The 141431-nt window shown below is 37.2% G+C and overlaps 14 protein-coding genes, 1 non-coding gene and 2 pseudogenes across 22 annotated transcripts; 6 read left to right on the top strand and 11 right to left on the bottom strand.

The window, feature by feature from the left end:
* Window positions 1-5445: 5445 nt before the first annotated feature.
* LOC137734561 (isocitrate dehydrogenase [NAD] regulatory subunit 1, mitochondrial-like) lies at window positions 5446-5963 on the bottom strand. The gene is made up of 2 exons (XM_068473804.1): window positions 5692-5963; window positions 5446-5548 (listed from the first exon to the last, which is right to left on the bottom strand). The coding sequence occupies exons 1-2, from the start codon at window positions 5961-5963 to the stop codon at window positions 5446-5448; spliced, it is 375 nt and encodes a 124-aa protein (XP_068329905.1).
* A 4542-nt stretch (window positions 5964-10505) lies between these two features.
* On the top strand, window positions 10506-17058 carry LOC137733653 (cyclic nucleotide-gated ion channel 1-like; annotated as a pseudogene).
* A 137-nt stretch (window positions 17059-17195) lies between these two features.
* Window positions 17196-22128, bottom strand: LOC137733652 (spermine synthase-like). Of its 7 annotated transcripts, none has more exons than XM_068472793.1 (12): window positions 21961-22120; window positions 21861-21930; window positions 20449-20669; window positions 20313-20357; window positions 19708-19784; window positions 19486-19608; window positions 18635-18739; window positions 18480-18552; window positions 18318-18389; window positions 17846-18041; window positions 17554-17683; window positions 17196-17447 (listed from the first exon to the last, which is right to left on the bottom strand). In XM_068472793.1, the coding sequence occupies exons 3-12, from the start codon at window positions 20636-20638 to the stop codon at window positions 17349-17351; spliced, it is 1110 nt and encodes a 369-aa protein (XP_068328894.1). In that variant the 5' UTR covers window positions 20639-20669; window positions 21861-21930; window positions 21961-22120; the 3' UTR covers window positions 17196-17348. The 7 variants fall into 7 exon arrangements, with proteins under 7 accessions (XP_068328894.1, XP_068328893.1, XP_068328897.1 ...); XM_068472792.1 differs by having other exon boundaries at window positions 21861-21926; XM_068472796.1 differs by lacking the exon at window positions 21861-21930 and adding an exon at window positions 21308-21388 and having other exon boundaries at window positions 21981-22119.
* A 5992-nt stretch (window positions 22129-28120) lies between these two features.
* LOC137734147 (protein phosphatase 2C 51-like) lies at window positions 28121-31616 on the bottom strand. Its single transcript, XM_068473442.1, has 3 exons — window positions 30198-31616; window positions 29069-29174; window positions 28121-28594 (listed from the first exon to the last, which is right to left on the bottom strand). The coding sequence occupies exons 1-3, from the start codon at window positions 30999-31001 to the stop codon at window positions 28278-28280; spliced, it is 1227 nt and encodes a 408-aa protein (XP_068329543.1). The 5' UTR covers window positions 31002-31616; the 3' UTR covers window positions 28121-28277.
* Window positions 31617-36827: 5211 nt separating this feature from the next.
* On the bottom strand, window positions 36828-37447 carry LOC137734560 (putative RING-H2 finger protein ATL21B; annotated as a pseudogene).
* Window positions 37448-38028: 581 nt separating this feature from the next.
* On the bottom strand, window positions 38029-40630 carry LOC137734559 (putative RING-H2 finger protein ATL21B). Its single transcript, XM_068473803.1, has 2 exons — window positions 39931-40630; window positions 38029-38577 (listed from the first exon to the last, which is right to left on the bottom strand). Exons 1-2 carry the CDS (start codon window positions 40628-40630, stop codon window positions 38177-38179), a joined length of 1101 nt encoding a protein of 366 aa, XP_068329904.1. The 3' UTR covers window positions 38029-38176.
* Window positions 40631-44136: 3506 nt separating this feature from the next.
* On the bottom strand, window positions 44137-44469 carry LOC137734558 (uncharacterized). The gene has a single exon (XM_068473802.1). The coding sequence runs from the start codon at window positions 44467-44469 to the stop codon at window positions 44137-44139; it is 333 nt and encodes a 110-aa protein (XP_068329903.1).
* Window positions 44470-45492: 1023 nt separating this feature from the next.
* LOC137735015 (glutamate synthase [NADH], amyloplastic-like) lies at window positions 45493-56356 on the bottom strand. Its single transcript, XM_068474368.1, has 22 exons — window positions 55651-56356; window positions 55433-55552; window positions 54746-54859; window positions 54288-54440; window positions 54057-54157; window positions 53866-53962; window positions 53271-53380; window positions 53037-53140; window positions 52687-52866; window positions 52252-52595; window positions 52081-52151; window positions 51534-52003; window positions 50572-51441; window positions 50326-50480; window positions 50060-50221; window positions 48332-49906; window positions 47761-47979; window positions 47373-47641; window positions 46962-47267; window positions 46580-46847; window positions 46186-46443; window positions 45493-46088 (listed from the first exon to the last, which is right to left on the bottom strand). The coding sequence occupies exons 1-22, from the start codon at window positions 55969-55971 to the stop codon at window positions 45786-45788; spliced, it is 6570 nt and encodes a 2189-aa protein (XP_068330469.1). The 5' UTR covers window positions 55972-56356; the 3' UTR covers window positions 45493-45785.
* A 22507-nt stretch (window positions 56357-78863) lies between these two features.
* Window positions 78864-84862, top strand: LOC137734810 (splicing factor SF3a60 homolog). Its single transcript, XM_068474093.1, has 12 exons — window positions 78864-79144; window positions 79314-79427; window positions 79734-79838; window positions 80209-80351; window positions 80435-80531; window positions 80999-81163; window positions 82806-82877; window positions 83230-83388; window positions 83517-83594; window positions 83719-83847; window positions 84151-84297; window positions 84367-84862. The coding sequence occupies exons 1-12, from the start codon at window positions 78971-78973 to the stop codon at window positions 84511-84513; spliced, it is 1530 nt and encodes a 509-aa protein (XP_068330194.1). The 5' UTR covers window positions 78864-78970; the 3' UTR covers window positions 84514-84862.
* Window positions 84863-85640: 778 nt separating this feature from the next.
* Window positions 85641-92657, top strand: LOC137735624 (uncharacterized). The gene is made up of 5 exons (XM_068475071.1): window positions 85641-86681; window positions 88569-89463; window positions 89776-91141; window positions 91229-91309; window positions 91829-92657. Exons 1-5 carry the CDS (start codon window positions 86048-86050, stop codon window positions 92501-92503), a joined length of 3651 nt encoding a protein of 1216 aa, XP_068331172.1. The 5' UTR covers window positions 85641-86047; the 3' UTR covers window positions 92504-92657.
* Window positions 92658-95337: 2680 nt separating this feature from the next.
* Window positions 95338-95919, top strand: LOC137734557 (B3 domain-containing protein At1g05920-like). The gene has a single exon (XM_068473801.1). The coding sequence runs from the start codon at window positions 95338-95340 to the stop codon at window positions 95917-95919; it is 582 nt and encodes a 193-aa protein (XP_068329902.1).
* Window positions 95920-98947: 3028 nt separating this feature from the next.
* On the top strand, window positions 98948-100589 carry LOC137735626 (uncharacterized). Its single transcript, XM_068475073.1, has one exon. It carries the CDS (start codon window positions 99005-99007, stop codon window positions 100451-100453), a length of 1449 nt encoding a protein of 482 aa, XP_068331174.1. The 5' UTR covers window positions 98948-99004; the 3' UTR covers window positions 100454-100589.
* Window positions 100590-102189: 1600 nt separating this feature from the next.
* LOC137735629 (histone-lysine N-methyltransferase ATX4-like) lies at window positions 102190-109230 on the bottom strand. The gene is made up of 23 exons (XM_068475076.1): window positions 107713-109230; window positions 107551-107606; window positions 107275-107464; window positions 106813-106941; window positions 106610-106678; window positions 106441-106509; window positions 106247-106338; window positions 106066-106158; window positions 105746-105881; window positions 105533-105638; window positions 105354-105453; window positions 105091-105215; window positions 104826-104971; window positions 104366-104470; window positions 104165-104229; window positions 103843-104062; window positions 103623-103709; window positions 103459-103515; window positions 103300-103389; window positions 103103-103189; window positions 102847-102921; window positions 102589-102689; window positions 102190-102490 (listed from the first exon to the last, which is right to left on the bottom strand). Exons 1-23 carry the CDS (start codon window positions 108646-108648, stop codon window positions 102400-102402), a joined length of 3225 nt encoding a protein of 1074 aa, XP_068331177.1. The 5' UTR covers window positions 108649-109230; the 3' UTR covers window positions 102190-102399.
* Window positions 109231-111625: 2395 nt separating this feature from the next.
* On the bottom strand, window positions 111626-115135 carry LOC137735627 (zinc finger protein CONSTANS-LIKE 9-like). Of its 2 annotated transcripts, none has more exons than XR_011068669.1 (4): window positions 114877-115135; window positions 113198-113704; window positions 112516-112700; window positions 111626-112064 (listed from the first exon to the last, which is right to left on the bottom strand). XR_011068669.1 is itself a non-coding variant. In XM_068475074.1 (4 exons), the coding sequence occupies exons 1-4, from the start codon at window positions 114979-114981 to the stop codon at window positions 111963-111965; spliced, it is 861 nt and encodes a 286-aa protein (XP_068331175.1). In that variant the 5' UTR covers window positions 114982-115130; the 3' UTR covers window positions 111626-111962. The 2 variants fall into 2 exon arrangements, 1 of the variants encoding a protein (XP_068331175.1); XM_068475074.1 differs by having other exon boundaries at window positions 112516-112662; window positions 114877-115130.
* An 11965-nt stretch (window positions 115136-127100) lies between these two features.
* On the bottom strand, window positions 127101-129590 carry LOC137735628 (protein BOBBER 1-like). Its single transcript, XM_068475075.1, has 6 exons — window positions 129037-129590; window positions 128553-128725; window positions 128293-128341; window positions 127775-127941; window positions 127489-127572; window positions 127101-127383 (listed from the first exon to the last, which is right to left on the bottom strand). The coding sequence occupies exons 1-6, from the start codon at window positions 129443-129445 to the stop codon at window positions 127345-127347; spliced, it is 921 nt and encodes a 306-aa protein (XP_068331176.1). The 5' UTR covers window positions 129446-129590; the 3' UTR covers window positions 127101-127344.
* A 903-nt stretch (window positions 129591-130493) lies between these two features.
* On the bottom strand, window positions 130494-134431 carry LOC137735631 (wax ester synthase/diacylglycerol acyltransferase 11-like). The gene is made up of 8 exons (XM_068475077.1): window positions 134309-134431; window positions 133239-134130; window positions 132370-132939; window positions 132124-132190; window positions 131793-131905; window positions 131469-131678; window positions 131222-131359; window positions 130494-131066 (listed from the first exon to the last, which is right to left on the bottom strand). Exons 2-8 carry the CDS (start codon window positions 133464-133466, stop codon window positions 130899-130901), a joined length of 1494 nt encoding a protein of 497 aa, XP_068331178.1. The 5' UTR covers window positions 133467-134130; window positions 134309-134431; the 3' UTR covers window positions 130494-130898.
* An 89-nt stretch (window positions 134432-134520) lies between these two features.
* On the top strand, window positions 134521-134593 carry TRNAA-CGC (transfer RNA alanine (anticodon CGC)). The gene has a single exon. It is a non-coding gene; the product is annotated as a tRNA-Ala (tRNA).
* Window positions 134594-141431: the final 6838 nt, after the last annotated feature.

Raw genomic sequence — 141431 nt, 5'->3', positions numbered from 1 at the left:
AAAAAAAAAAAAAAAAAAAATTAACTCCTGTGACCGGAAAGGGTGATGAAATTTGACAAAGTTTGATGCTTTTTAGGATTGGCATGTCACTATCTTTGATCTAAGTTTCCTTTTTTATTTTTTTATTCAGGATCACCCATCTGGATGTGGAATAAAAAAAAAATGATTATAACAGACTATGTATTGCAAGTAACGAAAAGTAATTATGACTATTTACCTTAATTAGCGTTCGATCCCCCAATCCTCGTCCCCTAATATTGAAAACCAAGTACTATCTCAGCAATTAAAAAGATGGTCTCCAGGATCCCATTATCGGCGGCGAATGAGGCGGTGGACATATTAGCACCTCTGCATGCTCCGAGGATATGAGGATTGAAAGCCAAGACCGACCACCATCTTTGTTGGCTTTTGAAGTGCTTGGACGGGACGAGGAGCACTGCGTGCTTTCGTGTGCTAATTTGATCGATTGTGATTAAACTATATATGTATATTTTTTTTATATTTAATTCTTTTTCATATAATACTAAGACAATTCTACTAAGTGTGTTGAAGACTTACCATTTACGAGATTCGGATTAAAGATCTCTTACAAGTGAAGAGGTATCACTGCCCCTAATACTGAAGATAAATGCTAAGGAGACTCTTAAAAGTGGGACTCTCTATAAACTCTCTGTCATCTCATGTTTTCACACAATGTTTTATATGGACTATCAGCCACCTTATTTTGCTTACACAATGTTTTATATTGTTGACACATAAATTAACGTTAAACTGTGAGAATAGGACAGTGAGACCATGAAATATCTCTCTTTGAGAAAATCACCTTAACATTTCTTAATCTAAATGGCTGTATATATTCAACATGGGTGCATGAGGTTGATGCACCTCATATTATGTAATTGGCCCCTCCATTTAGAGTTTAGGATTGAAAAAAAGATTTAATAGTTGTGAAAGTTGAATTTAAAGGCTAAAGCCGAAACCGTGTCTCTTGTTTTTTTTTCCCCTTCTCATGTTTCTTTTTTTTTTTTTTTTTTTTTTTTTTTTTTTAAACCTCTTTCATTTATGAGATTTAGATTGGATAAATCAAAAGAGATTCAAAAGATAAAAACAAACATATGAGTACAACCAATAAAGAAAAATTGATATGATTCAACCTGAAACTCATTTGAATGTAACGGATGACAACGGGGCTCGAGAATTGATGTTTATTCAAATCATAGGGGCTAATAATCAACGATATGCTCATATTGGTGACATTTTTATTGATGTAATCAAGGAAGCAGTACAAGAAAAAAGAATGTGCGAAAATCAATTTTCCTAATTTATTTTTTAAATATAGGATTGTGGGACAATGATTTTTTGGTACCACACATTTCACCTCAGGTGGCAGGAAATACTAGAATGCCCATGGCCCATAAAGCTCAGGTGATCGAACTAGTCAAGCTTCCTAGTTAGAATAAGAATAAAGTTATTCCAACGGACTGACTAGTCGGAGCGCGTAGTCAAACAACCATTCTGCTACATGTATTACTTGTCTAGCAAGTAAGGAAACTCTAATTCAAGTTAAATTAGCACATCTTATGGATTAGGCCAGTAATCTTAATCCTATGAGGATTAGATATCTTATCCTAGATTGTTTTCAAGATAGTTCCCGATCTAATTGGGATTACTCTATAGTGATCTCTATAAACACTCTATAAACATCCTAACTAGGGATGGGCAAATACCCATCGTTTATGGGTAACCGCAGTTACCCACCCATTTAAATTTCACGGTTACGGTTATGGGTAACCGTTTAGATAAATAAACGGTTATGGGTATAACCGTTTACTCGCGAAATTTAAATGGGCAGTTATGGGTATTAACCGCGGTTATAAACGGGTAACCGTTTACCCGTTTATTTTATATATGTAAACTTAACATAAAACCATGTTTCCTATTGGACAAAACTTAGATCAATGCTATTGACTATAGTGCATGGTTTTTGTATAATATAGTTTTCCTTAACCACTTTAAATTTTATGGTCCATTATATATGTTATGTTAATACTTTACATTCCGAGTTAAATAACCCAAGAATATTGCCTTTTAACAGATTTTGTAACTCAAGAATACTTATTAAATTTTATATTACATTCATTGATAACAGTTAAAAATGTCATTCGTAAACTATTATTTGAATTATTAGAATGGTATAAGGACTTAAAAAAATTAAAATATGGAAATGTATGATGAATGTATAACGGTGTTTAATTGTCAGAAAAAAAAATTATGACAAATTTTTCTTTTTTAATTTTCAAGTTGTTAAAAAAACACATAGATGGGTGAAAAATGAGTTAATGGTAAAAAAGAAAGGATAAATGGGTAAACCGGTACTAAACGGTTATGGTTAAATGGGTACGCGGTTATGGGTATGGTTAACCGTTTATAAATGGTTATGGGTTTGGGTATAACCGTTTAAGCAATTACCAATGGATAAACGGTTATGCGGGTATGAGAATAAACGGTTATGAATAAATAATCGCGGTTACCCGCCGGCCATAACCGTTGCCGATCCCTAATCCTAACTTGAGTATTTATTAAGGATCTCTCTTGTTCTCTTCGGGACCTCTCTTTGACTCTCTGATCAATACATATTCTCTCTCCGATACAGATATTCCCATAGTCACAGTCGTCTATGTGTAGAAATGGAGAAGCATCTCCTCCATGCCCCGCCATAGGCTATATGTCAAGGAGTGTTCATGATGTAGCATGCATCACACTGCTCCTTTCTTATTAACTATACCAATGATTTGATTCTCCATCCATAGAGACATGTAGGTAGTCCGGTTTGGATTCAATCACACACCTAATTAACCTCATTCACCTCTTTCCAGCGTTTATAGACAATTCCTACAAATTTAGCCTCTGCTCATGAATGTGTGAAGATTTGGTTCCAACAATTTGTGATTTCATTGAGCGTGAACTCATATTTAACCGGTCCACGACCTCTACCATGAGAAACGATAAGATATCCCGACGGAGCTTTGATTGATGTTCTAAGGAACGAAGCGAGGGCTCTCTCTTCCTAAGCAGCGTTCTGCTATGAATTAGAACTAAGTGCAGAACAATATTACAAATTGTGTGAGGGCCAATTTGCTCTGAACTAAAACAACACAACTGCTTCGACGAGCATAGCAGAGTCCCAGCACCCGAAGAAATTCAATGGGGACATATCACCCCTAAAGAAAGCACAAAGTTTAACTCCAGAACTCCGTTGAAAATCTGAGGTTCAAGACGACCTCAGATCCATGGAAGAACGCAAGCACACAAGGCATACAGAGAATGAAGCCGGACTTGGCCTATTCCGAAATAAGTTAGCATGAACGGTTAGGTTCACAAAAGCTTGCAAGCATGGATTATAATCCCTAAACCAAAGGCAAAGGCAGGTTTGGCTCTGTGCGGACCAATACCTCATCACAAATTCAACTCGTAAACCTCTCATCTGAAGTCTACAATTAGCTTTTCATGCGACTCAGTCCGAGTCCATCAACGCTCTGACTGAGGCAGTGCTCGTAAAATACTTGGGTCAATTTAATCGTGCCTTAAACTCATTTTGCGGACTAAAAAGGATCCTCATCGTAATATCAACTTTCCGAATGAATTTCAACATAAGGCCAGTTGGAGATAAAAGCTAAGACGTTGAAGATCATTGTGTCAAATTTACAAAATTTCAAACATCCAATCCTTCCAGTTTTTCTAACAAAGACAGTCGAAACTGCATTCTCGTCATAATTGCATAGCAGTGGGAAAAGATCAGAAGTAAAAGCTACAATGTTATTATTTTTTCAGAATTTTCCAAAAAACAGAATAGTATCAAATCTGGCATGCAAAGCAGCTGAACAGTCGTGGGTACTAATGGCGAGAGTTTGTCAACAACACCAATCCATTAGCATCTGCAGCAACGTCCTCAATTATGGCCAAGGACTCCGGGCAACTCTAGCTCAGTATCTATCTTTGGCCTCAAAACCATACTAGTTGATAATAGCCAGACTAACATTTCTATTAGGGATTGTTGATGTATGTTTATATTGTTGGAGAACAATCAGTCATATATTGTTTGATGCAAAATAAGGATCAACTTAGAAAAGAGATCACTTAGGGTTGGTTTGGTATTGCTATGCTTTGAAAAAAAGCTGATGTGAGAATAAGCGGTTGTGCTATGAGAATAAACGGCTGTGAAATAAAGCAGCAAAGTGTTTGGTAAACTTTTTTGTAAAAGTGCTTCTGGAAAAAAAAAAGTAGTATGATAGTGTTTGGTAAACTTTTATGTAAAACAGCTGTGACTGTGTGAAATGACCAAAAAGGGTATTAATTTTATTTTCTTAACAAATAAAAGTGAATTACTAAATATATTTTATTTTTAGAAGAAAAATATTTATAAACTTTATCTTAAATATTAATTAGTATGACAAACTACTTCAATTGAAATATTTTAAACTAAATAGCTAGTATTCATTAGTAGAATATTGTTAATGTACTTGAAAGTAGTCTAATTAGATGCATTCATCAAACTTGTTGCTATTCTATTTCTTAATGCCTCTATCTCATGTGATCCTTCAACTTGTTGCAAACATCTACTTTAAATTTCAATAGACAACTCATTTTTACCTCAACAACATAGATAGGTCTTTTGGCTAAAATGAAGAGCAAGCATAAAGCATCTGAAGCTGAGGGTTGGGCCCAGATCAATACGTTTTCTCAAATGCAAGATGATCTAATAAACAGAGCCTTTTGCCGGTGTGGGGTCTGGGAAGTGCCACATGAACAGTCTTACCATTTTGTGGAAAGGATACTTCCCATTTGGAACCCAGATTACAAGGGCAAATACCAAGTCCTAGATTCAATACCGAGTCCCAGATTACTATCTTTCTATGCTTACTTCTCGACCTACCACATCAACTCCACATAGACATCAGACTCGAAAAACTCAGTCAATGTTTTGATGTGACTCACAGGTTTTCAACTCTCAAACTCTTTTCCATTTACTCTTTTACTTCTTCATAGGTCATCACAATAGCATAATACCAAAGTGTAGCTCAATGCTGGCCAGTCTTGACTTTTTAGGCAACAATAAGGTTGACAAGCCCAAGCTATGAAATACAAGAGAGAATGACATAATTTGTTGCAAACAAACTCCTAATCACTAGGCAAACACATCTGCCAAACAAAATCCTAGTAACTGATGTCAGACCAAGTCCAAAATTAAACCAAATTATCCACACTTAGTCAAAGAAGAAGCAAAAAATAAAACTTTAATCATGCCACGAACACATCCACACTCCACATATAAAAACCATATGCACAAAACAAAATTCTGAGCTGAAGTGCATTACCATCACATCAAATTGCTCGGGCTACGAAACAATTTGCATACAGCAATTGTCCACAATGATTTCATTGTAATTAATACTTGGGGTACTTTGTAGCAACCTCTCTGCAGGACTCCAAGAACAACCCATCAGCTAGCTTCATAATGTTGGCTTTGTGCACAACAGTCACCTTCTTCCTGTTGTTCAAATAGGCATACTCGAAAGCGTACTTGGCAGTTCGCTTCGAGCAGAACTTGGTGATCACCTAACACATTCACAATCAATTCCCAATTTTCACAAAACTGCAGAGCTAAAGATTGAATTTTGGGTTTTTGATTACCTTGAGGCTGTCAACGACGCTAGGGACGACCTCGTGCTTGAGCCCGGCGTATTCGCCCTCGGTGTTCTCTCGACAATGTCCATGTTCTCGTGGCGGGTGGGGAGGCTGGGTAGGTTGAAGCAGTTTACTAGCGAAGCGTATAGGTCGAGCTCTTTTCTCAGCTGCACGTTGAGCAAGCTCACGCCGCCGCCCACCGGAGTCTTCAGCCCGCCCTTCAAGCACACCTTGTTTTTCCGGATCGACTCGATCACCTCCGGCGGGACTCGCTTCATGTCGTCGTGGACATGAATTTTTTCCAAGAGAATTTTTCCCAGATCGACTCCTTTTTTCCACAAACCATATCACCTTCCCCAATTAATTTTTTCCCCACCCTCCATCCCCAATTATTTTTCCCGACACCCATACCCTCATCCCTTTGCTCTTCCCACCCCTCTTTCCCTCTCAATCTCCCATCCCCAAATTGAAAAATCCAAACAAATAAATAACAAATTTTTACAAGAGAAGCTTACCAAAGGAACCTGGAGGAACCTGGAGAATGAGAGAACTAGAGAAACCTGGAGAACGAGAGAGTGGTTTTCCTGGTTCGGGTATGCGAGAGCGTTGAAGGCAAGAGCTGAAGGAGGGCAATTTTGGATTATTGAAAATTTCATTAAACGCACACTGTTCACCCGTGTTTTTGAAAATAAGCTGTTTTTGGAAGCTGCTATTTGCAGCTTCTGGTCAGCTTCAGGTTTTGGGCTTTTTTTCATCCCTAACTTTGAAATAAAGCTGTTTTTCAAAGTTTACCAAACACCAAAAATCTTCCTAACTTCTTTTCATATCAGCTTTTTTTTTAATCAACACCAAAAATCTTCCTAACTTTTTTTCATATCAGCTTTTTTTTTAATCACTTCAATCTCAGACTGCACCTTAGTCGAGTCTTAAGCTGGGTAGACTTGGAAGAGTGATCTTCGCCTAGAACCCCGCAAAATAAGACTCGGGTCACCCTTGACACCACTGTGGTGCCGGCCGAAGGGTTCTACTAATTTAGAAGAATTTTGGTAGAAGTTAGCCTAAAAAATCGTTAATAATTACCATCTTTGGGTAATAATGCCTCTTTTATAGAGAAAATGTGGAGAACCTCTCGTGTTTGTCCGATATGGGATTCAATGCTCGTTTACTGAAAATGAATGCGTTGGCGACACCTGGCAGGGTGCCAAAATAGGTGTGAAAGAGGATATTCGTCAGATCATTTCGTTCATTGTAAATCGTGCGATCAGTTTTTGTTAGGTACTGTTTGTATTCAATTTTATATAAAAAAAATTATAATGATTTCTGACTGCACGATATATAATAAACGGATGTAATTTGAGAATCCGGTGAGGATCGTCACTCGTGGAAGTTCCATATTGGTAGATCAGGAGCCAATCGTAAGTTGACATGTGGACGAGTCTTTTTCGGGTCAAAGTGTAGATCAGGGTTTAACTTGGTTGCTGGGTGAAACGTCCGGGTGCTGGGTCAACACACGGCCAATCTATTGTGCAGCACTTGGGAGACGTTGCCTTGGTGGAGTCGAACTGGGTCCATGTTCAAGAGTTGGGTAGATAATAGTTGACAGAGGAAGGGCTTGACTTGATCGAACTTTGCCAGCATGTAAGCATGCTGCATGGCAGAGATGGGTTATTTGCAATCACCCAACCTTGCCAAGATGTGAAATATGGAAGGGGTGAGTCTTCTTGACAATCGCTCAACCTTGTCATCACTTGGGTAGGGAGTTGTACGGATTTATATTTTGATACTCAGCCATCCATGACATAAACATATATAATTTTAGAATAATAAGTAATAGATCACGAAGTCTATGTTATACATACTTAGAAAGTTATATTGCTTGAAAAAATGATATAATAAATAGAGGCACAAGGCCTAAGGGAATGAGGCATGTTGTGTATTAACGTCTTTGAATCATGACGAACTAGTTTGCCTATTAAACCTATTTTATGAGATCTCCAATCAGTTAAGTTAGGTTTCCGTTGAGCCGATTCATTCATTGTGTCAAAGTAAGCAACACTTCATATGGCATTCCTTTTTTTTTTTTTTTTCCTTTGAATGAATAGCCATATATGCCACTTAAATATGAATAATCTGCTCATTGTTCAATACAAAACTGAAACAGTACTCTATTTTATTTGGGCAGTAGCTCTTCAGTAAGAGTTTTTACTTTTTATTAACAACTTCATGAATACACATGGGTTTTCTCAACAAAACCTATCAAATCACCCTCAGTGGCCAACCAAATATCAATCTTCTTTTTCCCAAGAAAGAAATATTACATCAGGTCCACGAAGTGGCACACTATGGCCCTTCTAGATTTGCAGAGGATGCAAATTGTTGTGTGGTACACATAGCCTTTGAATGAAATGGTAAGATTTGGAGCAGCTGAAGAAGTATATGCAGGGTTCTTCCATAGAGAGAGGATCTAGAAGTCTTCTCACGTTAATCAGTTCATATCCGCACAAATAGTGCTACCAGCCTATCAAACAATACTTAATTTTTAATGTATTTTCGTTCCATTTTATGTGAAATTGACCAAAATATCTATGGTACGGTGAAAATTATTTTTGACCCCTGTGCTCTGAGACAAGTTGTTTAACAAACTTTTTACTCAAGAACAATCTTTTCACAGTACCACTGTATAATTACTCCTTGTATACAACGACACAGCCGATTCTCAAGGTTTTGGTCGGACTACTTGTTTATTTCTTATTCATGTTCCTCTCCCATTGACTTTGTGGACCATTTACATTAGTATTCGAATAAGAATGCAATATTAGAGCAGTGGCGGATCCAAAATTTTAAACTCGGGGGGTCCCAATTATAAAGATAAAAAAATTTATAGACAAAAATAACATCAAAAATTTAAATATAATACATTTCATTCAAAAATCATATGCAAAACAATATTACAAATTATAAAATCATAATTCCAGCGTCCATTACGAGGTTTCATAAGTTACTAGGGAGCACCTAAGTTATTGATTATCTAATATGAACCACTAAATTTAAAACACCGGTCAATTAAAACTCTCCTCAAACTCCCACTATCTTTCTAACCAAACACACCATTTTTCTCTGTTACTAGTTTCCAAACATTCACCTTCTCTCTCACTAAGAACAAATCTGCCATACCTCCACCAATCACCTCCCTCCCCATTTTCCCGAAGCCATGGTAGCTTCACCCCCAAATTTCACCAACCCATGACAGATCATATCCATCTTACTAACATTATGAAGGAAATTTCACCCATAAGAAAAATTATCAAGATGGTTGAAATAATTTGGGGAAATTTGGGCTTATGTACTGCCCCCGCCAAACGACAGAGAAAGGTTGGAGGACAAGTGGGTGGCACCAACGGATGAGACCATGGCAGAAGCAAGGAGGAGACAGGCAGGAAGGGTTCCTATTTTCTTTCTTCTTCGTGCGCGGTCATCTTCTCTGAGAAGAAGACAGCCACTGCAACTTGCAACCTACAACCTGCACAGACCTCATGCTCGAGTACAAGGGGTCCCCATAAAATTTATAACTAGAATTTAGGATCGCCGACGAGTCCTGGGACCTTCCAAGTCCCTATGTGGATCCGTCCTTGTATTGAAGCTAAAAAAACTAATTAGATCGGTATCATAACATAATTAATGTACCAACCTGGTGTATCCCAAGCTTACAACATATTATGCCTAAAAAATATATAATGAGTATTTAGTATTTGGTAAATTGGTATGTGCCAAAGAAAAAAAAAGTGCTCGTTGATTAATTGGAATTTGATCAACAGTTATAGGGATATAATTGGATATATCAAATGATATATGGGGCAAATGATCCTCTACTATAGTGGTGGAGATAAGTGTTGTCATAGCATCACAGCGTGAGTTCAAATTTCGTCGGTTCTCTAATTTAACATCTAAAATAACACACCTATCGTTGGACCAAAAAAATAATATATGGGTAAGGGTTATAGGGATCATAGATGGGTTGATAACCTAATATGTTTTTGCTACAGTGTAATATATTCTCTTTTAAGAAAGGAGAGCTGATAGATGGATGTGTGTGCGCACGCTATGTGTGCCTCCTTCTAGGAAATTTGAATAATATTACAACTTGAGCTAGAGGTTCATTCGTTTTGTATATCTTTCAATTATTGATTCCTCTCTATTCTTTTAAGAGTTTAGTCAAAAAGAGCAGCTAGATTAAGTTTGTCTCTAAATGGGGAAAAAAAAACAAGTATATCAAGCAACTTGATAGCGTCGTTTGGAACTACAAGTTGAACTTAAATTAAATTAAATGAAGCAGGAAGATTAGGAGAATATTTGGAAAAGACTTGGACTAGTTCTTCGTCAACGAATATGTACAAACCATTCATGGTTAAATAAAGACTTACACAAGTTCTTCGTCAACGACCATGTACAAACCATTAATGGTTAAATAAAGACGTACACAAGTTCTTCGTCAACGACTATATTCTCTTTTAAGAAAGAAGAGCTGATAGATGGGTGTGTGTGCGCGTGTGTATATATATATATATGTGCGCGCACGCGCGCCTCCTTCTAGGAAATTTGAATAATATTACAACTTGAGCTAGAGGTTCATTCGTTTTGTATATCTTTCAATTATTGATTCCTCATTATTCTTTTAAGAGTTTAGTCAAAAAAGCAGCTAGATTAAGTTTATCTCTAAATGGGGAAAAAAAACAAGCATATCAAGCAACTTGATAGCGTCGATTGGAACTACAAGTTGAACTTAAATTAAATTAAATGAAGCAGGAAGATTAGGAGAATATTTGGAAAAGACTTGGACAAGTTCTTCGTCAACGACTATGTACATTGTGCTAATAAAATTGAATCCGACACAATTTTCTCTTCCACATTGCCAATCATTTGTTTCCAAAGAAAACCCCTGTTATCTTTCTAGCTTGTAAGTTCATCAATACATTATACATACCGCTATCAGTATTAGTTCATGCTTTCTTTCCCAAAGAAGTAAATTACTCTACCTGTTCATATATTCTTTCAATTTTTCAGGACAATCGGTCGAACGTAAACAGTGTCCAATGATGCATGTCACGAATAATGAGTTCACCATTCAATTCAGGTTAGTTTCTCTCAAAAAGAAAGGAAGTACGCTCTGAAAAGTATTTCATAATTTAGAAAAATGATTTCCACACACTTTTGTTCTCCTTTTTGCATTTTTTTTTGTTCTTCTGGATCTTCAAAGTTATGGCACAAATTCGTGTTTTCCCCTTTTCTGATTTGCATTTTCTTCTCAGCGAAAGACCTTACAATCCCAACAGACCTAACCTGCAACCTGGAGGAGCTTCACCTGGTAAAAAATTTAAAAGGCCAAAAGTGGATCGACTTCTTGCAAATATTCCACCGTGGAACAAAATATTTGTAATTTCATGTGTGATTGCTGTGTCACTGGACCCTTTGTTCTTTTACATTCCATTCATCGATGAAGACAAGAAGTGCCTTGGAATGGACAAAAAGCTGAAGAATGTAACTCTTATTTTGCGACCGCTCACAGATCTCATTTTCGTAGTGCATATTATTCATCAAATTCGTCAGGCCATTAAATCTGTCAACTCACAAGAAATGGAAAATGCCGGTTGGGAATCGAAAGCTATGGCAGCAGCCAGGAAGTTGTCTTGGCGCTCGATGGTTACTGACATTCTTGCAGTTCTTCCCATCCCACAAGTATGACAATGAGAATTAAAGCTTGATCAATTTTTTAGATGTTGTTATTTGAACTCCAGAAAAATCGTTCTGCACTCAAACCAAGTTCTTTTTCTCTCTTATATTTACATGTTTAAAGTACAGAATGTCTTTTATGGAGCGCTAATAACTTTCTAATGTTTTTTGTGAATTATATGATTAGCTTGAAGTTTAACTAGCTTTGTTTGTTTGTTTGTTTTGCCCAGGTGCTGTTAGTAGGTGTTTTGCTTCAAAATGAGAGGCTCTGGATATTTGGAGAAAAGAAAGGTTCTAAATTTTTTTCTTCTTGCCCAATATCTTCCAAGGATTTATCGAATTCACCTATCCTCTAACAACCTTTCACGAACTGGAATATGGGCCAAAGGTGCATTCAATTTTTTCCTTTACATCCTCGCAAGTCATGTAAGTTTCTTTTTCATTGTCAATTTTACTCCTATTTTAGTCTTCTAAATTTCATTATGTCGTTTAATTCCAAAAATAATTTAGTCCTATTTATCATCCTATTCACCTTACCATTGGACTAACTCGAGCAGTAATTCACTTTAGTCTTAGTTTGGCAAAACTAGCTTTTGTTTGACTTAAACATTTGTACTAATTAAGGATTTACCCTTAATTTTACGATATGAAATTAATTAGCTTCTTGTTTTTTAGGTACTCGGAGCTTTTTGGTACTTTTTTTCTATACAACGAGAGACATCATGTTGGCATCGGGCATGCAAAAACCCTAGTATGGGATGCATGAGTAGTACTTTTTTCTGTGACAATAGTACGCTAGTAAAAAAAACACTTTGCGCGACGTAGGTACTTTCGTCGCGCAAAGTAAAAAATCGTTGCCTAAGGGTTTGCGCGATGCAACCTTCGTCGCGCGTTAATCGTCGCGCAAAGTCTGAGACGCTAGGGTTTGCGCGACGCTCCACGGCGTGCGTCGCGCAAAGTGGGTTTGCGCGACGGCCACGGCATGCGTCGCGCAAAGTGCGTTTGCGCGACCAACGGAGTGCGTCGCGCAAATCCACTTTGCACGACCTACTTTGTGCGTCGCGCAAAGTGAGTTTGCGCGACGCATGCCGTAGCCGCGCAAACCCACTTTGCACGACCAACGAAGGCGTCACGCAAACTCACTTTGCGCGACGTACACATGGGTCACGCAAAGTGGGTTTGCGCGACAGAGCCATGTGTCGTGCAAAGTGATTGGTCGTGCAAAGTGGGGAGTAGTTTTGGTCAAACTTTTTTTTTTTTTTTAATTTTTGATAAATATTGTAATTAAATTCGAAAGAATAATTAATTAACCAAGCAAAAGTATTTAGTTATAAAATATATGAAAATGTACATACAATTTCTTCCTTTGAAATTCAAATTTTTTTTTTACATAAACCCCACTATAATATATTTTTCTAACAAATGTGGTTTGATGTTATACGTATACAAGATGGAATTCATTCTTTGTAAATATTTTAAATTGAAGATCAAATTCACATCCACTTGTGTAAATATTTTAAATTGAAGATCGAATTCATTCATTGTATTCATATAGGGTCAAGGAGTGTAGTTATAAAAAATCATCAAAATCGGAGTTAAAATAACCGTTAAATCGTGATTTTTCGTTTATAACCGTTGAAAAGCTTTGTCCCGTTACTTGATCTCTGAATGTTTTTTTTTTGTGAATTTTTGCTGATGTGATCTCCAAGCATATACAAACAATTTTGACGGTTTGGATCGTTGAAATTAGTTTTGGAGAATTCGTAAAACGATAGATTGACTAACACTTAGAGTTTATTTATACTAACATAAGATTTTGTGGTATCCACTTGTGTAAATATTTTAAATTGAAGATCGAATTCATTCATTGTATTCATATAGGGTCAAAGAGTGTAGTTATAAAAAATCATCAAAATCGGAGTTAAAATAACCGTTAAATCGTGATTTTTCGTTTATAACCGTTGAAAAGCTTTGTCCCGTTACTTGATCTCTGAATGTTTATTTTTTATGATTTTTTGTTGATGTGATCTCAAAGCATATACAAACAAGTTTGACGGTTGGGATCGTTGAAATTAGTTTTGGAGAATTCGTATGCCATCAATCAAGTTCTGTGTGTGTGTGTGTATATATATATATTTATTAAGTAGATTTAAATCTATTTATTTTGTACGTATAAATTATAATTGACTGGTACACGGAATAGTACATACATCACGTGTCACGCGTGTCATTATAAAAATAGTGAGATATGTCATGACAGTAATGTGTGTGATAAAAAGTTAATAACTTAAAAAAAAAAAAAAAAAAATTTCTCACCACTTCTATTAATTTTCATTTTTCCCTCTCTTTTTTGTTTCCTTTTCAACTTTTTCTTATCATTTTCACTTTTCCCTCCAACATCTTTCCCTAATTCCCTCACTTTTTTGTTTCATTTTCAACTTTTCTTAACATTTTCATTTTCCCTCCATTTTTTTTTTCAAAAAGGGCGGCAAGTTGGCAACGGCAAGAAATTCATTATTGAAATTTGAATGGAAACAAATCACATCAAATTTCAATGGATGCAATGCAATGCATCATATTCATGCATATTAAATTATTAATTCATAATTATTATAGTTTTTATAAAATTTAATATATATATATATAATTATTATAGATAGACTTAATATTTTGGGGGTAATTATTATAACGATGGCGCGTGAACGAATGTGTCATGGGTGGTAATTCATATAACAAGACATACTCGAGGCCAAGGCACGGTACGGGACGTGCGAGGCTTGTGTGTTTTGGTGTGTGGATTAACAAGAACGGATGCGGGAATGATGGAACATTCATGCATAGAGAAACGGGAATGATTGAACATTCATGCATAGAGAAACAAAAAATGAGAAATTTGCCGCACCCATCATATTCCGTCTTAATTTTCTGTTTAAAAGTTGTAAAGGTACCCTAAACTCCCGCACTGGTAACACGAATATTGAGCAAGGTCAATAACATCATCACTTAAAATTTTGATGATTTTTCTACTAGTTCTACAGTTTACCCTCCATACAAAATTAGCAAGGTCAATAAGTAAAATCTTGAGTATAACCAAAAGTATATTCTCTCTATCAGATATGCCCTTGTTACGCGGTAGAGAGTCAATGACTGGGTCAACGAAATTTCCTGCCTATTTGCAGTTTCTGCCTCCCAAACTGATTAAGTGGAGTAGGAAAAGTCGTTGACTTTGCGCGACGCACTTGCACATGCGTCGCGCAAACCTGTTTTGCGCGACGCAAGTGTACGTACGTCGCGCAAAACCACTTTGCGCGACGCATGTGCACATGCGTCGCGCAAAGTTGGAAAAAAAGCGGTAAAACATTCTTTGTTTGGCGCCAAGATATTGCGCGACGTACAAAATGTCGCGCAAACGGCATTTGCGCGACGGTACATTTCGTCGCGCAAAGTATGTTTGCGTGACGCATAAGTTCCTGGGTCGCGCAAAAGTATGTTTGCGTGACGTACAAGTTCCTGGGTCGCGCAAAGGCTGTTTGCGCGACGCTTTGTCTTTTAGGTCGCGCAAACATACTTTGCGCGACGAAATTTGGTGCGTCGCGCAAGATTCCGTCGCGCAAACATGTTTTTCTACTAGTAGTACTACCCCAAGAATCATTGCATTATCTCTGAATGAATCTTGTCCCATAAATGTTACTGCAAATACTACACCACCGTTTGATTTTGGAATATTTCTTGATTCCCTTCAATCTGGAAACACGGCGTCGTTGGATTTTCCGAGCAAGTTCTTCTACTCGTTTTGGTGGGGATTGCGAAATTTAAGGTTGGCAATTCATCAACAACGAATTATGTAAACATTTATCTTATTTTGTCACATTTCTTGATCATTCTTTGAATAAATTTTTTGCAGCAACTTTGGCACAAATCTGACAACAAGTACTTATGTGTGGGAAAACTTGTTTGCAATTCTTATTTCTATCATTGGATTACTCCTATTTTTATATCTCCTAGGAAATGTACAGGTTGATATTAAATTTCTGGGTTTATTTATAAGTGCTTTTAAAATGACTGAAAGTGTTTTTAGAAAAAAAAAATTATTTTTGGTGCTTTCTGGAGGAAGCAACAGTTATATGCTTTTTCCACAAAGCACTTCAAGTGTTTTTCCAATATTCACTTGCTTTTTACCAAGATAGGTTCCAAAAATATTTTCACTAAAAGTCTTTCAGTCATTTTAAAAACACTTGCTCTGTTGTTTTTCCTTAAAATTTTCATTTAATGTCCTTCTTAATTAGGGTTTATTTTCAATGTGTAGTGTGACAACATGTGTATCAGTTTTTTATTTTTGGTGTTTAAATAGAATTACCAATAACAAGTATTTGTTGTGTGACGTACATACAGACGTTTATGCAATTGGCAACTACAGAGTCGGAGGAGATAAGACGGAAGATTAAGATGAAAGAGCGACAAATAGAAGAGTGGATGGTGAAAAATGATCTCCCAGAAGATTTGAAAAAAGAGATCAAGAAAAACATAAAACAAAAACTGAAAGAAAACAAAGATGCTGATCTGGAGAATCTGTTCTCCATTCTTCCTTGGTACACCAAGAAACCCCTAAAGCGTTTTCTCTTCATGAGTACCCTAAGGACAGTATGTGCAACCTCAACCCCTCTTATATCTTTACATGATTAATAATCTATGTGATGCGATTAATTAGATATGATTAAGCTAATATGCATGCATGCATATAACATGTATAGTACCAACGCTCAAAGAAATGGATGAAAAAGTGTTGAAAATGATCTGCGACTATCTGAAGCCAGTGTTGTACGACGAGAATAGCTTCGTTATTCGAACAGGAGAATTTCTCGATTGGATGATCTTCGTTACGGAAGGGTTTATTTGGACTTATGTGGGCGGTGATCAGAGTCGATATGGTGGTGGATCATCATCGGGTTCTCAATCCTCGTCAATGCCAACCAACACGTTTAAGAAAGGCTTGTTCTACGGCGAAAAGCTTCTCTACTGGGCATCATCTCCGTCCCATCTTCCTATCTCCGCCCAAACCGTCCAATGCCATACAAAAGTCGAAGCTTTTGTTCTTATGGCCAAGGACTTGACAAGTATAGTCTCCAAATGCTCCAAATGTGCATTGTGGCGGGATTCAAACAACATGAACCACAGCAGCAACAACAACAATATTAACGTTACTCATCATGGACAGCCCTTACTGAGTGGCATCGAGAGCTCTACAAGCTCGACGCCAAGAATCCAGTATCTCAAACCTGCTGTACGCCCCCATTAGTCCTCCTGCACGTCCCATGTCCATGTACCTTATGAACAACTGTTCACGATTGTAGTTGCAGTTTTTTAGCGTTCTCTTTCTCCTGTTTTGGTCAACGTGGCATGTCTTTGAATTCTGTCATGGCATTGTTTAATGGGAGGAACAGAAAGGTCTAATATGGCCCATTGGGCCTGGTTTAAACATATAGATTACAAGAAAGTGGGTTTCGTTGTAAGTCGGCCCATTGGACCTATGAGGAAATAGTTTTTGTTTTGATGGAAGGCACTTAATCTATCATAATCCAAACTAATTTTCCCACACACCGTTACAACTTGGACTAACCCTAAACGTGAATCCAAAAGTCGTTATGTTATTAGCGCACTAAAATAGTATTAGAACGCAAAATTATTATTCAAACCTAAACCCTAAGCCCTGAACACCTACCTGAGAAAATCGGAATTTTGAGTATAAAGTATAAAACCATAATTTAAAGTCGGATACATAATTATTTGATCGCCATAGTAAAATTTCCAATAACATTAATGTCAAATGTCCATATCATCCACAATTATTGAAATCCAACCAATGCCTCTAAAGGAAGAGCTTACCTATTTTCTAGTTTTCCATTTGCTACTCAAGCAACCGTTGTCTCTCCTAATAACTACTTCTCGCCGATTTGTCCTGCCGGCGTTGAAGATTCACGTAGCGCACTCACCTCCCTTCTCAAGAAAGCAGGCAACGCAAAGGCAGCTGAGTGCATCTGCCAAACAAACAATTATTTTGCTTTACAAGTATATCTAAAGCAAACGAAAAGGATGCAAATACAGCAGATTGCTATGTAAGCTGAATCAGAAAATGACTCCTACCTCGGAGTTATAGAACTTGAGTTCTCTCTTATGTTTGAGAGCTCCTTCTAACTTCTCAATAGAATTGACGGGGTTTTTGAAATCAACGGGAGGCCCGGCTGTCGAGCACAACAGAAAACCTATCACCCCACTGCATGACAAGTAATCTCACAAGTAAGAATGATTTCATTATATCAATACAACTTCACACGGAAGCTCAAGACTTCTTTTCTATGCTAAAAACTTGTAAATATATGTAAAGGTTGAGAGTGAGAGAGTAGATTAATGCGAGGAAAGGAAACTGCAGTGTTACCTTGGATACGTGGGAACACTCGCCCAAGCATATTCGACAGACCCCTTGAATGTTTGATGGCAAACAGAGATCATATCTTGAATAAGATGTGTATGGAGCCACATGCTCTCTGCCATGTTACAGAGAACACCACCAGGCCTTAATGCTCTAGCTATTGTCTCAAAAAATGGCTTCTCTACAAGCTCTTGGGCGGGACCTGCATCCAAAGGAAACCGTACATTTAAGCACTAGATTTTAGAAACCTTGTTATGAAAAGTCTTTACATTGCATATCGAGATCAAGCAAGGGAGATACGGAGGAGGGGGGCACAGAAAAGAAAGTAACCAGAAACAAACATGTCATCTGTAATATTTATACGAAAACCACAGCAGACAAAGACATCTTTAGATGCTCACAAATCAATTCAACAATAGTTTGAAGTCAGCCAGCCAATAAGTGCACGGCAAAACTATTGTAAAAATAAAAAACATACCAACAGGGTCTGACGAATCAACAATTACAGCATCATACTTCCCTTCAGGTGCAAGCCTTAAGAATTCAGTAGCTGTCATGGATTCAAAATGAGATATAATCCAAATACAAAGTCAATTTGACATTAACAATTTAATCAACAAATAGTAAGTATTAAACCTACCATCAGCGATGTGAAGGTGGACGCGAGGGTCCTGAAATCCAACAGCTAACTGAGGAAAAAACTTCTTGGACACCTACAAAAAGCCAAACAAAAGAAATTAGTTAGTCATCTCATATTCTTAACATAAAATACATGGAGGACCTTACACCACTTACATCAATAACCATCTTATCTATCTCACATATATCAATATGCTCAACAGAAGGATGGCAAGATACCTCCCTAAGAACCGCACCATCACCACCGCCAACAACCAGAACCTGCACAAAAAATCATATAAGGCGATATAAGAAGACAAAAACAAATATATGAAGGCAAAATGCTTCTCATTTCCAGCACAAAAGTAAATCAAACTGCAATCACCAGGCTGTAACCAAGTCAAATTATTATAAGGATGTGGGTTTTGAATTCATACTAACACTATTTCACATTCGATGCCCTATTCTTTGCCGAACAAGGAAACTGGTTCACAGAGCAAATGGTCATCTACAGGATAACTGCTGCCAAATCCACTCGCAGTGTGACAGAGTAATACCATTGTGCAGATATGGCTACAAAATCATTGCATCCAAGTCCAGCCAACATGAGGTAGATAGCTACAATTTTAAGAGCTAAACACTATATCTGATGCCTGGCTCATAAGTCATAATTAACAAGGGATCCCAAAATGTATAGATAACCTTTACAATTCATAGTAAGGTCAGCAACATGACCATGAGCTCACCTATTCGGGTTCAGTTGACCATTACCATCTTAAGCTTCCCATACAATACCCACTGAAACTACTGAATAACACCAGAACATGCAAAAGAAAAGTGCATGAAGAACATTCAAACTCTATTCAAATCCCAGATAAATTACTTTACTTTTGGAAATAAACGCTAAAAATTGATCTTAATCTAGTTATACGATCTATTCTCATGGTCATGGGTGATTGTTTGATCAAGAGATTCAGACCTTAAACACGCACAACAAAAAACACAAGGGATGGATCATGTAAAATTACTGTCTTGGGGGAGGTAATTGAACAAAGAGGTAGATGTGCTATCATCTCCTGGTATGCACATTCATCTTTCTCACTCAGCTGGACAAGGCCATCAAGAACAAGCACTTTTCCATATATTGAGGACTGCATATAAAGGAATTCACGTCATAAATAAGAATAAAAGAAGGAACACAAGGTAGATAAACAACCAAATTCAACTGTCTTAACACAAAAATGACCAACCTCAAACACCAAAATCTCTTGGAACTCTGATTTTCCCCTATACAGAATATTTTCTACTTTCAGTGAATGAGCTTCACCTGAAAAAATAATAATAATAATAATAAAAACAAAAATGAAAACCATCAAACACAACTAGATGCACGGAAACTATTTCAAGTTAGAGGTGCGAAATTTCAAAAAGGAGTATTTTTATTGGAAGCGAAAAAGTTTAAAGAAGCACTACTTTAAATGGTGAGAAAAAGAAAGAAGAAGACAACAATTACCAAAAGCTTCAACAAGTTACCAAATGAAATTCAGACCATGGAGTTGCCAATACAAGATATCGATGAAACGAAAATAGCTACTCCGTTCCTTTTATCTTTCCTCATTACATGAAAACATTGTAAATTTGACAAAGGGTTCCTCTAATGGACAAGTTTTCCTAAAGTAATACTGAGAATGAAAGATCACAAAATAAGCAAGAGTATCATGACCAGCAATAAAACTTAGCAACCTCAGTCAAGAACACAATAAAGGGATACGTCAAAAATGAAACATGCGTTGTGTGGTATATAAAGAAACTACAATTGTGAACATGAAATGTGTGGATGCGTACAAGCGCATACCTGGCCACATCGGGTTGTTGAAATAAAGCTTTTTACAAGCCTTCTCTGCAATTACAAAAAATAAAAGAAAGTTTCAAATTATACAAACAACCAACAAGAAGTCCATTTACAAAGGTGAAAAATCATAGATAATGACCAGAGCGAGACTGGGATTCTGAGAACCACCCAGAAACAACAGTAGGGTGACATTTTGCCTCCGGCTCAGGGATAGAAGCCCTAGCCTTCAAGCAACAAGAAGGGATGGCCTTCTCCGAACCACTCCCGTTACTCGCCTTCCCATCCATAGTCTTCTGGCATTCCAAACCTCTTCCTGCGCCTCCCTCCATATATTATCTTTTTCTTATCCGTCTCCAGTCTCTAACAATCAATACATACTCATAAGTAACATATAGCGGAAAAAACACATTCGCAATGAAAACCATCTTCAAGAATTAAAAAAGGATTCTTCTGTCACAGCACAAACGCACTCATGTTGCACAAAGTTAAAGCATCTGTCTTGAACAATCAGATTAAAACAAACAATGTTAAAACAAATGGCATACCAGAAGAACTATCACAAAAACTATTCCAAGCTTAAAGGGTTTAAGCTAAAGCATCAGGAATTAAAAAAATGTAAAGTTTAAAACTTTTTGTTTAAGTAAGCTTGATTTGCACATAGAATCTTCCTATCAAAGCAGAAAGGATTTGACTTAAGTCAACATCCACAATCAATGCAAGATCTTTTCCAAACTAAATCACATCACAAAATTCACAGCACAAGCTATTAATCTACTAATTAAATCATGAATTTCTATCACACACCACCACAAAGAACGAAAGAATCATCTGAAGCTATTTAATTTATGTACTGGGTCCCAAATAATTTTTTTATTACCACGAAGCCTTGGCGGAAAACCGAGAGTAGTGCGTTCTAGATTCATACAGCCAACTCCAGACTCTATTGCATTAAAAAAGAACTAAATTTCTGAATAGTACCAGACTAGTTCCAGCATTACCTCAGCAACCACTACCACAACTTATTATTTTTAAATTTTCCAGTCAAACGCCGCAGAGTAAAGTCCTAACCACCGTCAGACCTAACACCGAATAAAGAAAAGTATTACCCACCCAGAGAATCCCAAAAACACTTCAGAAATCTGGTCCTCTGTACCAACAAGTACCAAAAGCAAAAGAAGGGAAATTAAAAGATAAATGAATTAAATTGATAATTCATTGTTGTTTTCTCTCCTGAAATTCTGTTTGGCTGCTGAGAAACCTTTCGAGCAAAAGGAAAAAAAGACCTACGTTTCATTTGTTTCAGCAATCAACAGAAAGTAAAAGTTTTTTTCCATTTCTCGGCCACAACTTTCCCGGGAAACAACAAAAGCCTAGGGTTTTAAGCCATTAGCAAAAGAGGGTTCCCAAAAGCGAAGGCCGAGAGGGTGAGAATATCACTCTGCTTATACAAAATTAGGAAAACTAATCAAAAAATAAAAAATGGGAAACCCACATTTTTCTACAAAACTTGCAGAGCGGCAGAGATTAAATAGAAAGAATGAGGGAACGTACAGCAGGTCGTTGAGACGTAGAGAGAGATGCAGAAACCAGAGATATATATTTAGAGAGAGAGAGAGAGAGAGAGAGAGAGAGAGAGAGAGAGAGAGAGAGAACGAGAAGGGTTGGTCTTGCCTGGGGTTGATCACAAATTGGGTGTTCGTGACGATTCAAGTGAGCGGGAAACGAAAATTAGCACAAACTGTTTTTATAGCCACTCGCACTCTCGCTCTCTCTCTCAGAAATCTGTCGATAAATCTTTGCTCTGCCTCCTTCTGGTTCTCACTGCTAACTTCGGTGTGCACGAGGACGCCGACAGAGACCAAGTATTTATAGTACTTTTTCTTTATTATTCTTTAAAAAAATATTATTTTTGTTTTTTGAAATTACAAAATTTGCAGGTGATGCTTCCATGTGTCGTATGTGGTACGTAAAGAACTTTAACTTAAAAAAATTGTGTTCGAATTACAATCATAGACTTTTTTTACTTATGATTAAAACTGTTAATATTATGAATTGCTCTATAAAGATGAATAAAAAATAAAGTTATTTAGTCGACTTATTATAGTAAATACATAAACAATTCATAATGCTTCTGCCAATTTTATTCTTATGTTTAAAACAATTCAACCACCAAATGGCCTAATTTTAATCGATTTTTTACAAATGCTATCTTTATGAAGCTATATATAATATGAACAGTTTTTATCATAAGAGAAATGCCTACTCTTCAAGTAGCGAAATAGTATTCATACAAAAATATAATCTCTCTAATATTTTCAATGTTATAATACAAATCTAACAATTCAAATCGTTTATTATTAAATTTACTATTTCAATATCATAAAATCGAAAATCGTATCTTCATCAATATGTATCAAATATACGAAGAATCCATTTATAAGAATCTTAATCATCTTTTTTGGCCTCTCAATCTGGACTAGGGACCTTATGTCCTTTGTAAGGTTTGTTTAACTTTTCAGAGTTTATCTGCAACTTTCTAACATGTGACGTTTCTTCAAATCCTCCCAATTTAACCTTCAACAAGTTTAGCTTAGTTTCAACTTTCAAGTCCTATTTCTTACGCGGTCGGTGTGAGGAGTGAAAACGTCAAGTTCGGTTTTGAACATACTACCAAATTCACACAAAATCTTTCTTTCATCATGTGGTTCTGGTGTCGACTGAAGGAAATGATTTAGTATGGAGATCGGCGTGAGTTTTACTAAAAAGTTAAATAGTCGATTAATTTAGTACGTAGATGGAGTTTTACCTCAGTAGCGAAAGATAATATTGATTAATATATATTGGTACGGATTCGATCCCTTTTGATTCTCTTTTCCTTTAATATTTAATAATTTAACTCACTAAATGTCCAAAAAAATGAAAATATACAAAAGGATGTCCAAATAAATGTAATTAATTTTTGTTGTGATCTTTTTTTTATTTTTTGAACACACGATGTTATCTACACAAAGAGGGAAGGGGAGTAGGCTTAGCCTCACAATGTCCTAGCAATAATATGCCTCACAATGTCCTAGCAATAATATGGTACAAATTCGCTTTTGGCGAGAATTGAACCTAAGACCTCTCACTTACTAGTGAAGAGGAATATTACTAGACTGTAATACTAAGTGACAATTTGTGTTGCGATCTTTAAAAGACGATTAAGAACTAAACAATTTAGACTACAAAGTTTGTACATTGAAAAACATTGGTCGCAACTAGTTGAACAACAATCGCAGTTATATAATGAAGCTAGAATTGCACATATGAGAAATGTTAAGGAGACTCTCTTATAAATGAGACTCTCCATGGACTCTCTGCAACTTCATGTTTTTGGCATAATGTTGGTATGAAAATTAACGTTAAACTGTGAGGTAAGAGGGTTCATAGAGAGTAATCTCCTTAGCATTTCTCTTGCATATATATTTTGGCACATCATAGCCATTTTATCCAATTTTATTGAAACGACAGAGCGGGAAAATAGGTCAAATCGTGATTCTCGTTACTCACAAATGGCTAAATTTTGTGCGCTAATTCTCATTTGATTAGCGAATGATGTTGATTGTTCATTGACTAATCACGTTTTTCCTCTCGTGGAATGTCATAATCTTATCTTTCCCACACGTAATTTTCTCAAATTTTTTAGTGATAAATCATAAAACTGTACCTTTTTTTTTTAAATCAAAACAATACTTAATTATAGGGTAAAAGATATTGGTGGACAACATGTTGCTCTTGCATAATTTGCTAAGTTTGGTCTTCTTTTCCTCTAATTTGACAAAGTGCTTAGTTACACCACAAGTTGCTCAATCGTGTGCGTGTTGCATAATAACAAAAATATTGATCATCTGCCCTCTTATTAGTTAGAAGTTAGATTTAATGGTAGTTAGCAATTGTTTTATACATAATTAGGATTTCTTTATGCATGGCGTCAAGTCTTTTGTTAAAGAGATAAGTGTTGTGCAAATCTCATTATTGACATTGTTGGTTGTTTTACTGTTTAAAGCATCATTTAAGAGCTTTGATATTGGTTTTCTACATATTAGATTGGTTAATCACCTCAGTTAATAAAGGCTCGTTTGATACCTATTTCGTTTTTAATTTTTAATTTTCACTGTTTAAAAAGCTGAAAATTGAAACCTTTCTTAGTAACTAATTTCATTTTTCTAATTTTAAAAAATAAAAATAAAAACTAAAACCGAAAAGTGAAATCCTCAAGGCCAAATTTTGAAAACTCAAGAAATAGTGAAACTGAAGACGACATAATTATCAAGCAGCCCTAAGTAGATCAACATTGAACAACATTGAGGTTTTTTTTTTTTTTTTTGACAAACGATAGTGTCTACACTAAAGAAGAGAGAAGTGAGTCTCACAATAAACTAGCAATAATGTGGTTTAATTTCGCATTTGGCAAGAATCAAACCTAAAACTTCTCTTACAAGTAAAGAGGAATACCACATAAATCGTAATACTAAGTGGCTTGAGCAACATTGAGTTGAAAAAGTTTTGTATGTGTATAATTTACGTATAAATAAACTTGTGGTTCATGCTGAACATTATCGTTCGAGTCTGGAAACATCGAGAGAGAGATATTTCTCCATTCAATCTTCCATCATGTATGTTAAACAGCGTCCACGTGAATATCTAATTAAATTTGTCGGCACTGAGGATTCTAGCTAGCTTTTGATTCATCCATTCTTGTCTCGCTATACTGTCGGTTCCTTCAATCAGTGCCTAAAATCAAAAGGAAACCAACAACGTACGGACTTCAGCAATTATATAAATAGAGGACAGCATTATTTTTGCATGCATGTGAAACTTATCACAGACTTCACAGTTTATTGTAATAGTCTGTGCACTGCTAAATCTGTATATCTTACTGTGTACTCACCAAGCACCAGGCATTTTTCCATTCCTACATTTAGTCAATTATCAAATATTTTGAGCAATTCATCTTAATTAACAATACTTTTACTTCTATCTTCGGGTTTAGGGTATACCAAGATTTATTGTTTTTGGTAGCAAAAATAATGTACGATAACCTGGTGGGTACATTTTTGCTCGTGGTCAAATAATAGTAATGCTCATCACTATGGGTGGAGCTACCTTGGCTTAGGGGGTGGATGCCTCCACTCATTTTTTGTGAAAATGTGTACTTTTCTAGTTGCTTGTGACATTAGCATCAACTTTTTTTATGTGCTACTATCATCGTTGAAAGAGCATTTTCAGCGGTGAAATTTCTGAAGATCGATTGAGAAATTGGATGGGAAATCAATGGATGAAAGATAATATGGTTATTTTTATAGAGAGACATATTTGAAGGTATAGGTAATGAATTTGTCATGCAATGCTTTCAAAACATGAAACGCGTCGAGAAATGTTGTAATATGTTGTATGAAAAACCTTATGGATTAATATATAAGTATTTCGTTTTGTATATTCTTGAGCTTTTTAATTTGTGAGTGTTGTTTGAGGATGCCCCCATTCATGTAGACATTTGACTTCATCCCTACTTACCAACCTACTTATTACCATTTGATGAGGTTAAATTTTGAAATTTGTGTCGATCCACTACATGAATCTCAAAAGTTAAACTCATCTAACGATAATAAATAAGATAGAGAACATCATTATCACTTGAGGGTGATAAGTAATAATAAAGTAATTAGATATGCACACAACTCCTTAATTGACAAACAATTAGTAGCTTTTTGCTCGCTTTTCTTATAGTGGGTGCTACTGCTAAGGGTATATATATAAACCAAAAACGAAGAAACTTCTTGTGCTTTTTACTTTGGTACGTACTACAGGACCATTGGTTTGAGGTGGAAAGACACTAGGGTTTCATAAAAAAAAAGAGAAAAAAAAACACTAAAAATGGTGGTGCTTGGTTGTTTGTTATTTAAAGTATTTCTGTCAAATTTTTACTGGTCTCTTTCACAATCAGATCCAATTCGGATACACGTTTCTCTTTTTGAAATATGTCCTTGTCATTTAGGGTTTCTAGTCCATTTACAACGTGCAATGGTGGTTGGATATAGCCATCAGCCTAAATGATAAGCTTTCTCGCTTTTATTGATTAAGCAGGATGTATATAGATATGGGGGATAAGCTACATTTTCATCGGCAAATTAAGCAAAAGATGAGTCACTCTTTCAACATGTGTATTAAGAATCAAGAAAAACACCTATCGAAATCATACCAAAGAATGATAAATAAAGATGTCATTGCAAAGTACAAAAGTAATTTTAACGCTATGCGTACATCTTTTTTCTTCATATGTTACGATTGATACCAAATCTTGCACCATCTCTTAAAGAGACTTTGGAGCACTGGAGTTCTCTCTAACAGAACTGATTCTCGGTGACAATATACTCGTAGTATAAAAGTCTTTGTCAAAGTATGACCAATACTAAGTACAACGGACTTTAATAAACCATTAAAGAATGGCAACCACAAATCCATGACATCCCGTCCTCATACGTCGAGAATAAATTACAACATCAAAGGCTTCCATTGATTACGTGATTACCACTCATCAACCTTCTTACATACAATTGATGTGGCAACTCTAAAGTCTTGACTCTTGATATGGGATCGGTAATTTTCTAATCACCAAGTAATTTATTAGATAAGGATGTGGGAAAGATGACTAGAAAAGGTTTTCAAGTAACACGCGGCATAATATTTAAATGAGTGCAGAACATTAGGTAGATAAAGGACAATATTTTCCGGTGGATGCCGTAGTAGAGTAGAAAAAGGTGTTTATGCACTTCTTAATATATAAAAAAGGGTGTGCATATTGTTATGTTAAACAAGCATGCACGTAAAGTTAAATCGTAAGTTCATAAAATAAAGAAGGAAATCATTATTCCCTAATCACGAAATGCTTCTTCTTTTCAAAAGGTTGGGGAGTTTGGTTTCTCTCACATCTCATGATCATACCCAAAGTTGATATTTCATATGGGAATTAACTTGGCTCCTCAATGAATGAGGAGAAGTTCCTCCTTAAATTATTATGTACGTAGCTGATTTACAATACTTTATGTTTATGATCGAAAGCGTTCATATTACAAATCATTATACAAAGACCATCTCTGCAATTAATTAAATATGAGATTGTATAAATCATGAAACTATATAAAAACATACGAACGAATTTGATAAATGAATTAAAAATGGTATATCTATTTACTACAACTAATTAACTAAAAACCTTGATTTTTTGTTAAAGTAATCTTTATAGAATAATTTATAATATGAACTGTTCTTATCATAAGTACAAAATTTTATAAACCGTTCACTTAATGAATTGAAGAGAAACTCCTACTCAATCTTGAGGAGCCAAGCCTCTCTATTTCATATATATTTGTAGTTACTATTCAATTGAGCATCTTTATTTATCAACAATCTGTTGGTGGATAAAAGGACTACACCCTATCTGAAAATTGCACTTCCCCTATAAACCCCAAAAATAAAAAGTAGATGGAACTTGATGACCTCGGTTGTGAAAAGCAACCATACTTACTAATACACTTCAATGCGACTTCAATCCCTCTCTTTCTTTACAACTTAATCTGCTAACGATATCACTTGTCCAGAAAAAACCAAAAAAAAGATAAAACTAACCTAAGCCATTGTAAATTGCCCTTTATTAGGATGTACCAAAGGGCTTATATATACTCTCTTATTACCCCCATTAATTTAAACAGCACAGATTCTACGATTCTAACACAAATGAATTAGTATCGGAATAATGAAACAGCCAAGAATGATCGACACACATACATATATAAGCTTCAATTACCCAATTAACAAAGGAATTATGTAACTTCAAATTCGAATGTGTAAAGGGGTAAAGAATAATATGAGTTAACTTATGAAAACAGTATATTTACTAAAAAAATAAAATGCATGCTGGCTAGCTGGCTAGCTGGTTTTTGTGAGGTCGACGACAATCACACTAATGTTATCTCTGCTTCCCCGAGCCATAGCTAGGTCAGCCAAGATTGCTGCTGCCTCAGATGTGCGACTCCGGACATTTAGGAGAACCCGATGTTCGTCATGAATGGAAACTCTCCTCATTCGGCCACGAAGACACTTCTTCACCACCTGACATGCTACGTCGTTTGACATAACATCCCACAGTCCATCGCTGGCAAGGATGAGGAATTCATCCTGGTCGGTTCGTTTGGTCACCGTCACCTCTGGTTTTGATATCACATATGGCCTCAGGTAATGGTCGCCTGCACCCCGAATTAATTTGAAAAATCACAAAATCAGTGAGGTGTACTAGCAAAGTTTCTATATTAATCCGATACTCTTGTGTATTTTGAAAATTAAAGCAAATTAGCAAGCGGCTCTTTACTACAATAATAGAAAAAAGTTGAACCTTTACATGACGGCGTGGTTTGAACCTTATTGATAGTTAATCTAACATCTAATCTAACATCTAATCTAACAAAATCAAATCTATCATTTGCCCAAAAAAAAAAAGCTAATTAACCTAATGCAGGTGAATGTTAATTTAGAACTGTTTAAGGGTGACATTGGTCATTCACTTGAATTAGGCTCTCTCGATTTGCTTTGTCTAATTAATAGCAAGGATATTATTTGGCCCGAGATACCTAGTGATTTTATTTGTAATGCCCTTATTGGGGATGGTTGTTAACTTATACAAGATTAGGGTTCATGTCCCGCTGTTTGTATAATGTACGTACCTATTGATCTGGAAGTGGCGAGCACACCGAGTACACGGTTTCCGTTCCAATTGATGACCCTTCCACCCGCAGCTTCAATTCTCTTCAACTCATCAACTCTGTCAGGCTTATATATGCACGTAGAAATTATGAAACGTTGTATGAACGGAAAAAAAATGTGTTCAGCTAGCGTAATAAGATTTTCGAGCAGCCATAAATGGTATTTGGTTAAACCTAATCATTTAACTTAATAATAAGGTACATAAGGCGTTAAAGAAGACTTGTATAGCTCAAACGATTAAGTTCATTCATTCTTGCATACGAAATCATGAGTTCAATTTCCTCCTTCGGCCAGTATTGTTGGATACAAACTACAGTGGACAAAGTTAATTCTCTTCCGATTGTTCCAAATACTAATTACTTAGGACTGGTTTGATATTGTTGTACTTTGAAAAAAAAACTATTTCTGCAATGATGTGAGAATAAGCAACTGTAAAATAAAACAACAGAGTGTTTGGTAAACTTTTTTTTTGTAAAAGTGCTTTTGAAAAAAAAAAAAAATAGTATTATAGTGTTTGCTAAACTTTTATGTAAACCAGATGTGAAAAAAAACCGATTTTTCAAAGCTGAGTTTTGCAGCTTCTTGTTTTTTATTTTTTTTCACCCAAAACTGTGAAAAAAAAGCTGAAGCTGAATGTTTACCAAACACAAAAACAGCTCTCAAGCTTTTTTTTATGCCAACTTTATTCAGAATCACATACCAAACCAACCAAACCAGGCCTTAGTCTAATGTTGTTCTTGCTACCTGCATCACATATTAACTACCCCTAATTTTTTCAACAATATATATTTTTGGAGTATATTTTCTGTCTTCCTTTTCAATTTTATAGCCAATATTATGCGATTTCCACTCAACAAGGTATCCTTATCCTATATATATGTAATGTGAATTTATAATAATTACAAAATCTGGAACAAATTGTTGGCATGTGTCACATATATTTGGGCCTAATTTGCCCACACTAATTAGGGTTTTTTTTTTTTTTTTTTTTTGTTGGATAGTTAGAATAATGCTTTGGAGGTGAGCTCATTCACAATCATTCGAAACGAAGTTAGAGAGATACATATATAACGTTTGTTAATTACGCACCTTATGATCATTGGACAAGGCCAAGGCAACACCCCCTCTTGACAAAACAGCCCTAGAATCACCACAATTGGCCACCACCACCTGCTCCTCCGTCACCACCGCCACCACCGCTGTCGCCCCAATCATCCTCGCGGCTGCAATATCCCTCACCTCCCCATCTATTTTACCAAAACACTCATCCATCACCGTCTCCCAATCAATGGCATCACCTTTGTCATCATTTTTACTTATAATCGCTTCCATTTCCACCGCCTCTGCCACCACCTCATGCATCCTCTCCCTACAAGCCCCGGCCACGTCGGGCCCACCGTGCCCGTCATACACCCCGTAAAAGTCAAATTTCCCAAACCCTACCTCCACTCTCACCGCATCTTCCATTTCCTTCCTCATCCCCTTCACAGATACGACGCCGTACCCTCCCCTCGCTTCCAAACCCTCACTATCCCTTTTCCGTCCTCCTTTATCTGATCCGGCCATGGACCCAGTAGACAACACGACTTCGTTTTCCGATGCCGAAAAAGACACCGACATCATCTCCATCGAAGCCCCAACATCTTTCTCTTGTTTCTTCAGCTCCAATGACTTAGGATCTTCTGGAGCATGTTTCTGGTCGTCGTCACCGGTGATCTTCACCTGGATATTCTTCGTATGACACGTGTACTTCAGTCGCCGGACTCCGAGTCTCTGTCGCCGAGCATTCTTGGTTTCGATGACGAAGCTCTGTCGTCTCATCTTTTCATTCATTCTACCGCCTGAAAGTGAAGGGCTACTTTTCTTCGAAGAAGGGCTTCTTTTCAATTGCATGAAAAAGCTGAGAGACGTAGACCAGCTTCTAATTTCAGCCGTTGATTATTTCTCCGCCGTCGGATGATCGCCAGGCGTGTTTATGCGGACCACTGGCTTGGAATTTTGAGAGAGACGTGGACGGTAGGATGCGATCCGGGACGCGTGGCGCGAAGGAGGTGCCGTTATTGATTCTTGATTGGCTACGAGATCTTTTGGTTCAGAAGGGGCCCACAGGAAAATGTGTACGTGGCGAGTGGTGAGGGGATGCGGTGGTGCCTCTCATTACTTTCTCGGGCGTTTCGGCTCGCTGACAAGAATGTTGACTTGTGAAAGACGTAGCAACACGTGTCGGATTTGGACCTCGTACTATGAGTTATTGACGATTGTCGTGTCTGGTTTTTATTGGTTCAAATACTTTTATTTATTCAGAACACGCACTCATCCATTGAAATTTCGAAAATTAACAGAACGGGGAGCAGTTCATTAGCAAGCACTCTTTTTTAACTTTTTATTCATTCTTCTTCAATTCAAAGAAATATGTAAAATATAAAAATAAATGTGTAAATAACATAATTATATAATAATATATGCAGATAGACACATAAATAATTTTGTATTATCGAAGCAAAATGTTATTGTGAAGATAAAATCGTTTTATGTAAATTTTTCATTATACTATGTGATTTCTGATTTTTTATTACTGTTATGTCGTAACTATAGTTTTGACAATGACTACAATGACTTAAAAACTCCAAGTACAAAGCACCTTAAAGTATACTAAAAAATCTCCAAAAATTTTGTTGTGTGAAAATAAATATAAAAAAAATCGAATTATTTTTCAAAGAATGAAAATAATCACATGGTATAAAAAGCTAAAATTGTGCAAGTCTGCAAATAACTTATAACTCAGTTAGTTGAGATTATTCATTCTTAAGGTCTCATGTTTGATTTCACCTCTTCATAATTTTGATGAATTAATGTAAATTATCTTACAGTTTGTCAAAAATAAAAATAAAAATTGTGCAGGCCTCTTCAACCCTTGGAGTAAAACCTAAATTTTTTGTTCAGAAAATTTAAGTTTTAACCCATAAATAGTTTTATGCTCCAACCCTTATGGCCTCAAATTTTAACCCCAAATTATTAAAAAATGAATTTAGGCTTTTTTTTTTAATTAACTTTAAAAAAAAATTATGTAGACTATCTTAAATTAATTTTACGAACATTTTAACCTAAAAATATTTAAATTCCGATAAATATTGAAAAACCACTAAACCAACACTATGAAACTCATTAAACATTATGAAAGAATATGAAATGCATGAAAGAATATGAAACACTGGTACGTACAAATGTTTTTGTAAGATGGTAAAGAAAAAAATTGGAAGAATTGTAGGAGAAAAGTGAATTTTGTGTGGATGTTTGAATAAATACATAGGTATTTGTAGAGTTTTTTTAGTGAAGTTTGAGTTAAATTATATTTTTAAATTATTTTAACCGTTGGATTTAAATTGGGGTCTTTATATCTTTCTTTTTTCCATTGGATTTGATTATATTAGATCTCAACAGTTTGATTCAATAAATTTATAAATATAAAACAAAAAAAATTTAAAGATGAATTTGGGCCGTTGGATTAGTCAACGGTCCAAAGATCCAAACCGTTGGATTAAATCAAAGAGTTGTTAGGCTCTCAATTCTTGCTGACAAGCCCTTCTATTTTGTAGACATGGCCACATGCATGGGACCTAGCATGTCTGGTTTGGAAAAGTTGGGGGGGAGGGCGGGGGTGTGTGCGGGGGGTGCGTGAGATTAAAACAGGCACGTCAAATCCCATGTAGGTGGCCTTTATTGGGCACGTTCAGTCGCACCAGTGGGGTTAAAACCTAAAAGCTAGCTGGTATTTGGCCCAACTCAGGCACGTCAAATCCCATGTAGGTGGCCTTTATTGGGCACGTTCAGTTGCACCAGTGGGGTTAAAACCTAAAAGCTAGCTGGTATTTGGCCCAATTTTGAGTTTTAACTCAAAATCAAATTTTAGACCAAGGGTTGAAGTGAAATGGGATGGGTTTAGAAGCCAAATTTTGAGACTTACTCCAAAGATTGGAGTTAGTCTGAACACCTTATAAGGACATGTTATGTTACATATATTGTTGAGAATTATACATAATAACGTGAGAACTAATAACCAATATAACAGAATTGCCACATGGCATTATCTAGAAGATGGGTTAGTTAATACAGGTAGAAGGGTACTGTTGTAATTAGTCCTTATGGGTATATAAGGAGTAATAGGGTTCTCATTTGATGTAAGAAAGCATTGTAAGAATTTCTGAAAGTATTAAAACATTCTCTCTTTCTTCCTCTCTATCTCTCCTCATCTTCTTCTTCGTTTCTGGTATCCTTCGTTGTTCACAGCTTCTCTGTGTTAATAAGAACGATGTTTAAACTAGTCAAATATAGAGCATGAAACACCTATTTTCAAAATAAAGCATGAAACACATATTTTACCATCTCATATTTTACAAGTATCCACAAGAGTATCGTGTCGGATTTAGAGAGTGAAATACCACGCATTGGATTGTACTAGGGCTTTCAACTTTGCTCTTATGCATTCGTGAAACACATGTACGAAAGAGAATTTTTGCTAAAGTTATGCTTTCCGTTTATAGAGTTTTCAATTGTTTATACAAACAGAGTGAAAAAATGACGTATCATAGCTTGGGTTGAACCGCGTGGAACATGTGGAAGTGCTGGTGTCGATAACATTTTCCCAACTAAAATTTGGCCATGTGAACATAAGTGCTTCTGTCTTAAGTATGGTACGACCGATCTGAATTCAATGAGATGACAAGAGGTGATCTCACTGGGCCATGCAGTTTAGGAAGGACCAAAACAACGATTTACAGTTACTTACGAGGAACCGACGAACTTGATCATATGTCGTGCATCCCATTTCAATGAGGCATGTTTGGCCTTCAGAAGAACCAAAAAAAAAAAAAAAAAAAAAAAAAAAAAAAAAAACCACTGAAACTCATCAGACTCGCAGACACGAGATATATATTGGATTAAAGTAAATTTGGTTCTAACTTGCTAAACCACTGAAACTCATCAGACTCGCAGACACGAAATATATATATTGGATTAAAGTAAATTTGGTTCTAATTTGCTAAATCGTTTTTTTTTTGTCAAATTGTTTTCAATAGATGGATTACATATCACATGCACTCATTCAACTTCTAATCAAAGTAATTAGGTTGGATCATATTAACTGTGATATGCAAAAGTTCTCTGTCCATGGCACACCCGTTTCTGCTAAAAAGGACAAAGAGTCGAAAATAAATTTTGCTCAGATGATGATATTGTTATATTATTAATGACATATTGATAGACAATCTGTACGCTACTTCCCCTCCTCCGGATTACAATGAAATGCGTGGTTTTTTCCCTACTTTCCAAGTTATCTTTTGAGATGGGAAGACAAAAATAGTACTGGCTGTGGTAGTTGGATGGTAGAGGCCTGGTGATTCACTGACTATAAAACTTGAGATGCACGGGTAAATCTAGCACTATTTTCTTCTTTTTTTTTGGTAAAGGAAGAAACATAATTTTTCTCCATACAAAAGAAATAGAGAGAACACAGAAAACAGAAATTACGTACAAATTGAGGGGAGGATGAGCAGAAGATTTTCCAGAAAAATGTGATGGCACGTGCATTAAAGTGTCACGTATGAACTATCACGATGGATAATTCCGACAGTTAAGGCAAGTAGCATTCATTTGAAGCCATACATCGATGCAATCTGCATGGAAGCAATGTTGGCATTTGAGGATGGTCTTCAATGTCTCCTTGGGCCTGTACGTGGACAAGCATATCGGGCACATGCTGTCGTCAGGCTTTGGTAAGCGCCGGCTTTCGCCAAGGACTATTTTTGGGTAAGCCCTCGAGCCCTGGCTTATCAAGGCGGTGGTGGGCTGCGGAGCCACTGCGGAATTAAACTCAGGAAGAGTTCTGCGCCCCTTTGTGAAAGAGTTGACCTTGCCAAAGACGCAACACAAAACCCCCCAAAACGCACAAGATTCCTGACACACCAACTCCAACAATAATAGCATAGCGTACGCTCCTTGGGATTCCTGATCGAATTAGCAATTCAGATTTAGATTAGATTAAGTTGTTGCAGATGAATAAGAGAAAGTGAAATATAGATTAGACACATGCATATGCAAACACAGCACCCACCATGTTGTGTTCGAGGAGTATTCAAGCTCGGTTGTATAGAAGTTGTTTTAGTCAACTAATTTAACTCAAATTATATACATATAATCGTAAATTTTGTTGATGGGTCGTAACTCATATCATAAGATAAAAAACTTGTGTAGTAGCATCACCCGCAGGAGATATTGGGGAGGTTTTCCACAGAAGTACGAGACGCTATGTTTTTGGTCCCTCTCAACCCTATATTAATTTTATTAATGTGAGAGTTATTCTAATCAAACAACCGTTAACAATTTTCTCGGAATATAATGCACTAAACAAACTTTCCTAATCAGACTGAATATGTCGAGTTTTAATTACAGGAGATATTACTAATCTAATCTACACTAAAAAAAAAAGAAGTCTGAACTTGAAACACAACTATAAGTCGAAAAGAAAGAATTAATCTAACCACAATCCACCACTTGCACATAATGTCGAGTTTATACAACCATTTCCCAACTCTTTGCGTGTATGGAGGTGTTGACGAAATAGGGTATAGACTTTAATTAACGGCTGGCTCTAATGGGAATAAGGTCAATCTAAACCGAAAGCTATGATGTTATGAACTTATGATTGCAGTGTGGAAAGCGTTGAACGCAGTTCCAGCAGAGGAAGACTCTAGTCTTGTTTGAAAGTGTTTTTAAAATGATTAGAAACGTTTTTGGTGAAATTAATTTTAGGTTCCAAAAGTATTTTAAGTGCTTTTTGGAAGAAGCACCATATATGTGTGCTTCTTTCAGAATTTACTTGAATTTTTACTAAGAATTAGTTTCAAAAACATTTTCACCAAAAGCACTTTTATTCTTTTTAAAAACACATCCAAACGAACCCTCTAACCCTTACAATTCCAACTTTACACTTATCTCCAAAAAATTGCCAACCAATCACAACCTTGGTAAAATCAAATTGTTGACCACGTCCATTAAAATCCGAGTAATGTTATTCATACCATATTTTTATACCACCTTTCTATACCACCTTAGGTGACATCTAATGTGAACTGTCATATCATTTGAAAAATTTGCAAAACCCAAGAAAATGAAGGAGAAAGACTCCTCGTATACCACAATCATAATTTAATTAATTAGTTTTTTCTTAATTATTAGTTTATTAAATAATAAATTAAATTTAAAAATCTGATTAATTCAAATGATGTGGTTGTCCACATCAAATGCCACACGAAATCACATATGAATAAAATATAATCAATTCTTAACTATTAATGAAATTAGCTATGCTTTCGTCATTCGACTATATATGCACGCCTGCGATTTTTAAGCATTAACATATCATCAACGGTTAAAAATCACGCACGTGAGTAAAGATGAATGCTCGTACAAAAAACTTTTATGCACATACCTCATAATTTGTACTAAACAAGTACTTTGAAAATGAAATTTAATTATATGGGAGATACGGCGGTGGTATGAGTAAAGAGTCGAACTCAAACAGTATATGGAAGGAACAAATGTTTTACCGGTAAAGCTGTATGACGGAGCATGAGCATGGTGTTTGAAAACTAATAAAAATAGTAGAAAACAACTACAACTAATTAATCACGAGTTAGGAGCAGTAATAAGGCTAATTATTAATCAATTACGTCGTTGCGGAAGTCTTGAGCAAACAACTTGATGACTAGAATTACTCTTCACCCCACACCGGCCACCACGAGTGGCGCAACCGCCGCACCCTGGCCTGTCCCATGCAAAGCCCGAGATGGCTAGTCAGGTCCGACGACATAAACTCCTCGTACAACGGGAATTCAACCGGAATAACAAACGTACCGATTCGATTGCATGTCGATGTAGACGCCAAGTAATTAATCACCCTCGGAGAAGTGGTAGCAAAAACAGTGTAAGTAGAGCCACTCATGCAAGCAATAGGGTTTAATGTGTATTTCAAATAATCCAACGAGCAATTAAAGTAAGTGAAACTTTCATTTGTGACGCCATAAAATGGTGAGCCCAAGAGATTGAGGGAAAAAATTCGTTGTGCGAGGCATTTGTTTGGATCGTTAATCCATATTTCTTGTTCGGCATAGTCTATACCCGGGAGAGCAAACTGTCCAGAATAAGGAAGGGTGAGGATTGTTTGGTTGGTGTTGTCACAGGACAGGTTCAAAACCGGGATAGGAGCATGACACTGGCCCCTTTTTTTGTATCCCAAACGGGAATTCGATGACCGGCTCGCCGCCGCAAATATACGCCTCCATGCAATTTTCTAAGCTGCTTGCAAGGTATGAGGATGACAAGAAGAAGAGGAGGATGGAGAAGAAGGGCAAGATTACTCTGGGAATATTCATTTTTTTGTGAGGCAACAATTGATGCTTGAAAATTGGAAATTGGAATATGGATAGCAGGGCATACTTCCAATATGTATTGCATTAGATCATAGTTGACTTTATAGAATAAAGGCCAAGTCTTCATTCACTCTTCAATTTTTTTTATTTTAATATAATTTTAAACTTTGTAGACTAGATTTGATCAAATACAAAGGAGATGATCTTCTATTTTTCGGAGTAATTTTCAGCGTACTTAAAACTCCACCGCATGGTATTGTTATTATATATGTTGTAAAAGTGCTATATATGCATATATCAATTGTCGTTCATTCATATTATCCTATAATGTTGCTATTCTACAATGAAATGCCTGTTTTCCTTCCCTACTTTCTCAAGTTATCTTTTGAGATGGGAAGAAAATAATAGTGGCCGTGGTTGTTTGATGATAGAGGCCTGGTGATTCACTGACTATAAAACCTTGAGATACACCGGTAAATCTAGCACTTTTTTCTTTTCTTTTTTTTTTTTTTTGGGTCAAGGAAGAAACATAATCTTTCATCATACAAATAAATAGAGAGAGAAAAGAAAACAGAAATTATGCACAAGATTTTCCAGAAAAGTGTGATGGCACATGCATTAAAACGTCACGTATGAACTATATCACGGTGGAGAATTCCGACAAATAGGGCAAGTAGCGTTCATTTGAAGCCATTCATCAATGCAATCTGCATGGAAGCAATGTTGACATTTGGGGATGGTCTTCAATGTCTCCTTGGGCTGGTACTCGGACAAGCATATCGGGCACGTGCTGTCATCGGGCTTCGGTAAGCGCCGGCTTTCGCCGAGGACTATTTTCGGGTAGGCCTCGAGCCTTGGTTTATCGAGGCCCCTGGCGATGGTGGGCTGTGAAGCCACTGCGGAATTAAACTCAGGCAGAGTTCTGCGCCCCCTTGTGAAAGACTTGACCTTGCCAAAGACGCAACACAAAACCCCCAAAACGCACAAGAGTCCTGGCACTCCAACTCCAACAGTAATAGCATAGCGTGCGCTCCTTGGGATTCCTGATCGAATTAGCAATACAGATTTCGATTAGATTAAGATGTTGTAAACGATTGAAAGTGAAACAGAGATTAGACACATGCATGCAAACACGCGCCCAACCATGTTGGGTTCAAGGAGTATTCAAGCTCGGGTGTACGGAAGTTGTTTTAGTCAACTAACCTAACTCGCATTATCTATACAGTCGTAAATTTTGTTGATGGGCATAACTCATAAGATAAAAAAACTTGTGTAGTAGCATCAAGCGCATGGGGTACCGGGGAAGTTTTCCACAGGAGTACGAGACTATGTTTTTGATCCCTCTCACCCTTCTATTGACCTTATTGATGTGAGAGCTGTTCTAATCACAACTATTTACAAGTTTCTTAGAACATAATGCACTAGATAAAACTTTCCTAATTAGACTGCATAATGTCAAGTTCTGATTAGACAGGAGATATTACTAATCTACTCTACCTTAAAGAAAATAATTTAAACCCGAAACGCAACGTCAGTTGAAGAGTGAGTCTAACCACAACCCACCACTTGCATATAATGTCGAGTTTATACTGCCATTTCCAACTCTTTGCGTGTATGGAGGTGTTGACGAAATAAGGTTTAGTGGCCGGCTCTAATGGGCAAAAGGTCAACTTAACCGAAAGCTATGATGGTATGAACTTATGATTGCAGTCTGGAAAGCGTAGAACGCACTTCCAACCGAGGAAGAGTCTAGCGCTTACAATTCCAACTTCCCACTTATCTCCAAAAAATTGCCAATCAATCACAACCTTAGTAAAATCAGATTGTAGACCGTGCCCATTAAAATCCAAAGACAAATGAGTCAAGACCTAAAAGTCAATGCAGATAAGTTTGGCACATATATAATGACATTTTTTCATCTATTTTATGATTACAATTTATAATTATAACCATACGATGAAGTCACATATGAATGCAACATAATTAACTCTTGAACTATATATTAATGAATTGAGCTATGATATGGTCACTAGACGATATATGCACGCCCGTGACTTTTGAGCATTCAGATATCATCAACAATTAAAAGCCACTCACGCAAGCAGAGATGACTGCTCCTACCAAAATCCTTAGCGCAAACACCTCATAATTTGTACTAAACAAGTTTTTTGAGCATAGAACTGACTTGAAATTTAATTATATGGGAGATTCGACGATAGTGAGAGTTAAGAATCGAACTCTGACAGTATATGGAAGGAACAAATGTTTTACCGGCCGGTAAAGCTGTTTGACGGAGCATGAGCATGAGCATGTTGTTTGAAAACTTAAAAATAAGAAAACAACTACAACTAAATAAACAGGAGCTAGGAGCAGTAATAAGGTGATTAATCAATTACCTCGTTGGGGAAGTCTAGAGCAAACAACTTGGTGACTGGAATTACTCTTAAACCCACACCGGCCACCACGTGCGGCGCAACTGCCGCACCCTGGCCTGTCCCATGCGAGCCGGAGATTGCCAGTCAGGTCTGAAGACATCAACTCCTCGTACAACGGGAATTCAACCGGAACAACAAACGTACCGATTGGATTGCATGTTGAAGTGGACGCCAAGTAATTAATCACCATCGGAGAAGTGGTAGCAAATACAGTGTACGTAGAGCCACTCATGCAAGCAATAGGGTTTAATGAGTATTTCAAATAATCCAACGAGCAATTAAAGTAAGTGAAACTTTCATTTGTCACACCATAAAATGGAGTGCCCGACAGATTGAGGGACAAAATTCGTTGTGCGAGGCATTTGTTTGGATCGTTAATCCATATTTCTTGTTCGGCATAGTCTATACCCTGGAGAGTGAACTGTCCGGAATAAGGAAGGGTGAGGATTGTTTGGCTGGTGTTGTCACAGGACAGTTCAAAACCGGGATACGAGCATGACTCTGACCCCTTTTTTTGTATACCAAACGGGAATTCGATGACCGGCTCGCCGACGCCGCAAACATCCGCCTCCTTGCAATTTTCTAAGCTGCTTGCAAAGTATGAGGATGACAAGAAGAAGAAGAGGATGAAGAAGGACAAGATTGCTCTCGGAATATTCATTTTTTTGTGGGACAAAACTTGATGCTTGAAAATCGGAAATTGGAGATTGGAATATGCATGGATAGCAGGGCAGGCACAGATACTATACACTTCCAATATATATTGCATTATATCATATTTGACTTTGTAGAATAAAGGCCAAGTCTTCATTCACCATTCAGTTTTTTTATTTTAATTAATTTTTAAACTCTGTAGACTAGATTTAATTAGATATGAAAGCGATGACGATATGGAACTCTTCTATTTGTCAGAGTAATTTTCGGTGTGCTAGTTAAAACTCCATCACATAGTGTTGTTATTATATATGTAGTAAAATTATATATATATATATATATATATATTATATATATCAATTGTCGTTCTTTCATATTATAACATGTAAAATGATACATAATGACATAAAAATTTGAAGTACATAAAATATTTTCTTATTTTTGGACGATGATGATGGTGACCAAATTGAGTGCCCACGCAAGATCAGGATTCGATGGGAGAAGTAGAGAAATTTGGGGCTTCCACACTGCATCACTCTTTGCCAGTAAAGACCGACCTGTTCAAAAGGTTTAGAGGTGGTCTATTGACTCGAATCATGTGGAAAACACTGTATGATTTTTTTAATTGAAACCAAAATATAATAAAACTGTGATATTAATTTTACCACAAATATTGCATAGGTTTAAGCCAATAATGGCTGCTTGATTAGGATACTAATTTGACATTTGAACTTGACATACTCTACTAATTAAATTAGAGAGCTACTAGACCCACCATATTGTCTTATTTTCCTATCCACGTTATAATCCTACTCACCTTAAAAAGTTAAAAAATTAAAATGTTATTTCACCACCCACTATTATTCCCAAAATAACCTTTAATATATACATACATATGAAATTATAAAATTATCCCTTAAAAAATATAACAAATAATATGTAAATGAAAACCACTAAAGTATGCAAATTCATATGGAAACGACAGAGATATTCAAATTCAAAATAATTTGACAACGACAAATTCAAATAACTTACACATAAATTATTCTTCTACCTCTTCTATAGAAGCGTCATCTTCCACCTGTTCAATGAAAAAGTCATCTTCTAAGTCCATTGATATTTTTTTACTTTCTCTTAATGAAAGGAGAAGAAAATATGAGTTAGGGCTTTAAGGTAGACAAATTGTCTTCCACGGCCAACCTTTTTTTTTTAAAAAAAAATTAAGCAAAATAAGATAATTAATGTCCTTATCAGTCTTTTTGTAAATGAACAAATTTGTAATTAAAAAAAATCATTAAAAGGTGAGTGGGAAGATAAGACATTGGGGTGAAAATAACATTACTCTTAAATTAAACAAGAATTAAAGTTTGCATTATTAATTTTTTTGATAATATATTAAAAAGTCCGGTATAGAATTCTTCTGATATGTGAAATTTGGGATTGACTTGCTCCGCTTAATACTGCCATATCCGTATCTGTTGTTAATACAAAACTAACGGCCTTTCAACTATAATTTATCTATGGTTGGTTTGTAAGAGCTACATATTTTAATACCCTTAATATAACCTTTACTATTTTCTCTTATCAATACTCATATATCATGCGACGTATATAAACGACTATTCGTAACAATAATCAAATAAATAAATTTGATTAGATATACAAATATCATGTCATCAAAGCTGTATATTCTCGAATGAGTATAACATAGACGACGTGACAAGTCCTATAAAACCATCACACCAATTTTACTCATGTGACATATAAGAATCTCCCGTTACCTAAATGGTCTTAAAAATTGATGCAAATAATTACAATGTTATGAGATTCATATCAGACCATCTTGGATCAATGTACAGTTGAGATGTGTTGTATTTTGCGTCATGCACAGCTTGAAATGGTCAAGCTATATATTCAAAGGATTAGATCGATCAATATATAGAGCTACAGCCAGTTATCAAATAAAATTATAGATTGATGAAATCCAACGGTTGGTGGTTCCAAGCCACAGACATAGTCCACCATCATGACCAATGGCAAAATGGCGACGACGATGTTCGTGTGTGAGATTAGGGCACGGCTCACTGTGGCGCTCCTGTTAGCAGCAGGACTTGTTCAAAGTAATACATGGCAGAAAAGTAAATACAAAACAAGAAGTTTAAAAATATATATTATCTTTTAGAAGAACGATTGTTTAATCAAAAGCGAATGATTGCTCCTGAATTATAAATCATGCGGCATTTGGTTATGCAAAAATTATATGGCACTTGCTTTTAGATTAATAATATTATGGGTTCGCATTTGATTCAGCTAGCCTACCATTGCTTATAGACTTGGAAAGAACCAAGGCCCGAAAAATATGTCTGAAAACCGGAAACGTGCAGCATATATATAAAGTCATGAGCATACACATATGAAAAGGATCAAGGGACCCGTGCTAGACAAAATCATAGTTTCAGGTATAAGATACTATCATTACTATCTGAATAATTAGCCATTAAACCAATAATCGCAGTGAACCAATTGTTGCAAATTCTAAGGTGGGTAGAACCAACTTTCTCTTACCTCTAATTTAAATTAGGTGGTGCTACTCATAAATATTTTTTTACCTCACACACCCCTCTCAATTATGACCGTCGAACATTGAATGAATAGAAGAATATTAAATGGCATAAATTAACAAGAGGTATATGAAAAAAAAAATTGATGTGTGGATAGCATCACCCTTTAAATTTGTTACCCATTTTCAAACTTCTTATGTTAAGAGTTCAGTTGACCCCAAAGGGCAAAACACTCTTTGTTAGGATGCTGAGGGGTTTGTCTACGGTAGATTAATGTAGTGAATGCGAATTTGGAAACATCATGGGGCTCCATTGAGTTGTGTAGCACCACTTCAAGAATAACACCATTTGATTTAAAATTTGAAAATTAATTATTTGGAGGTAGTCGTACCTAATATATTAAGAGGAGGCTATCCAAAACCCTAAATGATGAGTACCAATTGAAAGTACTATCATTGCGACTCATTGAGGACTTGTTTGAAATTTTTTAAAAATAACTGAAAACATTCATATAGAAATGTTTTTAAATTCTAAAAACATTTAAAACGATACATAAACCTTTTCGTAGCGTGGCATGTCATTGGCTTGTCACGACTGACTGGTGATCTCCTAGAGGATCGCACTGCCGATAGGCTTTGATCTTAAGGGTTCGAGTCATAGCATCCGTGCGGGGACTTGAAGGGTTAAGTTTCTTCGTTCTTGGGTTCATCTGGCGCCGTTTCGAGTTAATTTAGCTCATCAAAACAAACAAATAACCAGAGATTTCGATCAACAATGTTTATTGGTTGGGTACCCATGTTTTTATTTCACTCATCGAATTCCAGATTACAATCAATCAAATCACTGCAACACAAAATCCAACTTAAACAACGAGAAAATTCTCCAAAAAAAAAGTAAAAAAATTACATAATATTATGATCATAATACGATCAAATCTGGAGAAAAAGAAAACTCAAAAATCAGAGCAGCGACCGTTTCGCTCCCAATCGCCGAAACGGGTGGGCTCCGGTCCTCTGGGCCCACCGACCTCGCCGGTCTCTTTATTCACAAACCCATCGTCGTTATCATCATCATCATCTTCTTCTTCTTCAGCTTGTTTTTCGAGTTTTTCTACGATGGGTTCACCGTGCTCCTTGCTGGGTTTTTCGTGCTGGGTTTGCGATTGCGAGGCCGACGAGCACAGGAGCCGACTCACCGAGTTGACGCCGGCGCGAGTTAGAGGTTCGGTCGCGGAGATTGTCGGGATGGTCTTTGATGCGAATAGACGGCCCAGATTGATCGCCATCTCTGTTGATTTCTGTCCTTTCTTCCTCTGCGAAATAGGGACGAAATATAATTAGGAGGCGGAGGGAATACAATTGTGGTAGACATACGGCGTCGTGTCGTGAAGTCGCAGAGCCACGTGTTAGAAAAATTTCTAGTATCCAAATTATTTGTATTGGAAAATGATCCTTGTCCCCCGGATTCTTTTCCTAAATCTAGAGAATCTTGTAATCGTGTATGTTAAAATAATTTCTGATTGTATAATGTATGATGAATAGTTACGATTACAAGATTCTTCGGATCCTTAAAAAAAGAATTCGATAGGAATCTTTTTTCATTTGTATTATGACTTAATGTATTTAACTATATATTTGACATATTGAAAAATCTCTCACTATACCAACTTTACTAGGTTTAAATGCAGGAGATCCTTCTGCCCACCTGCCAGACCACATCATGTGTCATAGACAAGTGACTTAGGGACAACTTTTGTGTTCGATAGTCAAATCATGTCATTTCCCGTTCCGCTTGACTTCATGTGGTTACTACTTTAATACAAAGAGAATGGAAGACAAGATTTTAAGGAGAGAGGATCTTGCCGGATCTTTTACGAGGATTCTAGAAATCCTTTAATTACATTTGTTTATTGTGCATTGTACGGTTAATTTTTATCAGATATTGTATATATTTAATTTTAAATAAAAAAAATTTACAATAATTTCTGATCGCATGATTTACGATGAACGAATGTGATTGAAGAATTTTCAGAATTCTTATAAAGAGAATCTGACGAAGATCCCATTTGATTGGACTAGAAGACACGAAAACTTGTCTTCCATTCTCTTTAGGCAAAAGTGAGACTAGTGTCGCACTTATTTGTGTCTAACAAATGACGTTGTTCGACAGACATACGTAAGAATTTATCCCTCAGTGGGCTTGTTGTAGGAAGGTGGTGTAAAAGCCTAAAAGACAATTAAATCGTTAATTCAGTTTTTACTTCGGCTTTAATTTCAAATTCTGCTCTTAAACAAAATAATTTTCCTTATAATAATATTTTTAAATAATTGGTAAAGAACCAAAACTGTACATTTATTCCTTTAATAATTAACCACGCAAAAACACCCGGGTAAAAAAATATAAACAAATTATAATTTATTCTAAAACCCCCATACCCAGCTCCCGCTGCAAACTAGTTTGACTTTATAGCCACCAGCTCCTGCTTCTGCTGCTCCTTCCGGCAGCAGCTCCATCCGAAACCGAAACGTGTTAATCTCTGTGTGCTTTTTGCTGCTGCTGTTTTGGTTCTTTAATAATAATCTTCGATGATCGTGGAGCCATCTATGTCATCACTGTGTGTTTGCTGGTGCCCGTTGGGTTTCTCTTGCTGAGGTCTTGGTGCCTCTTGCCAACATTTTGATGGCTCCCATTGCTGATGGTGTGGTCTTCTTCTTCGTTCGAGAGGTACTTGTCAACCTGTGCAGCGGCTTGCCTTCCCTCTGAGATTGCCCACACCACAAGGGATTGACCGCGCCGGCAATCCCCAGCGGCAAATACCCCATCCACATTGGTTGAGAACCGACCATAGTCCGCCTTGTAGTTTGAGCGTTGGTCACGTTCCAAACCCAACTTCTCTGCTACCGTCTGGAACAGAAGACACAGAAAAACCTAGTGAGCAAAACATGTATTCGAATTTCCAAGAAAGCCTGAATGTTAGTGGATAGGAATTCAAATTACTAACCGCCTCTGGTCCAAGGAACCCCATTGCGAGTAGGACGAGGTCAGCCTCGAGGATCTCCTCAGATCCCTCGATTTCCTTGAATTGGAACCGCCCAGTTTCATCCTTCTCCCATTTGACACGCACCACCTCGAGTCCTTTCACGGCCCCATTCTCATCTCCCACAAATCTCTTTGTCAGCACCTCATAAGTTCTTGGATCTTTGCCAAACTTAGCTGCAACTTCTTGGTGCCCATAATCCACACGGAATACACGAGGCCACTGCAAATCCAAGGTAAAGAAAATAAATACAAAAGACGTGTAAGACTACACTTACAATGTCATAAAACTTGGTTAATCAGCAATCCAAGCAAGAGCGATGTAAGAACACACGGACAAGATTTTACAGTAATCCAACCTGTGGCCAAGGGTTTCCTGGAGCCCTTTTTCGTGGTGGCTCAGGAAGAAGCTCCAAATTTATGATGTTAGTGCAGCCATGGCGAACAGATGTTCCAATGCAATCAGTGCCAGTGTCACCTCCACCAATTACCACAACTTTCTTGCCCTTGGCAGAGATGTAGTTACCATCCTCAAGATTGCTATCTAGTAAGCTTTTGGTGTTTGCATGAAGAAATTCCATAGCAAAATGTACTCCTGACAGCTCTCTCCCTGGTACAAGAAGGTCCCTGCAAAAACATAACAAGACAAGAAAATAAACTCAACTACTGTTTACCATATTCAGATACTTCCGTAGCTTCACGAAGACTATATATCTACAGGATTTCACAAGTGTAAGTTACCTTGGTTTTGTTGCTCCTACTGCTAAAACAATGGCATTGTTCTCCTCTCGAAGGCGATCAAGTGAGTACAAAGGATCATTTCCAATATTAGCATTAACCACAAAGTTGACACCTTCCTCAGCCATAAGGTTAACCCGCCGTTGAACTATCTCCACTTTATCAGTCTTCATATTAGGCACTCCATACATCATAAGCCCTCCAATTCTATCAGCACGCTCATACACAGTCACTGTGTGGCCTATTCTGTTTAGCTGATCAGCAGCAGCTAGACCAGCTGGCCCGCTTCCTACAATGGCAACCCTTTTCCTGCAATTATAAGAAAATATCAAACTAATGATTCGTGCACAGAAAATTTGCGAAATAATATTCTGACAACAGAGCATCAATCTTAGGCTGAGAAGAAAACCATACCCAGTTCTCTTTACGGGAGGTCGTGGCACCATCCAACCTTCATCAAAAGCCTTGTCTATGATGGCACATTCTATGCTTTTGATAGATACAGGATTCTCAATAATACCCAGAACACAAGAACCTTCACATGGTGCCGGACAAACACGACCAGTAAACTCAGGGAAGTTATTTGTCTCGAGAAGTCTCTCTAATGCTTCACGCCACCTATTCTGGTACACCAACTCATTGAACTCTGGTATTTTGTTACCAAGAGGGCATCCAGAGTTCTCCTGCAAATTTAGTTTAGAGAACGTATTCAGTAATCGGTTGAGGTAGTCTGTCCATAACTAGATAATTCTCGAATCTCGATAACAGGTAACAGAGCCAACAAAAGAGTACAAGTTCTCACCTGATGGCAGAAAGGAGTCCCGCAGTCCATGCAACGGGCCGACTGAGTCTTCACAAGTGGTCCAGGTTTAGTTTCCTCCATAACTTCCTTCCAGTCATTCATCCGAACATTAGGATCCCTATATTGAACGCCCTCACGCTCATAATAAATAAAACCACGATGTTTAATAGCATCAGTGACCTGAGAAGGCCTTTTCAATGCTTCAGCATCTTCTACCTTCTGCAAAATTCACCTCTCATATAAGAACCTTTTAAGATTAAAGAATCCATAGAGATTACCAGGACGTAAATTCAAAATAATCATATTTCTGTATAAAAACTTTAAACCAATTACGCTTGTAATGATATGAACACTTTCAGACAAAATGAAACCAATGTGAATACTATGAAGATCAGAGAATGTATGTTCCACATATACTGACATTATACTCATGAAAACAAATCAGAAGGGAGATTCCCACAAAACAAAAATTCTTTTGTTCGTCTAACAAAACGGGGAGAGAGAGAGAGAGTGTGTGTGTCAAAGAGAAAGCGAACTCATGCTTATATATAAGGGTAAATAATTCAATTACCTGATTGGATTTCCCATTTAAAGATGCAGCCGCCAACTTCTTAAGTTCTTCAAAAGCACCTTTCTCTTCAAGCTCTGGCTCATCTTCCTTGTGGTCTATAACCTGTTTGGTTTCCTCTTTCATATCTGCAAGAACTCGCTTGTACTCTCTTGGGATAACCTTGATAAACTTAGGCAGAATATTTTCAAAATCAGCCAGTACTTGAACGGCCAGCAGGCTTTTTGTGTGACGTTGATGTTGTTGTATCATCATTTGAAGAGTCAGAATATCTTCTTCTTCAAGTGTATCAAGATCTACAAGCTCAGGATTACATCGAGACCGAAATTGTCCATCCACATCATAAACATAGGCAATACCACCACTCATACCAGCAGCAAAGTTCCTGCCAGTTTTCCCGAGCACAACAACAGTGCCACCTGTCATGTATTCACAGCCATGATCACCAACACCCTCGACAACTGCCTTAGCCCCTGAATTGCGAACACAAAATCTCTCTGCTGCCATTCCATTGAAGTATGCCTCACCACTAGTGGCACCATATAAAGCTACATTACCGATGACAATATTTTCTTTTGGGTCAAACCTGCTTCCCTTGGGAGGATAAACTACAATCTTTCCACCAGACAAACCTTTACCAACATAATCATTACTGTCACCCTCAAGCTCAAGCATAACTCCAGAGCACAAAAATGCTCCAAGACTCTGTCCTCCACTTCCACTAAATTTGATATGAATGGTGTCAGCAGGAAGCCCAGCCCTGTTGTAACGTTTTGTCACCTCGTGGCTAAGCATTGTACCAACAGCACGGTTCACATTGCAAATTGGTGTCTCAAAATATACAGGAAGAGCTTTTTCCAAAGCAGCTTTAGACATAGAAATTAGCTTGTGATCAAGAGCCATATCCAAGCCATGGTCTTGTTTCTCAACACAATATTGTGCAGCTCCAGGCCGAAGGTCTGCTGCAGGTCGAAGTAACAAAGATAGATCAATATTGTCAAGCTTCTCATTGTTTTTAGTCACTTCTCTATCAACTTCAAGCATATCTGAACGACCAACCATCTCATTTATAGTACGGAAACCAAGCTGTGCCATTATCTCTCTGAGTTCCTCAGCTATCATAAAGAAAAAATTAATAACATGTTCAGGTTCTCCAGCAAACTTCTCACGAAGTACTGGATCTTGAGTTGCAATACCAACAGGACATGTGTTCTTGTGGCACTTCCGCATCATAATGCAGCCAAGGGTTATGAGAGGTGCAGTACTGAAGCCAAACTCTTCCGCACCAAGAAGTGTAGCTATGGCAACATCTCTTCCAGTTTTTAGTTGGCCATCAGTCTGGAGAGTTGTGCGGCCACGAAGATCATTAGAAACCAAGGTTTGATGAGTCTCAGCCAAACCAAGTTCCCATGGAAGCCCTGCATTCTTAATTCCTGTCCATCTAGAGGCCCCCGTCCCTCCATCGTGTCCAGAGATCAAAACATGATCAGCATGCCCCTTCACAACTCCACTAGCAACTACTCCCACACCTACTTCCGATACCAACTTGACACTAATTCGAGCTGCTGGGTTAGCATTCTGCATATCAATAGAACAGAATCAACATCCAAATTAACCATGCATTGCTCCACAAGCAGTAGATGCAAAATCATTCATCCATTTAAAGGGAGTTAAAGAGGACAGCAGGGGCATAGAGCAGTTTATAGGATCCATTACAAAAACAGAACATACCTTAAGATCATGAATTAATTGGGCAAGGTCTTCAATCGAGTAGATATCATGATGGGGAGGTGGACTGATAAGACCCACACCTGCAGTAGAATTCCTGGTGACAGCAATGTCTCCAATAACCTTGTGTCCAGGAAGCTCACCTCCTTCACCAGGCTTGGCACCCTGGCAAGACAAATAAGTTCAGTTTATGTTCAACTCCAAGAAACATTTAATGTAGGAACATCGGGGAAAATAGAAGAAAAATCCAAGGTCCAGTGTAAAGATACCTGAGCCATTTTTATCTGCAGTTCATCAGCATTCGTCAGATAGTAACTTGAAACTCCAAATCTCCCACTGGCAACCTGCTTAATTGCACTCCTCTTTGGATTCCTTGAACCATCTGGAAGAGGCTCCATACGAGATGGCTGCTCACCTCCCTCACCTTTTGGAAGGAATAAAAAAATCATTAGCAATATAAAAAAGCAATAGTTGATGTACTAGAAAAAATCCAAGTAAAGATTTGAAAAACAAACCTGTATTCGACTTTCCTCCAATTCTGTTCATAGCAATGGCCAGTGTACCATGCGCCTCCAATGATATTGATCCATAACTCATAGCACCCGTACAGAACCGTTTAACAATCTCGCTAGCAGGTTCCACTTCATCCAAGTGAATCTGCTGCTCTGTGTTTTTAAATCTCAAAAGACCCCGGAGATTGCAGGCTTTATTTAATTCATGAATGAGCTTGGAGTATTCTTTATATGCAGCAACACTGTTAGTTCTGGCAGCCTCTTGAAGTTTTGCTATAGCAACAGGATCGTTTAGGTGTACCTCACCACCTTTTCTCCAATGGTAATCCCCAGGATTTGGTAGCGCTACAGCTTCTGCACTTCCTGGAGGATAGCTTCGAGAGGGAAATGCCAATTCGTGCATATCAAGTTCATCGCGAGCTAGCATCTCAAATGTTGCACCCTCAACTCTACTAGGGGTTCCTGCAAAGCACCTCTCAATTACTTCAGATGAAAGACCCAAAGCTTCAAAAATCTGTGCACCCTTGTAAGAAGCCAAAGTAGAAATCCCCATCTTGGCAAGAACCTTCATCATTCCATATGTGCTTGCTTTGAAGTACTTTTTAACTAGTTCATCTTTGGAGTATATTGCACCATTAGCTATTGGTGGAATCTTTCCGTCCACCTGCAGCCTCCAAATGGCCTCTATAGCCAAGTAAGGGCAGATAGCATCTGCACCAAAACCAACCAGTGTACAGAAATGGTGAACTTCACGTGGCTCAGCAGATTCAATTATCAACCCCACTTGTGTGCGTTCAAGGTTTTTAACTAGATGTTGATGAACAGCACCAACAGCCAAGAGGGAGCTTACTGCAACGCGCTTTGGGGAGAAGGCTACACATTGAAACAGCGACAAGTAAAACATAGTTTTCAATTAAGTACTTAATATTTCAAACTCAATGGTAAAATAAATAAACAGGCCATACCTCTGTCTGAAAGAACAAGAGTGGTATATCCCTTCTTTATTGCTTCATGTGCTTCAGAACAAATCCTGTCCAAGGTTTCCTCCAAGCCTTCCCTACCACGTTCCTTGGAATAAGTTATATCAAGAACTTTACAGCGCCAACCTCTATAGTTCATTTTCTTGATTGCTTCCATTTCACCAATGGTTAAAAGAGGACCTTTGAGTGAGAGACGATGACATTGTTCTTCGGTGGTTTCTGTCAAATCACCCTCTGGACCAATCATGCATTCCATAGAAGTGACTACCTTCTCTCGAATGGGGTCAATTGGAGGGTTTGTTACTTGAGCAAACATTTGCTTGAAATACTCAAAGGTAAGCTTTTCTCTCTTAGACATAACAGCCAATGGGGTATCATTTCCCATCGACCCAAGAGCCTCTACGCCATCTTTTGCCATGGGAAGCAACAACATTTCCAAGGATTCAACTGTATAACTGTACAGTGTATATATTTCAGTTACATGAAAATCAAAAAGGATATAACATAGGTAAGACAAGGAAGAACCACATACCCAAAAGCTTTCAGCGGTGCCAATAAACCATGGATTCCCATGTTTTCCATGGTTTCATCATTAGTAGAAGCCTAGAAGACAAATGATATATAAAAATCGGAATCAACCACAACACAAAATCGAAGAAAAAAACAACAAAGGCAACTTGCGTATATAGTTAAGTCAACTTACAGGAATAACTCCCGCTATGGACGGAGGGACCCTGTCAGATTCATGAACAGAATCTACAATGTCCTTGAGCTCAATCTTTTGCCTTTGAAGCCACTCCCCATACGGCCTTGCCAAGGAATATTGATGCTTCAACGCTTCATCATCCACCACAACGTGGTTCTCAAAGTCCACCAAAAGCATCATTCCAGGGTTAAGTCTTCCTTTCCTGCTGACATCTTCCGGTGGAATGTCTACTACGCCAACTTCACTGGCCATAATAACCCGTCCGCTGTGAGTGATGTAAAATCGACCAGGTCGGAGTCCATTACGATCCAGTGTAGCTCCCAAATAGCGGCCATCAGTAACTGAAACAATTATTTGTTAGCACGAAAGTACACAAAAATAGTACTGATGTAAATGTATTACCGAGTCCAAAACTATTTGGAGCATAATTACATGATATGAGAGCTGGCCCATCCCATGGCTCCATGAGAGATGAGAAATACTCATACAGGGCTTTCCTATCCAGGTCCATGTTCTTATCATTTTGCCATGCTTCAGGAATCATCATCATGATAGCTTCAGGAAGGCTTCTTCCAGCTTGAACCAGAAGCTCAAGGACACCATCAAAAGCTCCTGCATAAAGGAACAGCGCTTGTACAATCAGACACTAAAAAAAAGGGACAAATAACCTATTACGCTCTTGTAATTTTCCATTTAGTGAGAAAGCATATACTGATTTATCCTTGTATTTAAAATTAATACAGAGGTGCATGCGCATGCTAACTCAAATTTTATAAACTCACCTGAATCCGAAGAATTGGCGTCCACAATGGGTAACAGTTTTTTTAAATCGTTTTTTGATAGACCAAGTTCCTTACACTTCAGCAGTCCCTCACGTGCCTTCATCCTGAGTACATTTTACAAGAACATCAGGCAATTACAACATCCAATATTGACAAGGGCACGAGGTACACAAGTCATCAAATGAATGAGCAGCAAAGTATGGTACAAAACCACTTTCAGCTAAAAAAACATACCAGTTAACATTTCCTCTGAGGGTGTTGATTTCACCATTGTGGCCAATGACACGCATAGGCTGAGCACGATCCCAGCTGGGAAAGGTATTTGTTGAGAATCGAGAGTGTACCTGCACAAATAATCAAAAGAACAAACATTATCATGTACAATTCCATTTTCTTTATTCATAATATGGAAACCCGATGCTAAAAACCACACACAAAATCGCCTTCAGGCAGCTCCAGTAAAAACCATACTGCAGCAAGTACAGTTTAAAATCCTAAACTATACTTCAACCAAACACTATTTCCGTTCACCACTCATTCGTACTTTTCATCCTCAACAACTGATCATACAGAGCACTGCACCAAGTTTCTGCAAACATGATTTACTTGATAATGAGGTTTCTTACCAACTCACCCAATGCATCCAATCCAGCATCCAATTTCAATTAGTAATCAAGGGAGTGGAAGAACTTAAGAGATCATTCAAACCTCAATGCCTCAGAAGTCATTCCTCAACCTTGCACCTCTTCAGTTACTGGTTGTTCCCACGCTGTTTGTGGAGCATGGAGTTAGTGGAGAAACAAAACAAGTGAATGGATAAAACATTTACCAGGGCCATGTAGCTCGTAAACCTTTCATTGCCTAGATCTGCATAATAATAACCCTTCAGCTGAACGGGCTTCAGCTGACCTTTGTAAACAACAGTCCTACATAAAATCAAGAAACAGAATGAAATAAATGATCGCATAAATTATAAAACTTTGTGAAAAAGAAAACATGCTAGATATCTAAAGAACAAACCTTGATGACAGCGAACATATATAAAAGTCTTTAGCACCACAATGTTCAAGGTTTAATGCAGCTTGGATAGCAACCATTGACAGCCTTCTTAGTATGTACATCTGGAAGGAAGGAAGTGCAAAACAGAATCATACTATTAGGTAAATACAAAATTAAACTACTCGTTTTTTTGTATCTAAAATAACTCCACATAGACCTCAAATGGTTGATTTACAACATGGTTAAAAATACCTGACGTTCGATGTCAAGTTTTGACTTTGGGGTCGCAGTAAGGAACACTTGCTCAATAACAGGTTCAGTCTGCAAAGCAGAATTCCCCAAGTCTGAGTTATCTGTTGGAACAGATCGCCACCCCAGAACAGTGTGTCCAAGGGACTCTGCAACCTGAAAACATATGAACAATATTCACATAAATGCCATCGGACAAGAAATGAATGTCACGATTAGAGATAGTAATTAACACTATTACGCTAAAAAGGTCGACCTAACAACACATGGGCATGCAAGAACAAAATGACACAAACAAGTTAAGCATTCTGCAGGACAAGTGCGTACCGTCCAATAAGAAATTATACGAAATTATTCCCTTTTCATTAGTACATTTGGCTAAGCAACTATAACAAATGTACTGAGTTCAACAAAAGTGGTAAAGCTCAAATTGACGTGCGTCAACGGAATCATAAGATTACCTTTGCAAATACTCTTTTGCTTTCTTCTCTTCGGCTCTCAGATGTGGGCAAGAAGAACATTCCAACAGCGTACTCCCCTGCCGGTGGAAGATCAAACCCGGCATCTTTGGTTACCTGAAAAACAGCAACCCAGTAATTATCAGTGCTGAGTATGCAGAACTTGGTAACAGTTAAGTTTTTTTTGTTTTTACTGATTAGCTTAAAAAATTACCTTTTTCACAGAAAATTACCAAGCACATCAAATATATGAAAACAAAAACAAATTAAAATTAAAATCTGAACAGAACCAGAAATTTGAGAAAGAACAAAACTTGGCTGCTTAAAAAAATGCAAGAGCTCCCGCTCTCACTCAATAACATCTTGACAAGTGTCCAAATTGTTTGTTCAAGTTTTAATTTTTCAAATTTTTCGGACACTTGTCAAGTTATTATTGGGTGAGAGCAGAGCTCCTGTTTTTTTTAAGCAGCCAAGCTTTGTTCCGAAAGAGGACATGATTTATAAAGAAGACGTTACTTTACAAAGCGATATTCTATTCCAAACTATAAGAAAATTTGTATACAGTTACGAGCACATGATCAACCGACTAACCAACATCAAATATTTAATCTCATTAGAACCCGCCAAAATTAATACAAAAAGTAAATAATAAATAAATAAAAATTCCAAAAAATTACAGGTAATCCCCACCTCCTTGTAGAAGTCGTGAGGAACACCGACGAGAATCCCAGCTCCATCACCGGTATTCGTTTCACACCCACACGCTCCTCTGTGCGCCATCCGCACCAGCATTTCAATTGCATCCGCAATCTTAAAAAAAAAGCCACAAAAAATCAATAAAACGACACCAAAACGCGCGTTCTAGCAATTTTCAATTCTTACGAGAATAAACGAACACAACGGCGTACCGTTTTGCGGCTGCCTTCGCCGGACAATTCGGCGACGAAGCCGACACCACACGAGTCCTTATCGAACGACGGGTCGTATAGCCCTAGGCGCTTCTCTGGAACGGCGGAGAGCACGTTGCGTACGACGACTCGGAGCTTCGGCGAGCGACAGGGACCATCGGAGCGCCACAAATGGAGCCTCTCGGATCCGGATGCCCTCAATCTGGTCCCGAAGAACTTCTTCGGGAGAGCCTTGCTAGATTTCCGGGGAGCAGAGCAGGAAGGCATGAGCGACGGTTTGGTTCGGAGCTGAACGACGGAACCGCCAGTGCTCGCCAACATTATTCAGAAATAGAATCGGATTGGATTCCGATTATTTGAGCGAGTATATAACAATGATTATATAGAAATATATATAATGACTTTGTCAAATATGTGCTTAGAATCTGAGTCGTTTAAGGAATCTTAATCCCGTATTCGAGAGTTTGATTAGGAGACTAACACAGGATTTAGATCCAGAGTAAAAGAGAGACTGAGGTTTTCCTCTGAGATCTGAAGACGACACCGTTTCAAGACTGGGGAGGAGAAAGACTGGAAGAGGGAAGGGGAGAAAAGGTCAACAAATTCGACGGTGTTTTCTATGCCCTGCTACTTCCTGGTGTCGATTTTCCCAGAAAGTAAGCGAGAAAGTGATTTTCCCGGAAAATAGTGAGAGAAAACTGAGAGAGGGAGGCAGCGCAACCAGGGAAATGGGTGGCCCTTTCAGCTTTTGGGTTTCTACGAGGAGATGCAGGGCGGTGGTTTTATAGAGAAATCAGAAACAGGTTTTCTAGAGAGAGAAAGAGTGAAAGGCGCAGAGTGATGTAAGTCCTACAGAGAGAAAAATACCGGGAGCGTGGGGACCACAGGAAGGGGAGGGGTGGACCCGGGGGTTAAATTTACCAACTCTCGTAGAAAATTTTTATTGTGATCAGGATACAGGTGGTATATAATGTGTTTTTATATAAATAATGGAAAACTTTGTTTTTTAAGTTATTAATTTTTAGCACACATATTTCATTATTTACGTAATAACATGTATTGTATAATCCATGTTCCGATAATATTGAAAAATCTGTCCTCATCGCTCACAGTTTTGTTTAAGTGACGTGGTGCATCTCAGAATTCGCAAAATGCCACGTGTGCAGTGCCCGATGCGGCACGCGAGAGCCGCTGATGGCGGGGCCCGCGTTTTAATACGTATTTTCTGTTTAACTAGATAAACTCGTTGGAAGTTTGCTTTTGTTGTTTTTCTGTTTTTGTTAGGCTGCCTCTTGGTGTACCCGAACCTGCAGATCTGACTAGGTTTGGACCCGACCCTGGGCTGCGGTCAAAATACGGTAGGTAATTTGCTGATTTGGATAACCTGGTTTTTCCCTTTTGGTGATGTTTGTCTGACGATACGCGGCCATCGGCATGCGATGATCGGCAGCCCGCAGATTCATACGCGGCCAACGGTAAGAGTTGGCCTTGGCATGAGAGGTGGTGAAGTTGCAGGTGTCTTTGGCATGAGTGTCATTGGTCTTCACTGTGAGGATCAGAGGAGCTGAGCAGCGGTTTCTTTTTCAGAGTAGTGTAGTTGTGTTTTTGCTTCGTTTTGGGGGTGTTGTGGAAGCGTTGTTGTGATGGTTAGATTGGTCTTCGTCTTTGAACAATAAGTAATGTGGTCTCGTCTATCAACGATTACTTAATGTAGTCATGATCTATTGCGATGACTTTTTGTGATCGCTTATACATTGCTGATGAAATACTAATGATTACGATCAATGAGATTTGTTGACCTTTTTTTCTCCATTGTTCTATTCATTGAAAAATTTGCCAGATTTTGTTTTAATGACTCTTATATGTAAAAAAGTCTTTACAACTTTTTTCAAATGTTTTTATCTATTAACAATTTTACACATAATTGATTGAATAGATATCATAAATTACCTAACTTGACAAATAACCATATTTAAGAATAACGATACGGAGATAATCGTAACCGATCATGAATGACAAGTTCGTTTAACAATACTTAATTTTTACTTAGTTAACAAGATTAATATTTGACTTTGTTTGGGCCTTAAATAATATTATTGGGCCGGGCATAGGTTTATGTTCGGCCCAAAGCTTTTCCTAACGTACTATGGGCTGTCTAGCGGTCGTAAGCCGCTCAGTTAGGGCGATCGAGTCCTATTGCAAGAATGAGTGATTTGGATAAGAGGGGATGGGTCGAAGTCCTAGTACGATAAGGAGTCTCAATGGAGTGAGGACGCTGAGATTTGAGAAGTGAAGGTAGCCGGATAGAGAGTTTGGTTCAAAGTCCTAATAGGAGTAGGATTGGGCGAGCCCTGGTTGGACTAGGATGAGGAATCATAATCCATATAGTTATGATTCGGCCAAGATGAGATTGGTTGCTATAAATAGGAGAGGCTGGATCATTCAAACCCTATCCAATTCAACAACACAAACTGCCCTGCACAAACCTCTCAAACATCTTGAGATTTTTTTTTTTTTTTTCCGCCAACACACCTTCAGTTTGGATAAATAGCACTATGAAAGCAACCAGTGACATCTTCAGTTTGGATAAACATCACTGTTGCTGTAGAATCAACCAATTTGGATAAACAGCATTGCGTCGAGCCCGACAGGTTACCTATCCAAGTCTCAGTCGAGAAGGGCTTTCGAATCCTTATTGGCAGAGGTCATCTTATTAGCCTTCTCAGCGAAGTAAGTTGTTACAAGTTACTACATTTGGCACATTGAACGTTGAGTGATTTTATGATTGGATACTCACAATTGAGTTTCAGAGTTAGGCATTCTAACGACCGAACCACATTTACCATCAAGACATACATCTCTTTTGAGTACCTATGTCCGTATAATTTAGAGCCAATTCGACGTGCTTATACTCTTACGAATATAATCACCGTGATCGAACCCGGCGCCGACGATTCGTGAACTTCGCAGAACTAACAGCCTTGTCTTTAGGCTCAAGAGCCCGAAGGCCGAGATGTGTTTCTTCCTCGGTCGTAGTTGCAAGATCAAGAAGTCAGTAGCGCGTTCAACGCAACATCAACAAATTTTACTCCTCAGCTGAGCTCAGCCGACGAGTTGGCACGCCCCGCATCAACCGAATGATGCAGTTAGGTCATTAGTTACTCGGCCTACGCGCCACATAGGCTTGGTAGTTTCTAGGGTCAACACACTTACACAAATGCAATGTTAATATTTATGGTTAGAGGATAAGCTAAAACCATGTTGAGATTTGAGACAAAGAATTGTTATTAGCACTCCAAAAATCTCATTCTACACTTCAAACTTTCTATATTTGGAAAGAAAAATACACTTGTGAAGAGTGTAGAATGAGATTTTTGGAGTGCCAATAACACTTTATATATACTAAAACCCAAGGAGAACATTGTTCTAACCACAGTGTTTTTACGTCTTGCCCCTGTTTTAATGTTTCTCCCCTCTTATTTTTTTCACCCTCAAAAGTAAAAAGACGATAATGGCTGATTTAGTTATTGAACTATCAAAAAGGCGATAATGTTTCTCCCCTCTTATTCAATGATTATTCTTGAATAATTGAAAAGAATAATCTCATTTTTCAATTATTCTATCACATAATAAAGTTCAAACATATTATTGCCCCTTAAGTGTGAAGGGTGATTTAGAACACCTTGCAAAGACAAAGATCTTGGGACAATTAGCTCCTTTTTACTAGTTCATGTTCGTTAATCATGTCAATAACTTACATTTTTCTCAAAATTTAATGTTCAAGTCCACTCATCATGTCCTTTGTCTCGTGAGTGAACAAACAAATGGACAACGATGATAGAAGACCCCGTGGATGATGGATAAAAAGCATAAGAATGACTCAGTCGGTGCTAATGGATCGCTACTGTACAACCCTAGGGTGCTCAACAAAATGCTTCGCTTGCAGCAATCAGCAATTGTCAGCAAGCTTTATCGACAAAACTCAACGGCTGTCGACATGTCTTTTCTCTCAACAACATCTATAAACACATCCTTTCACTCCCAACAACTGTCAATAGTTTATGCTCGCAAAACGCTTTATTTTTAATGACTTGACATAAACAACGTCATATTTTTACCAGAATTATGAGTGAAATTACTATTTCTAAATTTTACATTGTTATTAGAGTAAATTATAGCCATGGTTCCTCAATTTTAACTCAATTAGAGCAATGGGCCCTCAACTAAAAATTCATTACCATTGGTCCCTCAACTCATCAAAATGTGCAGCTATGGTTCTTCAACTAAAAATTCATTACCATTGGTCCCTCAACTTTAATTCAACTAGAGAAATGGTCCATTAACTTTAACCCAATTGGAGCAATGATCCTTTAACTTTAACCCAATTGTAGCAATGGTCCTTTAACTTTAACCCAATTGTAGCAATGGTCCTTCCAACATGACTCATTTTGACAAAATTCTGACGAAATTGACGAAAAAAATCATATCTACACCTTTTGATGAGTTGAGGGACCTCAACTGTAGCAATAGTCCTTTCAACATAACTTATTTTGACAAAATTCTGACGAAGTTGAGGAAAGAGACCATAACTACACATTTTGATAAGTTGAGGAACCAATGCTCCAATTTACTCTTGTTATTAAATAGCTGCAACTCACGTGTCGTCATCTAATCCCACATTCTAATCAGCCTATCACCTAGTAGGAGAAATTTTTAGCTGTGATAGGAACACAAATGATACACCATGTGTTTTAATAGGAGTGGTGGGAAATTTTATTTTTTAAGTTATTAAATTTTAGCACACATATCCCATAATTTGTATAATAACACGTGAAGTACCACTCCATGTACCGATCACACTGAAAAATCTCTCCAACTAGAAGGTCGAGGGGGCATGGGATGGGACCAGCTCATGCAGCTGTCTAGATCAAAGGGACTATATCATGAAAATTTTGAATAAGTTAGGGCACTTTTTGAAAACCAAATTATAAGGACTCCTTTGTATCAAATATGAAAAGTACGGTTGCCCGACAGACTTTTCATCGTCAAAGTGAAAACCTTGTCTCGAAAACGATGTCAAATTTTGCGCAAATTCCAAAAATTACCCCATTGAATTTTCTAATTTTGCAATTTTTATTTTAATTTAATTTTTACATTTTTGGTTTAAGGAAACACCAGAAAAACACACACGTGGTGGGGATTTTGTGGTCACAACCGCTGTTATGGTTGGTGGGATTTTAACAGTTAAAAGTCAAGGCGCAACGTCGACTTTGGTTGTCCGCCTATACGATATGCTGTATATCAAATCGTTGGAGACTCGTTAAATGCGAAAGATTTTTTAATGTGCGAAGAATACGGGATGATATGTCATATGTTATTATATAAATAAAAAAAGAATTGTTTTGAATTGTTTCTGTATTTGTATAATACATATGACGTATGTGCTTGTATTCTGGACACATTAAAAAATCTCTCGAGGCATGCAGACTTTATTTTGTGACGATTTGTTTACTTTCACAAACCTAGTGGAACTTCTGGTTTTCCAAATCCATGCATGTGTAGTATATAAGTCTAGGATATATTGGAAGAATCATCATTTTCTTTTTCTTTTTTTAAGAAGAAAAAATTTCGAATGCTGAATTTTTTGTCTATTGAGTTAGTTCGGTAACTTACCAAATACATGTATTTTCACACAGAAGAAATGAATGCAATGAGTTTTTTAGAAGTGAACAAACTTACCTATAATCACAATGTTGTGACAGTATTTTAAAACAATCTAACTTTTATGTGTTTTAACTTTTTTACATAATAATGTATAATTGAATTGTGGTACTACCATAATGGTATTCTCGTTACATGAGAGTTTAATATTGAAATTGAGTTTCCCTTTCATCATCTAAATTGAATTTTCATTTCATCATCTAGTAAAATAGGCTAAGTTATTTTTATCGAAGACATTTATAGGGTTTGAAGGTTTTTTTGGATTTTGAGTCTCCTTAGCGGTTAGCACCAAAGAAAATGAAAAGGAAAAAGAAAAGAAAATGAAAAGGAAAAAGAAAGATAAAGAAGCAAAAGTTAATTTTATGTACCATACAAAAAGAGAGAATCGTATGTTCAGATATCGAAAGTTTGATACTTTGTAAATTAAACTTATGCCATTATACGTTATATCGTACGTGATTAACACTAATTACAATGGAAAATGATGATGATTACTTAAATGTGTACACAAATGCTTAAATAAGCAAGTTTTTAATATGTTCTTTGTAATAAGAGGAAATTAAGATTGATGTATACATACACAAATGATAAGTTGAGTTTGTTGTAAAAGTTGTTCTGGATTTGCATTTAAAGACCTCGCATACCATATTACTTGTCGTATACAACCCAAAAGAAATGGATTGCGTTGGATACGATTAAAATTTAATTAGAAGCGTGACCATGATCATGAATGTCTTTTTTATCGACGAGTATGTTTTGGTTGGATTATGCTCATAATTCATATTCTTACTAAAATGTATACGAACGTTGACGGTTGAAATCTTTAGTTTTAAGAAATTAAGAGGACGTATAATTAAAGCATGAATTTAATGGGAACTAATGTATGTGGATCAAACTAGTTTTGACAGAGTAGTGTGTCAGCCTCTGTTATGTTTCCCTTTATAATTATATCTGCGAAGTAAGTAAATTCGTTGAACTCATTTTATCCTTAATTAGAATAATTGAGAGTTGTCATTTTCATAGAAAGTACCTTAGGATGAACCAATGAAGACGAACAGATTAAACTGTTTGTTAGGATCAATCATAATAATTAAGTATCGAACAACCAGTTTGCTAAAGCATTGTATCGGGCTATGTTAATTATGATTTACAGTTACATCAATGAACTAAGAAATTTGTTAAGACTCATTTTGTTTTTAAATTAAACTAGTTAGAGTAATGAAATGTCATCGTACTTTTTAAAAAAAGTACATGTTGATAAAAAAATTTCAACAGCTGAGATTTAATTTATTTTCAAAATAATAGAGTCAATATTAATCAAACTATCTATCAAAATTAGTAACAATAATTAATTATCGAACTCATAAACTGAATAAAACAAACCTCAAATATATTGAGATTAGTATCCCTATGCTGCAATATTTGAGTGTCAATTTGTGGGGAGGCAAAATTGGGTGTGGAAAGAGGAAGAAAGGCGTAGGAATCGGTGAAACTTGATTGGGCAGTGATACTGATGGTCCACGGAGCACAGTGCACACGGACAAAAAGAACACGTGTCCTTGACAGCTGTTCGGATATGAGTGGCTGGCCACTGGTCAATTCAGTTCAACATTGTTTTGTTACTTTTGTCACTTCTGTCAAATCGTAAGAAAGGAATGGAGATGAATTGTCTACCCTCCCATTTTTATAGTCTTCCCATGCCCTTCTGTGATCTGTAACCACGGTTAAACTACGTCAACATTTTATATTTATTTTTTATAAAGATAATAAAATAAAAATTAATAAGAAAATAGAATATTAACTGACTTAACTGTGACCACATAAACAAGAGGGCATATGAAAAGTATGAAAATGGAAGGGCAGACAATCCACCTCCGAAAGGAATACATCAGAAACTTCAGTCTTTTGTCTTTCCAATTTATTTATTTTCTATTTATGTGTTTGGTTTATCTTTCTGTCTTTTACTTACAATTAACGAACTTTTATTTTCCGAACATCATAATTGGAACTTTTCATTATTTCTATTATCATATAAATAACATATTTACAAAAAAAATCACTTAATTTGGAGATCATTTAATATATATGTGTTAAACCAATTAACTGTTTTGGTAACAAGTAACATTATTACGATGAACCGTTTATTTGCATATGAACATAAATGGCTAAAAGATCTCCAAATTGAGTTTTATTTTTATTTTTTTGGCATATATGATTTTTAAATGATGATAAAGAGAATGAATGATTTCAATATGATCAAACGATAAAAATTCGTTAATTGTAAGTAGAGGAACAAGTAACTCTCTCAAGAAATAACACATGCATTATCTTATTTGTTTAATAAACAGCAACCTGAATTTGCGTCGTCCACCACCACACTTGACCTAAATAAACTGCTCATTAGCACGCTGCAAACACTAAGCGCAAAGGTAAAAATCAAAATGTTCGAAGATTTTCAACCAGACAGTCTTAAGCGAGTGCCAAAATAACTATGCATGCATATAATACCACGTTATGTACACGTGAAATCGGTCTATAATTGGCGCTTGCTAACCTTCGAAAAAAAACTTATCATACACTATTATGTGACAAAATGTGGATGGGATATAAATCTTTTCACTCTTTAGGACCCCATGACTAATCAAGGGTTATGATCATGACTAATCTTTTCACTAGGACCCCATGACCGTGACCATGGATCTATTGCGGATATTATTTTCCGGAGTTCAATGACCAAATAATTTGGACCACTCGATTTAAATTCTTTGGTTTAAATTAACAAATTTTCTTACTTCACTTCACACAAATTAAGAGTTTTGATCTTTCTTACACATAAACCAAATGTTTGAATTTTCTGACCCTCAAACTCTGACAGTAAATTCCGAAGATGATCCTAATTCCCTTATTTCAACTCTTAAAATATTGTTCAGATAAATGATTGACTAATCAATGGATCTATACAACCATAATTACAATCAAGTTCACAACCACACTTCAGCGATTCTAACATTTTTTTTTGTTGTTGTGGCAATTAAAATATTTGGGAATTGGTCCATATTGGCACCATCTTCCCACCGTCCCACAGTCGACTAGTGATGTGAGAAATTATATATTAATTTGTCAAGGGTCTCTGCCCAGCCGAATGTGAATCTAATTAAGCTTACTGGCTTAACACCTGGATTAGTCTTTTTAATTCTTCTTTTTTCTTTTTTCTTTTGGCGTGAAGAAATGGCAATTACAACCCAAATAGAACTACAAAACAACAACAAAATGAGTCTGAGGGACTCCAGCAACATCATGAATGAGAGCTGATCTAATCCAAACGGAAGACTCATAAAAAACAAGAGCACCAATATTCATATTATAACTTGAGTTAGCCAACTGATCCGCCACACTATTCTTCTCTCTGTAAATGTGATTCAATTCACACCTCCTCACCTGGATTAGTCTTTAAACACTTGATTAGACATGATTATTTATCTATGAGTCTATCTGTAATGGAATTAGATCCTCTTCAATCTCCTCATTGGGGATTCTGGAAATCAATTAATACCAAATGTTAATCAAAAAACGTGTGACCATAGTTTTTCTTTATATTTTTCACGCAAAACAAAGCTGTCTTACCGTTGAAAATATAAAAAGGAAAAAAATTGTAGCCACACGATTTTTTATTAATGGTTGATATTAATTAATCCCCATAATATCTAGTGAGAAGTTCCAGAGAGGATTCAATTCCGTCTGTAATAAGTTCCTTTCTATTTATTATTATTTTTTATATTAGATGTATATAAACAAATGAAAGAATATTTACAAGCATGAATCATGATTTAGTTAAAGAGTCGCCCTGCGAGTGGGACATTCTTCCATTAATTATTAGGGTATTGACAATTATGAGCTTTAGAATTTAGGTTTGTGAGAGAACACGTGAAGAGGGGTTTTGAGGTAGTCTACAAAAAAAAACAAAATTGGAGTTGTAATCTGCAACATGTTCATAGAGAACGTAATTTTGTAGTTGACGAGTTAGCAAAATTGAGTTTAAATAGTGAGATGGAGTTTCAAGAGGTTGCAAAGCCTCCTTCGGGGTTAGTTCAAACTCTCTCAGATGGCTGCTCTGGAGTTGCTACAGCTAGATTAGTTGTTTCTTAGTGTTTTCTTTTTCTTCTTCCATGTTACTGAAAAAAAAAAAGTTTTGAGATGATTAATCTATGTGGTTAAATTAAAGATTCAGTTTTTTTTTTATGTCTTATTTCAAAGATAATATCTATCTTGCTCATAAAAAATAAAAAAAGATTATGTCTATAAAAATTATATAAATTTGAAAATATATGAACTTAGGATTGAATTCAGTTTTTCTTTGTACAACCATATTAGTACATTTTATTCACTACAAATGAATGTGTTAATCGTTTTGAAGTTGTTTAATTTTTTGCAAGGATGATCTATGAATGATATACTAAAATATAGACTGTTTGGATCATTGAAATACATTACAAAGTGGGTCATATAAAATGGTGCAAAATGTGTGTCAAAACATAAATGATATGACCGTTTGATTAAATTTAGTTTTTTTTGTAAAATCGTAGCCGTTTATTTTCTTGATTGTAAATAAATATCTTAATGATTTTAAAATTTTCTGGTTTTTTTTTTTTCAAGGATGATTTATGAATGCTATACTACAATATAGACAGTTTGAATTGTTAAAACACATTACGAAGTAAGCCCTACAAAATGGGTGCCAATATATATATATATATATATATATATATATATATATATATCTGCTAATTGATTTTTTTATGGTGACCTCATTTTTATTCGACATGCATCCAAACCTCCCTTTGGGTAAAGCCACATACTAATTAATTAGAATATTCTTAATTGTCGGCAAGTGCTACTCTTGCTGAAATAATGAATCATGTCTAATAATCATTTGAAGAAAGGAAAAAAAAAAGTCTTGGTGCTCAGATAGTCAGATTAATGTTTTTATTTGTTAATTGATCATTTTTAATAAATAAAAGAAAATAATTAAAATAAGGTCCTCTGTCTCTTCTGTCGTAATCTTTTATGGTATATAAATATAGTTTGATTGAAAATATGAGGAAAATGATGCCTTACCTGTGTATATTTGGTTGCTATACGTACACTAGCATTCATGGAACTAACCAACAAATAAACAAACAAATTATTTTAAATAAACACTTACTAATTAGATTCATGTACAAATCGAATCGTGGTTTTAGGTCATCCTGAGGGAATTTGGATTTTTTCCAGACCTCATTATCCGAAACCTAAGAATTAGGAAATCTAGACCGTTCAAGAGAGAGAGAGAGAGAGAGAGAGTGAGATATAGGCCCTTGATGTGAGGTGGGCTAGCGAAATGAGTTAATAGGGACCGTCAAATTTAAATTGAGTGGTCCGCATTTCCTGTTCTTTGTGCTTCGGACCGTAAGATCCAAAGAGGATCTTTTTCCTAAGAATTAGACTATATTGAGAATTTTCTATGATACATCAGCATATCCAATGAATGGCTAGATTAAAATTGTTAAAAATCTAATATGCAAATCTAAGAGTCTAATGTAGAAATACATTCCACACCTCAGTACATTGAAGAATTTTCGATATACTCTTGTACAAGAAAAATGCTAAGGACATTCACCTCATAATTTAATATTAATTTTTATATCAATGTTATAAAATATTATGTAATAAATATGAGGTGACAAAGCATCCATTGAAAATTTCGCTTTTAAAAGAGTTTTCTTCTTGTATAAGTGTTAATGCTGAGAATTTGTTCACTAATTTAGCCAGGTGCCTAGGTTTAATATCCCACCTACCGTCAAGGGAAAAACTGCATGTCTAAAATTTTCTTTTGATTTGACGTAGGATTTTGGGTATTATGATTCTGAAAGATGCCTACTGCCGAGTGCCAACTGCCAACCAACAAGAGCATATAACAATCTCTTGTTCTGATTTTATTTTTGTTGGTGATGCTCACAATTCTTGAGCGATGTTCACTGATTTATTGTTGTATGCATTTAAATTTCCAGATATGTATAGTAAATAAATACACATCTTAAAATTTAAACTAATTAATGATAATAAGTAGATTGAAAAATATTAACACCATAAAAGGGTGGCGAGCAAAAATATATCCTTTTAAAAAATATAGAAGAGGAATGCTAAGTGAAACTCTTTAAAAAACGGCACTCTCCATGAACTATGTCACATCACAATTCTCGTGCCAACATTTAAAACATTGCGCCAAAAGAAACGCATGAGATGACAGAGAGTACTAAAAGTCCCACTTTAAGAGTAGCTTAGCAAACTCTAAAATTGCAACTAGTTTCAGTTAAACTAATTCTCCCAAGGGTAAAACTAGTTTTACAGCAATTCCGAAGCAAGATTGAAGTGAGGGATGGAGTTTGTCCGAACCACATGCCCTGCCAACTTTGCAAGGCAATTCGTTGCATGACTTTCATCGACGAATGAACAAACGGAACAGAAACCCTAAAATAAGAGAAACTTTTCTCTCTCGGCATATTTTGTAAGCTCCGCCCTTAGTATAATTAATCATGTCATCATATTCAATGAGCAATTAGAACAAGAAAAAGTTGGATCTCTTTATAAAAAATTGCAACTGACCGTACCTTTCAGGAACAAGATTTTGAATTGAAACATTTTTGCTCAATACCCTTGAGTTGATGGTAATGGAGAGATTTTTTTTAGTATGCTGAAAACACGATTCGATATATCAAATGTCATAATACAAATGGTTGAATACTTAAAAAAAATTTCAAACTCTTGTCTTATGACACTTGGTGTGCTGAGTTGTGTTTTCGGCACACTTAAAATTTTATCCTCACCACCTTATTTATCACCATATTATGAGCAATACTAAATCTCGAAATTTTAAATTTATTCAATGGTAAGTAATACGAGTGAATAAAAAAATGGTTTTCAACATATTAGAAAAATGGTGCGCCGCGTATTTTATTCCAATAATGACATATTTGCTTAAGATTATGTGATTTGCAAATTGAATAGCATTGTTTGACATCTTCCTTGATGAGTGTAGTTGAATAAGAAAAGGAAAGAAATCTTAAACAAGTTTATTAGTTGCTTGTCTACTAATGGCATGGGATTTACGGAATTAGATCTTATTCGGATTCACTTTGTTGGGATCTTAGGGATCTCTATATCTTAACTATTCATCGTGTATCGTGCAATTAGAAATCATTTGATTTTTTTATTATTTAAAATTAAACACAAATAGTATCTGACGAAAACTAGCCGCACGATATACGATGAACAACTAGAATGTGGGAATCCCTAGGACTCCCACAAAGTGAATCTGAAGAGGATCCTCTTCTCAAATTTACATGGAAAGACAAATCTATGACAAATTGATTGGCAATGTAGTCATTTAGCCCTCTCTTGCAACACCAAATCACACAAGCATGACATAGATATTGGATTGGATAGGTAATAGTAGTATAAGTTGGGGCATGCAAGTTATCCCTTCATAAGATTTGTCATTTCAAATTTTCCTCATGTAGGATTTATTTTGGTTGCGATAACAGAAGATTTAGTGCAAAACTGAGCGCAATGGCGTTCTGAGATCATATAACCGACCTCATTTAAGTGGAATAAGTCTTGGTTGTTGTTGATGTAGGATTTTTTTTGGATCAAGTTGATCTTCTCTTTTCCTTTTTTTTTTTTTTTTGTCTTCATTTTGTTCAGAAAAGGATCGGAAATGTCACACATCACGTCATTGAAAGATGTATGAAATCTTTCTATATAAACCCTAAACCTAACTGAAATGGATCAAACACGACTTGATCAATCATGGATATAGACAGTTCTTTATGCGTGCCCTCGAAGAGATAGGAAGGATACTTATTGATGCACCTAAGAGCGGAAAAGAGAGGCAATAGGACTGATTGAGACAAGTGATTGCAAACTTTAGTAGTGGTAGCTAGCTACTTCAACTTTATTTGGTTTCCAATAGATTGATAAGTAAAAATTTTCGTTTTGACTTATTGATGATTAAGAAAAAGGTTAAATTATAAGAGTTTGGAGGATCTTTTGCCTTATGTTTATACTCAAATCGTTTGCTGGGTCGATGACTATTTATTTTTAATTACATTGCTGTTACTTATATATAAAATTTGAAGTCAAAATCTACAACTCATGTTTTTGTTTGTGTTTAGTTTTTAAGTTAATCTCTAAACCCAAAACACTAATTAAAACTAAAGAAAATGTATATATTTGCAAAAAAAAGTGGCGCCCTCTAGATCCCAAAGGAGACATGCATTATTCCATTTTGTTTGAAGTGTTTTTTGTTGAGGCAAAAATCTACTTCATAGAAAATTTATGGTAAATTAAAGGGAACTTTAACGAAAAGCTCACAGTACTGTTTATTTTAACGAAAAATCATATTTTTACACTAAAAAGTCAATCCTAGTATTATTCACTTTACCCTTTATTTTGTCCTTATCGTTAAAACTCAAAGTTTTCAAGCTATTTTCATTAGTTGTCCTTAAATGGTTGGGAATAACAACAACAAAGCTTTATCAGCTATATAAATTTTAGAACGCCACAACGCTCGATTTTGCGCGAAATCTTTCTGTTAGCTTCAAATACTCCATGTCTTTTTTTAAAAGAAAAAGTCTCTTTCCAAGTGTTCCTAATCTTCCTCTACTCATTTTACCCTGAGCCTCTATCTTATAATCGCATTTCTAATCGAATCATCTGTAAATCTTCGATTCACATGTCCAAACCACTTTCTTTAACTGGAGCATCGGCAGGGAACAAGAAATGAACTGGGAATAGTGTTTTTCTTGGGCAACATTATGAGATGGAAACTTTACGAATTTTTATGCAACATGTGCATTCCTTTGAAAAAGAAGTTTATGCCACCCCCTAGAGGGCATTGTCATTGGGGTCGGTCTATATGAAGCCATGTTAATGAACTGAGAGGCTTGGGGACTTTGGAGAGAGTTAGATTAAATCCTTTTTTTATATAATGATATTCTAATATAACGAGATGCACATATTTACCATAAAGAGAAGAGAATTGAGTTAAGTCACACAATGTATAAATCAAAACAACATTTTTAAGATCAAAGAGTCGGATAAAAAAAAAAAAAAAGGGCACCGGGGGGGGGGGTGGGAGTTTTCTGTTCGTGGTTCTTCTGTAGCTGATCTTTACATAATTAGCTTTCAAATTCAACACAAATGTCATACATCATTGTTATTCATATCAGCCAAAACAAAAAACCGTGAGTTTCAAATAGAGAAAACTACTACCAAGTTGTTGTACTATATTAGTTGTAGAGAGAGTTGCTTGTTTGATTTGAGTACTTTAAAATTTAATTGGTTACAATAATTGAATGGAACCCATAACATCAGCCACTTATCAGCATACAGTCGTGACTGTATAATTATATTTTTATACTAACTTCCAATCACAGATGCGGCTTCTCGCAGCAGTTGACTAATTTGTTTTTGTTTGTATTTTACATGGAATCCATTATTTGGTTGGAGGAGACATCAGAATTTGATTGCAGTGTGCGCTGGGTGTGAGTCGTGACTGTGTCTCGCTAGGGTTTGGAGACTCTGTGGGTAAAGAAATATCCCATGCATTACGGCGTAGACCCAGCAGTTGGCAAAGGGGAAAGAACCAGATCCTATGATGAATTATATCCTCTTCGATTTCCGTGTGTGAAACCGACGGACTCAGAGATTTGAACCGCTCATAAGGTCCGAATCTCTCTATCTTCCCTTTGAATTGCCCAGCTTTGTGTGTCTGCGAGCTCCAAACTTAGAGATCCGGAAAGGATCCCGATTACTATGAAATGGCCAGTGTACTTTATCACTTAAAAACTAAACTAAGTGTCTGTTTGGATGTACTTTTAAAATGATTGAAAGCGCTTTTGGTAAAAATATTTTTTGAAGCACATAACTGATGCTTCTTGTATAAAGCACTTCAAGTGCTTTTGGAACCCAAAAACATTTCCTTCAAAAATATTTTCAGTCATTTTAAAAGTACATCTAAACAAGCTTTAAACCATTATAACGAGAAATTTTTTAGAGCAACGATTATACTTTTATATACGGCTACTGTTTGTGTGTATATAAAGAATGAATAATATAGTTGGTGTACTACGGGCCTAATTTGTAGTATGGATAAAAGTATTCAAATGTTTTAACATAAGTAGAATGACAATCGTTAAAAAATAAATTCAAAACAATATTTTTATGAATAAAAGTCCATGAATACTTTTTTGCTTTTTAATTATTTACTTTTTTCAATTACTTGACGTCCTTTTATATCACTGTTAATTAAGAAATTAATTAAATTTGGTCAAAATTTAGAAAAATAATGAGATTTGGAGAGAGTTAGATTAAATATTTTTTTATATATAATGATATTCTAATATAAGGAGATGCACATATCTATCGTAACGAAAAGAGAATTAAGTTAAGTCACACAATGTGTAAATCAAAACAACATTTTTAAGACCAAAGAGTCGGGTAAAAAAAGGAGACGCAGGGGGAGGGGGGGAGCTTTCTGTTCACGGTTCTCCTATAGCTGATTTGTACATAATTAGCTTTTAAATTCAACACAAATATCATACATCATTGTTATCCATATAAGCCAAAACATAAAACCGCAACTTCAAATAGATAAAACTAGTACCAAATTGCTGTACTATATTAGTTGTAGAGAGAGTTGCTTGTTTGATTTGAGTACTTTAAAATTTAATTGGTTACAATAATTGAATGGAACCCATAACATCACCCACTTATCAGCATTCAGTCATATGCGCATGCATAATTATATTTTTATACTAACTTCCAATCACAGATGCGGCTTCTCGCAGCAGTTGGCTAATTTGTTTTTGTTTGTATTTTACATGGAATCCATTATTTGGTTGGAGGAGACATCAGAATTTGATTGCGGTGTGCGCTGGGTGTGAGTCGTGACTGTGTCTCGCTAGGGTTTGGAGACTCTGTGGGTGAAGAAATATACCATGCATTACGGCGTAGACCCAGCAGTTGGCAAAGGGGAAAGAACCAGATCCTATGATGAATTATATCCTCTTCGATTTTTGTGTGCAAAGCCGACGAACTCAAAGATGTGGACTGCTCATCTAATTTTATGACTTTCATTTGTGCATTCTACTAGCTCATCTCCACAAACCAAGGATTCGAATCTCTCTATCTACCCTTTGAACGACTCTTGTGAAATAATCTATGTACTTAATCACATAAAAACTAAATTAAACCATTATAACGATAAAAATTTTAGAGCGACGATTACACTATTATATGCAGCTACTGTTTGTGTGTATATAAAGAATGAATAATATAATAGGTAAACTACGGGCCTAGTATGTAGTATGGATAAAAGTATTCAAATTTTTTAACATAAGTAGAATGACAACATCTAGTTCCATGCCGATCGTTAAAAAATAAATTAAAAACGATGTTTTTATGAATAAAAGTCCACGAATACTTTCTTGCTTTTTAATTATTTACTTTTTTCAATTACTTGACGTCCTTTTATTTCACTGTTAATTAATAAATTAATTAAATTTGGTCAAAATTTAGAAAAATAATGAGATTTGGCCGTTTGATTGGTTTTTATAGTTGGAAGCAAATGGTCGTTTGAGTGGTTGAGGAGTCCCTCTATCATCATGCTCAATACACCTTCGTAGATTCCAAGAGTCAATGCTTATCTTGCTAAAATCCAGCATTTATTTTGTTTATATGAAATTAAAATTAAATATTGGAAAATAATAATGCTGCGTAGTGAATAATAATTTCTTATATTTTTAATTGCCAAAATTAATAGTGGATCTCAATCTGCTTAACTGTGGTCACGGATAAGGTAAAATTCTTCATAGCCTCTTCGGGTCCGAAAGGAGTGAATGCTACAATAGTAAAAGGGTGGCATTGAGCTTTGCATTTGAGGTTTCGAGTTCGAATTCTCATCTTTTTAGTATCGTTGTGTAAAAAATAAAAGAGATGTGTAAAGTTAGGTTTAGCCAAGTTGCCTAGGGCACTGTTCCTTCTCCAGTCTGCACATAAGTTTGAATGCCCTGTCTAAGGTATTGATTATCATTTGAATCAATAAAATTAAGATATATTAAGTGAAAGTTACGTTTCATAATTAAAATAAGTTTGTTAGTACGATTTTTCACACCGGCAACTACCAATCCATGCATGTGATTATAATTATTAGACTTAATTATTATTGCCTTGTCTTGAATCCATAAAATACCAAATATATCGTTCATTCTTATTATAATACTGAAGTAGCATACAACGTTTCTTCATCACACTTAAAAGCCCTCAAAAGGGAGCTCAACACACACAACAAATGAAATAAGGACATGTCAATTAGGGTCTCTAAATCTAATGCTACTTGGACATAAATTAAGCTGGTGCTGGTCAACTTGAGAAGGTGCAAAACATAAAATAGCTGAAATGGAAGTCTTAAATATAGAGGATGCTAGACAGATCATCTATTTGAATCATATTTTATAAATCACATAACATAACAGTTGATGGTTGGATCCATTCATCAAATCAATAAAAAAAAAAATCCATCAATCGTCATATCATATGGAGGCTTGGTAATTTTTTGCACGACCGGTTAACTTGATTTGAAACGGCACAAAAAAAACATATTTCAAGTCAACTTATTAACGAGTCGAGTCGTTATCGAGTCACCCGTTAATAACCCATTAACAAGTCGAATCGTTATTGGATCACCCGTTAAGAACCCCATAAGATACTTTTTGCCAAATTTAGACATTAAGCATGATATTTCTTGTATGACTTGTTAACCCGACACGAAATGATAGAAACCATTAACGAATCAAGTCATTATCATATTACATGTTAAGAACTTGTTAAAATAACGGGTTTAACATGCACGGTCCGTTAAGATAATGAGCATGACACGCCAACGAAACGAACATGACAAACACAACGTTTTTGCCGAGCCTAAGTAATAAATACAAAGTAAAAACACGTTCTCCTAAACTTTAAATATATAGAAAATGAAAGAACCAATTGCTTGACTTGCAGTTTGCAGTTGCAGGGTCCAGTGTTCTGCATGCTGCTGTCATTGAATGCGTTTCTATGCTTTCCTCTCACTCTTCTTCTTATTGTCTGGTCAAATAGTTGGTTGATTGTATTTGTATATACAATTGTCAAATTGTATTTTACAATGCAAAGGAGAAAGAGCTTAGACTTCTTCTTTTCGAGATTTGCACATCAACAATTGTAACTAGTCCACTAAGAAAGCTGAATGCACCACAAATTGATACCCCAAATCCGAGACATTATTCACTCTATTAGTAACTAATCCAACTTGACTTCGTTTTAATTTTGTTGTTGTTGAAGGCATAAGAAGACTCTTTAATTAGTTATCTTTGACGTGCTTAGTACATAAACAATCGGTGAATTGTAAACTCCATTGAGTCTCTTGCAAAAAGAAAATACACAAAAATTAAGTTTTTGATCTCTCGACAAAAGACTTTTAGGCAGCGGGGGTGGCACACGAGTGGCATCTCATGGAGTCAATCGCGAGTTATTATGCATAAAACATGAAAGGTTTTTTTTTTTTTTTTTTTTTTTTTAATTTTTAAATTGTAAATTTATCTTAAAATGGTAAAATTGACATAACTACTCACTTTGGTTTCTGATATTTAAAATCGATAGAAGTGGTCTCTAAATTTGTCCACCGTCAATCCTTTCAGTCGTTTGGTGAAAATTACTGTTAAACAAGGACCAAAATGACAAAAATATCGTCAATTTGATAAATAGTAGACCAAAATGATTTGACAAAAGTTGAGGGCAGTTTTGACATTTTCTCCTTATTTAATGGAGATTATTTCACGGAATGACCAAAATGATTGATGCTCGACAAACTTAGAGACCAATTCCATCGATTTTAAATCTCAAAAACTAAAGTGATGAGTTATTACAATCTCAGGAAACATTTTGGCTAAAAAATTAATGTTAAAATGTATGAAAATACTTGATTAACTTAAAATACTGTTATAATGAAATTTTCATAATAGATAAGTGTTTGTCGTGAAAAAGTTGGTAGAATTATCAACATGATTTGTGATGGAAGTAAATGTACAAGGTCCCAAGATGGTGTTGGTGGTGACTCATGGCTCTCCGAATTCCAATGGTTAGATGGTTGTGGGTTGGTTTATTAGAGGTTGATGGACCATGCAATATGAGTGGGTAGGTAGCGCAAAACTCTATTGGAGGATGGATTAAGATTAATGTGAAGCTAATTAATCTAATAGTTCCTCTTAATGATATTTAAACAATATTAATGTAGAATTAGAGAATAAGGTCACAAGCATGAATCATCACAAAGTGATTTACTATTCCCACCAACCCCAGTAACCCTTTTTTTTACATTCCCTCCAGCTTATTTGACTTGTGGCGTGTTTACCAAACGAGGTAAGAGTGGGAAGAAGCAGAAGTGCACGCCTTCCAAATGGGGAGGCGTGAGAAACATAGAGACGGGACGAATGAAATAACAATATTTTAATAAAAATAAAACCTTGTTCAATTATATACATACATATATATTAATTTAATTAATCAGCATAAAATAATTTATTTTAGGTAAGGGCAATTTAGTAATCAACTTATTTTTAATTCCAATTCAAGTGAATTAGTAAACAACTTATAAATAACTAACATCATTCCTACTCCGCCATATAGTTTAGCAAACAACTTTAACAGAAATCCAATTCTATTTTCTCCTCGATTCAATTATTCTCAATCTGATTACGAATTAATAAACGAGTAATTGAAGTTTTATACTACCTTTTGTCTTTTGATTGGTCAAAAAACAACTTTTTCTTTAAATTAACGTTCCTTAATCACTAGTTGGAGTTTAGGGATGAAATACATGTGTCAATTATGATTGTGATGTCTTTCAGATTTTCATAGCACAAAAAACGTTACAAAATGCTTTGATATGTTTGGCAACAACTTAGGAAAAGTTTTACTACTAGTACTAGATTTGGTTGCATCTGAAATCATCACCAACACAGATTTTGTTTTTTTTTTCTTTTATATTTCTTTTTGGTGGGAGATTTTAACTAGAAAAACTTGGACGGAATGACTGGTCACGTTATTTGTAGAGCAAATTTGATGAAATAATGAAATTGTATATTTTGGTTTTACTCAATCTTACATTGATATGGTTCAGTGGGCTGTAGTCTGACATTCCTACCGAAATCTCTCTTCTGTGAGCTTAGTATCTTTCCCTTTTTGGAGTGGACCAAGAAACAAAGAAAATAAAGGAAGGCTACAATATACAGCAACATCGTGGAACACATTTCCATTATTTATCAAGGGCTTCTTTCTAGGCCAATTTTTTATGTCTTGATAGTCCCCATTCACACAAAGAAAATAATTATTGCTCATAAAAAAGATGGTAGAAGTTCAAAAAACTTCATTTAAGTGGTCCATATCTTACATTTTATAGTCAAAGGGGACGAACTGACAGTGGCAGAGCCAGACTTTTCGAGGACAAAGAGTCTTATACACTCAGAGAGGCCCTACACTGTGAAGGGAAGGAGAAATTTAGGAGGAAGGGCAATTGAGGAGGGGAAAATGGGGAACTTGGTGTTTGGGAAGGGGCCTAGGAGTCCCGTTATATCATTGTCATCGCTCAGTCCTACAAAAATACCATTAGATTAAATGCAAGTTGGATAAGGTGGTCCATATCTGATGCCATCAAAAGAATATAATTTGGTCGCATAGTTCGAAAACAAAGGAGAAAAATGAAGATTTTATCAATTGGGCAAGTTACGACAGTTTAAATCACATTTTGGTGTGGGGTAGGCAGTTATTAAAGGTGGGTGGGTTTGTATTTCACATGCTCTTTCTGGTGTTCAGTTCCCATCTGTCACCACACAACATTTTCAGGCCTTAATAATTTGGGCCCATTAGATTACTGACACGTTTACCTTAGAAAATCAGAGCCCATCATTGGCCCAACATTTTTTTTCCTGTTGCCTCAGATGGGCTCTTATATGGGCCCTTCATCCAATAAGCTCTCTCTCCTCCTCCTCCTCTCGATCTCCCCTTCTCACTCTGCAAGTTCCAACGGCTTCCAGGAACTTGACAGCACACAGCAGAAAATAATGAGAAAAGACTGGGTTTATTTTAAAAAGAAAAGTAAGGGAAATTGCATAAATGACCGATTGGTTTTTCAATTTTTGTGCATTTACCACAAGACAAAATATTAAAAGATCTCAAAATTACACCTTCGTCTAATTTTCGTTCACAACTTTGCCAAACAAGAGAACGCGACTTGCATGTGAGCTCTTTTCCAAGGTCACTCTTATCCGTTCGTCAGTGTAGTTTAAAAATAAAATCCTCCCATTTTCAATCATAAAAGATGTTTATATACGAAATTATTTCTCACCCAAAATCATAATCATTTTCCTTCATTTTCTGCAAAATTCTAAGATAACAAATGTTGATATAGGTTAATGAATCTAACGGTTGTGTAAAATTTTTTATGATCTTTTTAACGATAACAAAATTACAAAATGCATGTCATGGCTTGTAAATTTATAAATACCCCTCAAAAAGCGCTTTCATACAAGTCACGCTCTCATATTTAACGAAATTATAGATGATAGATGTCAGCGTGGTGCATATGATGTTTTATCACAGTGGTGAAAAGCATTTAGATGTATGCATCTTGGTGCGGGTTCGATCTCTATTGACTCATCTTCTCCCTAACAACTAACTTCTAACCTGTTAATTATTAAAAATTCAGGTTTGATGGCTAATTTCATAAGAGTGAAGAAATCTAGTGCTAGTGGAGATAGATCAATACTGTCAAGCTTCTTCATGTAATCTCAATAATTTTTTGGATAGGATTTTGAGTAACACGTGTCGCTAAAGTGAGTAACTCTCCAGATTTCTTATATTTATGTAATCTTAATAATGTTTCAGATAAGATTTCAAGTGCTATGTGTTGAGATGTAATTGGTTGTGCAAATTTTAGATAAAATTCTTATCTACTTGACACTTCTTATCATCAACTTTCAATGTTGTAGGTATTTATAAGAAAAAAGTTAGATTTTTTTAAAAAAAAAATTCTTCCAAGAAAAAAATTCAAATTCCAACGGTAACTTGACGACAGCATAACGTTTGCTAACCATTGTTGGCTGAAGTCATGTTGATGCCAGATAGCCATTGACATTCAAATAGGTTGAGTTAGAGGGCTGGCAAAATGTCAAGTTTGACATTTTGGCGCCAGAGGGCTGGGATGAAGGGTTGGCTGGCTGGGGTGGGACTCACAAACTCTTTAGCTTAGTCCTCAGTTGGAAATGATTTTCGTGTCATTCTGAACTATTATATTCTTTTGTCTGAATCGGTTGGAGATGGCTTTACAGCTAAAAGCCACGTCACCAGTTCCTTCTCACTCTAAAAATTATAGATTTTGCTTCGTCCGCAAAGAGACGGAGGCAAAGCGTAGAGAGAGGGAGAGAGAGAAGCCGTAGCTCGGTAGCTCCTCCGTTTGGCAGAGAAGATGTCGTCGACGCTACTGGAGCAGACACGTGCCGCTCACGAGGAGGTGGAGCGGCTCGAGCGGCTGATAGTGAAGGACTTCATGAACGAGCCGCCGTCCAGCAAGGACCGCTTGTACCAGGGCCACCGCGTCCGCCAAATGATCGACACCATCACCTCCACCACCGAAAAACTGGTACGTATTATTATTGCCTCTCTCTTCGCCTCCTATACTCTGTGCGATTGAGAATGTACGGAATGTGTGTGGATTTTTTCGAACTTAGGGTTTTTTTTTTTTAATTGCGGAAACCCTAGGGTTTATGGTTTTGACTGCTAATTGGGGGTTTCTGTGTGTTTGGTTTTAGATTGACATTTATGAAGATAAAGATAATGCGAGGAAGGACGAGATTGCGGCTCTCGGAGGCCAGACTGCCACTGGCACCAACGTTTTCAGCGCATTTTATGATCGATTGAAAGAGGTATGTCTTTTTTTCTTTCTCTTTGTTTTGTTTGTCGATTTTATTGGATGAAGAAATTATAGCTCTGAATCTTCTGATGTTAATGGTGTTTATTCATCGATGGAAGGGTGAGGGTTGAGGGTTTTTTCAAAGTTGTGTTTTTGCGCGTACGAGTGTGTGCATTGTGTTCTGATTATCCAAAATTTAGTTGGGAAACCAAAAACGAGAACTCAGAGTACTTAAGTAGGTTATCAGTCCGTCTATCAATTAATTGCCAAAATCTGAAGGTAATTTAAGTTATTGGTGAAATGTTTGCCATATCTGCAGATTCGTGAGTATCACCGAAAGCACCCAGTTGCTCGTGTTGTTGATGCTAATGAGGAAGAAGAAGCACTGCTAAAGGAGGAACCTCAAATTGAGTTCAGTGGAGAGGTCAATATCTCTCTCTCACTCTCTCTCTCCATCTCTGTGTTTATGTCTCTGTATCTATGTCTGTGTGTATGCATGCCTGTGTAAAAAATGCTTGAAGTTACAAAGACAAGTGAACTAGATTGATTCAGTTATTTTCCCTTCCACACAAGCTGTGGAAATATCAATTTTTCATAAAATGCTACTTCATTTTTGTTTGTTTGTTTTCCAATTGGACAGTAACTGTATAGATAGGCAAATAATACAGATGGGTATATCTGGTTATTATCTTTATTTATTCAGGTTATTGTATTCATTTTTTTTGATAAGCACTACTTAGTTGTTACATTTATACTTCATATCCTTTCATTGATTTGTTTAGTTCTGTTTTCAGGAAGCTTTTGGAAGATACCTTGACTTGCATGAACTATACAACCAGTATATTAATTCCAAATTTGGAGAACCTATCGAGTACTCTGCTTATCTTGATGCTTTTTCACAACCACAAAAGATTCCACGCAAGCTGAAGTCGGCAAGGTGAAGTGTTATATTATTTTCTTCCGCCATTGCTTTTAATTCATGTACATGAAATTTGGGAATGATTTTGTTTTATTTTTCAGGCAGTACAAGGAATATATGGAAAATCTACTTGCATACCTGATATATTTTTTCCAGAGGACAGAGCCATTGCAAGATCTTGACAGAATATTTTTGAAGGTCCAAATCAATACTCTCCTTTACTTATATTAGAGTGATGCAATAGCATCAATTTAGTCTTGCTTTTGTAGGAAAGTGAATCTGAAATATATATTTTTCATTCTTAAGTTTCCAGTTATGAATTTTCTTTGGCTAGAAAGTTATAATTCACTATTACTCTAGTAAATTTGCCCGAAATAATGATAAACATTGTACTCAAGCATACCTTGTTATCTTTAAATGATTTGAAGGCTTGAATCACAATTGAGCATAGTAGTAATTCATCTTGTACATGGACGTTAACAACGTCTATGTATGTATATAGTTATGAAACCAATTTATCATAGTTACCTTTGTCTTTGTGAACTTAATGTTTTCTGTTGATTGGGCTATTGCAATTTAGGCATGGTTCGATATAATTCCATGGTATCTATGATCCTGGACTGTGGTTGGATTTGGAATGTTGAAGTACGGCATTTTTTTGACAGGTTGAAACCGAATTTGAAGAGCAATGGGCAGATGGCAAGGTAAAAGGATGGGAAAATGAGAAGCAAGAAAATGGGCATGTTCAAGATCAACTTACTATGATCGATCTTGATTATTATAGCACGGTGGAAGAACTGATGGAAGTGGGCCCTGAAAAGCTAAAGGAGGTAAGGGTGACATTTACAACTTAAAAGAAAAGTTATTGGCAAAAAATTAGACCCTAAATGCTCACAGATTGAGGTAAAAGGTTACCAAGTTATAGTAAATAATGATTGTCAAAAGCTCAACATTAACTTGTTGACTAATAGAAACGGTTTAGTACTAAAGTGAGACATAGAGAAAGAAGCGAATGCCAAAAATGGGAGGAAGTTAATAGTTAGTGATCAGGGTTTGTCTTCTCTTTTTTCGTTCTAGATGCTCAAAGTCGAATAGTTTCCAAAATTACTTGTGCAGTCTTCAATGTTTTAAAAAACTAGCCTCGGGGCGCGCCTAGGGCGCCTTTGAGGCTGGGCGCTAAGGCTAACGCCTCTGTTTTGTTGGAGTGGGCGAAAGGCTTCGCCGGAGACGCCGAGGCGGCGGAGGCGCGCCTCAAGGCGTCCCAGGCGCCTTGTCTGCCCTTTTTTTTTTAAAAAAAAAACGCTGTTTGGGTAAGGGTTTTTAGTCCAGATTCCACTTTTAATCCACATTCCACCATACCTTCGATCCTCTGCCTTCTTCACCCACTTCTCCCATGCGCCATAACACACAGTAGACGTCACCCCAGTCGATCGTCCTCTCCCAGTCGCCACGCCGCCGTCATCACCCTGCCACCGTCACCCCAGTGCCGTCAGCAAGCCCACAAATCCCCAATTTTAAAGGTTAGGGTTTTTGAAATTCTGAAAAAGTTAGGGATTTGATTTTTTGATTTTTTTTAAACTGGTGTGAACTGTGGAGCATTCTGGGATAGGGCTGGGTGAGATATAAATCTGGAGCAGTTGACTAGGGAAGCTTTTCTGGAGTAGGAAATAAATCTGGGCGATAAGCTTTTCTGGGGAAAGCAGAAAAACAGAGAGGAGGGAGGAGGCTAAAGGCTCAAGGGGATGGGAAAAGGATACCAATTTAATGTGGGTTTGATGTTGGAATGTGGGACCCGAGTTGGGACTTGTTTATTTTTTATTTTTGGTCAAAGAGTCAGGGACTTGTTTGGAAAGTTGTCCAATGAGGGAGAGGAGAAACTGACAAATGAGGTTGCCTATTTAATGGAAAATGGGATATAGGTCTTTTCGTTTCAGATTTATAGTAAGGTTTCCAATTTTAAACGAATTTGGATGATATTATCTTTGAATAATGAATTTAGATGATATTATCTTTTGAATGATTATGGATTTGAATGATAAAATTGAGAATGGATGTTTATTTTACATAGTATTATTTTTTATACAATTATATGTATAATATATAAATCATATATATAAAAAAAAATTTAATCCTATAAGGCTTCGCCTCACGCCTCACGCCTTACGCCTAGGCCGGGCTTCGCCTCCGACGCCTCGCCCACGCCTCACGCTTTTAATACATTGGCAGTCTTTCATATGTAATCGAAAATGGATTAAAATATCTTGTACTCAATAAATGTTGTTCAATGTGTATGAAATTAAAGAACTAGAACAGATTTATTTCATCCAAAAAAATATAATTTATTTCACCCAAAAAAATATAATCCAAGTTCAATCCTAAGTTTAGAACACATCTTAAGCAAGCTCTATATATTCTTCTCTCACAAAATAAAAAAGAAAAGTTTCTTATATTATCTCTTTAATTATCTGCCAGGCACTAGCTTCATTAGGACTGAAGACAGGTGGTACTGTTCAGCAGCGTGCAGAGAGGCTTTTCCTTACGAAGGTGATTGTTCTGTAACTTTTTCTTTTTGAGAAAAGTGGCATATTTGATATGTGCTTGTACATTTTCTGTTCTCTAGTTTCTGAATCAGTATTGTAGGGAGTATTTCAATTGGAACTACTTGAAATGTCCTAAAATTGCTTTCTTGTTTTGATGGGGATCAATAAGACTGCTAAATTAGCCAAAAATCAGAATGCCCTAGCTTACCCAAGTCATTGCACTTCATGTTATGTTAATGTGTTATTCACAAATTTGAATCCTTATGGAAACCTGTCAGATAATTTGACATTTTTTCACCGTTTCTATTAAAATCTCTGTGCCACGTAGTACTTAAATATCTGTTTATTTTACGCAGGACACACCTCTGGAGAAGTTGGACAAGAAAAATTTTGCCAAAGGTTCGCGTGGTGCAGAACAGAATGGGGCTGCTGCAGCTCCACAACAAGTTGACAATTTAAAAGAAATTGCTTTATTGGAGGCCAAAACAAAAAAATTATGCGACTTACTGACTGAGGTTGGCATATATTTCCTAATTTCCCAGTCTTACATGTTTGTGTCTTTGTAGTTGCCTATTTTCATTGTTTTTGTTGGAGTTTGAATATCAGTGCACATTTACAAAAAATTATTGTCGGATTTGTGCAGGCTATTGAAAGAACAAAAGACAACATCATGAAGAAACAGGCTTTGACATATGAAGAAATTGAAGCAGAACGTGAAGAGGTAAGAAATCACCCCCTGAAGAAATATGTTGACATCAATGAAATCATAGAATAGTTAGTTTTCTTTGTTGATCAAATTTGTAATGGTTTCTAACGGATGCTTGATTGGGTTTGATTCCTCACAGGAAGAGACACAGGCCGATACTGAAAGTGATGATGATGAACAGCAGATTTACAATCCACTGAAATTGCCAATGGGTTGGGATGGGAAGCCCATTCCCTACTGGCTGTATAAGCTTCATGGTCTTGGTCAGGTAAGCTATTTATTTTCCAGAATGATTTTATACTTACGTCCTTGTTTCCCGGTTGAATCTGAATCGTGTTTTATCTTCAAGTGCCGGGGGACTATTTCTTATCTTCAAGTGGCCGGTGCATGTATAACATCTATACAATTTGTTTTTATATTAAAGAACTAAATAAATTTCAGTCTTCTTTTTTCACTATTATGTGTATTTTTGCCAGCTTGGCGTTGCCAATTGAGTTATCTCTTGAACTTCTAGTATTATTTTTGCATAAACTAGAGGTCAGGTGATTGCAACTCTATTCATGCATTTCAGGAATTCAAGTGCGAGATATGCGGGAATTACAGTTACTGGGGGCGTAGAGCTTTTGAGAGACATTTTAAGGAATGGCGCCATCAGCATGGTATGCGTTGCCTAGGTATACCAAACACGAAGAACTTCAACGAGATCACATCAATAGAGGTATATTCTTTTTCGAATAATTCGCTAGCTTAGTATTTTACCGAAGCCTAAACCATTTCACTTACACAGGAAGCTAAAGAACTATGGAAGAGGATACAAGCACGGCAAGGTGTAAACAAATGGCGCCCGGATCTTGAAGAAGAGTATGAAGACAGAGAAGGTAACATATACAATAAGAAGACATATACTGATCTGCAGCGACAGGGGCTGATTTAAAGAATGCAGCTGTTCGGAAAATCCCATGTTTAATCGACTGCTAAGGGAAAAACAATGTTTATGGTCGATGTTCCATCCTTCTTTTCCGGGAACAATGTAACGGTGTCAAGTGGCACCGTGACAACCCGAGTAATAGTCTCGGGTTGCAACACGGTTGAGGCGGGCGGGCGAGGTTGTAGGTTTTTTTGTAGTTAACTTGCGAAACGTAGCAAGGCCCTTGATGTTAAAAGTAGTCGATGATTCTACCATCCCTTTGAATCCATTGTGCATTTGAATTGTTATCACTAACGAGACAATGCCCTGAAAATTACAACTTTAATCGAAACCAAACGAGAGATTATGAATTTTTGATTTTGTTTGTCTAGTTACTCCTACTTATCTATTATTCTATACTCACCCTTACCTCTGGGTTATTTACAACCAACGTTTAAAATATAGGTATCGGTAGAAAATTGATATGTAAATTTGTGGAATATTGGTGGATATACTAAATTACTAATATCAATATTGGATGCCTTCAATGAAAATGATGGAAGTTTTGCTAAAAAACATGAACATTGAAAGCAAAACTTTAGGAACATATGATCGTTTGTCAATATTTAACTTGTAATGTTGGAATTGTCGGAAATATCGAGCGTAATGTCGTTCTAGGATTTATACAGTCGATCCTACTTAGTGGGAAAAAGGTTTTATTATTGTTGTTGTAATGTTAGAAATATTGATGAAATATGGTGTTTTTAGATGAAATTTAAGAATTTGTCCGATATCTTGAGAAATTTAGACTTTACTCGCTTTCTATAAGTTTCTCTAATTTTTAAAATATTTTTACAAAAATTAACGACTCTATCAAAAAATTTTCAAACACTGTTTACAACCAAGAAGGAAAAGGCTCCAACAAAATGAAAAAACTGAAAAGGAAAATATAAGAATTTCTCAAATTTATTTATTTAATTAATTTTTTCAAGTGGGAAAATGCAGAATCAGCGGAATCCCAAAGGGAATCGAAATAAACGGAAAATATGAAGGGCAATCGCGTCAGATAAAAAACACAAAAACTGTCCACCAAGGCACCAAGTCACCAAGTCACCAAGTCGTCTCCGAGTCTCATTTCACTCTCCGAATCCCTCTCTCTCTCTCTCTCTCTCTCTCTCTCACATCACATGTTTTTCCACATTTATCCCCAGCCGACGCCCACTCCCTCTTTGTCTCGGCTGTAATTTTCATCATATTCGGTTTCAATCTCACACCTTCCATCCCCCGGCGATCCGCCCTGTCCTCCGCCGCCCACTCTTCCCTTCCAGTGCGAGTTTTTTTTCTTCTGCGATTGGTTCAACCCTCAAAGAATTAGGGTTTCCAGTTTTGCACATTGGATTGGAGTGTTCGGTTTCGTTATAATTAGGGTTTCAATCTCCAATCTGAGCATTGAGTCTGTCTCGGCGATTTGCATCTGGGGTTTTTTCGTTATTCGATTTGGAATTTCAAATTTTCGTTGGGGGAGATTTTAGATTTTTTGAATTTTGAGTGTTTCGCTGTGATGCCGAGGAGTACAAGGCACAAATCAAGCAAGCATAGTTCGAGGGATGCCAGGGAGTACTCGGATTCGGAGAAGGATTCGAGCTTGAAGGATCGTAAGAGCAAGGAAGAGAGCGGTGCAATTAGGGTTTTAAAGGATTCAAGTTCGAGTGAGAAGCGGAAGTTTGATTTGAAGGATGGGAAGGACTCGTATGGCGGCTCCGGGAACGGGGACTATTTGGAGGATTCAGTATCGGCTAAGCGGCGCAAGGAGAGGGTTGATGATGGAGGGAGTGATAGGTGGAATGGCGGGGAGAATGATCACCGAAGAAGCAGTGAGGGTTCGAAGAAGTCATTGAAGGCATCAGGGGAGTCCAAGAGTAAGAAGAGAGATGAGAGTGTGGAGTTGTATGCAGAGGGTGGCGAAGTGAAGAAGAGTTCGACTAGTAGTGGAAAGGGTGAAGGGAAGCATAGGGATAGGGATAGGGATAAGGAGTCGATTCGAAAGGATGGTAAGGAAGGTGGTGGAGCAGAGAGGGACAAGGAAAGGGACAGGGAGAGAGAAAGGGAAAAGAAAGGTAAAGATGGGAGAACGGAGCGATTGGTCGGTAGCGATGAACAACGTGTCATTGCCAAGCAAGTCAATGAAAAAACTGGTATGGTAACTGATTGGGTTTGTTCGTTATTTTGTAGTTTATACATCTATATGGATTTTTTTTTCCAGCAATGTGTTACTTGTTATGACTAGTTAACCATACGGACTTACTCTTGCCGTTTTACTCCCCATTAGGAGAATGTTGATAATTTCGAATATGGTAACTTTTCACTCAGTTTAGTTCATCATAGTTTACTGTGATGAGTGACAATATAATACAACGTTATGTTTTCTCATGTCATTGCACCTTCAACTCTACCGCACTAACTAGTGGAAACAAATTCTTTTCATGGTTTACCTTGCGTGATCATTAATATGATTTTGAATAGCTGACGCTGGGTTTGGGAGACTACAAACAATCTTTTTGGTGGAAATTGAGCTCTTCAATAGGTTTAGGGATTTAAACACTTGGAGCATGCCGTATTAGATCAACAAGAGTTTCGAGCATAATTTGATTGGAAAGTATATTTGGATTTGTTGAATCTTGGTTAATTTGGATTTTGATATATTGCATATCATAAGTGGGAGTGGTACTAAATGGAAAGCTTAACACTGAGAACGTTCATGGTAAACACAATCACATGTATGCTTTTAAAATCATATCACCATCCTTAATGTGAGAAAAGTTCTACATGGATTTTAATGCTTTTTATATTGCAGTAATTGTATCATGTTGATATATAGATCAATTTTGAGTTGATGATCTAAAAGTGATAAAGTGATTGCTAGGGTGGCCTTTGTATTATCACATATCTATTGGATGCTGCAGTCCGCCTTATTTGTGGGACCCACTGATGTATTTGTACATTAGTATTTACTTCCCTGGTCATTATTAGTTTTGTAGACACTGAAATACATTGGGTTTGCATTGGTAATTTGTCAGTGACCGTTATGGTCAAATTTTTATTTTCTACTTCCCAAAATTATGCTGGATGCAATCAATTAATATGCCATCTGGGGAAACCAACAATTAGGTGCTATGTTGGAATGACCCACGTGACTGCGTGGGGTTGAGTGTGGTTGTCTGGCCTGTTAGTTGGCAAATTCTCATTGGTCTCCTTGATGTGGCTGTTTCATTTCTACATTTTGGAATCAATACTAATTTTTAAGATTATGAATGGTCGGAGTAAGACACGGGGCAGCGCAGAGGTGCCATTCTATTGAGTCTGTGCACTTAACCTTCTTTTATCACTTGCTGAAATTTGCTTATGCCCATATGTGAATCGGGGGTTGATTGAAACATACTTGAGAAAAATTTGGAGCTGTAGCTGTTTCCTTTGATTTCATTAAGTGTGGATTGATAATGATTTTCATCTTTATGATACTTTGGTTGTCTTGTTGATTATCTGAATGGTTGTTTGTTCTCATGAAGATGTTAAATGATTGTTTTGAGTCTGGTTTGCGTTTCTTTTATTCATAGGTTTTATGAGTTATTGTTTTATTACTTGCGTAGTTGAATGTTATCTTTCCCTCGTCTGCGATTACACCCTCTTTCCTTAATCAGGTTTATCGGTTTAGTTTCTTAATTGTTCTTTTCCACATTGGTTGTTATTTTAATTGTTCTTCCTCAGATGTTAATAACTGTTGTATGTGAAAGGGCTTATCCTGTCGGCTGTTTTAATAATAATTATAATCATTTAACTGATTTTTATTTTAGTTAACATTTAATATTGGTTTGGAATGGAACTAGATGTTTGAAGGCACAAATTATGGATGTCAATTGCTGGATTAATTGCTTAGATGTGAATTACTGTTGTTAATGAAGAGGCAAATAGATTAGATCATATTGTTTGATATTAATGAGATGCCAATATTCTACAGTACATAGATGACTGTTAAATTTTATTTTGGAGTGCAATTCTATGTCTTATTTTATGTGGGTTTGCAGATTTAAATACACGGGATGAATTGGAAAGTCCTGATGCAGAGAACCAGATTGATAGACGAATGAGGAAAAGAAGAGATGATTTTGGTGATGGGGATAAGCATCTAGATGATGTGGAAGGCATCAATGATGGGCGATTATCTTATAGGGATGATTCTGGCAGGGATACCAGGAAGAAAGATGAGAAGCGGAAGGATGAGAGATACAGAGAAAAGCATCGGGAAGACGTGGATAAGGACAATAAGCACCGAGATGACAAGCTAAGAGATGAGCGCCCTCCAAAGGATTATGCAAGCAGCAAGTCTGATGACAAGCATTTGAAGGATGAAAAAGATTTGATAGAAATGCAACAGAAGAGATCCAAGATCCAAGATGGGGAAAGCAAAGTAGATCATGATCGCGATCGCAATAGGGACCGTGACACATATCATGTTCGTGATCGCGATCGTGAACGCGAACATGGGTGGGATCATGGTCGTGACCGTGATTATGATCGTGATTGGGATTGGGACCGTGATCGGGAGCGGGATGGGGACCGCGAGCGAGACCGCAATCATGACCGTGATCGGGCCCGAGACCGTGATAGAGATGGTGATCGAGATTATGATCGGGACTATGATGGGTCACATATTGATGATCGGAGCACTAGATACAAAGATAGTAGCAGGGGAAAGAAAAGATCTCCGGATGACCGCGATGATGGCAGTGATAAATCTAGAGGTATGAAAGCTCGGTACTCTGACTTGGAAAAGAAGTCATCGAGTGGTGATAGAGTTGAGCCTGATGTTAATAAGGGAAGATCTCAGTCACGGCAAGCGTATGTAGACACTAAATTGAGTAGCAATAAACGCAGGACTTCCCCCGTTTCTAATTCACACAGCGGCATGGATGAGTACAGGTACCTCTCTCTCTCTCTCTCCCTCCCCAAGCCTTCCCCTCTCTTCCCCGTCAGAGTTCTGTATGCAATGGGAAAATTGTGTTTAAAGTTGGTATAGTTTAGATATATATGTTTAACACGCACACATAGAATATGGTGGTTTGGGATCCTGTGAAATAAGATACTCTTTAACATTGAACCAAACTAACTTTAATCTATGAGAAAAGTTTTATGGTTGGAAAGGAAATACTGTGATTGTGTGTAATGCTTTTGTTTTTTGTGATGAATTTTTGTGTTATATGCTAATATGTCATCTTTTTTTCCTGGCCCAAGGTATTCGAATCCAGAAGATTTGAAATATAGGGATTCTGGAGTAGAGCATAGGTCCAAAGCAATGCCTCCTAGAGATGGGTCTGGTCTGGCTGGAGTTTCAGAAAGAAGTTTCAAGTACAGATCCATGGAGAGACCCAATAAAATGGATGATAACCATTTAGGCGAGATGTCAAATGACAAGTCTTCAAGTTCTAAGGCTTCACCCCTGCCCTTGATGGAAAGGTCTCCTTCATCATCTAGTATTGACCGCAGGTACATCAACAGAACTGGTGTCAGACGGAGTCTTGACATTGAAGAAACAGGTCGAAGAAGCAGTGCTTCCATGGATAATATAGATTTCTCTTACACTGAGGATGGACTGGGTCGGGACCTGCCATCAGAGAAGCCTTTGGTAGACGAGTCATCTCCTGCTGATTCGTCAGCCCACAATAGAAGTAGTCAGAGTAATTTGTCTTCTCTGTATCCTTCTCATCCCAATTTCAGGGCCGGAGCTGACAGCCCATTTATTGGTTCAATGGAAGAAGATGGTAGAGGCAACTCCAGTGCACGTTACAGAAGGAGTAGTGATCCCAATGTGGTTCGAGGGCATGGTAATGGTAATGCATGGAGGGGCATTCCAAGCTGGACTTCACCAGTGCCAAATGGGTTCATGCATTTCCAACATGGGGCACATCATGGTGGTTTTCAGGGGATGCTACCGCAGTTTCCAGCTCCACCAATTTTTGGTGTTAGACCTTCAATGGATATTAACCACTCTGGGATGCCTTATCATATGGCTGATGCTGAGAGATTTCCCGGTCACTTGCGGCCACTTGGGTGGCAGAACATGATGGATGGTCCAGGCCCTTCCCACTTGCATCTATGGGATGTGAGTAATGGTGCCTTTAGGGATGAGAATCACATGTATGGGGGTGCTGAATGGGATCAAAGCCGGCATCCAATGAATGCTCGTGGATGGGAATCCAGCGGTGAGGCATGGAAAGTACATAACAACGATGTGAAAAGGGACTTGCCTTCCCCAGTTCAGAAAGATGATTATCCTGTGCAGGCTGCTATGGATGATGCTGTGGCTGGGAAGATGGGTCAGGCGCCTCACCATGAGGATAACCTGGATCTTGGAATTTCTAAAACCGTTGAAAGAAGGTCCACTATGACCTCTCCTCTAAAGGAGTCTATGCCTAAAAGTAGTCATGATAAGTCACCTGGTCGCTCTAAATTACGAAGTGATGACATCCTCTGTTTAAGTCATTATTATCTTTCCAAGCTTGACATTTCAGCAAAACTTACTCATCCCGAGGTGTATAGGCAGTGTATTGAGCGGAGCCCAATTGTTGATGAAGATGCTACTACACACACAATTTTGGAGGTGCAGATTCTTTCTCAAACATTGTTTATTGCATTTTTCTTCTAGAATCTAATCTTACTGATTGCATCTTCTCTCCTAATGTCACAGGGTGCAAGGGCAGGATTGAAATCGTCCAAAATCTTATTGAGGTCCTCGCCTTTTCCTCCTTTGAAGGATTCTGTCTTTCAGGTACACTTTATGATGAATGATAATGTTATTTATCTTGTTCATTTCTATCTGAAGTTAGTCATACATTTTGTATTTGTTGTATTTCCTGACATGCATTTTGAGGCTGCGATTAGTGGTATGAATGCTGGCGTGATTTAAGAGGCATGCATGCTAATGAACACATTTTTGTAAATATTTAAACAGGTGATTTTGCTTTTTGAAAAAAATAGCTGAAATTTCTTTACTCAGAAAAGCAGGATATTGAATTGATGCATGAGCAAGATGCAGGTTAATAATTCTTGGGCATTATTATTTGGTAGGAGTATTGTCATAATGGATATATGGTTTACTAATTTATTTTTAAATTGGTTGTTAAGTTACTGTTTAATTTACTGGGATTACTTTACTATTTCTCATTTTGGTTTTATTATGACATTTCAACTCTGTTTTCTTTTAGTCAAACAGTGTATTTGCTTGACATATTTGCTTACGTACTTGCATCCTAGTTGCCCGACATTTTTTTTATTTTCTGACTTGCAGAAGGCGATGAATCTTTATAAGAAGCAGAGGATGGAATCGAGAGTCTTGCCAATTATTGCTGGAGGAGCATTGGACATTATTTTAGCATCTAATCAGGAGAATATGGAAGCAAAAGTCCATTGCGATGGGGAGAAAGTAGAGGAGTTAGTCCCGGCTTCTGATATAGAAATGGCAGACGCTCCAGATTATAAAAATGCTGGCACTGCATCGGGTGATGGCGCCGAGGAGAGACTGGAGGTACCAGTTTCATCTCTGAATCACGAGGTGCAGAATGACACATGCGTCCCTTCTCTTATGTTGGGAATGCCAGTTGATGATAATGGTGGAAACAAAGCAGCGGATCCCCAAACAATCTCAAATGGGGTGGAAATAGAATCCTCGGACCAGGCGAAATTAGATGATGGCGATGCAAATGGTTTCTCATCACCTGACAACGAATCTCTTGCAACCACCACTTTACCTGCAGCAGCTAATGACTCAAATGTGATTAGCAAGACTAAAGATGATAATCCAATTGGTCAGGCTTCTAGCGAAGGTGCGGCAGATGCAGTAACTGGTCCTTTAATAATACCCAAGGGTTCCCCAAAGGCTTGTGAGGCTTTGATTTCGGGGTCTAATGAGTCTGATTCGGTAATTTTAAGTCGGATACATCGTTCTCCTGAAAGTACACATTGAACAATTTCTTCTATATCCATGTTCTTTTTTCTTTTCCGTTCCTTTTATTGCGTTTTTTAGTTCGTTATGCTCATCTTATTTTCTGTGGCTTCTCATTTCAGCAAGGAAATAAAATCAAAATTTGGGTTTTCGGCTCCCTTGAGCTTTGCCCATAGTCCTGTTTCTCCTCCAGCCCTCGTCTTTGTTGCGTTTCGTTTTTACTGTTTCTGGTTTTTTGTTGTGCTGCATTGTCACCATTTTCTTCGGAGTCGATAATTTGTTGCTTGAATTTCTTGCATGCTGTGCATTCTGCTTCACACCCACAAACGTGCAGGAACTTGTCGAGTTTTTGTTTCATAGGACGTCTGTATAATTGTTTAACTTTCTTTGGATGAACACTTGAACTTGATGTGGAGTGTCTTTGTCATGATATTGCTGCATGCATAACTGCGATTAGGATCGATCACGACTTGTCACTTTGTCTCGTATTTTCTCTGTTTTGGATTCGGTGTATTGGAGTTGAAGTGTCTCTACTTTTTCTTTTCTTGTGGGTCAAGAATTAAGATTTCTTGCTTGTTATATGTTTAGGGTTTGCTTTAGTTTTCTCTATTTAAAGGAATTTTTTATTTTTAATATCCGCTATATTTTTCAATTAATCAATTTTTGAAGACAAGCGTAATAGATATATTAGGAAAAAACAGATGCTACATGGAACATGACCAATTCACCATCTGGAAATGCAAAACCATAGGGCGGATGTACATTGAATCAAGGTGGTCCCAAGACCATACAAAGGTCGGGAAACAAGTATGTGAAGGTTTTTCGGAGACTTTTTAAATGTTGCGGTGACAAGAGTCTACAAATGCTTATGATGGTACTCATCAATTTGCTTCGGTAAATGTTGATATCTGTTGACAAAAGTGCAACATAATTCAGTCGACAACAACAAGCCCGCCAACTGTTCGATGAAATTCCTTTGTGAAGACTGAAATTTGTTTGCACACTTCGCACTATGTCTCTATCTAAAAAACTTAGACCTTTATCATTGCACTCTCAGTGCTGGCCTATGCCTCTCCAGCTGACGCGAAAATATATGATGGACCTAATTTGCATTTGAATTCAAGAACTGGTAATATCTCTTTAAATGAGTACATGAGGCATCGTAGGATGATATGTTCGCGTGTCACAAGTAGTACTAGGGTGGAGATTGTGTTGTTTCCATCTTGAAGAACAACTCTCGTGGTTTTGGGGATTCGGTGGAGTGATATCTTCGTAGAACTCATTGTACTTTTTGGACGTATGAGTCCAAACACCTTCACTTGTTTGAGAACTACGCTTGACACTATCTTCCGAGACCCATCTATAAGCTCTGCAAAGAGTTTCATCTTCTTTTCGGGTCCAAGCCTTTCCTTTCATTGCAGATGTGGCCATTTGAAAATTATTGAAAAAATTAAAGGAAAGATTATTGGAAGGGGTAAGAGAATAGAATGTGAAGAATTGAAATACAATGAGGTAAGATAGTATGGAAGGATAAAAAGTATGTGAGAAATAGCGTATGAATGGCTTAGGTATTTATAGGAAAAAAAATTATATATATATATATATATATATATTTTTTTTTAAATTCGTCCAAAAAAAAAAAAAATTCAAATTCTAACGGTAGCATGACGCCAGGTAGCCATTGACATTCAAATGGGCTGAGCTAGAGGCCTGACAAAATGTCAAGCTTGACATTCTGGCGCTGGAGGGTTGACTAGCTGGAAATGACCAGCCCGCTGGCCTGATTTGGAGGTTTTGGCCTAGTGGAGCCCACAAGCCTTTTGGCCTAGTTCTCGGTTAGAGATGGTTTTCATGTCATTTCGAGCTATTTTTAGTCCTATGACCATTTGGCCAGTTGGTTGGAGATGGCCTTAGCTAACTGACCATGTGCCAGAAGTCTATACTCTTCATTCACGATTCGTGATGGATCGAGGAGAGTGGTTCCGGATTCTATTAATGGCTAAGTAAGTCCCAATTCATCACTATCCATGCATTGTACCGCGGATGTGACAAAGTCGCGTCCTCCCATCAACGCACATGGCTTCACGCCGGCCATTACCAAGCATTAGGAGCACTTGGCCATACTCCTGTCCGTATTTCTTAAAGACAAGTTCACGCTTTTAGTCAACAGCCTCATTTTTACCTCTCATCCTGTTCTTTCCTCCCTTACCCTTATTCTTTGGCATGGTTACTAGCTCTGTTTCTCTGTTTTGCGAAAGGGCGAAACTTGCAGGTGGATTGGATTCGATGGAGGAGCACAATGCAACCCTAATCCTTGACCAACAAGAGAACCAATATAAATCATAACAAAGAACACCCACAGAGTTTCTCTTCTCTGCTAATTCAGTCAGGGAAAAAACCTTCATCGAAGCTTCATGCTTTCCTTTTCTTCTGGCCAAGCAGTTCCTTTCTTCCCTTAGTTTTTTTTGTTTTTTGAGAATTTATCATTAGACCCTAGTTTTGGGAGGATTCCTAAGCTTGCAATTTGGGACACAGACGACTATAAGTACGCTATGAATATCTCAGTGACAAATACAGTACTACATTGCATTCTTCTCCAATCTCCCAAGGGGAAGAACGCAAACAAGAAGAAGAAGACGACGTTGCCGAGATGGTGGAGTTCACAGAAAAAGACTTTGATGCTTCACAGCTTGAGGTTGCTAGGCTCGCTACTGAGGACCTGATGCAGGAGGAACTTGTGAAGCAAAAGAGTAAAATCAAGAATCCAATGACAATCGATTGGGCGGCCAAGAAAAATAGGTCGTCAGATCGTTCTTTCAAAAGAATTGGGGGATCGGACGCCAGTGGAACTCAAGATGCAGAAGACGTCGTTGAAGAACAATACCAAGAAAGGCGTAGACACGATGAATATAGCTTTGAAGAAAAAAGAACTGAATTCTCCGTCCGCACCTCTTGGATATAATGACTTGCCTGAAGAATTCAAAAGAGAAATTGAGAGGTTGGGCGGGACCAAAGTGGAGTTGGTGATAGAGAAACAATTGACCAAGACTGATATAAGTTCGAGTATAGATAGGATGTCAATGCCTCTAAACCAACTTGTTTCGATTAGTTTCTTAGAAGATGAAGACAAGGAGATGCTTGAGAACTGTAAGACAATGACGGTTCAGTTGATAGACCCTGGTCTTGTACAAGGAGATATAAACCTGAGGCGGTTGATATATGTATTGAGGACTCAATGGGGGAATGTTGCTCGGAAAAACAAGCTCAAAGCAGGCGACATCGTTCAAGTTGATTGGTCGTTTCAGGTTAATCGAGCGCTTTACTTAGCCCTAGTTTTGGTTAAGAGGAGCAGCGTTGGATGGGATCATCAGGAGAGTGGTGATGATGGTGATAGCGAGTGTAAGAGTAGAATTGTTGATGGCGGGAGTAGTAAATAGTGGCGGATTTAGGATTTCAAGATCAGGGGGTCCTAAGATAAAAGTTAAAAAAAAAGAAAATATTAGACTAGTTTGGTTTCATAGCACTATTTTTATTGAATTTGGTTCATTGAATAATTAAAATTAATCAACCACATCAAGTGGCTCAGTGGTAAGGACGCGGATTTCGGCTCTCAAAATACAAAATATAGGGAGGTTCCGGGTTCAAGGCTCTAAGCTAGTTAGTCTGCTATTGACTGTGGCCAGGAGAAAACTGAAAGGGTAGTGGCTTGCCACTAGTTATCCCACTTTTAAAAAATAAAATAATAATAATCAAGATTAAGCCGGGAGAAAGCTGAAAGGGTGGATATTACATTTTTCTTTTCGAGGGAGAATTGTAATTGTTTTGGAAGTGAATTCTGAAGGACCGGACACCTCCGGAATAGTTGCACGAGTTTTACAAGTGTCAAATTTTCCATTTGTTTGTGGCCAAAGCGGTTTGTTTCCTATATAGATACGGATTTTTTTTAGAAATTCGAAGCTCGATTAGAATCATATATAGCCAATGTTTGAGCAATTACAATACCTACTTTTGGAAGGATTCCTAAACCTGTGCGTGTTTAGTTTCCTAAAACCCTAAGATTCGTATACTTGAAGGGCAAGTCTCTAGTCGATCAGCAACTCCTAATCAGACACCGATCAGTACTGTAAAAACCCTATAAAATCACACCCCTGCAGGTTTAACCAAAACAATACATTTTATACTCGTCCTACGTTCTAAGCTCGTGCCATACTTTGCTTTACATCAAATTGTATCTTCTTCAATCTCTCCGAGAAGAAAAGGAAGAAGATAAGATGGCGCGGTTATTAATTGAAAAATACTTCAATGGCTTGACGGAGTGGCCTCAGAACTTTACCCGTTTGGACTGGTTGGTTAGAATTGCTGAGGTTGAAGTTGAGATAATGCAGCAAAAGAGAGAAAAATTGATGAGAGAGGGGGCTCTCAAGAAGCCAATGCTAGTCGAGCCGCCCAAGAAACAAAGGTCGCCCCCTATCGATTCTACTAGAACAGATCATTCTCTGAAAAGAAAATGGTCTAGCAATGGGATAAATGATGATCATGCGCCGAAGAAACAGAGGTCGTGCGATGGAGCGAAGCTTACGGCTTCTGCTATGGAGTCTTCACTGAGAGAGACTAATGCTATTGGTAGGGGTGACGTGGGATGGAAGAAACGAAAGGTGATGCCGAAGAACAATGTCAAGAAAGCCAAGGGATCGACCAAGAACTCTCCGAAGAAGAAAGAACCGATTGGTAGTCCTTCCACGCCTCCGAAATATGACGACTTGCCTGACGAATTCAAGAGAGAAATTGCAACGTTGAAGGGGACTAGGCTGGGCTTGGTGATACAGAAGCGAATTACCATGACTGATATATCTCCCGGCGAAAACAGACTGTCAATGCCTGAAGCCCAAATTGTATCGATGGATTTCTTGGAAGGGAAAGAGAAGGAGTTACTTGAGGGACAGCAAACAATGAAGGTTCAGTTAATAGACCCTGGTCTTGTAAAAGGAGATATAAACTTGAGACTCTGGCTTATGAAAAGCAGCAAACTGTATGTGTTGAGAACTCAATGGGGTGCGGTTGCTCAGAGGAACAAAATCAAACAAGGCCAGCTTGTTCAGGTTTGGTCATTCCGGGTTAATGGAGCGCTTTACTTGGCTCTGGTTTTGGTTAAGGAGAGTGGCGGTAAGGGGGATTGTAAGGAGAGTCATGGCAGCGATAGCGGGGGTAGGAGTATAGCTGTGGAGGGTGAAACAAGTGGTGGTAGCGGAGCGGGAACTGAGATAATGGAAGAGAAAAAGGATGATAACAACGGGAATGCTAGTGCGGCAAGTACTGTGATCAATGGGTCGGACCATGCAAGTCCCAACCCTGGAGGAGACCATGCATGTCCCAACCCTGGTGGAGACCATGCAAGTCCCAACCCTAGTGGAAGCAGCAAAGAAGATGCGGACGTGGAACCAAAACTCTGAACCCTAAATTGTAAACTCACATGCCAAAAGATGAAAGCTTTTATAAATCCCTTACATTTATGCAATTAATTAATATACTTGATTAAATTTTGTATTTCTTTGATATTGATTTTTTGCTTCACTATATCAGTTTGTTTCTATTCAACACTTGGTTTTCCTTGTTAGGTCAACATTTAAGTTTTGTTATGGACATGAAATAAAATTAAACAAAATCGGAGAGACAGCACCTTATGTCCAACAATCCAGTACAACTAGAGAAAGTAAGGTGTACTACCCTGTCTGTTTGACCATATACACAAAACCAAAACCTTTCTATATTGTGCATCACACAGACTTGTTCATCATCAAACTCATAACGAGTGCTGCATATTTACGGTTGGTCGGACACAAGAATTCCTTAGTGTTGACTGGTAGTGCATATGTATAGTTTTCTACAAGTCCATGTGGTAGGCTAAGAGCATCTCTAAGGAAGATGTCAAAAATCTAGGTGAAATGTCACTGCGCATATTTGACATCAAAAGTTTCTCTAACCGAAGTGTTATCTGTTGATTGGATTTGAATTTGAAGGCTTTGGGATTTGGAGTCAAATTTGAGAACAATGTCAAATTTAATTTTATTTCATTTTAACGGTGAGTCCCTTATTTCACTAACATTTCAACCAATTAAAATTTGTTTCAACATTTTTTTAATAATTACAACAATTTAAAGTTATATTTAAATAATAAAATAATATTTGACAATATATATAAAATTTAACCTAAGTCTTCAGATTGCCACATCAGCCATTAATTCTAATTTAACACTTAACATTTGACACATCATTTGGAGATGGTCTAAGGCTTGACCACGTGGCATCATTATTTCTGGCCTAAACCATGCAGAGAAATTAGGACCACTCGTGCACACCACATCTTATCTTCCCTCCTACCAATTTTTCGTCACTCTCTCCACATAAACAAAGGATCAGAAAATGCAGAATTCAATGGCATATACTATCCATAGAGAATAATAAATTTCAAGATGTAACGGAAGTTATTAGAAAAACAGAAACCAAAAACCCAAAACAAAGCCAATGGCGTTGTCTCAGTCGTCGCCTATCCTTCCTCAAAACCCAGCGAGCTCCATTGGGCGTCGACAGAGAGATGGCTGCAGCAAAGGTACGAAGAGATACAGGGCTGGATTGAGCTCGGGGCACGGCCATGTGGCGCAGAGCTGGATTAGGGTTTTTCACTTCCTGCGGGGTACGGCCATGTGGCCCAGAGCTGGATTGAGCTCGGGACTGAACCTCCGGAAGCTCTCAACCGCTGTACGACGCCGTATCGAGGACGAAGGCGACTGGTCCTACGCCTCGGAGTGGCGGGGGGAAGAATCCGAAGGCCACACCGTCCTCCGCTCCACATCTGACAAAGGCAATGGCGTTGTCTCAGTCGTCGCCTATCCTTCCTCAAAACCCAGCGAACTCCATTGGGCATCGACAGAGAGATGGCTGCAGCAAAGATACGAAGAGATACAGGAGTGCGGTCAGGACAACGAGAGATTCAGAGTGCTCGGATATCAATGGCGCGCTCTCCGCTTTAACGACGACACCCGCCAGAGCACCGTTAAGGTTTTGGCTGCCTATCGGCGATCGGAACCGGAATCGATCGCCCTTATGCAGCAGCCTCATTGCTTGGCTCTTCCTTATCTTAAGAGTATGATAGCAGCTGGGTTGGCCACTATAGCATCTTGTAATTACAATCTCATGAACGCGGTGACTGGGACCGAAAATATTCGTATATTGTGCATTGGTCAGGGTGGCGGAAGCTTACCGTTGTTTTTGGCTAGTAAAATTCAAGGTGCTATTGTTGATGTTGTTGAAATCGACCCTCTTGTTATCTCAGCCTCAGTTCGAGCCATGGGATTTCCGGCTTTCTCAATTATGACTCCATCAGGCAAGCGTGCCGTGTCACCCAATACCATGGATACCGTTATGTGGAAAGGCATCCACGAGAGGCTGTTCCTCCATGAATCCGATGCTGAGGATTTCGTTCTCAATACCACCATTCAGTATGATATGGTCTTCGTTGATGCTTATGATGGGGAAGACATATTCCCACGCAAGTTATGGGATCCACATTCCCCATTTCTTAAAGCCCTCAGCAGCCGGCTTCACCCGGATCATGGCACAGTTGTGGTGAACCTTCATTCAGATTCTGATATCTTGAACCCTGACGGTTCCGCACCATCCGTTCTGCAGCAAACTTTGCCAATGGGAAAGTACGTCTCGAGGGTTTGCCTGCAGGCATACAAGGACGTGGTAGTGGGAAGGAAAGATTCTGGTTTGGGGTTTACAGTTTCAGTTCCGTGGCTGTGCAATTCTTCTCTGGTCGTGTGCAGAGGTTTTGTGGTTACGGGTGAGGATTGCAACAGGGATGTGATCATGGAGACTCTAATATCCAAATCATTTGAATTGGAAAATGTACTAAACTTACCATTCTCCTGTTTTGAATATATAAAGAGAGGTTTTATACTTGTTGATTAATTTCATGACAAGTTTATACCTAAAAAAAAAATAATAATAATAAAAAAAGGAAACCAAAAACAAAGCAGAAAATATTATCATTTACCAGCAAGCTATCCCAACATATCAGCAAAAGTCAGCACAGAAATTTCATCATACGGATTTACTCTTTCTAGACCTGCTAATTTTTGTATAACAACTTCTTCTTCAGTGCAATGCAGCAGCAGCAGCAGTCAGACGTCGTCAGCCGATCAGGAAGAAGTAGGGTTTGTGGGGAGTGGGAAGTTTGGTGTTGACAGAAAGAGAGAGTTCAAGTATTTGGTGAGTGAGTTTGGTTGGAAGGTCATGAGTTTGTTTAGAAATGGGGGTGAGTTGAGGAAGGCAGCTTATGTTCAAGCTGGAGCATGTTTGAAATGGTACCAGGCATGGTGTTTAGGTTGATAATCTTTGATAAAGATTGAAACTTTTTGGTAGTAGTTTGAAGAAATCTGTGTTTTTCAAGAGAGAGAGAGAGAGAGGAGCAAAAGACTGTTTTTCATTAATTCGAACAAAAGAAATTACAAGGACTATATTCCTCACAGCTGGTCAAAAACAGATCCTACACTCTAGGGACCTAGAACTCATCTCCGGCCATTAATGGTCATCGGAGGATATCATCCATCCACCTGGAAGAAGATGAGAAAGCACAGTACAATTAAAAAGATAAGAACACCAGCTGTAATCTTTCTAAAACAGGAAATGAAACTAGCCGTTGCAATTTGAAACTAACGGCTCCTTCTAAATTTAGCAAGTTCTTCATTTTCTTCAAAATTTCTCAGCTTCCTTTCGATTTCAACTGCAGGTTTAGCTTCTGCAGATTAACTCCAAGGCTAGTAGGCAGCTTAATTCTCAACAGAGCATTCATGATTTCTTCTTCACCTTCTTCCAGTTTTCTATTATTTTTTTTATACGGCGATATTCTACTTTGAGCATTTTTTTATTAATAAAAATAAAATACTTTATAAGTTTAACGAAAAATCACATTTTTACGCTGAAAAATCAATATTGGTACCATTCACTTTATCCTTTATTTTGTCCTTATCGTTAAAACTCAAAATTTTCAAACCATTTTCATTAGTTTTCCTTTTAAACTAATCTAAAGTGCAAGACAGATTTAGAGTCATATATTGTAAATAATTTTTAGTTAAATTTTGTTTCTGCAAATACAGGCTGAAGCGCTTTCTGGGCTTGTACATAAACTTCCGAGCGACAAGAACTTGTGGGAGTTGCGGACGTCACGGTGTCCAGAGACCAGGCTATCCTTCAGTATCTCCCATCTCGGGCACCGGAATATCTTTACGTGTCCGGCATTGCTGTTTTGAAGAGTTTCAGGAGGAAGAAAATAGCAACTGTTGTGCTAAAAAGCGTGCGACACGCTCTCAGTAAAATGGGGCCTTGAGTATCTTGCCGTCCGGGCTTATGAGGATGATTTCGGTGCTCGCCAATAGTACTCGTACGCAGGATACCGAGTTGTCTCCAGCGAATCTCCATGGACGAGTACTTGGATTGGACGGAAACGCCGTGTTCTGATGGTGAAACACTCGATTAAGACATGTTAATCCTTGCTAACGAAGAAACAACGATGTTAAGACACTATTATAAAGAGGAGTGTTAAAATCGCTATCCTGATATCATCGCTAACGAAGAAACTACGATGTTCGATTAGAATTCGGGGGTAATAGACAGAAATATACACAAATTACCCCAAACCGAAAAGCCGGCAAAAACTATTAGCTTTTATTAAGCTTAGAAGTTTGTCCAAAGAAAAATGAAAATAAAAATACAATATTCCTTTTTTCTGCTTTTTTTTATCCTTGGCAAAATTACAAATTTGGTATATGGAGGGGGGGGGGGGGGGGTTAGTTGTTGTTCCTTGCGGACAAACAATGGCCGAGCAAGTGAGTGGGTATATCTCCATCATCATCCTACTAATTCATGAATTTGCGACAGTTGGGAGCTTTACATAGACATGGAACTTTTAATTCGTCAGGCTCGTTGGGATCGAACAAGTAATCGTACCTGCGAGAGTCAACAACGGAATATGCAGCAGTGTTAAGCTAAATAGCTTCCTCGTAAAGAACTGAGAGATGGTGAGAAAGAGAAATGGAGAGACATACGTTAGTTCATCGCCGCAAGTTACATCAGCCTTTGCAATAAGTACAATCCGGCTTTCTTCATCACCCACACTCATGATCCTCGCGTAGCAATTCGGCATGCACTGTAGTAAAGATAGGCAATAATATTAAACCAGTAAAGACGAGTGACAGTGACAACAGAAACAAGCTGGCAACAAGTACACGAATGAATCTATTGAAGAACAGTCGAAGAGCAAATCACATAAGGACAGCACCCTAACAATCATCACAATGACTTACCGAATGGTTGATCAGGCGTGCTATATTGCCTTTATCAGTGGCATCTACCACCACTTCTTCACTGATCTTAAACAACTGCAGAGTAAACATGAGCAATGAGAAAAGAAGCAAGAATGTAAAGAAAAAGGAGCACAAAGAATTTAAGAGCTGACATTCTAGCTGGAAACAGCAGAACTTGGGAATCACATGGCTCCAGAGACAACTAGAGCCGACTTGAAGGTAATTGTTTAAACCACTTGAAAAGAATTTAACTCACATAACAGTCTTTGCCTTCTGATCTATACCGTGCCTCCCTAAGATCTGCAACGCTACGTCTCACCTGTTCACCCCGATATTCAAGAACCTGGATCAGACGCACACTTCTTAGTACATTCTGTTTTCAACAAAATGGATTAATTTCTCAAGATACAAAAGCTGGTAATCTTAATGATAGACAATGTTCAAATTTCACACCATTTCTCCTTCTTGTATGTCTCTACGTGCAAAGAGACCCCATCCATGTATCCCAGATCTACCAAAGCAAACACGATCGTGTTCGGTTCTCTGCATTCATATACATTCAGTAAGAAAATGAACATTGAATATCGAATGGGAAATGAGAAAGATCCTTGCCTGTAAATGGTATAGCCGTTCTCTAAAAGATGAAAAAGTCGGAGGATCCTCTACTACCTATTGAAAAAAAATGTCAGTTCGAGGTTCATTTATTTTACATCCCATATAAAAAGGCATAAAAAAGACAATCTATTCCATCAAATTCTGAAAGGTAAAAAAATTACTCTGAATGTGTTCAAACTTCGAATTGCTTCCAAGGGATGATGGGAAGGTCCCTTCACTTGGTGGGCAACGATTTCTTCTTCGGTTCTCTAGAATCAGAGGAAAAATAATAATCATGAGGCTAATTACAGATCAAACTAATTCAACAATCTAACTGTTGATGTCAATTGATGATCACTATAATGTTTATGGTAGAGGCAACTAGGCATCAAGGTAGAATACCTTGTTATTTTTCAATCTTTTGTATACCCGGCACCTTGCAGCAGATAATGGCTCTGGCTCTGGCTCAGACTCCGTAGTTTCAACTGTCAAAACCTCTTCAAGCTTTGTTCTATTAGATGAAATTAACCTTGAACCAGTCTTCTTATTTTGGAGAAGGCTTTTCGCTGAAAACACCCCTAGAGGAGTCTGTATGATTAAAACAGTATCTGGATTTGGAGCCCTGCACGAAAAATGAAAAACAAAAGAGTTAGGAACTTACATATGTACAAGAAAACCGACAATTTGGAAGCAATAGGACATAAGACAATATGAGAACCCACACCTGTGATAAGCACAGTAAGAAACCATTTTTGTGGTCTGCTTTCCATTTTTCTCCAAACTGTGCAACTGCTTATTAAGAATGCACAAACAAATGCAATCACATATCACCAGATATATGGTAATCTGATTCACAATGAGAAGGCGCCACAAACTAATAAAAACGAGTATAATGAGAACAAACAAAGAGCAATGAGAAACTCACCTCCATTCGATAACCTGCCCGTGAGGCACACATTGCATGGTAATAAGTGGAACACTTGCAACATTGCATACATGAACCATGAATTTGCTTACAGATAACGCAAATCTGAAGCAGATGCGAACAAAAATTAAAACTCAGATTGGATCAGCTAAATATTTCAGGGTTCATTCTGTAAGACAAAATTAAAAGAACTAGAATCACAATCAATGACACGATGCATCCTGGAACATTTCTAGATCCACTATGTCAAAGTTATCGTACAACTCAATTCTTTATTCACTAATTGTAGATATGAAGGGTTAGGTGTCACTTTTTTACATTACCATGTTTGTTACATTTAAGAATATAAGTCTTTGAGAGAACAATGTCAATCATGTGATTAGATGTCATATATCATAAACATTATCACCGGTATGAAATGGAATAGCCAAAAAACAACATACAAGAACAAAGAACCCACCTTCACAAAAGAATTTGATGGAATACTCAAGATCCCAAGAGCAGGCTCCATCTTTTCATCACTCGCAAAAGAGACTTCGGGTCTGAACCAAGCACATGTAATATGAACCCACAATGCGTCAATATCAGTTGGCTTTAACGCACCTCCTGCAGGGAGAAAGTGCATAAGCACAATCAGAACAAAGACATGAGATCATGATAGCTAAATGAAACTTGGTGAAATGACAGAGCATGACTCAACAAATCTACTCTAGCTAGAAACTTGCCTTTTACAGGACAGAGGCAACATTCTCGCTTGACTTCGGGCGTTTCACATGCTTTGCAGACCCAAGAAGTAAAATCCCGAACATTTCTTGCTCCATAGCATTCTTGATGGACGGCTATCTGACATCTGATTGAAAAGAAACATTAGACATTAGCCAGATTTTCATGCCTTTATAATCTATGGAGTCTCTAAGGGGCATCGAACAGTTGGCCCTCTTGACATCAGGATTTGACAATGAAAACTAATGAACCCTATTGATCATACCTGTTGCAGATGATGATTTTGTTGTAGTCCCAATCTTCAACCCATCTACATACAGCGCATCGTTCTGTTGTCCACTTGGCATGAACAGGTTCATACTTTTCTGTCATAGCAACCAGAGAGATACAGTTAATTTACATCAAATGTAAAATTATATGCACAAACATAGAAAACAAATATACCTTGCAAAAAAGTAAGCAACTTCTGCTTTCGTTCTTTAATAGAAGGCCGCTTAGGAGGCTTAGAAGACACGAGAGCATTTTCATGATACTCTGCTAACTGCAGCATCTGCAAAGTCAAGTGAGATTGCATTTTGAGTATGTTTCCCAAATTGAGAGGGCAAAGGCATACTATTGAACGGCGGGGAGTAAAACATGAATCTCAATGAATAGTACCCATTGTTCCAGTGGCAGTAAGGAACCTTTCACTCTGACACTAGTCCTCCAATCTCTCGATTTGGAACCTGTGTGTCGCTCCCATAAACTAAGTGCTTGCTTTTCTGCCCCACAGAAGCCACACTTGCACACAACACTGAAACATAAGAAGGAAAATGTACGAATAAAATATTTTCAGATGTCAAACCAAAGTAAACATCAAATTGACTTCCATATTAAAATGAAAAATGTAACGATTAAGTAACATGAATTTAACCAGCAAGACTAATACCAACTAAAAGTCCTAACCAAAAACGAAAACCATTCATTCTTATTCTTACGAGTGAAGACTTGGAAAATAAATGCCTTCCACGCTGTTGCAAAGAACAGTAACCTTGTTAGGCAGCGCCAACTGACCATTATTTTTACTCCATCTGCACCAAAAACTCTATAATCATTAGGGAAAAGTCGGTTAAAAAAAGAACCAACTCATTCATAAAATTAAAAGTCAAATAGACTTACTTTACATTTGCTTGTCCCTTTTCAGAATCTGATAATTCAAAATTAAACTTGACTTTGCAAGTTGGGCAGTAGTAGTCAGTGCCTCCCAAATTCTTCAAAAAGGAAATAACATTGTCAGGGAAGTCTAGAATCTCTTCAAACTCATTATGAAAGAGAAAAACAACGAATTTAGGTATTTAGTATATTAGACGGACCTTAAAATGGTTGCTGGAGATTTTGTCACATTCTGCATGCACCCACACTTTACAACCATCACATCGGACCTACTCACAAAGGAAATATATAAGAATAAATTGACAAGGAACTGCACTCTAAAGATAGGACGGATAATCACAATCCAAGGTAGTTTGTAGGTTTCCTCACCCAACTTCCACTGTCTGAATGATTCCAAATCTTCTTGCATATCCCACAATAATGTTTTGACTTTACTAACTGCAATAAGAATGACGCAAGTATTGTCAACAATGCACAATATCCTGAACACAGAGAAACCCTTCTTTTACTTTTATGAAGAACAGAATTTAAAACCAATAAATAACACCTAACACAAGGTAGGTCATACTAACCCTAGCACACAATTTACAAAGATATTGGCCTCCGGAAGCTGGATCCTTCATTTTCCTTATCATTTTAAAAGGAACATACAAGCCGCAGCCTTCACAGGGTCGTATGTCATTCTTCTTTCCAGATACATCCTGCTCAAAGAAACCAATTCAATACACTGGAAATCTAAAAGAAAAGTGTCTACTATTGCAGTGAAAACCTTTCCCTTTCAATAGTTAAGAGAATAAGAAAAAAGAAGATATATTTTGAACCTAAGGTATATCAACACTGGATATCTCCGCAATGAAGCACAGTTCTGTTCTCAATAACTAAGCAATAGCCAAACTTCCATCAGCAAACCCCGTTCTGATGATACAGAACCGTTTGAATTAATCTTTGGATGTTTGAGCAATTCTATGTTCAATATTGTGTCCTAGAAACTACAGAATTTAAAAGACAGGAAACAGTGCTGTGAGAGAACTTGCCTGGTCCAGATCATGATTTGAACCGGTAGCCTCTTGAACCCCTCTCTGTAGAGAATCATCATACATTGCTGCCATATTTATATCTGCTATCAACTTTTCTGTAAATCCTTGTTCCACCAAAAATGCCTCCTCAATTGCCATCTGGAATTCACAGGGCTCACAACTGTTCAATTCAGGCTGCTCCTGGAACCTATACCAAGTAAAATGTTACATAACGACAAAGCAGTTACCAAATCGCAACTCAAAAGTTTACGAAACAACAACAGCCACACACACCTGTCCACATAATCCATAAAGGGAAAAATCTTGCCACGTTCAACCCAAGCATAATCCTGTTCAAGATCATACAAAATCTTATAATAAATGCCACTCTTCCAAACATGAAAACATCACAATTTCAGAAAAACAGATGAACTCCGTATGGAAAGTAATTCATACCCGTTGATTCCCATTCCCAGAGTATCCAAAGAACATCACACAAGCTGCATCAGGGATGCAAGCCCTCAAAACTAGCTCGGGCGCTTGCGACATTGGATCAATGACAATGGCAGGCCAGAAAGGCTCATTTTTCCCTGGCATTGCCCACACTGTATCACCCGAATAGAAATCTTCAGGTCCATACAACCCATCTTTCCTCTCGCCATTCTCCTTCGCAGCCTTCACTGTCCCCACTAAACCATCTTCTTCATCAATTTCCACAACTGCACGCTTGTCATCTTCAACCATTTGCTCACGCATTGACGAAAGTGAGCTTGGTGACCTTGAATACTTTCTAATATCGAAACTCTTAAACGGCACACTCCCCTCAACTTCCTCGTCTTCATCTTCTTCGCACAAAGCCGAATACTTCTTACTGTTATATCCAATTCTATCCACATTTCTCATCTTTTTCGCATTTTGGCTAACAAATTTCGGGGCTTTAAAGCTAGGTTTCTCTTTTTTACATTCAGTCTCCTCATCTAAACTACAATCTCTTACACTTGTCTTACTTTCTTTCTTCCAATTCTCAATAACCGAGTCATTAAACCGAGAAGGAAGTACCTGAACTCGGCCCCGCGACGTCCTCACCAGTGGCGGCCGCGAAACCTCCGTCTTCGCCGTGGCGGCTGACTCTCTGTTCTTCGACTTCGACTCATCCTCGGGGGAGCAGGAGACTTCGGGGATAATACCGGCGGCCCCAACTGAGCCGAGCAAGCCGTGGAGGTTGACGGGGATAATACCGGCGGCGACCTCGCCGAGCAGATTGAGAAGGTAATACCCATTAGTCTTCCTCTTCTTCCTGCCCGAGTTATCGTCGTCCTCACCCGGTGACTCGCCGAGTCTGCACCGTTTCAGACTCGGCATTTGGGATTTGAGATTCTTCTTGATAATCATTGTATCAGAAAATCAAAATTCACAAACTCCACGAATCGATGAATCCCATAAACCCAAAAGGTGAAATCTTTTCACTGCAGCATTAACATCCAACAAACCCTTTTGATTTCATAAAAAACCCAATTCCCAAATCGCCTATAAACCCTAATCCCCAACTGGGTTTCCTCAAAACAGAGCAGTTCAAACGATACCCGCTACAGAATCGTTTTCTCGGGAAACAAACAGAAAAATTGGGAGAGAAACAGCGCAGAAAGAATGCTCGAGAATTAGACGAAAAGGATCGAAATTGAGAAGAAAAAAGTTGGATTGGGAAATAGGGATCTATCTATATATCCAGGAAGTCTCTTTCCAACTGCTTCAGAGCGCAGAGAGAGAGAGAGAGAGGAGAGAGAAAATAAAATTGTTGTAATTGTAATGTAATTATGTTAAGCAGCGGAAGGGAATAAAATTTGATACCTGAATATTTTTTCTGTTTTAATTTTCTGCGAAAGCTTTTAGAGAGAGAACGAGCGAGGGGAGAGAGAGGGGGGCCGGCGTTATCTTTGCAAAGCGTTATATTGTAGAGAGAGAGAGAGAGAGAGAGAGAGAGAGCAGTGGTACGGGCTAACGTGCACCTAACGTGTTTAGAGCGCAATTCTTCCTGGCAAGGTCATGAGAGAGAGAGAGAGAGAGAGAGAGAAAGAGAGAGAGAGAGAGAGCATAGTCGTCTTGGACAATCTGGTAGTATAGTACCATTCTTTGGGATGAGTCTTTTAAACCCAAAAATTTTTGTTTTAAATTTTTGGTTGCAGAGTGCAAAGACATGTCGCAAAAGTCTTGTGTTCCAATAAAGTTGGAAACTTTAAATCCGAAACAACAAATGTCGCATTGAATCGAAGTTCTATGTTCTTGGTTTTGTTCTGAACCAATTTGTAACTTTAGTACGATGGTTTTGTTTAGTTGATTGACGTCTGTTGGATTTTGTTTGGAGCGCTGAAAATTGGGGTGGGGGGGGGTGACAGGATGGTGGTCACCGGAGCACGGCGGCATAGGTACTGTTTTTGTTTTTTGGGTTTTCAAAATTCTTGAAGAATTTTCCCACCAATTTTTTTTAGTGGGGTTATTTTGGGTATCTTCTTTTTCCCTTTCTTTTTTGGGTGTCTTCACAAAAACTTTCATGTTGGTTCTCCTGCTAGTACAAGTACAACTCCTGTTCTAAAAATTGACCTCAGCGGGTAGGGGTCGTCACATTGTTTCGAAAAATCGGTGGGGACCTAACAGGCCGTCTCCGAGCCAAGGACCAAAAAAAAAAAAAAAAAAAAGAAATGATACTTTGAAGTTGTCGAGGGAGGGGCGAAGATGGCCTTCTCTCAAATTATTGTTTTTGCGGTACAAGGAAAAATAAAATTTGCTAAGAAGTTTTGGTTTGGTGGTGGTGGTGGTGTTGGGTTGAACTTCTCTGTTCTTGAAACTGAATAGCATCGTGGCCTCCCTCTGTTTTCAGGCCCAAATGGAAGTTGACATTTTCTTTCATATTTTTCGATTTGTAAATTGGTGTTTTTCGATAAGGTTTGTTTTTTTTTTTTTTTTTTTTTTTGTTGCATCGACGGATAGCTCGTGAGAGACGGTTGAGGGATGTTTTTCCCAACATTTTTATGTTGTGGGTTGTGTTGCGAAGGTGGGTGTTTGTTTTTTGAGATTGGTTGTGTTTTTAGGTGGATGGGTTTTTGAGATTTCGTGTAGAGATTCACCAACCACTAATTTTTTGGGAGGTCAACGCCAACCTACCAGCACAAGACAATCGTCAAACAATGTGTTCTTGGAGTTGAATTTTAAGAAGAAAGGGATTGGGCACAAAGAAAATCTTGTGTTCGACAGTCGGATCACGTATATGCCTGTATATAGAACCACGTGTATTACAATATTAGGACTTTTGTATTCTTGTGTCGCTAACGCCTGCTCGGAGTCCCGCCTTGTGAGAATTTAGAAGGGTCGGCCGCCCGTACAGGCGTATACGAGTTCGTTCTTCCATGAAGCTTTGATGGTTATGGTGTTTCAACAAATTTTGACACCAAAAAGGTTCGACAGCAGCAGCTTATGTTATGATGTGGGCCCATCTCTAACAATCCCATGTTTTTGGAAGTTGGAACACACACAGCACAGTGTACTTGTTCAGTTTGCATATATTTGTATGTACGAGAAATTGTAACTGAGATTAGTTACGAGTGATCGGTAGGAAGGTTGCAAGACAAGAGGATGACAACGTCGACGGTCGGAGCAATGAGGTGGTGACGTGGCGGAACTATGGGCGGCTGTCACCGACCTCGCGCTAGGAGGATAATGTAACGAGGGGATCGTCCTTGCAAAATTTGGAGTCAGATGCAAATCAAACTGCAAGCTTTTGTTGTTTTGTAAAATTTTCTCAGACCACTCACGATTTTTTGGTACGGGAGAAACCAAGCGGAAGAAAGATCTGATAAGGTCTGACCCCGCCTTTTACCTTTAACACAAAGCGGAAGAAAGATTCGAACTCAAGTGTATATAGGTGGAGCAAGTATGCCGCTCTAATCAATATGTCCACACTCATACTACAATCGAGCCGCCAAGCCTGAGTCACTCAATCCCCATTTTGAGATGGCCTTTTGTCAAGTTATTCTTTGGTTCGAAATATTATTTAACCTCGGAATGTAATAAGCTAAAAAGAAAGATTCTATCTATCAAAACAATTCATCACTTGTGTATACGACAAAACTAAAATTAGACGATAAAGGATTGGTTCTATACATAATCCCATCAACTAAGGGGGAAAAAAGCATGAATCATTGAAACCGATCAAATTTTGGCCGGATTGATTTGAAACCGATCAAAATTTGGTCGGATTGGTTGAATTGAAACCAATGAAATAAATTGAAATAAACATTCCATCTCAAGAAAGTGATCAAATTACCATTGTTGAGCGAAAGCACCATTGCAGAAGTGGAGGAGAGGGACTAGAAAGTAGAAAGATTGCCATTTCATTACATAGGATATGAACAAATACAACTGTTTGCTTCCCCCGCCCGATTATTCAACATACATACACCCTTATTCAACATACATACGCCGTATTTATATCCATACGTAGTTTGGCCATGTACGTACGTAGGTCCATAGAAGAGCTTATTATTACAGAAGATGATATAAGAGATCAAACACTTGGCAGAGGAGGATTTTGGGTTGTCTAGCCTAAACTGATTACTACTACCGATCTCATCTCTTCCACTACATCATCATTCGACCTAGCTACTTCATTTCTACATTCTTATTATTATTATTTCATACATATATTATATATATTAGTCAACGGTTATTTGCCTCTTGGCATACGATTCTTCGGTCTTGGCAAACCTTCCGCGGATCCTTGGCTGGTTGTCTGCAAGAGCCTTCCTGCACGCATACTGAAACGAAAGCATTTAATCAGTTTCCTACTTACTGTAACGTATGAGCTCAAGGGCCGAATCCAGAAAACGGGAAGTATATAATAAGGTGCTTCAATCGACAAGAGATGCTGTTGTAGTTACTCAAGTACAGACATGCAGCTTTTTTTAATCTAAAGCTATTAACGGGACTGAAAATCATCGATGCATATAAAGCGAACAACCAACCCTGTTTCAACAGCCTCGAGTAAACAATCACAAAGGTCAATCGGAAAAGGTGAAATGTGCGTAAGATCATTGATTAATAGAATAAAAGAAACAGATAATGCTTGTCCAATGCTGCAAATGTTGCTTCGGTACAAAGCTATGCAGGAATTTTGACTGTATATCTCACTCCGATATGTTTCCATTCAATTATTTATTCAATGTTACAGTAGTGAGTCCGTAGAAACAATATTGATCGGGATTTTACCTTGATTTTCCTGCCGAAGTTCCTCTTTGTCTTCTTGTTGCGGTATCTTGAAAGCTTTTCCCTGCGTTCCTCACTGCTGCAGTTGCTGATAACTATGGGCCGCTCTACAGACGACTGGATGAGGCTTGTGTTACTGTTACCGAGAGTCTGTCATAAAAACTCAGTATCAATGACCTAGTCCCATCCTGTGGAAATAGCCAGACATGTCTAAACATTTCTCAGTCCACCAGTCTTTGTTACAAAGCCAATAATTACTTATTGATCTATTGGAAATAAATGAATTATCAATCTGTCTTAAAAACTCCCTGATTTGTAGATGTGCGGTTGCACAAATGCATCAATCTCACAGCTGGAAAACGTTTGGTAACTTCTCTAAGGAATGGGATTGTTTAATAGACCGAAAAATATGGAAGGCACGGGGTTCATTTCGTTATAGATTGTCTAAAGGCTATGAGATAAGGACTCAATCGTTGTTTGTATGAGAAACATAGGCTGTCAAAGTCAGATGTCCATTGAAGTAACAGGGTCTACTTTTCATCATTTCATGACCTTTTGATTCATAACTCTTCTCACCCGAATCGTTGTTGTGTAGACAGGTGATACTTTAATTCTCGTAAGAATTTAAATATTTTCAAACCTCATATGTATATAGCATAAAATAACTAAGCTAACTATATCTGACCTTAATATCTCCTTCACTGAACGCTCTACGAATCCCATAAGCACCCAAATCCATCCCAGGAAAATCCAGAAAACTTGGCTTCGTTGAAGTTCCGTGCACCCAGTCCATTGAGGTTAAACATCCTGAGCTGACACTCTTCTGAAACGACACGTCACGGAGCGGTTTGTTTTCCTGAATATGATTTCCATCCGCTGCCAAAACAGGAATTTTGATATCTAGTTCCTCAGAAAGCGGTGCTCCCATCGTGTCCTTCCCTAAGATATCCTTGTCATAGAAGACATCGTTCAAAAGCTGCTCACTTTGAAGTGATTCAAGGTCTGCAACCTTGAGTCCTTGAGAGGAGGTGACATCTTCGCTGCAAGATATCATTGAAATGGCTGCTGTCATGGGTGTCATGGGATCAAGGCCAATGGCCGGTTCTTCGATGATAGGCTCTGGAGCCTTGAATAGATCCCATTCTCCTCCCAGGTCATAATCCGCTATCATCGAAGCCTCGGAGAAGCAATTCTGCATTAGCCAAAGAAAAAACACAACTTCAGACCTAAACAAACATGAAAAGTGATTGGCAATGCCTAAAAAATAGACCAAAACAAACAAAGTGGAAAAGTTGGCAACCTCTCTAACTTTATGACACTCACCAATAATTGGGCAGTAAATTTTACCGCAAAGTAATTCTTTTTAACACATATATTACCCTTCCACGAAGATTTAACTATTTTTACCACTCAAGTTAAAAAAACAAAGAAGATGTTTTCCTTCTTTAGCATTCAGACTGCATTTGAAAAATGGAGGAAAAATAATAGAGCACGTAACTACGAAAACGTTTCCAATTACACCAGTATCTCTGTTTTACACTTTTCCAGATAATCCAGCACATAAAGCAAAGTCCAGCTGTTACATTGCATGCCCTGATGAAAAAAAAACAAGAAGACCAAGATATTTTTATTTTCCTTTTCTTTTTTTTTTTTTTTGGAAACCCGGAAACAAGGCGGTGCAAAATCGACATTCTGGGATTTATACAGCCGACGCTACTTAGTGAGATAGGGTTTTTTTGTTGTTGTTGGGAACCAGAAACAGTGTTTTGGATTGAAGTTTATGATTAAATGTGGGAGAAACATTGATAATTAAGAAGAAGGAAAAATCCATCTTTTTCCTCTCCAAAATTAAACATTTATGACTTGTTTGATTGTTAAATATTCAAACTTTACAAAGAATTTGTCAGAGAAATTAGCAAGTTTCTCTCTTTCCCACTTCCTAACTTGAATCCCCAAAATTTGACATTTTCCCACTGGTTTTCTCAGCAATCAGACAGGGAATTAGGTGAAAAATTAAACCAATAAACATAAATAAATGTCAAAGTTTTGAACTTTGAGCTTCATATATACTGAATCCATAGATAGTCCCCATTTTCTCGAGAAACAAACGGAGGGGGAGGGTTATTGATTTAATGGGACAGAGCATAGACTAAATCACAAGAGAGCAACCCAAATTCACAAACTTTCCACTAATTCAGCTAAAACCCATCTCAGAAACAATCAATTCAATGCAGATCAAGCAAATCTATGAGAAAAACCAAGACAAAAATCACAGAACTAATAAAAATTTACAAAAAAAGTGCATACACATGTGTGTAGAGAGAGAGAGAGAGAGAGAGAGGGAGAGAGAGAGAGAGAGGGTACCATTGGAGCAATTGACTTTTGGGTTCTGCAGAACTCCTCCAGCTGCTGGAAATCCTGAGGAGAATTCTGTAAATAGGGGAACAAAAGCCCAGTCTCTGCATACATTCTCAAAGAAAACCCAGAAACAGAGCAAACAGAAAGCACACTGAAGTGACAGAAACACAACAGCAACAAAATGCTAGAGAGAGAGAAATAGAGTCTAGGTTTGCTTCGGTTTGGTCACTTTAAGTTGAGGAGTAGGAGAGAGAGAGAAGATAGAGAGAATTTATATAAAATTTACTGAGTGGGGAGGACTAGTATTATTCAGTAAGATGATGATATCATATAACAAAGACAAAATAGAGAAAAAGACACAATCATTTATATAATGCAGTGTCCCCATGCCTCTTATCATGCACCCTTTTTAATATATTATTTTTACTATTTAAAAGATTCATTTATTGCAATTTGCAAGGGAGTGAGGGTGATCAGTGATCTGCTGATTTTAGTTGCAGATATATGCTAGTTGTATTATTAATTTATTGCAATTTGCAAGGAAGTCAGGGTGATCAGTGATCTGCTGATTCTGCTCTGCATCAGGCCAACCTGTTGAGATGTTTGTGGGCTGGACTGTTGGGTTCTTGGAAAGATGATCGTAATTGCCAAATTGGCAATTTGGCATCTCAGCTTCAAGTTCATTGCTTTTGGAGTTCACCGTAGAACTCAACACAATTGCATTTCTTCTTCTAGGGTATGATTGTAGGAGAAGACTGACTGATTGGAATAGTTCTGACGTCGGATGAGACCACGGGAAGTTAAGTGGGATGAAAATGCACAAAAATCTCATATTTTTGTAAAATATGTCTTACAAATTACATGATCAAGCATCTGTGCATAAATTTTTACCATAAGTGGAGACTTAACTTGTATTGTACGTTTGTAACCTACATTTTACAATTTGATTCCAAGTCATGCATCTAGCTAGCTACACACAAAGTTACGTAAAGCTATAGTGGATTATGTTGGAATTTATTCGTTTATTTAGTAAATTAATAGAGAATTGATTTGATTTTGTATTAGTGTATTTTTTGTATCTACGCGTTGAAGTTTCTTAGGTTTATGTCGCTATAAATATAGTTTGTAATTTAGTTTGAGATTGAAGGTAGTAAGATTCTTACGAATTTTGTAACTATTTCAGCATTCTTGTTTATTTAATAATATTCTAACTTTCGAATTTCGTTGTCCATCGTTTGTTTGTTCATACGTATGTGAATTTTGATTTTCACCTGATTAGTCCCAGTTATTAGCTACAAAATTCAATTGAGTAAATATGTAATGTGAAATGCAACATCACATAAATAAAACATCCCTCAATGCCTTTCAAAGAATAAAACAATCCTAGTTATTAGCTGTATACCAAGTCATACACTTCTCTTTCTTTTTTTCCTAATTTAGGTTTGATTTTATTTGCTATGGTTTTACTAGTTTTATGGCACACCAATTTGTAGAATTAGCATTGTTCACATCATCTCAAAGTTTTTGTTTGTGAATGCCTTCGAGTTGTTTGCCAATCTGAAAAGTCATATCAAGAGTGCTTCTACTTTCCTTTTATATTTGCTCATCATACACTTATAAATATTCTTTGCATGTTTAATTATTGGGTAATGATAGGTAGATCAACTTTTTTTTTTTTAATCAAATTTGCAAAAGGGTGTGTGGATTTACTTCTCACACTCCCCTTGATAATTTATGTCCGTTGATCTTCTTCAATTCATCCGATCCGACGGCAGAAAATTATCAAGGGTGTATGAGAAGTAAAATGGGGTGCGTGAATATCACACCCCATTTGTTATGTGATGTATCACTAATAGGAAATAAGCATGTTAATCAACACTTAAGTAATAATTAAATTATCAACAACCACTTCATATGGTTTTAAAATTTTGCTCCAAATAGTTGGTCTCCCACCCTTAATTATTTTTAAGGTAAGATGCATTTTTGGTTATAGTCTTTTGCTTGGATTTCAAATTTGTTCATTGTGTTTTTATTTTTCTCAAGAGAAAGGCTAAGGTAACTCTCTCAAAAGTAGGACTCTATGCCACCTCATGTTTTTTAGTACAATATTTTATAATGTTAGTACAAGAACTAATGTTAAACTATGAGATGATAGAGACTTCATAGAGAGTCCCACTTTGACAAAACCAAAAATGTCTGCAAAGTGAACAAAGTTGAAATCAAAGAACCAATGACCAAAATTGCAGACATTTTTTGTTTTGTCAAAGTGAGACTCTCCATATATTCTCTGTCACCTCACAGCTTAACGTAAATTCTCATGCCAACATTATCATATATTGTACAAAAAACATAAGGTGGTGGAGAGTCCCATTAGCATTTCTCAGAAACAAAATGCAGTTGAAATCTGACCTTATATATACTTTTAAATCATCAACATAGAGTTGATTGCAAATTTTTCCCATACTTAAAAAGAGAACAATACTATTTGAAAAAACACAACAAAAATCCATGCGCTCAACCATACATTGTTGGATACACATACGATACGATGCGATATACGATACACTTGTAGGTAAAATTATGTTTCATTGCTCAACCATATGTAAGCTCATCAAAGTCACTATCTGATAGATTGAATATAGTTCATCAAATTTGGATTGACGAAAGTTTGAGTTGAAAGAAAGAGTCGCTTCAGCTAATAATAATTAGAATAGTAAAGGTGCTCTTGTGATTAGCTAGCTAGTGTCACATAATCGACTAGTTTTTCCTGTAATTATTGACATTTGATTTAAATAAGTGTGAGGAAAGAATATAATACTGTTGTTCTAGCAAAAATATCAGCAGTAGTTTATCAGTCAAGGATGTTATCACAATGCGTTGAAAAATAGTGAAAGAGGACAATTTCATGCGTATGATGAACTGCCCTTTCTATTTACCTTCATCACATTTTAATTTTCTAGTGCCAAATTAGTCCTAGTATCGAACCCGTCATTTACTAGAGTTGAATTTAAAACCTCTCATTTATAGATATAGATGAATATTATTAGATGTAATCAATGTAATATGGTAATTCCATCATATGCCGGCGAGGAGTCTTTGATTCTCTCGCTAAACAAGTTCACTTTATTAGCTTTCTCGGTGAAGTGAGGTGTTACCCAGGTTACTTAGCGTTCGGCTCATTGAAAACCGTACTATTATTGAACTTCACAAGAAAAGGCATAACCTTATCTTCGGACTAGCAGAAACCTAGGCTGCGAGTGTTCCGTTCTTCGATCGAAGTTGCTCGGTGTAATTTTGTTTTTTTTCTTAAGTTAGTCTCAAGCATAACAAATTGAAACAGCATATATGTTTATATACATCCAAGCATGAAATACGTCATCTAATATTGAAGCCAATAGTCTTGTTAGAAAATATATAAATTGTTAGGAAAATGACTTATTAGCTGTAAAACTAAAAGGTTTGAAGATAGATTCTACATGTCCTCCAATTTGATCAAATATTCAAATTCTCTTTCAATATAGAGACTTCGTCCACACTGCAATTTGGAATTAAGGGGAAAAATAATGTTAAAGCGTCAACTGAACTTTAGTCCTTTTCTCAAACTCAAAGAAGCACAACGAATAAGTCTATATATTGCATGAGACCGATGCAAATGCAGAATTAATATTGGAACAAGAAAAGAGACCTGAAAAGTAAACCATTCTTGTTGTATAATTGTTTTCTGATGGGAAAGAGGAAAATTCTGATTTTTCCTAAATTTATATTGATGATTGTTCCTTTATTTATTTATTAACAAAGCGATACGTCACTTGCATTCACAATCACTTTTACTACAAGAGATGATACCGATGTATATACGACCTTGTGCTTATAACACACAATACATACATACATACATACATATATATATATGTTATAAGTACACTGATGTATACTACAGGTTTAAGATTGCATACATCAATGTAAGTTTCTTTCATTTTAGAAAGAGATCGATAATAAGAAAACCCTAAAATATGGAAGGGAAACCTACTTTCGATTACCTATAATTAATAATGACTGGGAAAAAAAGATATTTATGGATATAGTGACATATATATATATATATATATATATATATATATTATATTTTGTGTCAAATATAGTGACATATACGGGCTTAGCATGTAGCTTCTAGTTGTATCTAACTGGAACTGAAGTTCATGTTTTTAAAAGGAAGCGTGAAAGCGAAACCCAAAAAAATATAGGAATAGGAATAACCCACTATGAAAAGGGGTTTCGTTTTCAGACGTATAGTTTAAATAATTGTTAAGTCAAAAAGCTTTCAAGTTAATTTGAAGGAAAATTCCATGAGACAAATATGGAGTGGGGCTGTAAAGTTACAGGGAATTCCAACCACAGAATGTACACAAAACCTTAAACTCCCCCGCATTGGGACAAAAAAATAAAATGTAGAAGGGAAGCTCTCTAGCCATAAACTTAATTACTATAGCTGGCAAGGAACCTCAAAACAAAAGGCTTTAAGATGCAGAGACTTTGCAAGCTAGCTCATTCTTTTGCATGTCCATGTCAATGGAGATGGATAAATTGCAGGAATTGCTCGCGTCCATTTGGCGCTTTCGGATCAGTACACTTGGCAGCTGAAATTTGGTAGTGGACACTTTAGCAGGCAAAGAATGAAATAATGTCTTGGCTTTGCCAGTTATCATGGGAAATGATTGTATATATGCATGGTTGCTCAGCGCATACATATGGGTCGGCCATGTGCCTATTTCTTTCACGTTTTTCTGTTTCTTGTTATATAGCATAAGTCTATATGAAGCCACAAATTCTGCAGTCTTGAAGCTGACCTAATGAAAGAGAGGTGAAGTGAACTTGATCGTTTTGTATTAGCATCCTTAAGCTACGACTTGTTTTTTTAAGAGACAAAAATTATTCCTCTCTCAAAACCCTAATGATTTCCCTTTCTCACGAATGAAGAGGTGCTCTTGAGAATCTATGCTTTGGGAGTTCCATTTTCTGTTTTGATTTAAATCACATGGCTAAATAGCAAGTGGCACAAGCTTTAGATGAATACATAGGTGATCGGAAAAGTTAACTGGTTGTAAATCCTTACGTTTCACTTCATCATGCTGCATGCATGCATGTCGCGTGAAAAAAGAAGTCCTAAAAATTTAGGGACAGTAGTTTATGCGGGCTCTTTTTTTTTTTTTTTTCATCTATACAGTTATTTTTTGATTTTCAATTGCATGAATCAAAGAATAATCAAGGAACACTTATAAATGAAAAAAAAAATATGTGCCAAAATGTTTTAAAATTGAAAGAGGGTTCTACCGATTTAGGATTTTATGAGTTTTGAGTTGAAAAACATAGTGGTCGAAAATTACAAGTTGAAACGAAAGAGATGGGTGATGATTTTTACAACTGCTGGAGAGGATTGGCTGGAGGGTTTAACCACAAACCCTAAAAAAGAGACACAAAATGCGACGAAATCTTGTCATTGCAAATACAAGACATTAACGAAGGGTTTTGTAAGTTTTGAGTTGAAAAATGTGCATGGTAGAAAATTACACGGCGAAGGTGTGAAATATGGAAAGAGATGGCAAGCTGGGAAAGGGGGTTGGTTAAAAATGCAGCTGGAGAGAATTGTCTGGTAGCTATAGTGGTTTTTGTCTTCCATCGCCAATTGCAACTGGAATTGCTTTGGTATCAATGGGGTCCTCACTCGCAGGCGCTTTTTGGATTCTTCTGGATGTAAACCTGAAGTGATATGTCTGTTGTGAGCTTCTGAAAGAGAAAAACAGGGGAAGGAATTATATATATCGAGCCAAAATATATATAATATTGAAAATATATATGATCTCTTTAATTAAATTGTAATCTAATACTCAAATTGTGATGTGAAAGGCAGTTCATCTGGATTTGTGCACGAGATAATAGCTTATTTTCTTGCTGATCATGACTTTTATGTTATTTGAAACCCAATTTGGTCATTGATTGGATCTTAAATTGCATAATTACACTTCATGAATATAGTAAGTTTTCAGTATACACAAGGGAAAAGTGTAGCAACTTGGCAGCGTAGTCGTATTTGGTTTCATTTGGTTTAACATATATACCCGAACTTTGACATTTGATATGATTGTCTAAATCAAAAGATCCATTTTATTTAATCTTTACTCTTAACTACGAAAGGTTTTGCATAGTAACTAAATATATTTTTACATGAGTATTTCACTCGTACGTATAGTCATATGTGATGATGAAGGTACTCATACTGAGATATGTCTCCGCTGACATTTCACTATACCACTAGCTAGCTAGTATAAGAGGTATATATTGATACTAACTTTTCAATTTTTTTAAATGTCTACGTCAATGTGCAATATTAGTATTTGGAATTGATCATAATGCGTTGATACTGCAAGTGATAGGATCGTCGTCCAATACAAGCGAGTCGGTGGAAAAACAAAGTTAGGTGATATGACCTATATATCATATATATGTTTTTTGCTTTGGACATATCATTTCATATTTTATCATTTATAATTTTGTTTGGCTTCTACTCGTTGGAAACAAACACTGTTTTCTAATTGCACTCAAAATCAATTAACTTGCAATAAAACGGATGAATTTTTAATTCTTTATTCACTAATTAATTGAATTCTCTCTTAATTAAGTTTCCTCCCTAAATACTATTGTATAATCAGTAATGCTAGGGAGACTAAATATATAAACAAAATTTTGAAAACTAAAGGACATGAAAGTAGATTGTTAGTTTATTATTTAAGCGTTGATAAACGTGCTCATTCCTATTGGTGATACATCATTGAGTTTACTTATTTTGTCTCAAAATTTAATCTACCTTGCATTACCCTTGTATAATTGTGTCCATGCATATTTTTCGTTAATTTTTGCCCAACAGGATTAGGGTTTCCAACTACGTACAAAGATTGAAAAGAATGCCTTGGATGGATGCTAGGGCAATGAGAAGGAAGGACAATCCGAACGGGCAAAAGGCCGGGGGAGATGCACTGGTAATGTGACTTTTATTATGTTGAATTAATGATTTTATATTTTGAAAGGTGTGGTACAGGTACGTACCTGTCACTTTAAAAAAACAAAAAAAAACAACTTATATCGCATGGATATCGTAACTTATATTATTTTGTGTCAATGAAACAATGACATATGAACAAAAACTTACACATGTCTTTATTTCATTAGCAAGAAACGCCTCTTTGATGGTAAACTCATGCCATGCAAGTGTTTCTCCACTTTCAGGAATTTTTTTTTCTTGCTAATAAAAAATTAAGCTATTATCCTAATTGTCCAGACTCGGAAAATATTCCAAAATAGAGGAAATTATGCATTCCCGCCTATTTGACTCTTTTATTTCCTTGTATGCATTTGTGGTGTTCGATTACTAACTTGTCAACCTCATTTGGTTGGGAGGCTACATCCTGCATATATATAATATGTTTTAAGGGATATTTGGATGCGGTCCCTAATCTTTAATACTCTTTTATTAAAACCTTAATAGTATTCAAAGTTTGATCAAAGTGTCACATCCCGGCCCGGGGCGGGACCACTTTCCGGGCCCGCTCCACCACCGTAGCACGACATTGTCCGCTTTGGGTCCCGACCACGCCATTTTATAACATACTTTGTCACATCCCGGCCCGGGAAGTGGTCTCCCCCAGGCCGGGATGTGACAAAAGTCCCTTGACTTTGTACACCTCATTATATTACTATTAATATTTATATTTTTATAGTTTTGACATTAATTGTTTGATATTTTATGAGATTTATAATCCTATAAATTTAAAATCCCTCATTGTAATACTATTAGAAACGGTTACAATAAAAAAATTCAAACATTTTAATTGAATAAATGAATAAAAAAATATATAAAAATAATAAATAATAAATGGCAAAAGAATGTATCCATAGGGTTAAAAAAATTGGTACATATTACAAAAAAAATGGTACATTTCACATATAACAAAGTGGTACATTAATAAAGAAGAATGGGTACATTATAAATAAATTAGGGTACAAATAAAAGATTAGAAAATTATGAGTACAAATGAATTTTTAAAAAATATAGGCGCTAAAAGAAATTAATACATGGGTACAAAATAAAACTAAAAATAAAATACTACAAATTAAAAAAAAAATGTTGCAAATTAAAAGTGGGTACAAACTAAAAATATAAATATATGATACAAAGTTTAGGCATAAAACATAAATATACCATGGGTACAAACACAAATAAAACTTAAAAAAATATGGGCACAAAAAGAAACTAATATATGGGTACAAATTAAAAATGAAAAGAAAATTGGTACAAATTAAAAAATATTTGCAAATTAAAAATAGGTACAAACTAAAAATAAAAATATATGATAAAAAATTTAGCTATAGATATAAATATTCTAATTGTAACATTTTTAACACTAAAGCAATATATTTAAAAATAAAAATATTTTATTATTCAAATAATTAATGATGTTATTTATACCTAAGGACCTTGATCAAAAATTGAAAATAAATAGGATTTTAATCAATGGAGTAACAAAAAGAAGAATACGAACCTAATTTTCCCATGTTTTAATTTGTATTTTTGTCAAAACTGTAAAAGCCTTACAAACATTGGAAGCTACGACCCTAACCCTTTTTTTTTTTTTTTTGCAACAAGGTTATTTATATCAGAAAGGTAATATATAGTTTTCGGGAGAGATTCTATATTTCATGCGATGAATGATGTTAGAGATATCTTCTGACTACACCTATAATTTTTCATACTTTTGGAGTATAAGATATTACGAGTATTATAAAGTTTCGGTGAGTTGCGACCAAATTTTTAGAAACTGTACGCGTCATCGGTACATATGAACGTGACTAATAATGGGTTTCAATTTAGGGCACAATTCAGAGTACCGCCTCACTTTCAGAAAAAGTAGCACCATTCCATGGTGCAGTACACGTTGTCATAGTCGAATTATTTGCAGTACAAGTTCCTATATACTGCATATCCAGACAACCCTAATAGGGTTTGTGATGATCCACTTGCAGAAGAAGATACAAAAACGTAACAACTAGTGCGCATGCAGTGCAACGCAATGCATCATTCGGCATGCATGCATGCATGCATGTGCTGATGTTATTGTGTGAGACTCTGATGAGTTAATTAAGAAAATTAACTAGTTATTTAGTGGGAAATGGATGCATATTCATGTGTGTGTATAAATATATTATATTATATATATACATATATATATATACACACACATATATACATATATATATATATATATATATAGTTTTAAACTTTTAACCTAATTCCCTCCCATTGACATGTTGTCCTTTGCCATCGAGAGAGATAAGGTGTCATTTCGCATTATTGAGCCATTTGGAGTTTTATGCCAAGTTATGTGTGTCATTCCCATTTGTGAAATATCATCTAACAGTTCGTGCATGAAAATAACTTAAGTTTTTGGAAGAAGAACAAAATGGTATTTGGTCTTGAAGAAAAAAAAGAAAGGAAAACTAGTTAAAATAATCATAAATTCAATTCAATTGTTAAAATGAATATTGATCAATTATGACCAATATAGCGATCAAAGATTGACTAGACATCGATCAAATATTGGTGAAATATTGAAAATTAATCATTTTAGCAACTGAGATTTAAAAAATGATGGTTTTCACCAAGTTTTCAAAAAAAAAAAAAATTATCTTATTAAAGAAAATATTTTCTTCTAAATTGTTATCTTATTAAAGAAAATATTTTCTTTGGGCAATTTTGTGATGAAATATACAATTGTTTGAGTCCAACTAGAGCTAGTTTGGACTGCATAAACGAATAATTGATGCAGATCTGTTGGTCATTCCATTTGTGTAACTTTGGGATAAAATGAATGATTAACATGAATCAGTAGCATTTAATAACAGCCAAGGAGTTTTTTAGCTAATCAGATTACTTTATGTAATTTAGAATCTTTCTCTTGTGAGTGGTGCTAGAGATGGGGTTTTGGGGGTTTCAAGTAGTTGCCCCTATATTTAAGTTTTTACTTCTCTTAATTTCATTTCACTTCAGTATCGTGCTACATTAGCCGGTCAAAGCGTCAGCTCGATCTAGGGATGACGCTATGCATCTTGAGCATTAAAGGATGCCCCAGCTACTTTTACAAAAATGTATTTGTTAGTTCAATAATTAGGATCACTGAATTGAAAGTCTGAAGATATACATCCCCAACTCTTTTCTAATACCCCTACCATTCAAACTAGTCCAAGTGCTAATTAATCCAGAACTAAATCGATCGGCTTTCTGCCTGAGAAACTGTTGGAAGAGTAAGAATGCATCGCTTTCTCATCAAGTTGAATTTTCAACCTAAAGAGTTAAATATGGCAGTAAACTAAAACACATCCCACTTAAAGAGAGAAGCCTCAACATATCCCAACGCACATAAAACTTTAAAAAGAAAAAGGTTTGGCAGCTAAATCCCCCTTTTCATATTCTTTCAAGGGAAAGAGCCTGTCGAAAACGATTGCCATTAGCACCATCACACTAGCAAAACAATCAAAAGCTTGTGTGTTGCACATGGAATGATAATTGATCAAATGCAAGTGGCATCAACCCTAATTAACACAATTTAGAATTGTAACACGATCTGTGATATCATCTTTCGATATTAACAAGGGCACAGGTTAGCAACTAGCAAGGGTTTAAGTAACGGAGATATTAACTCTTTCCAAAAACACTAACATGTCAAACCAAACCTGGAAAATGCACGCCGTCGTAATTCAAAGAAAAGATGCACAACAATACAAAGAGGCATGCGCTCACTACTATTCAGTTGGGGATGTCCAGCACAACAAGGGACACAGAGGACCATGCGAAATGTGATTGTCGTAGCGGGGAACAAAGTCCTCCCGATTAAGCGAGTCCCTTCTCTCCCTCCCAAACCCAAGAGGGATGAAAAGAGTATAAAACAAGGGGGTCCTTTTCTAGGGGCTATAGGGTTACGTGACCTCCCTCCCTCCCTCACAACAGGACAATTTGTGGGGGATCCCACTACCTTTTAATGGAAAGGGACAGCCGAGAGTGACCCAAGTGGCATTTATGGGCACGTGGCAGCTTGCGGTGCCCTCTGGTACATTTCAAGTCAAAAGGATGCTCGAGCGTGGGACCAAGTCGAACAATTTCGACACGTCCCTCGCTCGCTTACCTACAACCGCACAATTTATTTGCTTCTCATTTCATTAAAAAATTAAAACGCATAATAATTCGACGTGTCTATAGAAAACGCGTAAGCTTACCTCCCTAAACCCTTGAGGCATCTATGTATACGTTGCAAGTCTTTAATGCCAAATGGCAGAACGTTGCAGAAAAGATTCCCTACCTAAACTTTAAGGCATCCACGTCTCAAAGTCTTCAACGCCAAATGGCACAATTAGGTCGGATATCACCGCAAAGAATGCACCAAGTCAGAAGACATGTATACGGAGAACGGACATTTGGGGTTGGACCTCCCCGACTTCACAGAACCTTGGATGCAGAAACTCACCCTTTAAGTTAACACTATTGTAATAACATTAAGCAACCACAATCATGTGAGAACTTACAATTCGGACTGAACAACAGCCGCAAAATGCCCTCTACCACAATGGTAAAAAAATGTTAAACTCTTGCTTCACGATGTAAATTTAAATCTTGTTGGTATTAATCTAACAAAATCTATTGCTTAACAAAAATAATAAAAAATACAACTGCAAAATGACATCGCATCCTACTACATAAGCCACTTGACCTACAAACTATTTGCAAATAGCTTTTTATTTTTTAAAAGAATGATATTCTATACAATAAAAAGTGGAGTGAGCTAAATCTCACAGTAGTTTCGCAACAATATAGTTCAAACTCACATTTGACAAAAATAAAACCTAAGATCTTTTACTTACAAGTAAAGACAAATATATCACTAAACGATAATATTAAGAGACTGAAAATGGTGTCTTAAGTTACAGGTAGGCCCAAAAGAGTCTATTTAGCCTCATTGTCTAGGGTTGGGACCCAAAATGTACCAGAAAGGCCTTATTTCTGGGTTAGAGATGCAAACAAGAAAAAGGCAGAGAAGGCAACGCTACAGGTAGCCCAGGCTCTCTTGTTGCCAAAACAATGCTAAGAAATCGCTTCAAGCAACAAATCGAACTCGAACGATAAAATGTGCAGGAAAACCAAGAAGTTATGCTAATCAAACTATTATCCAGAAATGAACCAGATCCCACAATATTAACAGCGTTCGAGCCAATTTAGACACCCTAAACACCCGTAAAAAGACAGCACACCGATGACATCCATTTGTTTTCTAAAACAATATTAAGCAGTAGCTGAACGAAGTTCTTTTTCCTCTCTCCCTTCTAATCAAACTCGAAAGTTAATAGTCCGTCTGTGAACTGAACAACTCAGATTTACTGTATCTTGGCCCTTGAGAAGTCCATCTCCGGATGCTGCAACAGAACGATACATAAACAGTGTAAGCAAATTTGCATACCGGTTGCAAAAGGGAACCTTCTTGATTGAATGAGTAGCGTAGACACGCCTCAAGAAATTACCTCGGACATGAACTTCTTTAAGATTTCCTGCTTTTGCATCTCCTCGCTAGTGGGGAGCCCCATCTGCTTCTGTCTCTGGTCAAACTGTAAAATCAAAACATACACCTCTTAGTAACCATGAAGAAACAAAACGTACAAATAGGCGGCGACGTGAACATGAATGGTGAACATATAAACTCATGGCGGACCAAACAGCAAATAAAATGCCTTTCACAGATGTTCCTCGGTAAATAACTACTAGCAGCGAAAAACAAAATGCAGAAAAAAGCAGAAGTGGGAGAATTACCATCATCTTTTCAACTGTCTGGCGCGTTTCAGAATCCAGGTCAGACAGTTTGCTGGGCTCAGGCTCAACCTTTTGAGTGTCGATCTCAGGATCCCCTTTCACCAGACTTTTCCACCACTCCATTTGGTTGTGCTTGGTCAGAAGAATTGAGACGGCACTCTGGTCCTCTGCAATTAGCATGGATATTATGCATTCAAATAGCTCATATGCTCAAAAACCCATGGATTACAATTAGGAAAATCAGAGAAACATGATACACGCATTTAAGAGACACTACGTCCTAAAAAACCCAAGTGCGGAAATCGAGTGAAACTCACAACCATGGAACCCTGCTAAACATTCCGACGTGTTTAAAATTTCTTGAAGAGTAAAGCACAGAGCACCATGTGATCAATTCACCAAGTAATTATGACTTTATTATCTATTTAGAAAAGTGATACATTTTTCAATGCGTGTTATACTCCATTGTACATAAGCAAAATGATAAGTAATAAGTTGAACAGTGTTAATTGACATACCTATGCTCCAGTAACAATCATCAGGCTTGATAGCTTGAAAAAGTTCACCCTGCAAGTATTAGGGCTTACATTAGTCGATTGAAACATAACCTAAACGGAATATACCAGATAATCATCCGTTGTCTCAAATCAGTCAGATGAACAACCATCTTCCTACTAAATCTAATTGTTTTTTTTTTTTTTTTTTTTTTTTTTTTTTTAGGAATCTGTTTCATAGACATTAATTTCAAAAGTCAATAACCATCCAAAAGAAGACTTACATCAATGATCGGAGGCTGCCCCTTCAGTCCAAACTTCAGATGATTCTTCTTGATCTCACACACAACGAACCTAGATTTAGTTCCAGTCGGCACGGGAATAACAACATTAACCTCCTGTAGGCTCTGCGTCCACGAGTATTTCTCCAAATCCAGCCCATTCCCCTTGTTCGGAACTGTTCAAATCGATTGGTGTTAAATAGGAAAAACAAGAATTTACACATATCCAAAACACTTGTATCCCAACAGGCATTGGCGAACAATCATATCAAATTGGTTGAAAGATTCAGACTTTTTATCTTTCACAGAACAAAGACACATTATTCCATTGAAAGCAAGGATAAGGCTGCGAACGATAGACGCTAGCTTGGGGTCGCCCCTTTTAATTTATGTATAAAAGAATTAAAATTTCAGATATATCAATACTAAACCCTAAAAGAAAGTGGAACTCTAATCAAATTTAAAGCAAGGGTAAAAGATTTGGTACATCTCAAGCCACTCTCCTCCTCTTTCTTACCCTCCTCCACAGTTTCCTCCTTTTTAACTTCCGCCTTCGGCTCCTCGCTCGACTTCTTCTCCGCCTCCGCCTTCTTCTTCCTCTCTTCCTCCGCCTGTCTCCTCTTCTTCTTCCTCTCCTCCTCCTCCTTCTTCCTCTCCTTCTCCCTCAAGGCGCGCGCGATCGATGCGACCTCCCTCTCCGCCGTCTCCTTCTTGAAGAAATCGCTCTCCTGAGCAAGAAATTCCAAGACCTTCTCCACTAACCCTAGAGGGTTCGAGCGATCCAACTTCGCGGTAAAGGTCGCCGCTTTCGACGACGACGATGACGCCGCCGCCGCCTGCGAAGGCTTCGTCTCGGGCGAGCTCTGTTCCTCCTGGATGTCGGAGATTATCGCCATGGATTCGATAAAAGTTTGAGAATTTGGGCGGAGCCTTTCGATTTCGAGGGTCTGGTGCGTGTAGGGTTTAGCTTTTGCTTTTTGGGAGGAGGACAGTGTGAGTGTATATATACTGCGTGCTACAGTCGGTGAGATGAGCAGAGAGTTCCAGAAGCTCGTGTTCTACACTCCAAGACTCCAAGTCTTAACTTCTATTGGGAACCCGTCTCCCGTGTGATTAGACGCTAATACCCCTTACGAGTTTATTTGATCCGAGTCCAAAAACCATTGTTTTGGGCTCTGAGCCCGTGGGTCGGGGCAGGTCTTAGCGCTTCTGGGCGGGTTCGGGGCAGGACCTATATATTTGATACATAAAACCGAGCGGGGTGGGGCGGGTCTAAATTTCTGAATACATGAGTCCCTGGCCCGAACCGTATATACAATCATTCAATTCTTCTCACACACAGTTTCCCTTTCTTGGTTTCTCTGTTTCTCCTTTTCGATCTCTCTCTCCCAAACCCAGATTGAATCTCCTCAGTCCTCACTCTCGAATCTCAATCTTCTTCGTCGATTCTTAGACTCAGTAACTCTCCTTCCTCTCAATCTCTCTCTCCCAAACTAACTGACTTTTGCTCTCACCCCTCTCGATTCCAACATTCATTTTTCTGTTACTAGGCCCAGCCCGCCCGGTTTTATTTTCAAACGGGTTTGGTCCATTCAATTTTGGGCCGGTCTGGCCATGCCCATCCCTAGTATCTAATGTTGACACAACACATCCCATGAATTTTAACAAATTTATTATATTTTGCTTTAAATATGACGCGAGTACAATTCAATATGAAAAGAAAGCACAAGTATTAATGAAAGACTTAATAATAGAAAATTTTCTAACTCCGTTTGATAGAAAAATTTAAAACTCTTTATGAATCATAGAAGCGTTTTTTTAAAAGCATTTTGTAGATACTTCTTTTAGAGGCACTTTTTAAAAATCACTTGTAAGTGCTTCTTACAGAACCAGTCCAATTTCCCATCATATTTAGGTAAAAAGAGGTAATATGTGAAGGGAAGAAATTCAGGTTTCATTTCACTGTGTAATGGTTTTACATATAACAGATCAAAGCGCTCCTTTACCACATCCAGCCAAAGCATTCAACAAAAGGAGATGAACATTTTCGAGCAACTGGGATATTACATTGACGATATTCTAAGCGAATCAAAGATTCTCCCCAACACGAGAATGACTGCTCAAATCAACTAACTAAAAAAAGACAAACATCACACCTAAGTCGAGCCAACTACCCGGCTTACAATAGCAAGGAGAAGCACATTTCACATGTAGCTGTTTGAGCTGTGCTTACACTTACGTCCAGAAGCACCTCAGAAAGTCAATACTCCACCATGCGCATAATAGAAAGCTTAGATCATCTACTGATTCTGCTCTCTACTCACAACGAACTACACGTCACCTTTCGCGCTAGACAACTTCCATGGCGAGCCCTCTTTCCATGACAGTGTGACTAATGAGTTTAAGCGATTCCTCCAAATCGTCCAACAACTTCTCAGGATCAGGTATTACATTCGGATCAACAGTTAAGCAAACTGTCATTTCATCCGCGTAGCTTTGCCAATGCATATGCAATGCCTGCAGCATAATGAGCAACATTGAACATAAACATATCCGAAATGGAACCAGTTGTTTGTGGTTTTTTTCCCCTTCGACTGCAGTTAAATTGGTGGATTTCGGAGGCAAGTTCGTGATCAAGAAGAATTATGAGCATGAATTATAAAAGAACTTACGTGAGGATGCCCGTAAACATGAGGAGACATGAAAGTTATTTGATGGCCGTAAAAACTAATTTCTTCCAGGGGACCAACCAAGTTTGAGAATGAGAATGTAGAATGAGAAATAATTCTGTGTGCTATAACTCCGGCTGCCTGCACGCGCACATACACACACATATATATGGACATTCTTAGAAACTATTCTAGTTTTGCTCCAACCAATCCAAAATATGTTAGATGAAATAGAGGGAATTATTGGTACCTTAGCTCCTATTATTTTGATTACGAGATTGGCAGTCAGGTATGTGAAGAAAGCTTCGAGGGAATGTTTTTTCCGATCAATGACAGCTTTGGCTCCGCGAACATAATCCAACGGGTCATCTTGTAGAGCAATGGTGAAGGGGATAAGGATATAACCTATCCAATTACCCCACCTGACCTTGGACTTCTTAGCCATCATATCAGCCAGATCCTGTTATGCAATTAACATTAGAAACAAAACAGTATATGTGAGCTAGTCCAACCAAGCATCTTTCGTGGCGAAAAAATTCCTGAACTACTGCTGAATGGTATATATGCTAATCACCTGGATCCCAACAGTTGGTCTTAAATTAACGAGAATGTTAGCTCTAACATGTATATTTTTCGGAAGATTACTCCCTTTCTGCTTTGTTCCTACATCTTGCGCATTTTGGCCTGCTAAACAGAATAATGTTACAATGAAATCTTTATGCGTGAGTTTAGAACTTCTCTAAACATTTCGAAGATGCTTCACAATTGAAAACAATGGAAACTTAGCAACAAAAAACGAAGAAAAGTGTTAATGACTCAATTAACAGAACAATGTTACCGGTATTATCTGCTCAAAAACTCAACTAACAAGACAATGCTAATGATTCAATTCCAAGGAAACTCACTGTATCTGCGGTTCAAATAGCGCGAGAGACCCGCTTGTGCCACTCCCAACACAACATCATTGACAGTCTGGTTAATGTTCCAAATGTCAGAAAAAAACTAAATGTAACATCACATGCTGTCAGAAAAACAAATGTACGAATGAAACTAATACACTGCTTCAATTTTTAGTTTTTAGAAGCTTTTCCGAAACAAGATTGTGCGCAAGCGTGCCCGTATACGCATTATTCATGAATTTGTCAACATACCGTGCCCATCGCATTCTTCACTTGCTTTATGCGATTCATACTAACAGTCCGATGCAAGAAGCGTTTGGTGGTTAGATGAACATCAGATGAACCTTTGATAGGAGTTTCTGTGTCTTTCAAAAATAGATGTGTTGCTATAAACAACATTATATCGACCAAAGTGTTCGCTATCAGTGTGATACCATACCAAATAGCCAACATGAAACGCCAGAACCAGCCCAGATCACTTGAGGAATCCGCCCGTTTCTGGGTGGGAACACTAGGCAGTTCATTCGGGTCGGATGTTTTTCTGGTACATGCTAGCAAAAGGGACATGAGAGACGCACCATCTCCCATAGAGTGGTGCATCCGGATCACTGCAAGCCCTTCTGCGTTCGAGGTTTTGACGTTGAGGAGATGTACCTCCCACAACGGCTTGGAAAGGTCAAGAGGTGATGCAGTAAGGTTGGAAATGTAGTTTTCTACAAATTCCTCCGGATGTTCTATTTTTGAATTCAAGGTTGGAACAAAAACATGGTCTTCTTGATTTACCGAAACTTGAATCCATCTCTTCTTTCCGCCTCTGTCATCCTTATACAAGAGAAAACCGTAAATTATTAACTGTATATAGCGTTATTAGCATGCTGCAGCTGAGGGGAAAGTTAAAAACAATCAAGTACTCACAACTGGAACACAACCGTGGCGTTATCCCAGACCAAATCAAACAATGTCACACAGTTTAAACACGTGAAAGTGCTTGATTAGGTCAGAATACTGCCACAATGACGTCCCACTTGTTCGCGAGTCTTCTCCTAAAGTAATTTTCGTATGCAGAAAGGAAAAAACAAGCAAACAAACAAGCAGTACGGAATGGAAATGTTTGTTTTTACCAGCCTGCAAGAGAAGCGCGGATGATTGTGCAAGACTTTCAAACCATTTTTGACAACGTTTGAATCGATCCTCGTCTTGAGTCCCATGATAATAACGATGTAACAGTTGAACCGCGGGGAATGGAACAAGCGTGACGCCGGACTTAGAATCAGACGATGATGATCTTCTTTCGTGCTTGACTCCTCATGAGTGCTGCAGGTAGCTGCCATAGTTGCCTCTGGCTCCATATCCTTGTGTCTGTTCTCTCACTATTCCACAAGCCTTGGTGTTTTTTGTGAAACAATCTTCTGCTACTTGTACTCATGTGGCTTTAACCATGCAATCAGCACCTCATTAAAGAGGTAGTTGGGCAGATCTGAAATTTTCTACAAATGCAAGGTTGTAAAAAGAGAAAAACGTATTTTGATCCCATCTGACCTACTCGATTTCAGCTGGAGTGAGAGTCGTCATAGTCAGGCATTACTACCGAAATTTCCCTCGTGACCAGATGGAGAAAACAATTCTGAATCTGTTTGTTGAAGCGACGCTGCAAATTTGCAAATTTGTGGTCCTGAAAAACTGTAAAAGTCACGTTTTTTTGTACGGAGACGTGAAGAATTTTGCATGGCTTGTATTCGGCAGAGACTGACATCATGAGTACTGACTACCTTGCTTTCTTGTTCGAAAATCTCCCGAACTCTATCAAGTGTGGAATTCCCTTCGTGAAATTGGAAAAAATATTTTAAGTTGTTTAGTAGACCACGTCATCCGTTTGATCATGTACACGAAAATCAAGACTCCCCTCACACAACCCTCTTCCCGTCTCACCGGCTACTCAGCCAAGTTTGCGGATTCCAACAAACAAAACGCTTCAAACTCCAAGCTTTTTGGATCAAAACCAACAAACAGTTACTGCATATTTGGATCCAAACTCACAAAAATTACGGAGTTTGCTAAGACGAAGCTAAAAGCTTATCAAATTGGATTAATTTCTGGTCGATTTTTATACTTATTTGAAGCCATGAAAATTTGAAAGATGAAAATTTTGGAAGGAAAAAACACGAGGACTAGAAATCTAAGAACATAATACCTTTGACCTCCGAACTCCCCAATCTGATGAAACTCCAATTCGTCTGGTTGTCTGACAAAAGGGACAAATTTGAAATATGGAAGTCGTCCCACCGCCTGCGCGTTTCACGCTCAAAAATGTTATAGTACAACTATCGGTTTACTTCAGATGGCTCAGGGAAACTTGAATGTTAAAATCTTTAAATATGAGTGTTACTAACTCACTATCATTCAGGGGGTGTAGCTCATATGGTAGAGCGCTCGCTTCGCATGCGAGAGGCACGGGGTTCGATTCCCCGCACCTCCATCTTTTTTTTTTTTTTATCAATATGGGCTCGGCACTACCTTCTTTCTGAGTTTGGGGCTTTCTGAGCCTATAATATAAATTTTTTTTTTATCAATCTGGGCTCGGCCCTCTGACATCCTTGTTGGGTTGGTTCACATTAAGAAGAAATTTGTCGTATATAGAATACGGTTCAATACAGTAAATATCATAACATAATAAAGGAGAAGTTTAATTATTCAAATGTCAACCGTTTGTATACATTTAATGTACCGTGTTGTATTTTGGGTACACTGAAGAATCGCTCCACATTAAGATGCTTCTTTCTTCTCTTGTCAATTTTCTTAATTATTGGCAGATAAATGTCATCTTCTAATTACTCATTTTCCATACATATACCTCTCAATTCATTTTCAGATAATGTTTGTCTTAATAATGTTACGTAACGTCTTAAATTCAAATATCATATTTCTCATTAATAAAAAAATATAAATAAAAATAAAAGAACACTTTTTTATGTGAACTGTCAAAGTAGCGATCGCACATTGGTGTCCACCAACATTATGTTTAAGATTATACAAAATCATGTTATGTAAATTATCTTGTCTGTAATGAAAATAAAGGAGCCCAATAAGTACAATAATTATTGTGTTTGTTTGACTAGTAATATTGTCACACAATGTGGTCCAAGTACTGCACAACAAACTTCCAGTCTTCCACTACGGCATTAATTCAACACGCATGCCCCATGCATTTCCTCGTCCTTTTCTTCTTTTCTCTCTCGCATCAAATTTTTAGTGTGTTCGAAATATAATTTGGTATACCAAGTATCATAATATAAGCGATCAAGAAATTTCTTTTTTAAGTATTCAACCACTTGTATTATAACACTTGATGTACTCGATGTTCCCGGTATTGAAAAATCTCTCACATTTGATTGGCAAAGGTTTGGCCACCGAGAATGACTAAACGCATAAACGACGACCATATAACATGGTTTATATGGCTTCTTATCACCAACATTGAGCCCCTCTTAGTTTTGTTTTATGAAATCATAGCCATTTCTCAATGTCCTTGATATGATATCTCTCAATCAACATAGTGGACAGTTGTCCTACAATTGTATCCATGAGTTTTGTCAAGTCTGAATAGTTCTAACTAACTAATTAAAACTTGGCACTAATACGTACCATCTCCCTATTTCTATTTGCACACAATATTATTGACAATACATTATCTTTTTATTATTTTCAAGTGATGATAACGGTTTTATCCCAACGTTAAAAAAAAAAGTACAAAAATTTGAGGTGTCAAGTACTCAAAATAAATATTAAAAAAAAAAAAAAAAAAGGCCAACTTGGTCAATTATTTATGAAAAAGGATTCTCGTCCCTCAAAATCTCCTCTCCTCTAGTCCCCTCCGGTCTCTTCCTTTCTCACTTTCCTCTTTTTCATTTTTTGTATATAGAAATCAACTTCAGATATTAATGTGGCTTAATCGTGTCCGTTCAAATAGGAGGTGAGTGGAGAGGATGAGGATTTAGAGGAGGGAGAATCATATTCCATCATTTATAAGCATCATACTGGCATATATGTGGGTGTGACAAGCACAAGAGGCATTAAAAGGAACGCATCCAAATCTTTGATTATCTTATACTTATTAGACTAATCCTTGTTATAGTTATATGGAAGTTAATTAGCTTAATCAGCCTGTGACTGATCAGTGATATACCTATCTAGCCAAAAGGGAAAACAAGGGGTGGAAGCTGTTTTCTCTATCAATTTTTCTCTTGTGAAATTCCCTACGTGTACATCGACCAAATTGATTTTAAGTAAGCGTGGCACTGTGTTATAAGTTCATTTGAAACCACATCTGCTCGAATCGCGTTGTGCAGTTTCCACTTTCTGTTATTTGGGAAATTGAGTTTCCTAGTAAAATCGAGGTCTTTTAATTCGCACAAACACCTGGTAAGAGTGTCCCCTTCCTTTTGCTTTTAAGCTGCTAATTGATGTGATTTCACTTAATTAATATGGACAAAATGGGAAGCAACAATCCAATTATTTAAAACCAGCAAAAGTAGGGGAAGTCATGTCGTTTCTGCTCTTATAGTATATATCAATACCAATCAAAATCTTGCTTCTAGATCTTAACAAAGTAACTGGGTCCTCACCATACTGACTGATTGTATAAAATTTCAGTTTAAAACATATGTAAACCATTAACTCATGGAAATACAAAGCGAAAATGCTTGCACACACGTCAAAACTTAATTAAATTTTTATACGGGGAGGAATGTCTTACATATTAAAAACTGAGCAAGTATTGGTGTAGCATCAATCCATCCATGGTATTCAAAGCAATGTAACTACCTTGTACTAATTTTATTGTTACTGCTGTGCGTTTTTTCAAAATGCTTCTTCGTCACAGCAGAAGTATCAGGTTTTGGAGAAAGAGACTGGGTAAGGTTCTCACCCTGAAAGTTTTATTAATTGTTACTGTTCACCAGTTTTTTTTTTATAAAAACGCTTTTAAGAAGCATGGATAGAGCGGTTTCTAGCATGAGTAGAGCGATTTCTACTTTCTGCTGTTTTAGATCCATGATTTCAAAGAAAAAAAATATTATTTTTTATTTACTAACACAATTTTAACTCTAACTTTTTAAGAAGTTGCTTTTAGAAAAATTTTTGTCACATCCTGGCCCAGGGCGAATCACTTCCCGGGCCCGGTCCATCACCATAGCACGATATTGTCTGCTTTGGGCTTACCATTCCCTCACGGTTTTGTTTTTGGGAACTCACGAGCAACTTTCTAATGGGTCACCCATCATGGGATTGCTCTAGCCCTCTTCTCGCTTAACTTCGGAGTTCCTATGGAACCCGAAGCCAGTGAGCTCCCAAAAGGCCTCGTGCTAGGTAGGGATGAGAATATACATATAAGGATCACTCCCCTGGGCGATGTGGGATGTCACAATCCACCCCCCTTAGGGGCCCGACGTCCTCGTCGACACACACGCGACCAGGGCGCGATGTGGGATGTCACAATCCACCCCCCTTAGGGGCCCGACGTCCTCGTCGGCACACACGCGACCAGGGTTAGGCTCTGATACCAAATTGTCACATCCCCGCCCGGTCCACCACCGTAGCACGATATTGTCCGCTTTGGGCTTACCATTCCCTCACGGTTTTGTTTTTGGGAACTCACGAGCAACTTCCCAATGGGTCACCCATCATGGGATTGCTCTAGCCCCCTTCTCGCTTAACTTCGAAGTTCCTACGGAACCCGAAGCCAGTGAGCTCCCAAAAGGCCTCGTGCTAGGTAGGGATGAGAATATACATATAAGGATCACTCCCCTAGGCGATGTGGGATGTCACATTTTAGTAAACTCAAACTAGCCCTAAAAATCTTTAAAATTAACTAAAGCTATAATTTCGATGCCTTTTGGTTTGGTTCACACTTCATAGTCAAATTGTATCCCCACAAAACCAACGCGAAATTAAAAAAAAAAAAAAAAAAATATATATATATATATATATATATATATTTCTGGTTGAATAATATTTGTGGATGGGCTACTGATACATTGTCAAATCATTCTCAATAGAATGATTGGAACACGAACGCTCCATTAATTGGGAAAGAGATCAATTCCACTAAGGTCACCGGATCAAATAATTCGAGTTTTTGAAATTTCATCCAACGATCTATCTGTTTTAATCTTTTAAAATCTATAATAATTTTTAACCGTCGGATCATACTGCTGTTTTAGTTAGGGAAGCATGTGGACAGCTCCACCATGTCCATGCCGATGGTCTTTAAAGAAAACCTAACTATATATGAAACACTCATTTATGTATAAAAGTGTCCACCGTTAACTAGTTATCTAACTAATCTGATCAATAAAGGAATAGTGTTGTTGACAAATATAAAATGCTCATAATAATATTTAAAAATAGATGACTCAGATCATGAGAGAATTTTGTGGAACGAACTCATATCAGCAGTAAGATCTGTATTAAGTTACTTCAATTGTTAAAAAAAAAAAAATTCTTATTTTGATGACTCGATCGCGTTTATCTTCTTTTATGGTTACAATATTTTTCTTACTAAAATAATTAAAATGAAAAGAAAAGGGTGGCAATTAGGGTTTTTGGCAGCAGCACACGAGCCATGCATAGAATCTAGCCGTATACAGTGGCGAATTTTTGCATCAGATGAATAGTTTTTGTCAAGCATTCCTTAGAGAAGCTGTAGCATTAATCAGTGCATGGCTCCAAATAATACTAAATGTATATCTAGAAAAATGTTAATTAGAAACAAATCATGTGATTAGGAAGCGAGCAAGAGGCCCTTCCACTAGATCTCCTCAAATTTTAGCAATTTGGTCAACTCTTTCCTTTTCTCTGGATCACTATTGGATTTTTAGACAACCAAATCATTTTTCTTAGATTTCATGTACAACTAATTAAGTAGACGACGTATTTAAATCAAAATAATTGTTCATCGATAAATACTACTCTTCATACTGTAAATTTAATACAATTTTGAGATAAAATCTCCTTTTAAGTATGCCATTTTGGTTTTACTTTTTGTATATACATTTACTTGAAACTTTTATTGTGCTTCAGAGCATATGCTACTTTTCGTCGATATATTTTTGTGTAAGTAACTAGTTTGTAGGCAACCAAATAAAGGAGAATATGATTTTTTTTTTTTTTTTTTTTTTTTTTGACAAGAGACGATAGAATAATATTTTATTCATCAATACAAACCTATATAACAATGCTAATTTGGTGCATTATTCCAGGTGATAAAAAAACTGATTTAGAGTGAATTTGTACAATCAAACAATATAAAGTGATGATAATACAAAAATTACATCACGTCCGTTAACATAATGAGCGTGCAGATCAAATATCATAATGTAAGGAGCCTTCAAGGGAACGATCCTCATTTTTTGCAAAAAAAAAAGGGGATTAGTTGTAGGGCTTACTTCATATTAAACTTTAATGATTCGAACCGTCTAGTTTTTAAGCTGTACCTCATAGATTATCCTTGCAAAATATTAGTTAAATTGGAAATATTTGAGGCATCAAATTGAAATTTCATCGTGGTAATTGAATGGATGAATGATTTCAGATGAATTGAATTTTTGTAAAGATAATATATGAATCGAGATTTACAAAATAAACTTAAAGCGCCCCTTGTTTCCAAAAAAGGAGAATGGATTGTTCACATTCCATTTGATGAATTGATGGTCAGAAGCGAATCACAACTAATTTTTTTTTTCCTTTCCTTAAAAGGCATGTGATAATGCATCTAGAGACATAGAAAGTTACAGTGAGTTGCTAATCGGGAGTCACGTAACATGCAAACCGCAAGAACACGAGAAGCTCCTCTTTCGTATACAGAAGAAAAAGTCAAACTTGTACTTGACTTGAGAGGTTTTAGGCTTTGCTTGTACTAGAGAAAGAAAATTGATCGACTCACATTTTAATACTGTCAGATGCTCTGTCCGTGAAATCTCAGCGGCCCCATTTTTGTCTCATTGATGTCACCATGCGCATACCGCTATAGAGGTGTCACATGCTAACATGCCATAGAGGTGTCACATGCTAACATGCCATAATCATACAAATAAAAACTTGAAAGTATGACACTATATCGTTAATTAGCACTTAACGTTGTGGTGTCAATGCCCGTGTGACGTCGTACGACTCATAAACAAGTTAATTTGCTCTATTAAACGCCAAGTCCACAAAATATTAATTGAACACCAACTCATAAACAAGTTGTATATGCAAGGTAAGATATCAACTTTGGATGGATCGATAACTGTAAATGCATCTAACTTGTACCAAAAATCATTACATGCATGTTATCATCACATTTGTTTATACATATATAGACTATAGTTATATGTTGGTAATAAGGAAGCAACCCTAGTGTAAATCGGACCAAATGAAAAACCCCTAATCGGCTAAACACCAGTAGTCCTCATCAGTAGTTGGTGGTCAATTTGTGGACTATTTGGATGCAGACATGGTTTGCCGAATGTAAGAGAACGTACGTCGTGGAGTTGATGAGGTTTTAACTTGAAAGCATCATCATCGTGTTTCGTCTGATTTTTGACTATCTCAAACCCTAAAAAAGTACATATCAGTCCTAATCAAATTGTTATTATTAAGACCAAGAATGTACAAGTAGAAGAAGATCAATTTATTGTGGAAGCATCACATCGATCTATATATAAATGATATATATAATTTTAATTTTATTATTTTAATTAAAAAGAGGGAGAGTTTCGAATCTAGCCCCCCAATGGAAACCCAAAACTAAATTCACTATGATATTGAACCACATGCATATCATTATATATATTGGAACGATATATATTATGGCAAAATTTATACGCAGCCTGCATGGTCATGAATCCATTGCTTGGAAAGCCCTAGTTTAGTTCATATTTTATATTTCGACAAACAGCACAAGAAACTTACATGATTCACTATGTTCTAAACTATGAGATCCAACAACTATCACTGACTCCAAGTATTTCTTGGCTTAGATCTCTCTCTCTCAAACTTTAACCTCTTAGTTCTGGTTATGACATAAGTGAAAATGGGCTGAGAGAAGCAAAAGCTGTCAATAGAAAGGAGACAACTTTCATTAAACAAATGGTGGAAGGTTACTTCAGCTGTGGATTTGCTAGTGATCAAGGGGTGACAGCTTACTTCAAGAGTAAGACTTTGTTTTAAGCAAGGTAACAACTTAACTTTACAGATGGTGTCTAGTTTAAGGTGCTAAAATTTGTCATATTTCATCCAAAAATTTTAGCAATTTCTCTTGTCTGACCACCAAACCC

Source organism: Pyrus communis, chromosome 5 (genome assembly GCF_963583255.1).
Source record: "Pyrus communis chromosome 5, drPyrComm1.1, whole genome shotgun sequence".
Classification (NCBI taxonomy): Eukaryota; Viridiplantae; Streptophyta; class Magnoliopsida; order Rosales; family Rosaceae; genus Pyrus; species Pyrus communis.
This window is presented reverse-complemented; position numbering and strand designations above follow the sequence as displayed.

Bases quoted from the DNA above. Each gene is read 5' to 3' on its own strand.
- LOC137734561 (XM_068473804.1), bottom strand. From the start codon at position 5,963: ATGAAGCGAGTCCCGCCGGAGGTGATCGAGTCGATCCGGAAAAACAAG. The intron at 5,549-5,691 runs GTAATCAAAAAC...TTTGAACAACAG, and splicing joins GCGTCGTTGACAGCCTCAAG to GAAGAAGGTGACTGTTGTGC.
- LOC137733652 (XM_068472794.1), bottom strand. From the start codon at position 20,638: ATGGAGGGAGGCGCAGGAAGAGGTTTGGAATGCCAGAAGACTATGGAT. The intron at 18,740-19,485 runs GTAATTTTACAT...TTTTTTGTGCAG, and splicing joins CAATTACCTCCCCCAAGACA to GTTCTGGTTGTTGGCGGTGG. The intron at 17,448-17,553 runs GTAGGAGTCATT...TTTGTTTGGCAG, and splicing joins TCAAGTTCTATAACTCCGAG to ATGCACTCAGCTGCCTTTGC.
- LOC137734147 (XM_068473442.1), bottom strand. From the start codon at position 31,001: ATGCAATTGAAAAGAAGCCCTTCTTCGAAGAAAAGTAGCCCTTCACTT. The intron at 29,175-30,197 runs GTGCGTAATTAA...TGCATATATAAG, and splicing joins CCTTGTCCAATGATCATAAG to CCTGACAGAGTTGATGAGTT. The intron at 28,595-29,068 runs GTACGTACATTA...TTCGGGGTGCAG, and splicing joins CGCCACTTCCAGATCAATAG to GCGACCATTACCTGAGGCCA.
- LOC137734559 (XM_068473803.1), bottom strand. From the start codon at position 40,630: ATGAATATTCCGAGAGCAATCTTGTCCTTCTTCATCCTCTTCTTCTTC. The intron at 38,578-39,930 runs GTAATTGATTAA...TAATTCGATCAG, and splicing joins CTCTAGACTTCCCCAACGAG to GAATCCCAAGGAGCGCACGC.
- LOC137734558 (XM_068473802.1), bottom strand. From the start codon at position 44,469: ATGGCGATCAATCTGGGCCGTCTATTCGCATCAAAGACCATCCCGACA.
- LOC137735015 (XM_068474368.1), bottom strand. From the start codon at position 55,971: ATGTTGGCGAGCACTGGCGGTTCCGTCGTTCAGCTCCGAACCAAACCG. The intron at 54,158-54,287 runs GTATTTTTAACC...CCTTCCTTCCAG, and splicing joins AACTTGACATCGAACGTCAG to ATGTACATACTAAGAAGGCT. The intron at 46,848-46,961 runs GTAACTTACACT...ATGTTTTTGCAG, and splicing joins GTAGGAGCAACAAAACCAAG to GGACCTTCTTGTACCAGGGA.
- LOC137734810 (XM_068474093.1), top strand. From the start codon at position 78,971: ATGTCGTCGACGCTACTGGAGCAGACACGTGCCGCTCACGAGGAGGTG. The intron at 79,145-79,313 runs GTACGTATTATT...GTTTGGTTTTAG, and splicing joins CCTCCACCACCGAAAAACTG to ATTGACATTTATGAAGATAA. The intron at 79,428-79,733 runs GTATGTCTTTTT...CCATATCTGCAG, and splicing joins TTTATGATCGATTGAAAGAG to ATTCGTGAGTATCACCGAAA.
- LOC137735624 (XM_068475071.1), top strand. From the start codon at position 86,048: ATGCCGAGGAGTACAAGGCACAAATCAAGCAAGCATAGTTCGAGGGAT. The intron at 86,682-88,568 runs GTATGGTAACTG...GTGGGTTTGCAG, and splicing joins GCAAGTCAATGAAAAAACTG to ATTTAAATACACGGGATGAA. The intron at 89,464-89,775 runs GTACCTCTCTCT...TCCTGGCCCAAG, and splicing joins AGCGGCATGGATGAGTACAG to GTATTCGAATCCAGAAGATT.
- LOC137734557 (XM_068473801.1), top strand. From the start codon at position 95,338: ATGCAGAAGACGTCGTTGAAGAACAATACCAAGAAAGGCGTAGACACG.
- LOC137735626 (XM_068475073.1), top strand. From the start codon at position 99,005: ATGGCGTTGTCTCAGTCGTCGCCTATCCTTCCTCAAAACCCAGCGAGC.
- LOC137735629 (XM_068475076.1), bottom strand. From the start codon at position 108,648: ATGATTATCAAGAAGAATCTCAAATCCCAAATGCCGAGTCTGAAACGG. The intron at 105,454-105,532 runs GTATATTTGTTT...TTGCTATGACAG, and splicing joins GTTGCTTACTTTTTTGCAAG to AAAAGTATGAACCTGTTCAT. The intron at 103,190-103,299 runs GTGTGAAATTTG...CGTCTGATCCAG, and splicing joins ACATACAAGAAGGAGAAATG to GTTCTTGAATATCGGGGTGA.
- LOC137735627 (XM_068475074.1), bottom strand. From the start codon at position 114,981: ATGTATGCAGAGACTGGGCTTTTGTTCCCCTATTTACAGAATTCTCCT. The intron at 112,663-113,197 runs GTCAGATATAGT...TTTTTATGACAG, and splicing joins TCAGTGAAGGAGATATTAAG to ACTCTCGGTAACAGTAACAC. The intron at 112,065-112,515 runs GTAAAATCCCGA...CTTTCGTTTCAG, and splicing joins ACTTCGGCAGGAAAATCAAG to TATGCGTGCAGGAAGGCTCT.
- LOC137735628 (XM_068475075.1), bottom strand. From the start codon at position 129,445: ATGGCGATAATCTCCGACATCCAGGAGGAACAGAGCTCGCCCGAGACG. The intron at 127,942-128,292 runs GTATGTCAATTA...TGCTAATTGCAG, and splicing joins TGATTGTTACTGGAGCATAG to AGGACCAGAGTGCCGTCTCA. The intron at 127,384-127,488 runs GTAATTTCTTGA...GTTCTGTTGCAG, and splicing joins TAAAGAAGTTCATGTCCGAG to CATCCGGAGATGGACTTCTC.
- LOC137735631 (XM_068475077.1), bottom strand. From the start codon at position 133,466: ATGGAGCCAGAGGCAACTATGGCAGCTACCTGCAGCACTCATGAGGAG. The intron at 132,940-133,238 runs GTAAAAACAAAC...CTCTTGTATAAG, and splicing joins CGCGCTTCTCTTGCAGGCTG to GATGACAGAGGCGGAAAGAA. The intron at 131,906-132,123 runs GTGAGTTTCCTT...TATTCTGTTTAG, and splicing joins CTATTTGAACCGCAGATACA to CAGGCCAAAATGCGCAAGAT.